Source organism: Oratosquilla oratoria, chromosome 39, assembly GCF_046742065.1.
Source record: "Oratosquilla oratoria isolate Oo_2021 chromosome 39, ASM4674206v1, whole genome shotgun sequence".
NCBI lineage: Eukaryota > Metazoa > Arthropoda > Malacostraca > Stomatopoda > Squillidae > Oratosquilla > Oratosquilla oratoria.
This window is the reverse complement of record NC_134815.1, coordinates 46,014,315-46,139,253: the sequence shown is the minus strand read 5'-3', so window position 1 is coordinate 46,139,253 and position 124,939 is coordinate 46,014,315. Positions and strand designations below refer to the sequence as shown.

The 124,939-nt window shown below is 41.3% G+C and overlaps 2 protein-coding genes across 4 annotated transcripts; one reads left to right on the top strand and one right to left on the bottom strand.

Annotated features, from left to right (window-relative positions):
* Nucleotides 1-3,998: 3,998 nt before the first annotated feature.
* Nucleotides 3,999-58,494, top strand: LOC143020396 (uncharacterized). Of its 3 annotated transcripts, none has more exons than XM_076176811.1 (13): nucleotides 3,999-4,361; nucleotides 12,808-12,959; nucleotides 17,789-17,986; nucleotides 22,820-22,975; nucleotides 26,608-26,730; nucleotides 26,892-27,047; nucleotides 28,610-28,772; nucleotides 28,927-29,068; nucleotides 35,433-35,523; nucleotides 43,242-43,369; nucleotides 46,043-46,146; nucleotides 52,232-52,371; nucleotides 58,095-58,494. In XM_076176811.1, exons 1-13 carry the CDS (start codon nucleotides 4,337-4,339, stop codon nucleotides 58,311-58,313), a joined length of 1,797 nt encoding a protein of 598 aa, XP_076032926.1. In that variant the 5' UTR covers nucleotides 3,999-4,336; the 3' UTR covers nucleotides 58,314-58,494. The 3 variants fall into 3 exon arrangements, with proteins under 3 accessions (XP_076032926.1, XP_076032925.1, XP_076032927.1); XM_076176810.1 differs by having other exon boundaries at nucleotides 4,000-4,361; nucleotides 12,778-12,959; XM_076176812.1 differs by lacking the exon at nucleotides 12,808-12,959 and having other exon boundaries at nucleotides 4,002-4,361.
* Nucleotides 58,495-75,685: 17,191 nt separating this feature from the next.
* On the bottom strand, nucleotides 75,686-87,106 carry LOC143020395 (uncharacterized). Its single transcript, XM_076176809.1, has 4 exons — nucleotides 86,928-87,106; nucleotides 79,317-79,806; nucleotides 79,090-79,207; nucleotides 75,686-76,551 (listed from the first exon to the last, which is right to left on the bottom strand). The coding sequence occupies exons 1-3, from the start codon at nucleotides 87,019-87,021 to the stop codon at nucleotides 79,198-79,200; spliced, it is 594 nt and encodes a 197-aa protein (XP_076032924.1). The 5' UTR covers nucleotides 87,022-87,106; the 3' UTR covers nucleotides 75,686-76,551; nucleotides 79,090-79,197.
* Nucleotides 87,107-124,939: the final 37,833 nt, after the last annotated feature.

Here is a 124,939-nt window from a genome sequence, read left to right as displayed (position 1 = left end):
GTGTTTAGGACATGATGAGTCGGTCAGATAATACTAACATTAGCTTTACGCTTAGGGAGCTACGGGCCACACACAAGACCAGCTCAGAGACGGCACCTGGAGAGGACCTCGTCACATATTCCATGCTAACCCACCTTTGGCCAGCGGGTGATGAGGCCCTTCTAAGGGTGATAAACGCGTCTTGGAGGACAGGCACGCTGCCAACAGCCTGGAAGACGGCAATCATAACACCAATTCCAAAGCTCAAAATCCTGGTACCTATCGTCCCATCAGCCTGACAAGCGGTATGGGGAAGACAGCTGAAAGGATGGTGCTAAACAGGCTGCTGTGGAAACTGGGCCCAATGCATGAGCATGTACATGCTTACTGCAAGGGCACTGGCACAGCAAACAGTCTAGCAACACTCCTCAATGCTGTCAGTGGCACACCGTCCATCGTGGTCTTTTTGGACTTGGAAAAGGCGTTTGAGCTGGCCAGTCCACTGGTGATATTAGACACTCTTGCTCGCAAGGGTGTAAAAGGCAAGCTGCTTTCTTGGATTGCTGACTATCTCAGTCACAGATCTGCGAAAGTAAGATTTCAGGGTCACATATCGGAGGCCAGAATGCTGGAGAATGGCACTCCACAGGGAGGGGTCCTCAGCCCCACTCTGTTCAATGTGCTCATCTCCAATATTCTGGAACTACCTCTCCCCAATGGGTGCAAGGTTATCTCTTATGCAGACGACCTTGCACTCATAATTACTGGGAAGCGGCGGTGTTTCAGCAGGGCCCAGCGCTGCTTAAGCACTGTAGCGACCGAATGTTGCAGGTTAGGGTTAAAGATCTCCCCTTCAAAATCGAAGGCCATGGCGTTAGGACTCTGGAATGAGGGGGAGCACCTCACCATCCAGGGCCTTAGGCTGGACTGGGTCCACCAGTTTCAGTACCTGGGGGTCCGGATTGATGAGAGGCTCACCTTTCAGAAGGAACTATCCTATCTCAGGGAGAGGCTGAAGGCAAGAACCACTGCCGTGACAGCAATGACGGGGACAGCACTTGTTGCCACACACCAGGTCCTTCGCACGTTCTATGTGCAAGCAGTCCGCAGTTTGGTGGACTACGCTGCCCCAGCTCTCATAACTGTGGCGACTGCCACGCTTGAAGACCTAGAACCTTGCCAAAATGCTGCAGTAAGGATTATCTTAGGAGCTCAACCTTGGACCAAGACTGTTAACCTTCAGATGGAGGCTTCATTGCCTTCATTAACATCACGGGTCAGAAGGCTGGAAGTCGACTTTCTTGCCAAGATAGTCCAGAGCCCCATGATAACTGAACTGAGTCAGAGCCTTGTGATAGCTCTGGGACGGGTGGATAATCTTATCCACTGCGGTACCTGGATATCTCAAGCGGCCAGACTCCTGGGCTCCTTCAGGCTCCCCAATGTTCTCCTTGAAAAGGGTAGGGACTCTCCTCACCCAGAGTTCAAGTCCCTACCTCCATGGCTGTCGGTACCTGCAATCTTCGTTGCTCCCTAGTAAGAAGTTATGTGACCAGGAAAGAGTGCGAGCGTAGGCCCTACAGGGCATCCGCGCACTGTCGAGACCTGGAACGGCGGTCTATTATACGGATGGTTCCGTGGACCCCAACAGGCCTCGTAGTGCGGGGGCTGCCTTCGTGACGGATGGCTTGACCTAGGCAAGATCTAAGAATATAAGGTCTAACCACTTCCGACCGAATTTCGAGGGAGTTGGCGCAGCGGGCCCGTGAACGTCACCTGGCTGTTCAAAGTGGGGTTAGCGGGTCCTATAGCTGTCAGTTGAAGCTGGTCCGTCGTTCGAAAATGACGTCGCCTTCGCTCGCATCGCTCCACGCAATTAGTTATATTCTGACAAATATTATATAAAATATATATAGAATATTATAGTTCCTGTCTATATATATGAATATATAATATATATGATATAATATATATATATATATATTATATATAAAATATTATAGTTCCTGTCTTCCTTGGCGTTTCACAGTTTTCTTCATTGTATCACAAAGAGAAAATGGACTCAGCCAAATGACGTCAGAAGCTGCGCAGAAGAATGTAAACGGTCTGACCTGTATATTTAGACCTTGGACCTAGGCAGGAGAGTATCTGATCATGCGTTCACTCTCCAAGCTGAGACCATAGCGGTCCAAGGAGCGTTAGAGCATGCTCTAATATCTCGAACTGGTCCTGTGGTAATCCATACGGACTCACAGTATCTGCTAGGCAGCTTTGATACGACATAGCCCAGCGACAATGTACGCCTACTGACCTCCATCCTAGCACTCCCGCTGAAGCTACACCAGCAAGGCAGGAGTGTTACGCTGAACTGGGTGCGAAGCCATATGGGCGTCCCAGGCAATGAGCTAGCCGATGCGGTAGCAGAAGCGGCGCGCCAAGACCCAAAGTCGATGTTGTCGTCCCTCTCAGCAAGATCTAAGAATATAAGGTCTAACCACTTCCGACCGAATTTCGAGGGAGTTGGCGCAGCGGGCCCGTGAACGTCACCTGGCTGCTCAAAGTGGGGTTAGCGGGTCCTATAGCTGTCAGTTGAAGCTGGTCCGTCGTTCAAAAATGATGTTGCCTTCGCTCGCACTGCTCCACGCAATTAGTTATATTCTGACAAATATTATATAATATATATATATAAATATATATAAAATATTATAGTTCCTGTCTATATATATGAATATATAATATATATGATATATATAATATATATATATATATAATATATAAAATATTATAGTTCCTGTCTTCCTTGGCGTTTCACAGTTTTCTTCAGTGTATCACAAAGAGAAAATGGACTCAGCCAAATGACGTCAGAAGCTGCGCAGAAGAATTCCAACGGTCTGACCTGTATATTTAGACCTTGCCTCTCAGCAGAAATCAGTTGCGCATACGCACCAGGGCTCTTAACCAGGTACAACGGTTCCTCCAGCACAGACTGGAGGCAGAGGTATCAGAGAGGGCGAGGTGGTACAGGGCAGTCACCGACTACGAGCCCCTTGTACTTCCTCGCTCCACACCTAGAAAAGTGGAAACTCTGCTCTTCCGCCTGCGACTGGAGGACCGTTGTTTCTGGCAAATCAAAAGAAACGCTTCACCAGAAGAAAGAAGATGCCATCACTGCAGCCACCCTAGATCAGGAGAGGGCCCCCGACAACATCTGAGGGTCTTGTGCGCCGCCTATGCAGCCACCTCAGCCAATATGAATTGCGTCGGCTGGTGGAGTGTCAGCCCCCCCCCCCCTTTCAAGTTTCTCATATGTTGATTTAGTTACTGTTAATGTCAGCAAAGGGTGCAGACCGGGATGTGCATACATATCCCACATATGTATGCACATCTCGTGGATGTATGAGTGGGTGTGGCCAAAACCACACACACTCCTACACTGAATCACCCTACAAACGGGCTCACACAAAAGCCCGTGGGAATCATATTCCCAAATTTCAAAGTCAAGTCAAGTTGTGTGACGGCCAGTCTGGTTTTGACTGGCACCGCGACACCACAAGAACAATCGATTCTGACAAATTAGTTTCATTCGAATTAGAAGAATTTTCATCATTGTACTCCGATAAATATTGCGTTTAAGTACGCCATGGTCGACAATTCATTGATATAATCAACGGAAAGTGCTGGCGATATTTTTTTTCAGAGGATGGATATTAGTGCAGATAAGATATGAAACACAGTTTAGTATCTTTAATTAATGGGGGAAATTTAAAAAAAATCTGTTTGATTTGCTATACATTTATGCAAAGTAGTACACATGTGTGCTTATACTTTAATCCTGCTTTTGGAACGGATTTCCAGAGAGCATAGTGACCGCGCCCTCGATACCCTCCTTAGCACGATACGACAAACACGTGTATATAAACTGAAAAGGCTGAACGTCTTAGTGGTGGGTCACAACAAGAAGCCTTATTCTTTTCACTGTCGCTAGAACAAGCAAACTAGCTTGAAGAATTCGCGGCAGGATTGTGCCGCTGATGGCACTGCACAAGGTTTAATGTTATAGCATATGCTTTGATTCTTTACAACAGAAAAATAGAAAAAAAACAGTGGTTGCCTCTGTGACTTAACACATATAACTATGCAATCATTTCAAGATCGGTGATCATAGTGAAGTGAAAATTGTATTAGAAGAATATTTTGTTATATGTATACGACACTTATGTCCGCAAAGTAGTCGTATTCTGGTTATTCAATGTAAACATTGGAGGCAAGTTACGAAATGAAGTTGCGTGGGACCGTGTACTTAACTGGCTACGTCTGCTCAGTAAATTTATCTTGAGATTTTTAAGTTTCGTCCACCATGGCTCTACGGCTAATAAGAAACGGTATGGCCGATGTGAATTTTTTACAATAGGCTCATAGAGGCATGCATAAATATTTTGGTGACACATGTAATATTAGTTTTAGATGTGTAGTTCTTGGTCATAGCACTTCGACTTTTCAAATAAAAATATTTCTGATTTTGTTTCACATATTGTAGTTTTCTGCCTTTTAAATCAACCTGGCAGATGTTATGCAGAGACATATGGTGTTATGCTTGTTCGCATATCTCGGCAGAGAGAAGCTCGAAACAGTAAAGATCGCACTTCTAAAACCTTACTGTGCGTGCGATCTGTATTGGACTTGTTTCATTGGTCGGATCAGTGAATAATTATAGAAATAACTAAGATTTTTCAATTTAAATTTAGGTGAAACACTCGCATGACGAGTGAAAAAGGGCAAGCACCATTTAAGATGATACAAGTACATACATATACTTAGTATACCAAAGGCTTTCTCCCCCTTATAAGGGAGGTAGCCAAAAAAAGGCATAAAAACCACTCCCACCCATTCCACCCCTATCACACTCCCCTCCCTTCCACCCTCTTCCCTCCCTCTTATCTTGGCACCTCCTAGATAATGGGTCATCCACTGCCCTGGGTCAGAAGCAGTGTCACAAGACACAGCACATCCACAGCAAGGCCACTTCATTAAATTGACTACCCCTCCTCTCTGTCACCTCATGCAGAAAAGGAGAAGACAGGGAGAAATCCCTTTGTGCTGCATCAAAATTTTTCTCACACATACTCCTTCACCCCCCATCCTCCACCCATTTCACCTCATGGATCACAAACATCATCCATATATAACCATTCTCCATTCACCCCTATCTGTTCTCTCCTTTCCTTCCTCAACAGACATTCCCGTCTTCCCCAAAGCCCCTTTCACCCCATCCATCCATCTCATCCTATGTCACCCCCTCATGTTCACTCCTTCCACATCTGCCTTCCACACCTCTTTTACTAATCTTTCTTCACTCATTCTTTCCATGTGTCCAAACCATCCCAATACTCTTTCATCCACACAATCTCCTAACTCCCTTTCCACCCCCATTCTCCTCCTCACTTCCTCATTTCTCACTCTATCCAGACCAGTAACCTCTATGATGCAATGTTGGCATACAGAAGAGCATGTGGAGACTTAATAGAGACATACAAGATACTGACTGGAAAATATGATGGGGGATGTAGTCAAGGCATATTAAAACTTCAAGAAGAAAGCATCAGTAGGGGGAATTCTTTGGAGCTTTTTAAGACAAGGTCATGGTTGGATATAAGGAAGTATGCTCTCCCATGTAGGGTGATAAATAACTGGAATGAATTGTCTGAGTGTGTGATCACAGCAACATCAGTCAACCAGTTTGAGGTCAGACTTGATAAATTCTGGTTTAATCAAGAATTGAATTATGATTATAAAATGAAGATAATCCACCACACACTGCCACAAGTTGATAATGGAGAATGTAGTCACAGGCGTAAACCTCTTCCAGGAAGCCATCCATGTAAGGGTCTCGCTAATTACCGACCAAACCCAAACAATTATGGTTTTTGTTCAAATGCACAATTTTATATAAGAAATTAGCAAATGGTTGCATTATTTGACCTATTGTCTTTAAAATGTGTGATTTCCATGAAATATGATAAAAGATAAGTTACGTTTTTATCCTCTGCAAAATTACCAACCATAGCTACGAATACCGTCCGACTCACTAATAACCGACCAACGCCGACCAAACCCAAACAAGGACGGTTTTTGTTGAAATGCACGATTTTACATTAAAAATGAGCAAATGGTTGCATTATTTGACCTATTTTCTTTAAAATGTGTGATTTCCATGTAATATGATCAAAGAGAAGTTACGTTTTTATCCTCTGCAAAATTACCGACCACAGCTACAAATACCGTCCGACTCACTAATAGCCGACCAAACCCGAACAAGGACGGTTTTTGCTGAAATACATGTTTTTATATAAGAAATTAGCATATGTTTGCATTATTTGACATATATTCTTTAAAATGTGTGATTTCCATGTAATATGATCAAAGAAGTTACATTTTTATCCTCTGCAAAATTACTGACCACAGCTACAAATACCGTCCAACTCACTAATAACTGACCAAACCCGAACAAAGACGGTTTTTGCTCAAATGCACAATTTTATTCAAAGAAATTAGCATATGGTTGCTTTATTTGACCTATTTTCTTTCAAATGTGAGATTTTCGTGTAATTTAACCAAAGAGAAGTTACGTTATTATCCTCTGCAAAATTACCGACCACATCTACGATTCGTCCAGCCCACTGGTGGTATGAATCAAACTACACTCTATTAAGTTTCTTACCATTGTGTTGTTAGTGTAATAGATTGCATATAGTTGAATTATTTCAACTATTTTCTCTAATTGCGGACCAATCCGACCAGAAGCCGACCAAAACCGACAAACCAAACTGACGGTTTTTGCTCAAATTCACAATTTTATATAAAAGATTAGCATATGGTTGCATTATTTGACACATTTTCTTTAAAATGTGTGATTTCCATGTAATTTGATCAAAGAGATGTTACATTTTTATCCTCTGCACTAATTACTGAGATCACCGATATTACCGAGATGGACTGAGATGAAATGGAAATTACCAATATGTAGTAAAATTCACTGAAATAAGGCATTAGGAGTCTAAAGAATTGAATTTCTCACCATGTACAAACTGTAATTTGGCAAAAAGAATCAAACACAAGTCGAAATTTGATTGAAATTCGAGCGTCAGATTTACTGAGATCGCCATCGCTATACCGGTACAGTAAACTTGCCGAGATCAACTGTGAACGCGGTCGAATGAATAGAAAACTATATATATATATATGTATATATATAATGTCCCCAGACAAAAGTAAAATGTAATAATATAATAATAACAATAATCATAATAATAAAACCGATGTAGTAAATAATAATATTAGTGTGACCGCTTATAACCGACCAACACCGACCAAACCCGAACAAGGACGGATTTTGCTGAAATGCACGATTTTATGTAAAAAAAATTAGCATAAGGTTGCATTATTTGACCTATTTTCTTTAAAATTTGTGATTTTTATATAATATGATCAAAGAGAAGTTACTTTTTTATCCTCTGCAAAATTACCAACCACAGCTATGATTCATCCAGCCCGCCATCTATGATCACTGGTGGTATGGATCAAACTTCACTCTCTTAAGTTTCTTACTATTGTGTTATTAGTGTAATAGACTACATATAGTTGAATTATTTGAACTATTTTCTTTAAAATGTGTGATTTTAATGTAATTTGATCAAAGAGAATTTGTGTTTTAGCCTCTGTGAAATGAATGACCACAGCTACGAATACCGTAACAAATTAGCATATGGTTGCATTATTAGAACTATTTTCTTTAAAATGTGTGAGTTTCATGTAATTTCACCAAAGAGAAGTTTGTTTTTAGTTTACCATTTACATACCTGTAAAATAGTTTAGGTTGTTCCTTGCATTTTTTTTTATTATGTCCTTTCATAGTTTCTCTTTTCATCTCTGTATTTTTACATAATCATTTCTTAGTTTGATATATATTTGCCATTTAATTTTTTTTTTGTTTTTTTTTCATCTATTTTGGTACATATTTGTTTTTTCCCTCATTGTAAATTTCTTTTAGTGTATTCCATTCTCTTCCATCTTTGTTTCTTCATTTAGGAAGTTATCCCTATTTGCATTATGAAAGAATTTTCAGTTTCTCAAAATCTGTTCTGTTGTATATTAGTCTTCCTTTTCTATGTTTCTCATTTCTTCTCAAGTCCATTTACTCTTTTAGTTTGAATGCTATTAGTACATGGTCACTCTTTCCAATTGGAGTTTTGTATTCAATTCTGTCCACAATTTCAGGCTCTGATGTAAGTATTAAATCTAGTCTCAATGGTTCCTCATTGTTTCTGTATCTGGTATTTTCCGTTACCCACTGAGTCATTGTGTATCCAATGGTTATATCTAGTTCTAGTAGTATGTTTCCCCAGAAGTCTTCTCCACCCTTCACTGTCATTTCTTCCCAACATATTTCTTTTGAGTTAAAATCACCCATAATTAATATATTTCCTCTTTCATTCAGTAAATTAGTTTATATTTTGTGTCTTCCAACAGTTTGGAATGATCACTCTCTGTCCAAGTTTTCTACTTTTCATGTCACTGCTTTCAACTTTCATCATAATTGATTCCACATTGTTTTTTTCCTTCTCTTATTTTGGTCATATTTCTTTCTTAGTCAAAAATAATACTCTCCCCACACTGTTTTTCTTTCTATTTTTCATCCAACGGTTGTGTAGACCTTGTCCCACAGTGTTTGGTGGTAGAGGGCTTTTTAATTTCATTTCTACAATTCCCATTACATCTGTTTTTTCAAATGCCAGATAGTCATCTACTTCGTTCAATCCTGAAATCATTCTGTTTGTGTTGGTATAAGCTATCTTTAATTTATTCCTTTCTCGTCCTTTTCTATTTCCTATCCTTTTTTTATATACCATTTTCTCAGCCTCAGGTCCAGCACTCTCAAAAAAGTATAATTCTTTTCAGTCTCCATTCTTTCATTTTTTTTCATTTGCTTCATTTCTAAGTTCCTTTTCTTTCTCTTTTTCTTCATTGCTCATTTCTTTTTTATCCATACATTTTTGTAATGTTCACTATTTGCTAGTTTTGTTGTTCTAGACAGTACTTCTGCTATCATTTTTGGCTGAGTTGGATACAGAAGTAAATATCACATAGAATTTAATGTAGTTGTTGTTGTTGTTGTCGTTCCTTAGACTGTCTGTCCGATCACCATTCCAAAACCGAACAAAGACCCAACAATCCCAACATCGCACCACCCAATCACACTTCTCTGCACCCCCTCTAAAGTCATTTAATGTAGTAGATGTCAGTAGCCAGTAGTATACTTCTACCCCTCAACATTCACTGAGGTAAGGGATTATGAGACATATGGACTGCTGAAATGATAAACATAGAATAGGAAAACTAATGTACAACAAAACAAATTTTGAGAAACTCAAAAAATTCGTTCACAATGCGAACTAGGAAAAATTCCTAAATGAAGAAACAGGGATGGAAGAGAAATGGAATATACTAAAAGACATTTATAATGAGGGAGTGAATAAATATGTACCACAACAAAAAATGGAAAGAACATACATATAAAGCTGGTACAACAAAAGGTGTAGTGAGGCTAAGAATAAAAGAGATAAAGCTTGGAAGAAATAGAAAAGAGACAAGAAAACAAGCAAATGGCTAATGTACATCAAACTAAGAATTGATTATGTAAAGATATGCAGAGATGAAAAGAAACTACAAAAAAAAAAAAAAATAATAATAGAAAAATGGAAGAACCCAAACTATTTTACAGGTATGTAAATGGCAAACTGAAGAATAAACAAGAAATAGAAAAGCTGCGGCAAGGTATATACGAACATACAGAAGAACTAGAAATGGCTGAAATTATGAACAACCACTTCAAATCAGTATTCACAATAGAAAACTCACCTAACTGTGAGGAAATAGAGAGATATCCCCCTCAAGGAAAGAAATAATTGTAACACAGAAGTAAATCAAAACCCTTGACATCAGAAAATCACATGGTCCAGACGGAATTGCAAATTGGATGCTGAAAGAATGCATGGAAGAATTAACAGGTAAAATATACAATATAATTAAATTCTCACAAGAAGGAAAAGTGCCACAGGACTGGAAGAATGCAAACATTGTACTGATTTATAAGGGTGGAAACAAGGAAGGTCCATTAAATTACAGACCGGTCTCCCTGACAACCACAGAAGCAAAAATTTGTGAAAAGGTCATCAAAAATAGATGGGTTAAACATTTTGAAGAAAAAACTATACTGAATCCAAATCAATTTGGATTCAGACAAGGAAGATCATGTACAACAAATTTGATCTGCTTCTACTCGAGATTAATAGACATAATATAAGAGAGAGATGGTTGGGCAGACTGTACCTTTCTGGACCTACAAAAGGCATTTGATAAGGTACCACACAAAAAACTAATAAGGAAGATAGAGTTAATAGGTGGTATCAGAGGAAAATTACTGGAATGGATGAAACACTTCCTGACTGGGAGGAAAATGAGAGTAGTAATTAGAGATAAATTCTCAAATTGGGAAGAAATGATAAGTGGTGTTCCGCAGGGATCAGTACTGGCCCTGATCATGTTTGCCATATACATAAATGACGGATGAAGGAGTGGTGTTATATGAACTTCTTTGCAGATGACACAAAAATACTAAAGAAAGTAAAAACAGAGGAGGATTGCAACTCATTACAACAAGACTTGGACAAGATCTGGAAATGGACTCAAAAGTGGGAAGTGAAATTCAGTATCAAGAAATGTATACAGTAATGGAATTTGGAAAAAGTAAAAACAGAATATTGAAAGATCATAAAATTGGTGAAGAAGAGGTCAAAAAAGTAAACTCGGAAAAAGACCTTGGAGTGATGATCAGCAAAGACATGACACCAGATAAGTATATTAATAAAATAGTCGGAGAAACCTACAATTTATTGAGGTCAATGAAAGTGGCATTTGCCTATTTGGACGAGGAAATGATAAGAAAAAAATTAACTACACTAATAAGACCAAAACTTGAGTACGCAGCAACACTATGGACACCTAGTACCAAAAAGAATATAAAAAAATTAGAAAGAATACAAAGAGCAACAACAAAACTGGCACCAACTCTTTCCAAAATGACATATGAACAAAGACTGTCCAAATTAGAATTACCAACTCTGGAACAAAGGGAAAGAGGAGACCTATCTATAGAATTAATAAGGGAATGGAAATCTTAGATAAGAATGATTTATTGAAATGGAACAATGGAAAAACAAGAGGACACGAAAAGAAACTAAAAAAGATAATTACAGAAATCTAGAAAAAATAGCTTCCCACACAGTGATAGATACTTGGAACAAACTAGACAAAGAAACAGTGTGTGCAAACACTATTCAAGATTTTAAGAAAAAAATTGATGCTGAGTGATACAAAGATGGGTCACATGAGCATAGCCCCCTTCCTGTATAATACAACTAGGTAAAAGATTAAAGTGATTTTTCAATATGCAGATGAAATGGTGATAAAAAAAAAACTCATGGCAACCTGGATCTGTCCAAGACTAGAATATGTGTCAGTGGTATAGTTCCCACACAGAGTGATGGATATAAACAAGATTGAGAGAATACAAAGGACAGAACCAAACTGTTTCTCAGCTTGGCAGATAAACCATAAGAGTATAAAAGCACTGGGTCAATCAACTTTGAAATATCAAAGAAAAAGGGGTGATATGATTACAATATTCAGGTCGTTTAAGGGGATAGACTACATTGACAGAAGAGATCTCTTGATAAGGGATAGGAGGGTTCTAAGAGGTCATTATAACAAATTAAGAATGACTATATGTCTCAAGGATGTGAAGAAATTGTTTTCCATATAGGGCATAAATACTTGGAATAGCTTTGAAGGTGATATAGCCCAAGTTGAAACAATGTATGAATTGAAATCTAAATATGACATTTGGAAATTATGGATATAAACAAAGTTGAAATTGTACATGAACTTGAAGCTAGATATAATAAATTGGAGAATGGAGAATGGACCCAATGAGCCTTGCTTCTTTCCTGTATAGTAAAATTAGGTAAATACAGAATAATTTCCAGGCCACTGAGAATCATCCCATTTTAAAAGAAATAATTGCCATAAAGCATCTAAATAAATTTGAATTTTGAACACCTTTAAATAGCCAAAGTCATCAAAAACAAACTCCATTCAACACAAAATAACAGAAAAAAAATGAACAATAAATGTTGAGGGGTCATGTATTTACCTACCTAGTTTACCTAGTTGTATTTTACAGGAAGGGGAGCTATGCTCGTGGTGTCCCGTCTTCATATCTCATTTTATCTAAACTATTTTTAAATTCATGTATTGTTTTTGCACACACTACTTTCTCATCTAACTTGTTCCAACTGTCTATTACTCTGTGAGGAAAGCTGTTCTTTTTCAGATCTCTTCTATAGCTGTCTTGATTTTCTTTCCATGTCCTCTTGTATTTCTATCATCCCATTTTATTAGATCCTCTCTATCAATAATTTCTATGCCTTTCATGATTCTGTAAATAGCTATCAAATCTCCTCTCTCTTCTTTGCTCTAGTGTCTGTAGCTCAAGTTTTGCTAGTCTCTCTTCATATGATAGTTTTGAGAGTGTTGGTGCCAATTTTGTAATTGCTCTTTGTATTCTTTCATGTGTATATACATTTATTTTGATTCATATATTTTATGTTAAACATTAATGAGGTTTGTGAAAAGTGTAGAATAAAATAATGAAAATAAGGATTTTACTCTATATATGCACAGGTATCCTTGGAGTAACTGGTACTGTTGTAGTGGTTGGTGGTGCAGAATTAGCAAGGATGCGTTGGTCAGAGTCCCACACTATTGGGTCAGGTATCAAGCATTACCTCACACTATCTTTTATGAAAATTCTTGGAGGGAGAATGATGAGAAAAATGGAAGAGGATTCCAGAAACTTTATGAAGGCAAGTAATCATTTGATCTTCTAATGTTTTTGACTATTTAAGTACATGTTGATGGAAAGTCGGAATGAAATAAATCTTAAGTTCTTGGTTGTCTATTATGCTGTGACTGTGTTGAATAACTCCAACTGTATTTTTTTTTTATTGAATGTGTAATTTTATGTTTAAAGAAAAAAAATCCTATTACCTCATTATTCCCATGGTATTCATGAATTCCTCCCAAGCCTCAGTAATCTTCCTTCCCAGAATTAAGTCTCCCTTACCTGTGCGATTCATTCCTTGGCTCTATTTTCTTATCCTCTAGCTGAGCACTGTTCAATTACTACATGGTCACTTTTTTCTATGGGGCAGAGATAGTTCAAGTAGCTCTGGCTCTTTGGTCAGTAGTAGATCGAATCTTGTGAGACTGTCATCTCTTTTTACCTGAGTCACTTTCTGTAGCCACTAGGTTATTGTGTTCTCCATTGCTGTACATAAGAGGATATAAGTCCAAGAATCTGCCATACCACTTACTTCCCATTCCTCCCAGTTTACCTCTACAATTAAAATCGCCAATTAGGACTAAATTGTTATTTGTTCAATAGTTTTCTTCAGGAGAAAAGCTGTGCCAGACAGCATTTCTTGATAATCAGCATCATTCTAAGTTCTTGTCTTGTGGGGAACATGAAGTCTTGTATTTACCAAATTGTATTTACCTAATTATAGCATACAGGAAAGGAGCGACACTAGTTGTGACCCATCTCCTACCCTCCAATTTATTATATCAAGCCTTAGATTGTGTGTATGTGTGTCTATTTACTTTATTGTAGTATACATGAAAGGAGCAATACGCATTGGATCCTGTCTCCTAATTTTCTAACCTAACCTAGACTCAAATTCATGTACAGTTCCAACTTAATATATATCTTTGATTTCCAATTATCATATTTAGAAAACAGATATGTGAGAAAACTTTAGGAAAAGGTAAGGATGTTTGTTGGGCTTTTATGGATCTGGAAAAGGCTTATGACAGAGACAGGAAGGCACTGTGAGGGGTACTGCAGATATATGGGATAGGAGGAAAACTGTTAAGAGCAATCAAGAGTTTTTACGAGAGTAGTAGAGCTTGTGTTAGGATTAGAAATGGAGAGAGTGAGTGGTTTGAAGTAAAGGTGGGATTTCATCAGGGATGTGTTTTGTCACCCTGGCTGTTCAATTTATACATGGATGGGGTGGTGCAAGAGGTGAATGCAGGGGTTGGGTCAGGGATAGGAGATGGTTAAAGAAAATGGAGAAAAGTGGGAGTTAAGCCTGTTGTTGTTTGCTGATGACACTGCACTTATAGCAGGATCAGAGGAGGGATTGAGGAAGTTAGTGACAGAGTTTGGAAAGGTGTGCGAAAGAAAGAAGTTGAAGATAAATGTGGGTAAAAGTAAGGTGATGAGATGTACAAGGGGAGAAAGTGGCAGCAGATTGGAAGTGGGTATTAAGAGAGACTGGAGGAAGTGGATAGTTTTAGATACTTGGGTGCAAATGTGGCAGGAAAGGAAGGAGTAGGGGTGGAGGTAGGATGTAGATTGAGAGTTGTGAGTAAATGCCTTGGGGGATTAAAAAGTGTAATGAGAAATAGACATTTGGGAATGGATGCTAAGAGGAGATTGTATGAAGGAGTGATTGTGCCAACAGCACTGTATGGGGCAGAAACATAGAACATAAGGGAGGAAGAGAGAAGGAGTTTGAATGTGTTTGAGATTAAGTGCCTGAGAAGTATAATAGGGATTACTAAGCTGGATAGAGTGAAAAATGAGGAGGTGAGGAGGAGAACAGGGGTGGAAAGGGAGTTGGGAGATAGGATTGATTGTATTGGGATGGTTTGGACACATGGAAAGAATGAGTGGAGAAAGACTAGTAAAAGAGATGCAGAAGGCAGAGGTGGAAGGAGTGAATATGAGGGGCAACCTAGGATGAGATGGATGGATGGGGTAAAAGGGGCATTGGGAAAAAGGGGAATGTCTATTGAGGAAGAACAGGAGAGGACAGAAGATAGGGGTGAATGGAGAATGGCTGTGTATGGATGATGCTGTGATGTATGAGAGGGAGTGGGTGGGGGATGGGGGGTGAAGGAGTATGTATGAGAAATTGATTGAAGCAGCTCGAAGGGATTTCTCCCCATCTTCACCTTTTCTGCATGAGGGGATGGAGAGGGGGGGAGCCAATTTAATGAAGCAGCCTTGCTGTGGATGTGCTGTGTCTTGTGACACTGCTTCTGACCCAGGGCAGTGGACAAGATGCAAGGATGACCCATCATCCAGGAGGTGCCAAGGTAAGAGGGTAGAGGGGAGTGGAGTATGTAGGGGATGGAATGGGTGGGAGTGGTTTCTATGCCTTTATTTTTTGGATACCTCCTGTGAAAAAGCCTTTGGTATATGTAAGTATGTATGTATCTAGGAAGAGGAGTAGTAGGAGTTGGTGGGGAGGAGGAAGGGGAATATGCTGGAGGTTGAGACCTTGCAGAAAAAGTTTGATGTTATCTTTGTGTAGGACTGTCTCTGTTAAACTTAGCAAGCTGAGTAATTTGACTTTATTATTTGGCATAAGGTCAAGAATGCAAAATGGTCTCATGAACTTTGCAGAAAGCTTTGATGTGGGTGTGTGGTTTAGTGCGTACACAATGTCTCCAATTTCAATTTTGCAATCTCTTGCTCCTGCGTTATGGAGTTGTGCCATGTCATCTTTGGAGAGAGAAAGGGTATTGTGAATTCTCTTGTAGAGAGTGTTAAAGTTTTGGACTTTTACTTTGACATAATCACTGAAGTTATGTATGGGGGTAAGTCTAGAGTAAGGAGAACATATGGGAGCTTTTTGTCTGAGCCAAAGAGGACAAAATGTGGTGACTGATATTGACCTGTTAATGGCACTGTTAATGCAGGCTTGGATCATTGGTACATGCTCATCCCAAGAGGAGTGTATGCCTGGGGGAGGCAAGATGTCGGAGAACATTGAGTATTTTTCTGTTCTGTGCTCTCGACTAACATTGTGTTGCATTTTGTGATGTGTTAAATTGTTTACAAATTGTGAGAATGTCATTGTTAAACTCTGTGTCATTGTCAGAAATGAGTGTTTTTTGTGTAGTGTAGGGGCATATGAGGTATTGGTTTCCGCTGGGTGTGAGTGGCAACTTAAGAAAGTCAGTAGCTGCTAGCTGCTGTGTCAAAGGGCTTGCAAGGGGCTGGATATGTTAAGATTGGAACATGACTGCTAATATGATCTTTGTGAGAAGCACATAAGTGACAAGCATCAATGTGGTGTGTATATCTGTCCGCATGGGTAACGAGAAGTACAGTACTGCAATCTGACTTGTGTAAGGCACTTGTCTTTTCCTGGGTGACCCGTGATGGGTGAATCATGTAAAAGGTTCAGCACTGCAAAGTGTGTTCTCTCAATCTACATTCTACCTCCACCTTCACTCCTCCCTTTCCCACCACATGTGACCCCAAGTATCTAAAGCTATCCACTTCCTCCAGTCTCTCTCCTATAATACTCACTTCCAATTTGTTGCTATAGTCTCCCCTTGTACATCTCATCACCTTACTTTTTCCCACATTTATCTTCAACTTCCTTCTTTTGCACACTTTCCTAAACTGTCAATAACCTCCTCAATCCCTCTGATCCTGCTAGAAGTGCACTGTCGTCAGCAAACAATAACTGGCTTATCTTCTTTTTTCTCCATTTTCTTTAACCATCTCCAAATTCTTGGTCCATTACCCTTCCATTTACCTTTCACACCACCCCATCCATGTACATATTGAAAAGCCAAGGCAACATAATACATCCCTGGCGAAGTCCCACCTTTACCTCAAACCACTCACTCTCTCCATTTCTAATCCTAACACAAGCTCTACTACTCTTGTAAAAACTCTTGACTGCTTTTAACAGCTTTCCTCCTATCCCATATATCTGCAATACCTCCCACAGTGTCTGTCTACCTTTTCATAAGCCTTTTCCAAATCTGTAAAGGAAAAAAAAAAAAAAAAAAAAAAAAAAATCCCTACCTTTACCTAAAGCTTTCTCACATATCTGTCTTACCACAAAAATCTGATCCATGCAATCCCTTACCTGTCCTAAACCCACACTGTTCCTCACCAATTACACCCACTGTTCCTCCCCTAATCCTCTCAATCAAAGCCCTCACATAAGCCTTCCCAACTACACTCAACAAACTAATCCCTATGAAACTACTACACTCACACTTGTCCCCTTTTCCCTCGTAAAGTGTAACTATACAGGCACTCCTCCAGTCCTCCGGCACTCTACCTTCTTTTAAACAAACATTAAACAACCTCATCAGCTAGTCCATCATCACTGTACCTCCCTTTTTTAGACACTCCACATGACACCCATCCAACCTAGGTGCCTTACCTGCTCTCATCATTTTAATAACTGCTTTCACCTCATCTTTCCTTATTTCTCCTTCATTTTCCTCATTCATCACTGTTCTTCTTAGCACTTCCCACTGCAACTACCTTTCACTCCCTATCCTCCACATTTAGGAACTCCCTAAAATACTCTGCCCATCTTCCTCTTACTGCTGTCTCTTCCATTATCATCTCTCCACCTGTACCTTTTACCTTTTCTTCTATACTTGATTCGCCTCCTCTTCCTCTCTTAGTTTCCTTTCAAAACATCTTTTTATTACTTTCAGAATTTTCTGCTCTCCTCTTTGCCTCCTTTATCTTATGCTTTACTTGTCTTCTCTTTTCTTTGTACCTCTCATATGATTCTCGCATCCTATTTTGTAACCCTCGTCATGCATATTGTAAATATTCATGCAGATACATTTCTTTTTTACATAGGTGCAAGAAGAGGTTTTGATGGCAAACCTGAAAAAGAATGCAGAGACAGTTTATGGTCAAGAATGGGATTTTTCTGACATGAACACTATTCAGGAGTTCATGAAGATGCATCCACTTACTCAGTATGGTCATTATGAATCTTATGTGGAACGTATTAAGAAAGGAGAAGAGAATGTTCTTACTAAGGAAAAAGTTTTGGTAAGTTAAGTTCCATTTTGTAGAAGTTGCAGTATAATATGATTGTGACTATTCAATATTTATGCTATGTTCTATATAGCATTTACAACTAGTCAACTTGCAATTTATGCTAGTTTACAACCACTTGTACTTACAATCACTTTGTCTACTTATTATCATTCAGTATAGAATATTATTTAAAGAGTTTGAACAAGTTCTATTGGCACAGCATAGTACATACATATACCAAGGCTTTTTCCCCCTTCCAAGGGAGGTATCCAAAAAGGGAAAGGCATAAAAACACTCCCACCCATTTCATCCCTAAATACACTCCACACCCCTCCCACCCTTCCTCTCATCTGAGCACCTCCTGGATGACGGGTCATCCCTGCACCCTGCCCACCGCCCTGGGTCAGAAGCAGTGTCGCAAGACACAGTACATCCACAGCGAGGCCGCTTCATTTAATCGGCGACCCCCCCTCTCCGTCCCCCTTTGCATATAAGGCGAGGACGGGGAGAAATCCCTTCGGGCTGCGTCAAAATTTACTCACACATACTACCCCACCCCCCACTTCCCTGCCCATTCCTCCTCATGCAGTCACAACATCATCCATATACAACCATTCTCCACTCACCTCTGTCTTCTGTCCTCTCCCTTCCTTCCTCAACAGACATTCCCCTCTTCCCCAAAGCCCCCTTCACCCCATCCATCCACCTCATCCTAGGACGTCCCCTCATGTTCACTCCCTCCACATCTGCCTTCCATACCTCCTTTACTAGTCTTTCTTCACTCATTCTTTCCATGTGTCCAAACCATCCTAATATTCTTTCATCAACCCTATCTCCCAAATCCTTTTTCACCCCTGTTCTCCTCCTCACTTCCTCATTTCTCACTCTATCTAGCCTAGTAACCCCCACCATACTTCTCAGACACCTCATCTCAAACACATTCAAACTCCTTCTCTCTTCTTCTCTTATGTTCCACGTTTCTGCCCCATACAGTGCTGTTGGCACAATCACTCCTTCATACAGTCTCCTCTTCGCATCCATTCCCAAATGTCTATTCCTCATTACACTCTTTAAACCACCAAGGCATTTACTCGCTTCTCTCAATCTACATTCTACCTCCACCTTCACTCCACCTTTTCCTGCTACACTTGCACCCAAGTATCTAAAACTATCCACTTCCTCCAGTCGCTCTCCCTTAATGTTCACTTCCAGTCTACTGCCACTTTCACCCCTTGTACATCTCATCACCTTACTTTTACCCACATTTATCTTTAGCTTTCTTCTATCACATACTCTCCCAAACTCTGCCACCAGCTTCCTCAATCCCTCCTCTGACCCTGCCACAAGCGCAGTGTCGTCCGCAAACAACAGCTGGCTCACCTCCCACTTTTCTCCATTTTCTTTAACCATCTCCAATCCCTGACTCACTACCCTAGCATTCACCTCTCGCACCACCCCATCCATGTATAAGTTGAACAGCCAGGGCGACATAACGCATCCTTGACGAAGTCCCACCTTTACTTCAAACCACTCACTCTCTCCATTTCTAATCCTAACACATGCTCTACTACTCTCATAAAAACTCTTGACAGCTCCCAAAAGCTTTCCTCCTATCCCATAAATCTGCATAACCTCCCACAGTGCCTTTCTGTCTACCCTATCATAAGCCTTTTCCAGATCCATGAAAGCCCAAAAAACATCCTTCCCCTTTCCTATAGCTTTCTCACATATCTGTCTTACCACAAAGATCTGATCTACACAACCTCTACCCGTCCTAAATCCACACTGTTCCTCACCAATTACTCCCTCTGTTCCTCTCCTAATCCTCTCAATTAAGATCCTCCCATAAGCCTTCCCTACTACACTCAACAGGCTAATCCCTCATAAAAACAAATATTTCCCAACACCGCCTTTCACTCATGTGGCTCACCCAATCAGCTGTGGTCCTGTGCATATCTTGTATTTACCTAATTGTATTATACGGGAAGGGGAGCTATGCTTGTGGTGTCCCGTCTTCATATCTTGGTTTGTCTGTGTTTACATCCACATGGTATATTCCATTTCTATTGCTTGAAATGTTGTCTAAGAGGTAGATTGGTGCTTCTGGCAGTAGACCAATCAAAATAGAGAAGAAGGCTATTGATTTAGAGCTGAAAATGAGGGTTATCAAGTAATTTGAAGGAGGTAAAAAAGTAAACACCCTAGCATAGGGCCTACAGCTCTCTCACACTACTGTTTCCACCATCCTGAAGGACAAGGTTCGCATATGGGAAGCTGTAAAAGGATTAGCTTCAATAAAGTCAATGATACTTGCCAAACAATGAAAAGGTCTCATTTATGAAATGGAGAAATTATTGATGCTGTGGATTGATGACCAAATTCAGAAACACATGCCCCTAAGCATTATTGCCATCCAGACAAAGGCTAGGAGTCTGTTCCAGACTTTGCAGGAGCAAGCAGGTGAGGACTACATTGGTACTATTCAAGTCAGTACAGGATGGTTCACTTACAGGGTTTTATTTTATCTTTCATAATGTACAGCCCACAGGACCGTGGCTTGACTATGGTGATTCACTAGGCAGGTGATGGGTGCTGAGATGTGGAGAGACTGGTGGTTCCGGGTGTGGAGAGATGGCTGCTGATCTAGATGTACACATGTCGGGCAGAGAGGTGGAGAGATTAAAAGGCCCTTATATACTAGTGAGCAAGGCTCAAGGTGGCCTGGCCAGCTTGTAACTCGTAACTCATGGTTCTACTTTTGGGTATGCAGCCTAGCTTGTCCCAGCCTAGCTTGCATTATGTGCACTGACTGGCAGAGAGCAAGCTGCTGTGAATCACTTTGTGGTTAGCAGAGGAGAACTGCATAACATATACTGTATTTAAATATTTGCACTTGACTGCATGCATTGCTGTTTGAATGTATGTTTTTTTTTTTTACATTGACTTTGGCCTAATCACATATGATCTTGCACATGTATTAACGAGCTGCAGTAATACAATACATTTGATGTCTAAGGTATGAAGGAAAATAAAGACATTTTTACCCATACATTTATATCAAGAGACTGACTTTCAACTAAATTTACAACTGATCAGTCAGAACCCAACCCAGTGATAAGTAGATGACTAGCTGTATTTACATGCAACATAATATACATATTGTATTAGGTCACATATAGTATTTATGGTATATTATATATGGTATTTATCTGTATGTAGGTGCTACATAATATGCAGGAAAATGGCAACACAACTGACTGTAAGGAGGAGACTAGTGAGGACCTCAATGCCTCCAAGTTAAAAATGCATTGGCATTAACCCATCCCCACCTCTGTTCTCCAGATCTGGCCCAGAAATTCACTCAATCCAATCAGTTCTATCAGCTTATTTCCCCTTCTTTTATTTCTGTTCATTCTTATAAGGAAGTCATTACTCTAATTCCTGCTCTCCCACACCTTCTAGCTGTAGATACAGAGATCAACCCAGGTCCATACATATGTCCCACATATACAAAACCTAAAAATTATTCACATTCATCCATCAAATGTAACACATGCTACGCAAGAGTTTATCTCAGATGCATCACACCTGACATCCCAGACCAATACACAAAGAGTTGGAGCTACAGCCTCCACACATATACACTCAGACAAAAAAAAAACAACCAACACAAAAACATACTCTAGATATACTACAAATAAAGATCAACAGTATCACAGATACATGGAGCTGCTTCAGTTCCTACTCACATACACATATCATTAACACAAAAAACTAAACTAACCCCAAAGGTGGACCCATAACACCAATAAAAAATCGCAGTTCTATGAAATTTCTGTTAAATGCCTCATTTTCTAGGTATGCCACTCCCTCCTCCTTCACATTTTGGGAGCAAGTGCCTGGGGTTTTGGGTGGGGAAGTAAAAGATGAGTGGGTAATTCTAATCTAACCAACTAAACCAAACCTAACCTAGCCTACCCAATCCCACACATGCATAACCTAGCATTATAGCCACCATGTTCAAACTAAAGGTCGGAGTTGTGGCCCCGCAGGATAAACGTTGATTGGCAGAAAGAGTCCCGTGACACTCATGGTTACATATGATTGGCTAGAAAGAAAATAGACATAACTTGAAAATGCAAAGAAAATAGGCTTAACTTGAAAATGAGCCATTTACTACAGAAATGACATAGAAGAAAAGTGTGTTAGAATAGTCCAAAATAATGAATAATCATGGTTTTATAATCTAATTTACTGCGGGTGTAATACTAGATATTTTTTATGCACTCATCAGCTGAGTTACTTGAAAACTACAAGATTTACTGGATTTTAAGGAAAAAAATGTCGAGACTCCAAGGTCGAAGTAACAAATCCAAGATCTAATAGAAAATTTCAAGCAGTGGCAACACTGGCTGAGAAGCAGATGGGAACACATTAGCCACAAGTCACAAGATGCTCCTTGTGACTCATGACTAGTTAGGTAGAAATGAGTCTTTTTATCATGGGTATTTCAATCGTGAAATGTTGCTCTTTAAGCGAGTTCTTTTATTTTTTTCCCCACATTATGTGAGGTGCTTCTTCAGCAAGGTTTGACTGTATATATATATATATATATATATATATATATATATATATATATATATATATATATATATATATATATATATATATATATATATTATATGGATAGGATGGATAGTATGGGAGGTAAATGTGAAAATAATAGGCAGGGTATTGGAGATGATTGAAGGTAAGCCAGGGAAAGATATGATGCTATATTTCACTTTATTAGAATGTGTAATAGTTTGTATAATATTCTTAGTCTTTCACAACTTCTGTTTACAGATTCTTGGTGTAACATCAGGGACTTCAGGACAAAGTCGTCTGCTTCCCACAACAAAAGACATATTCACAGGATTCTTTATTTATGGCATTACAGTCCTGTTCGATCGTTTGTTTGCATGGAAACCTGAAATGATGCAATTACAGAAAGACCTGAAAGTAAGTATATATATCTGATAAGGTTTTCAGGAATGTTCCTTGATTTATTTTGCTTTGATGAAGGTAGTCTAATGCAAATCAATAACAGAAGTTCATCACTTTATAACAAGATATTCAGTGAAGAAAGGTTAGTAAAAGAAGTGTGGAAGGCAGAGGTGGGTGGAGTGAACATGAGGGGGTGACCAAGGATGAGATGGATGGATGGGATAAAAGGGGCATTGGGAAAGAGGGGAATGTCTGTTGAGGAAGGACGGGAGAGGACAGAAGATAAGGGTGAATGGAGAATGGTTGTGTATGGATGATGCTGTGATGCATGAGGGGGAGTGGGTGGGGGATGGGGGGTGAGGGAGTATGTGTGAGAAATAAATTGATGCAGCCCAAAGGGATTTTTGCCCTTCTTCTTCTCTGCATGGGGGATGGAGAGAGGGGGTTGCCGATTTAATGAAGCAGCCTTGCTGTGGATGTGCTGCATCTTGCTACACTGCTTCTGACCCAGGGCAGTGAACAAGATGCAGGGATGACTCGTCATCCAGGAGGTGCCAAGATAAGGAGGGGAGTGGAGTATGTTAAGGATGAAATGGGTGGGAGTGGTTTTTATGCCTCTGTGTTTTGGCTACCTCCCTTGTACATATACCAAAGGCTTTTTTCCCCCTTACATGGGAGGTAGCCAAAAGACAAAGAATAGAATCCACTCTCACCCATTCCACCCCCTACACACTCCACTCCCCTCTACCCTCTTTCCACCCTCTTATATTGGCACCACCTGGATGACGGGTCATCCCTGCATCTTGCCCACTGCCCTGGATCAGAAGCAGTGTCACAAGACACATCACATCAACAGCAAGGCCACTTCATAAATTCGGCAACTCCTCTTCTCCATCCCCTCATGCAGAAAAGAAGATGGGGAGAAATCCCTTTGGGTTGCATCAGTTTATTTCTCATACTCTTACCCCCTTCCCCCACCCACTCTCCCTCATGCATCACAGCAACATCCATACACAACCATTTTCCTTTCACCCCTATCTTCTGTCCTCTCCAGTTCTACCTCAACAGACATTCCCCTCTTTCCCAATGCCCCTTTTACCCCATTCATCCATCTCATCCTAGGACGCCCCCTCAAGTTCACTTCTTCCACCTCTGCCTTCCACACCTCTTTTACTAATCTTTCTTCTCTCATTCTTTCCATGTGACCAAACCATCCCAATCCTCTTTCATCAGCCCTATCTCCCAACTCTCTTTCCAGCCCCATTCTCCTCCTCATCTCCTCATTTCTTACTCTTTCTAGCCTAGTGACCCCTATCATACTTCTCAGGTATTTCATTTCAAACACATTCAAACTCCTCTCTTCCTCTCTTATGCTCCATGTTTCTGCTCCATACAGTGCTGTTGGCACAATCACTCCTTTATACAATCTCCTCTTAGCATTCATTCTCAAATGTCTATTTCTCATTACACTTTATAATCCCCCAAGGCATTTACTCGTTTCTCTCAATCTACATTCTACTTCCACCCCCACTCCTCCCTTTCCTGCCACATTCATGCCCAAGTATCTAAAACTATCCACTTCCTCCAGTCTCTCTCCTTTAATATTCACTTCCAGCCTGCTGCCACTCTCTCCCCTTGTACATCTCATCACCTTACTTTTACCCACATTTATCCTCAACTTCCTTCTTTCACACACCTTCCCAAACTCTTTCACTAACTTTCTCAATCCCTCCTCTGATCCTGCGACAAGCGCAGTGTTGTCAGCAAAAAAGAACTGGCTTATCTCCCACTTTTCTCCATTTTCTTTAACCATCTCCAATCCCTGACCCACTACCCTTGCATTCACCTCTTGCACCATTCCATTAATGTATAAATTGAACAGCCAGGGCGACATAACTTATCCCTGACAAAGTCCCACCTTTACCTCAAACCATTCACTCTTTCCATTTCTAATCCTAACACAAACTCTACTACTCTTGTAAAAACTCCTGACTGCTCTTAACAGCTTTCCTCCTATCCCATATATCTGCAAAACCTCCCACAGTGCCTTCCTGTCTACCCTGTCATAAGCCTTTTCCAGATCCATAAAAGCCCAAAAAACATCCTTACCTTTTCCTATAGCTTTCTCACATATCTGTCTTACCACAAAAATCTGATCTACACAACCTCTACCTGTCCTAAACCCACGCTGTTCCTCACCAATTACTCCATCTGTTCCTCTCCTAATCTTCTCAATCAAGACCCTCCTATAAGCCTTCCCAACTACACTTAACAAGCTGATCCCTCTGAAACTACTACATACACGCTCATCCCCCTTTCCCATATAAATTGGAACTATACAGGCACCCCTCCAGTCCTCCGGCACTCTACCCTCTCTCCAGCAAACTTAAATAACCTCACCAGGCAGTCCACCATAACTGTACCTCCTTTCTTCAGACATTCTGCATGGCATACATCCAACCTGCTCTCATCATCATAACAGCTGCTTTCACTTCCTCTTTCCTTATTTCTCCTCCATTTTCCTCACTCATCATGGTCATTTTCTTAGCACTTCCAACTGCAACTACTTTTCCCTCTCTGTCCTTCACATTTAGCAATTCCCTAAAATACTATGCCCACCTTCCTCTCACTGCCTTCTCTTCCATTATCATCTCTCCATCTGCACTTTTACCTTTTCTTCTCTACTTGATTTGCCTCCTCTTCCTCTTTTGATTTCTTTCCAAAACATTTTTTATTACTTTCAAAATTTTCTGTTATACTCTTACCCCATTTCACATCTACTCTCCTCTTTGTCTCCTTTATCTTATGCTTTACTATACTTCTCTTCTTTTTACTTTGTACCTCTCATACAATTCCCTCATCCTAAAATGTAACCAATCTGTGAAAGCCTGCTTCTCTTCTACACCCTTCTTCACTTTCTCATCCCACCACTCCCTACCTTTCTTTCTATTTCCTCCTGTCCTCCTTGTTCCACACACCATCTTTGCACATCTTATAACTCCCTCTTTGAACCATCCCCATTCCTCCTCCACTCCTAGTTCTACCCTATCCTTCACTCCCTCCCAATCCTCTCTCAGCTTCTTTTTATACTCCTTCTCCTTTTCTTTCTCATTAAGCAGTTCACTCTAAGTACCTCCCTACCCTCTGCCCTTTACCTCTTTCTCCATCTATTCCCCACTCCCAACTTATCTTCCACCAAAAAATGATCTGATATTCCCCCACCCTCTCCCCTTAGATCATGTACATCCTTAACTCTTCCTACTATACTCCTGGTTACCACTATGTAGTCCATTAATGCTCTATCTGCCACCCTTCTAACCACCACCCTCTCCCATGTGTGCTTATGCCTGACTTTCTTCCTAAACACTGGATTTGCTATCATCAACTCTCCTTTGAGACACATCTCCACCATCAGCTCTCCGCTTCGATTTTTTTCCTGGAACTCCATACTTCCCAATCACTTTGTCTATTTCTTCATTTCCTACCTTAGCATTAAGGTCTCCCAATACAACTACATTGATATTTCTCCTTGATCCCTCTATACACTCATTTAAATCCATCCAAAATGCCTTCCCGTTGTAAGGGGGAAAAAGCCTTTGGTATATGTATGTATGTATGAATGTATGTTTTTTGCTATATTCCTACAGATCTATTTTACTCCAAAAGAGCGACACTCTGAGGGAGGTATATTGATAGGACCCAATTCTTCTAGTCCTGACACCAGTAAAAGAATTCTTCATATGTATTCCACACCACCTGCTGCATATCAGGTATTTTTTTTCCTGTAAAATGACACTTGAACACTAAATCTCTTCAAATGAAAACAGTAAACAGTATTTTTGAAGTATATTAATAGAGAACATCACTTCATGTAATTTAATAGTACTCATTTCTTAGAGGGATCTTTATTGTTATGTATTGATTTTTGCAGATCATGACAGAGCCTGAGGCTCTTTATGTTCATTTACTTTTTGGCCTTGCCGATGCTAACATTGGTATGATTGAGGCAAATTTTGCCTCCCTCATATATAATTCCTGCAAAACCCTGGAAAACTTATGGCCATATCTAGTCAGTGACATAAGAAATGTAAGTATATTTGTGAAAGTTAAAGATATTAATAACAATTAACAGTAGCAACTGGAGGCACCTGCATGTTGTACCACAGTACTCTGGAGAGGGAACCAATCAAATTGAGTCACATATATACTGGTTAATAATGGTAGGATACAATAGGTAAAAGCTTGCTTCTGGCTTTGAGAAGAACAGGGGGAGGGGGAAGAAGGAGGAGGAGACAGCAATACTTGTCTGGTGATCCTCCAAGGTAGTCTGTCCTTGACAAGTGAATTCCCAGTTGGTGATGCACAGCCTGGGTCCTTGACGAGTAGTGAGGGAGGTGGCGGGTGTCACAGTGTGGGAGGTGGCGGGAGATTGCTTCCTCAATACCCAAGGCTGTCTGTTCCCGGTGAACTCCCAGTGACCCTTATATTCACCAGGGTTAGGTTATGACCCTCACATTAACTGTCACTTGGAAGACAGCACAGCTGGGGCCAGCAGATGTTCCAGGAGACTCATTTTGTCCAACATGCCGTGGTGAGTTGGACCTCGGGCCCATTTTGTCTCACCTGACACGATTAGGTCATGACCTCAGGGCAGTCAGTGACTCCCAGGTGTTCAGTCCCTAGGGACCCTTGGAGGCACCGTGTTGATGCTGGTGGATAAAGTTGGATAAAGTGAGAAATGAGGAAGTGATAGGCCTGATGAAAGATAATTATTGGGATGGTTTGGACACATGAAAAGAAAAAGTGTAGAAATATTAGCAAAAGAAGTGTGGGAAGCACAAGTGGATGGAGTGAACTTAACCCCTACACTCCGGGGCACATCGCACGTCTGGCAGCATTAGCTGCCCGACGTGCAATGTTGCGTCATAATAATCGGGTTATAAAAAATAAAGTCAGTGTTCAATCGTTCGTTCTCTTTTACCCGTGAATTTTGATAACCATAGAAAAATATGATGAAGCCAGTTTAGAGAGAATGGAGGTTACGTAGGTACGACTGTAATAAATATAATCAAGACGCAGATGTCGGCATCGTCGCATACCCACTTGCTCCTCATGACACCTACGTAGGCGTCACCATATGGAAGTGGTTAAAGGGATCACCAAGGATGAAATGGATGGATGAGGTGAAAGGGGCTTTGAACAAGGGGGGGGGGGTGTCTGTTGAGTAAGGAAGGGAGAAGGTGGGGGATAGGGGTGAGTGGCGGATGGTTGTGTATGGATGATATTTTAATGCAGCCCAAGGGATTTCTCCCCATCTTCTCTATTCTCATGAGGGGACAGGGAGAGGGGTTGGTGGTGTAAGTGAAGCGGCCTCCCTGTGGATATGCTGTGTCTTGCTGTATTGCTCCTGACCTAGGCAATGGGCAGGAGACAGGGATGACCCTTCATCCACAAGGAGCTAAGATAAGAGAGGAACAATGGTGGTTGATGGGAGTGGATGTATGGCTTTGACTTGGCTCCCTCCCTTGTAAGGGGAAGCCTTTAGTATATAGATTGTTAGATGTATTTTTCACCATAATCATGAGATACTGATATTCATATAATGTCACCTTAAAGGATTTAATGTATGGATTTCCCTATATTTTGCAGGGATATATTAACTCAAGTGTGAAGATACCTGATAAAGTAAGACAGGAGTTAGACAGTATTCTACAGGCCAACCCTACACGAGCCAATTACTTGGAGCAGGAATTCAGCAAAGGATTTGATGGTATTATTAACAGAATATGGCCACACCTTAATGTCATTTTATGTGAGTTTCCTCTTTTTCTTAGTTTAGAATAGCTGTGCACTGTATCCAGTCTCATCTTCCTGTTTATTTATTTGTTTACATTTCATATTTCCATTTGCAGATATATGTCTCATGGCTTTTATTATACTTTATACATATCTTCTTAACTCAACAGGCACTACCACGGGTTCTCAAGAGATTTACGCAAATCATCTGCATTGTATCTATGGGAGGGGTGTATCACTCTACTCTCCTATCTATGGTGCTACTGAAGGACTCTTAGGCATCAATCTTTGGCCAGAACAGGAAGAATCAAAGTAGGTAAAAAAAATGACTAGTATGTACATACATACCAACGGCTTTTTCCCCCATACAAGGGAGGTAGCCAAAATCAAAGGCATAAATTCACTCCCACCCATTTCATCCCTACATACTCCACTCCCATTCACCACCCCTCCTTTCCTCTTTTCTTGGCTCCTCCTGAATGACAGACCATCCCTGCATCTTGCCCACTGCCCTGGGTCAGAAGCAATGTAGCAAGACACAGGACATCCATAGCAAGGCTGCTTCATTTAATTGCCCCCCCCCCCCTTTTTCTCCTCAAGCAGAAACAGAGAAGACAGGGAGAAATCCTATCAGGCTGCATCAAACTATCATTCACACATACTCTCTCATCCCCCAGCTCCCACCCACTTCCTTCCATGCATCACTGCATCATCTATACACAACCATTCTCCACTCACCCCTATTTTCTGTCAAGGGATTACAAAGGCAGAGCATGCCGACAGGAGACCTTTTGGTCCATAACTAGGTCGGATGTGGAAAAAATGTAATAATGATAAATAAATTAAAGAAATAAATAAAAATTATAATAATATAAATAATAATAACTAAAAAATAAATGCATATATAGTTAAATAATAAACAAACAGATGAATAGTAAATAATATTAAATTGACAGATAACTAATAATAAATGAAAATCAAGCAAATAATGATAAACAAATAAACAAATAATATAAAATAAATGGCAGTCATTACAGCATCTTGCTTAGATGTTTATCTAAATGAATCTTAAAACTTTAAACTGAACTACATTGCACTGCCTCTGCAGGAAGTTTGTTCCATTCTTTAACTACATGGTTGGCGAAGTTGTTTCTACCCACTTCCAAATTAAATCTATTTCCTGACAGTTTGAGACCATTATTTCTTGTCAGATTCTCATTCAGTGTGAAAATTTTGTCACTTTTGATTTTGTCAATTCCGTTTAGAATCTTAAAGACCTGTATCAAATCACTTCTGAGTCTATGCTTTGTTAGGGAAAATGAATTCATATGTTTTAGTCCATTTTCATGTTTTTTTTTTATATTTGGAATCAGTTTTGTGGCTTGCCATTGTACTTATAATAGTTGGCCAGTGTGATTCCTAGTAACCTTTTCATCTCTAATGTAACTATAGAATTCTTTGGGATTCTCTTTGGATTTATTAGCGACATTCATTTCGTATTGTTGTTGTTGTTTATATATATATATATATATATATATATATATATATATATATATATATATATATATATATATATATATTGTATGGAGCAGAAACATGGAACATGAGAGAGGAAGAGAGAAGGAATTTGAATGTGTTTGAGATGAAGTGTCTGAGAAGTATGATGGGGGTTACTAGGCTAGATAGAGTGAGAAATGAGGAAGTGAGGAGGAGAACAGGGGTGGAAAGGGAGTTGGGAGATAGGGTTGATGAAAGAGTATTAGGATGGTTTGGACACATGGAAAGAATGAGTGAAGAAAGACTAGTAAAGGAGGTATGGAAGGCAGATGTGGAGGGAGTGAACATGAGGGGATGTCCTAGGATGAGATGGAGGGATGGGGTGAAGGGGGCTTTGGGGAAGAGGGGAATGTCGGTTGAGGAAGGACGGGAGAGGACAGAAGACAGGGGTTAATGGAGAATGGTTGTATATGGAAAATGTTGTGATGCATGAGGTGGATTGGACGGGGGAATGGGGGTGAGGTAGTGTGTGTGAGCAAAAATTTTTGACACAGCCCGAAGGGATTTCTCCCCGTCCTCTCCTTTATATGGGGGGACGGAGAGGGGGGGTCGCCGATTTAATGAAGCGGCCTTGCTGTGGATGTGCTGTGTCCTGCGACACTGCTTCTGACCCAGGGCAGTGGACAGGGTGCAGGGATGACCCGTCATCTAGGAGGTGCTAAGATGGGAGGGAGGGTGGAGGGGTGTGGAGTGTTTTTGGGGATGAAATGGGGTAATGTTTTTGTGCCTTGTCCTTTTTGGCTACCCCCCTGGTAAGGGGAAAAAAAGCCTTGGTATATGTATGTATGTATGTATGTATATATGTATATATATATATATATATAAATCTCTGTATTATTACATAACTTTGATAGTCTTTAAGTGAACCCAAGCACTTGTATATCTTATAAACCTGTCTCTTTTTAGCAATACTTTTTTCAGTTTCTTTGTCGAGCTATTTTGGGCAAGCCTGATTTTGGGGGGGCGTCTGTCCTTAAATGGGATGTAAGTATGAATCATCTTAGTAAGCATATTTTGAAATATTTCCCACATGTGATCTACAGGTCTTCGCTTAATTTTGCCTCCCAATCTGTAAGCTGAAGCTCCTGATGTAGTCCTATGAACTGAGCTTTACTAAAATTGTGTATTTTAGACACACAAGTATCTATTCTAAAAAATTTTAGCCATTTGAATCTAAGTTGTGATCACTTTGGAATAGTTTCACCAACTTCTACGTCGGTTATCATGCTTTCACAGCTAATGATCAATAGATCGAGTATGTTTCCATGTCTTATGGGCTCTTTTACATGCTGAACTAAGTAATTGTCATTGAGAAAATCTATCAAGCGATTACCTATATGGCCATGTTCAAGGGTCATCCAGTCAATGTCAGTAAAATTGAAATCACCCATTATCAATAGGTCCTGGTTGTATAAACTAGACAGTTTTTGAAGCAACAGTTTGTCATATGCTAATGATAATGTTTTAGGCCTATATATTACACCTACATTCATTTTTTGTCCATTTGCTTGGGTTAATTCTACCCACATACTATCTTATGCATCCTGTTTCACTTTCTCTAAAACACAGGCACAGACATTGCTTTTAACATACAACAGAACACCCCCACCTTTCTTGTGATTTCTATCCTGATGAAAGTGTTTAAATCCTGCAATATTAAATTCAGCTTCAAACCCTTTACCATTAAACCATGTCTCAGTTATTCCTATCATATCGAGATTTTCGCTTTTGACATACGCCAGTATTTCTTGGAATTTATTCCTGATACTACGAGCATTAAAGTACATGGTATTAAGAAACTTGTGATTATTTCTTTTTGACACGTTTTGTATTTCAGCATCATGCTTTGCATTATAACTTTTTCTTTATTAACCCCTTGCTCTGTATTGACATTTGGTCCTTCATTGACATTCAATGCCTCATGGACATTTGCCCTATCACAGACATCTGGTCCCTCACAGTCATTCAGTCTCTTATGTATACCTTGCCCCCCCATGTTACCACGTTCCACACCGGCCACATGTCATTCACTGACATTCTGTCCGACATCCCTTCCTAAAATGATTGTCTGTCCTCCACTGACATTATATCCTACTGTGATATTTTGTCCTCCACTAACATTACATACCATCGTGATATTTTGTCCTCCACTATCATTATATCCCATCATGATATTTTGTTCTCCATTATTATTACACCTCATTGTGATATTTTGTCCTTTGACATTACATCTTAATGTAATATTTTGTCCTCTATTGGCATTATATCCTAAAATGATATTTTGTCCTACACTGACATATTACTCTACATTATTGCTATACCCTACTCTATTCTCCCCAATACACTCTATTTCCCCTTCCCTTTTAGTTTCTACCCCAAAAAAGGAACTAGTTCATTACAAACTCCCACAATGAGGTTTGTAAGAACATCTTTGCCTCTGTGAGTAAGGTGGATCCCATCAGAAGCATAAAGGTCATGACGCCTGGAAAAGAAATACCAAGGAGCAAGAAAGTGGTATCCTCGTTGCGTGCACAATTGTGATATCCTCTCATTGATTCCTATGGCTCTACTGTTCCAACACGAGCCTGCATAAATCCTCTGAAGGATCCCACAGACTATGTGATAACTCCCACGCTCCTTCATCTTTTGAAGAAGGACTTTGTAATTCCGAACAAGTTCCTCTGATCTCACCCTACCCACATCGTTACTTCCCGTATGAACAATTGTAACCATATTCGTCTGCCTTTGTTCCCTGATGGTCTGGGTACAATCAGTGATCCCACGGCCCAGTTGACATACAAGCTTACAACATCGTTTAGTCTTCCGCTGCAGGATGTCGTCATAGTCTCGCACCATGGAGTCCCCCACTACCAAGAACTCCTGATTTTCAGTCACTTTATCCTCCAGCAGGGCAAAACGATTGGCTAGAGCCAGCGGTTGCTCTGCAGGGGACCTGCTTACTGAACATGGGCTTGACAAATGGGACCCCATGGAGCGCTACTTGCTCACAGCAGTGGCAGTAGTTGAAGAGGTGGTATGCTCTTTGGGTTGTGGGGAGGATTCACTCTTCTCACAGAGCACACTCTTCAGAAGATGAATTTCCTCCTCATACATCCTGAGACAGTCCTCCAGGTTCACACAACCTTCACAAGCCATTTCAATCCTCCTTCAGCAATACAGACAGCAAAGAGAAAATATAAAACAAAAGAAACAAAAGCGGTCACTAAATAAACTAAATACATGAAGCTTACTCTGGTTACCTTATACTATTATTCCTACCTTTAGAGTACAGTAACAGGCTACTGTTTTGATTCTAAATTACTAGAACACTACACAAAGGATTACAAAGGTGGAGCATGCCGGCAGGAGACCTTTTGGTCCATATCTAGGTAAGATGCGAAAAAAAATCATAATAATAAATGAATAAATAAAATATAATACTGTAAATAACAAATACATACATACATATACCAAGGCTTTTTCCCCCTTACAAGGGAGGTAGCCAAAAAGGAAAAGGCATAAAATCATTCCCACCCATTTCATCCCTGAATACACTCCACACCCCTCCACCCTCCCTCTCATCTTAGTACCTCCTGGATGACGGGTCATCCCTGCACCTTGTCCACTGCCCTGGGTCAGAAGCAGTGTCACAAGACACAGCACATCCACAGCAAGGCCGCTTCATTAAATCGGCGACCCCCCCCCCTCTCCGTCCCCCCATGCATAAAGGAGAAGACGGGGAGAAATCCCTTTGGGCTGCGTCAAAAATTGCTCACACATACTACCTCACCCCCCATTCCCCCACCCATTCCACCTCATGCATCACAACATGACCCATATACAACCATTCTCCATTCACCCCTGTCTTCTGTCCTTTCCCATCCTTCCTCAACAGACATTCCCCTCTTCCCCAAAGCCCCCTTCACCCCATCCATCCACCTCATCGTAGGACATCCCTTCAAAGGTACAGGTAAACGTCGACTTACGATGGCCGCGACTTACGATTGTTCGACTTTACGATGACGACGACGACGACGACGATATGATAATTTAACCCCTTCCATACGGTGCCGCACACGTAGGCGTCATGAGGAGCAAGTGGATTCGCGACGCTGCCATATCGGCGTCTTGATTATATTTATTGTAGTCGCCCCTGTGTTTTTACATTCTCTCAAATGTGCCCTAAATCCCATTCTCTGTGGTTTTCAAAATTCGCGGGTGAGAGAACGATCGATATAAGCGGTGACTATATTTTATGATGCGAGTATTATTACGTCACGTCGTACGGCTGGCATTGGCTGCTGCCCGTGAGATTTAAGTTCCGTACTGAAAATACATATTATAGTGTTTGAATATGGTAAAAAGGATAAAAATAATTAAATAAACTACTGTACATGTTTAATAGGCTATATTCAGTATCTCTGGTGGTTAATATACAGGTAGGCTAGGTACAGTGACCATGGAACAGAATGGGGATCGACTTACGATGAGATCGTCTTACGATGGCTCTATCGAAACCTAATGCCATCGTAAGTCGACGTTTACCTGTATAGTTAAATAATAAACAAACAGGTAAATAGTAAATAATAATAAATTGACATTTAACTAATAATAAATGAGAATCAAACAGACAATTAACAAAACAAAAACAAATAATATAAAATAAATTATAATCATTACAGCATCTTGCTTAGGTGTTTTAACTAAATGATTCTTAAAGCTTCAAACTGAACTACAAGGCACTGCCTCTGCAGGAAGTTTATTCCATTCATTAACTACATGGTTGGTGAAGTTGTTTCTACCCACTTTCCAATTGAATCTATTTCTGGACAGTTTGAGACCATTGTTTCCTGCCTGATTCTCATTCAGTATGAAAATTTTGTCACTTTTGATGTCAATTCCCTTTAGAATTTTAAAGACCTGTATCAAGTCACCTCTGAGTCTACACTTTTTTAGGGAAAACAGATTTATATATTTTAGTCGATTTTCATATGTTTTAGTCGATTTCCACAAACTACTTGAGCATAGTTTTAAAGTGCAATTTCATGTTAACATTATATGGTATAGCAATAATCAAAGTAGATATTTTTCTTTTTCTTTTCTTTCTTTTCCTGTATAGATATGCTCTCATCCCCCGTACAATGTTTTATGAATTCATCCCAGTGAATAAGAGTACTGAAGATCAGCCACAAACTCTTATGTCAAACCAGGTAAGAATTCTTAGATTATTAGAAATGTAGTGATTCACTGATGTGTTTCTGGTCTGTTATGTAGTTTATGGCTGCCCAGCAGCTGTCTATGTACCAGGTACTCCAGGCTTGTCTGGTAAGGTCCTTAGAAACTTGTGAGGACCTTTCAATGAGGCAGTCTGTTAGCCCTCTTTCTTTTTTCAAGAGCGAGTTCAAAACCCTTGGTCCATCATGGCCAAGGCTGGATGCAAGTACGGTCTTGAGTCATTTTGGAGTCTATGTTGGTAGTACCTTTCCACACTTTGTGTCCAATTCTTTCCCCACTGTAGCCATAGAGGGTAGAGGAGGTGGGATTTAGTATATGATTCTCAGTTATCCATAATTTTCCGTATGTAGATGTCTGGGGTATTGGCTGCTTGTTATTGTGGCAAAGTAGCATGCAGTCGATACTTTAGGGTCTATATGGGGCGCCCCTACGGACCAGAGCCACACATCATTTTGTCTATGATAGAAGAAATTCTGTTCATAGAGAAATGATGACACTTTTATACTACGACTGTCCCTCCGTTATGCTGTCCCCCAACCCCTTGTTGCTGTCCTGTACCATTTCTCTGAGTATTCTCTTTCTGATTGGGGGAATTCCCTGTGGTGGGGGAGAAGAATACTGCCACCAAGTATCCCACTTCGATCGTAAGAGGCGAGAAGAAAGGGACGGGGAGAGGGACTAGGCATCCTTCTCCCTGTAGCCCCAAGGGGCAGATTCCTAAAAAGCAAAGGAAAGGCATAAGGGGTGCTGGAGGGCCTCGGGCCAGCACCCTAAGGTTTGGGTCTTTTAATGTGCGTGGATGTGGTACAGATGAGAGTAAAAGGGAAGAGATAGGTAGTATGTTTGTGAGAAGAAAGTTGGATGTGTTGGCTTTGAGTGAAACTAAGTTGAAAGGGAAGGGTGAGTGTAAGTTTGGGAGTGTAAGTGGGAGGTTATCAGGAGTGAAGAGAGGGCAAGGGAGGGAAGGGGTGGCTATTCTAGTAAGTGAGGAGATAGGTAAAGGGGTAGTGGAGTGGAAGGAGGTTTCCTCAAGGATAATGTGGATGAAGGTGAAACTGGGAAAGGAGGTGTGGGTCTTTGTAAGTGCATATGGGCCGGGCAGTGAGAAGAGCATGGAAGAAAGGGAGGCCTTTTGGATAGATTTAAATGAGTGCATAGAGGGTTTAGGGAGAAATGTCAATGTAGTTGTATTGGGAGACCTTAATGCTAGAGTGGGAAATGGTCCAATCGATGGAGTGGTTGGGAAGTGTGGAGTTCCAGGAAAGAATCGTAGTGGAGAGTTGATGGTGGAAATGTGTCTAGAAAGAGAGTTGATGATAGCAAATACAGTGTTTCGGAAGAAAGTCAAGCATAAGTACACATGGGAGAGGGTGGTGGAGGGAAGGGTGGTAGATAGAGCGCTAATGGATTATGTAGTGGTAAATAGGATTATGATAGGAAGAGTTAAGGATGTACATGTGCTAAGGGGAGAGGGTGGGGGAATATCAGATCATTTTTTGGTGGAAGGTAAGCTGAGAGTGGAGGATAGATGGAGAAGGAGGAAAGGGACAAAAGGTAGGGAGGTTCTTAGAGTGAACTCCTTGAATGAAAAGGAAAAGGAGAAGGAGTACGAAAAGAAGCTGAAGGAGGACTGGGAGGGAGTAAAGGATAGAGCAGAGATGGGTGTGGAGGAGGAATGGGGATGGTTCAAGGAGGGAGTCTTAAAGTGTGCAAGGATGGTGTGTGGAACAAGAAGGACAGGGGGAAATAGAAGAAAGGGTAGTGAATGGTGGGATGAGGAAACAAAGAAGGTTGTAGAAGAGAAGAAGCGAGCATTCACAGATTGGTTACAAAAGAGGACAGGGGAGTCATATGAGACGTACAAAGAAAAGAAAAGAGTAGTAAAGCAAAAGGTAAATGAGGCAAAGAGGAGAGCAGATGTGAAATGGGGTAGGATTATGACAGAAAATTTTGAAAGTAATAAAAAGATGTTTTGGAAAGAAATTAAGAGAGGAAGAGGAGGCGAATCAAGTAGGGAAGAAAAGGTAAAAGGTACATATGGAGAGTTGATAATGGAAGAGATGGCAGTGAGGGGAAGATGGGCAGAATATTTTAGGGAGTTGCTGAATGTGAAGGAGGATAGGGAAGGAAAGATAGCTGCAGTGGGAAATACGAAGAAAATGAGAGTGATGAGTGAGGAGAATGGAGGAGAAATAAGGAAGGATGAGGTGAAGGCAGTTGTAAAGATGATGAAAGCAGGTAAGGCACCTGGTCTGGATGGATGTCATGCAGAATGTCTGAAAAAGGGAGGTTCAGTGATGGTGGACTGGTTGGTGAGGTTATTTAATGTTTGCTGGAGAGAGGGTAGAGTACCGGAGGACTGGAGGAGTGCCTGTATAGTTCCTCTTTACAAGGGAAAAGGGGACAAGTGTGAATGTAGTAATTTCAGAGGGATTAGCCTGTTGAGTGTAGTAGGGAAGGCTTATGGGAGAATCTTAATTGAGAGGATTAGGAGAGGAACAGAAGGAGTAATTGGTGAGGAACAGTGTGGATTTAGGACGGGTAGAGGTTGTGTAGATCAGATCTTTGTGGTAAGACAGATATGTGAGAAAGCTATAGGAAAGGGGAAGGATGTTTTTTTGGGCTTTTATGGATTTGGAAAAGGCTTATGATAGGGTAGACATGAAGGCACTGTGGGAGGTTATGCAGATTTATGGGGATAGGAGGAAAGCTTTTGGGAGCTGTCAAGAGTTTTTATGTGAGTAGTAGAGCATGTGTTAGGATTAGAAATGGAGAGAGTGAGTGGTTTGAAGTAAAGGTGGGACTTCGTCAAGGATGCGTTATGTCGCCCTGGCTGTTCAACTTATACATGGATGGGGTGGTGCGAGAGGTGAATGCTAGGGTAGTGAGTCAGGGATTGGAGATGGTTAAAGAAAATGGAGAAAAGTGGGAGGTGAGCCAGCTGTTGTTTGCGGACGACACTGCGCTTGTGGCAGGGTCAGAGGAGGGATTGAGGAAGCTGGTGGCAGAGTTTGGGAGAGTATGTGATAGAAGAAAGCTAAAGATAAATGTGGGTAAAAGTAAGGTGATGAGATGTACAAGGGGTGAAAGTGGCAGTAGACTGGAAGTGAACATTAAGGGAGAGCGACTGGAGGAAGTGGATAGTTTTAGATACTTGGGTGCAAGTGTAGCAGGAAAAGGTGGAGTGAAGGTGGAGGTAGAATGTAGATTGAGAGAAGCGAGTAAATGCCTTGGTGGTTTAAAGAGTGTAATGAGGAATAGACATTTGGGAATGGATGCGAAGAGGAGACTGTATGAAGGAGTGATTGTGCCAACAGCACTGTATGGGGCAGAAACGTGGAACATAAGAGAAGGAGAGAGATGGAGTTTGAATGTGTTTGAGATGAGGTGTCTGAGAAGTATGGTGGGGGTTACTAGGCTAGATAGAGTGAGAAATGAGGAGGAGAACAGGGGTGTAAAAGGATTTGGGAGATAGGGTTGATGAAAGAATATTAGGATGGTTTGGACACATGGAAAGAATGAGTGAAGAAAGACTAGTAAAAGAGGTATGGAAGGCAGATGTGGAGGGAGTGAACATGAGGGGACGTCCTAGGATGAGGTGGATGGACGGGGGAAGAGGGGAATGTCTGTTGAGGAAGGAAGGGAGAGGACGGAAGACAGAGGTGAGTGGAGAATGGTTGTATATGGATGATGTTGTGACTGCATGAGGAGGAATGGGCGGGGGGGTGGGGGGTGGGGTAGTATGTGTGAGTAAATTTTGATGCAGCCCGAAGGGATTTCTCCCCGTCCTCGCCTTATATGCAAAGGGGGACGGAGAGGGGGGGTCGCCGATTAAATGAAGCGGCCTTGCTGTGGATGTACTGTGTCTTGCGACACTGCTTCTGACCCAGGGCGGTGGGGAGGGTGCAGGGATGACCCGTCATCCAGGAGGTGCTCAGATGAGAGGAAGGGTGGGAGGGGTGTGGAGTGTATTTAGGGATGAAATGGGTGGGAGTGTTTTTATGCCTTTCCCTTTTTGGCTACCTCCCTTGGAAGGGGGAAAAAGCCTTGGTATATGTATGTATGTAGATGGCTTGGTATCTGTCTTGTTTTTGGTAATGGGAGTAGATGCCCAGAACTTAGAGCCAGTTCCAGTAGTTAAGTTCCCTCATTCCTCTGATTTGCCTGGTGAATATTCCTTGTACAAATTCTTGGGTTTGTATTTTATTTTACTTGTGAGTTATTTACCTAATACAATAAAGGAGTAACACTTCTTGTTGGGTCCTGTCAACTCTCTAGTTTATCATACTTGGCCCCAAATGCATGTACAGTTCCAAGTTAGTCTATATCCTTAATTTCCAATTTCCATCTCATCCTAGGATGCCCCCTCAAACATGTTATGTAAGCTATATCTATTTTCAGGGGTGTGTAGCCCTATGTTTAACATGCTGCACTTTGAGATATTGAATTTTATTTGCCATTTCACCGACCATGTGAACAATTTGTTAAGATCATCCTGGAGAATCTCGACATTGTCTACTAACGTAATTAAGTGTCCTATTTTAGTGTCGTCCACAAACTTACTAATATCACTATTGATCCATTGTCCAAGTTGTTTATATACATAATGAACAATAAAGGACTCAAAACCAAACCCTGGGGGACCCCACTAGAAACACTCCCCCACCTGGATTTTACACCATTTATGGTGACCTGCTGTTTTCTGTCACCGATCCGAGCTCTAATCTATTCTAACACTTTACCTCCTATCCCATGGGCTTTGATTTTATTTAGTAGTCTATGGTGGGGCACCTTGTCGAACGCTTTGCTAAAGTCAAGGTAATAATGTTGTAACTATCATTGTTATCTGATGCCATATGTACTTTAGTGTAAAAAGATAGAAGATTAGTCACAGATGACTTACCCTTGGAGAAACCATGCTGTGTGTTACAAATCAAATTATATCTGTCGATGTGATCTCTGAGTCTGTTAAATATTATTGATTCAAGCATTTTACCTATAACTGATGTCAAACTGATTTGCCTGTAGTTGCATATAGACAATTTATCTCCCTTTTTGAAAACAGGAACAACACTTACCTGCCCCCAAGCAATAGGCACAAAACCAGTGTCTACCAACACTGGTTTTTTATTCTTACATAAAGTTCTCTTTTTTCATTCCAATCTCATGTTTCAGCCTGTCTGTCATCCATTTGGGAGTATTACTATTCTTCCATATTGACTTGAGGGGAATAAATGTATTTTGTGGATTTAGAATTAAACCTGTTAGGTTACTATACATTTCAACCAAATCGCTGACCCAAGGTACGCATACCCTCCATGACCCAACCTTTGACTGCGCTAATAATGTTCAGACTGACTGTGTATTTAACCCCATCATAGCCCCCTGGGTTGGTCCTGTAAGTGATCAAATATCTCATCTTGTGGAAGGCAGAAGTGGAAGGAGTGAACATGAGGAGGTGACCAAGGATGAGATGTATGGATGGGGTAAAAGGGGCATTGGGAAAAGGGGAATGGCTGTTAAGAAAGGAAGGGAGAAGACAGAAGATAGGGGTGAATGGAGAATGGTTGAGTATGGATAATGCTTGGATGCATGGAAGGGAGTCGGGGGATGGGGTGAGAGAGTATGTGTGAATGATATTTTGATGCAGCTTAACCACTTCCATATGGTGACGCCTACGTAGGCGTCATGAGGAGCAAGTGGGTACGCGATGATGCCGACGTCGGCGTCTTGATTATATTTATTGTAGTCGTACCTACGTAACCTCCATTCTCTCTAAACCGGCTTCATCATATTTTCTATGGTTATCAAAATTCACGGGTGAAAGAGAACGAAAGATTGAGCACTGACTTTATTTTTTATAATGTGATTATTATGACACAACATCGCATGTCGGGCAGCTAATGCTGCCAGACGTGCGATGTGCCCTGGAGTGAAGAGGTTAAAGGGATTTCTCCCCATTGTCTCTTTTTCTGCATGAGGGGATGGAGAAGGCGGGTTGCTAAATAAATGAAGCGGCCTTACTGTGGATGTGCTGTGTCTTGTTACACTGTTTCTGACCCAGGGCAGTGGGTGAAATGAAGGGATGACCCATCATCTAGGAGGAGCCAAGATAAGAGGGAGGGAAGATTGAATGGTAGTGGAGTATGTGGGGATGGAATGGATGGAAGTGGACTTTATGCCTTTATTTTTTGGCTACCTCCCTTGTAAAGAGGAAATAGCCATTGGTGTGTGTATGTATGTATGCCTTCTAACAAAAACCTGGTTCAGGCACCCTCTACCCTTACTAAACCCACACTGCTCCCCACCAATTCTCTCTGTTCATCTCCTAATTCTCTCAAAATCCTCCCATATGCCTATCTAACCACATTCAATAAACTGATCCCATACCACTGCATCCATTTAGATATTGAACGGCCATGGTGACATGACACAAACCTGATGCAGCCCCACATTTACCTCAGACCATTCACTCTCACCATCCCCAATCTTAACACAAGTTCTAATACTCTATTCTCATAAAAAATCTTGACTGCCCTTAACAGCTCTCCCCCAGTCTCATATATCTGCAATACATCCCACAGTGTCTTCCTGCTTACCTTGCCATAAGCATTTTCCAAATCCATAAAGGCCCAAAAAACATCCTTACCTTTTGCCAAGAAATTCTTCCAAATCTGCCCTTCAACAAAAATCTGGTCCACACACCCTCTACCTTTCCTATATTCACACTGCTCCTCACCAATTATTCTCTGTTCCTATCCTAATTCTCTTGGTTGAAACCCTACCATAAGCCTTTCCAAGTACACTCAAACTGATCCCTCTGAAACTACATTCACATTTGACCTTTTCCTTTGTAAAGCAATACTATACAAGCAGTCCAGTCCTCCAGTCCCCTCCCTTAGACACACATTAAAGAACCTTACTAGCCAATCCACTATTATCATAACTCCTTTTTTCAGACACTTTGCATCATACTATCCAACTTAGGTGCTTTACCAGCTCTCATCATTTTCAAAGCTCCTTGTACCTCATCTTTCCTTATATAATTTCCCTCTCCCATTACAATCATCTTAGCTCCTCCCACTGCCAAAATCAGTTCCTCCCAAGTTTCCTCCTCATTCAACAACTCTAAAATATTCCCTCTTTTCCTTACTGCCCTCACCTCTTCCATTAACATCTGTCCATCTGATTTTTTTACCTTTTCCTCTCTACTTGACTCACCTCCACTCACTCTCTTCATTTCCCTCCAAAACATTTTTATTCTTTTTAAAAATTTATGTTGTACTCCTACCCTATTTTATATCTGCTTTCCTCTATGCCTTCCTTATTGTTGTGCTTCCTTGCATCTTGTACCTCTCTTATGCTTCATGAGTTCTACGTTGCAACCAATCCACATTTGTACACTTCTCTTCTAGTACTGTACTTTCATAGGATTCAGCTTGAAGGGATGAGTGCAAGAAATAACCATAACAGTACAAGTAAGGCAGTTTTTTATATAATTCTCCATATACTGGTAGCAAATTGCCACATGATGCTAATGATTATTTCCAGAATCTTCCAAATTTTTCCATTTTTTTTAGCAGCCATCTATGTTAAAGAATGTGACAAAATTGTTGTCTGAATTTATAATGATATTTGAAATAGTAGTAACTCTATTAAGTGTGTGTAAGTTTTTTTTTTCTTTTTGACACAGGTTAAGGAAGGTGAAACATACGAACTAGTAGTGTCCAACAACAGTGGATTATATAGATATCGAATTGGAGATGTCGTGAAGGTTGAATCTTTTTACAATACTATACCTGTGATTAAGTTCATGTATCGGTAAGTACTTATTTTATACTGTTGATGTATAATTCCATGTGAAGGGTATTGACTGTGTAAGATTTGTGCAATCAGTACTTAGGAACTTTAATGACACCCCTAGAGATCAGTCATACAACATTCTTTTATGATCTTGATATCACCTGTACATAAGTTTGTATAGCTATCTATTCTATTCATTATGCCTTTTATGTACAGCAAGAACCTTACAGATACCATAATTGAGCCCTGTAGTACTCCACTAGTCACTTCTGACCAATCCAACTCACTACTGGTCTCATACATCTATCACATAAAAAGTCTTTTACCCATTTCATTATGTTCTCTTTAAGGCCTCCTATGTTTTTTAATTTATATAACAAAATTTTGTGTGACACTTTGTCAAAAGTCATTTTCATACTTAGGCATACACAGTCCACTCGTTCCTCTCTCTCAACCACTCTCAAGTAGAAAATTAGCAGGTTGGTTACACAAGATCTACCAAATTGTTTGTCAGCCAATATTCCTTTCTCTTCTAAAATTTTCATTCATCTATCACTTAGAAAATTTTCTCACATTTTGGCTTTTGTACTGGTCAAGGACACTGGTCCATAGTTTAGTGGTACTTTCCTAATCAATCAACCAATCTGTTGCCCCTGGTCTCTTGCAAAAGATTCAAAAGATTCACAGCCTTCAGTTAGCTGGCAACAGCCTCCGGGCATGTCTACAAATCACTCAGGGAAGATATATTGTGTTGTCAAAGGATTGTTAATCTGGAGCAATGTAGCATAAGATGTTCTATGTTCACTGTGTGGTGCAGTTTGAATCTGTTGCCAGGCTTATTCTGTATTGATACTGTTTCAGTACTGGACAATGTCTTGAGTGCAAGCACAGTGTGGTTCTTACTAGATGTGGGATTTTTTTTCTGTGTGAGGTATAGTGTAGTTGGCATAGGAGATTTGCACAGTGCGGTGCAATAGTGTAATGGCATGCCCTGACCAACAGCGATGCCCCCCCCCCCTACAAAAACCCTTTCATACAGCCAACAAAGGCCCCTTCTCATACTTGTGTTAGGCGTGGCAGCGTCTTTGCCCACGCCGGCAGTTACCCTCTAGACTTCTTAGGCACATGACATGCCTCCCCATGTACACATAACCTACTGATTAATAAATGCATGAACCATCCAGCCTGTTTCACTGCTTCCCCCCTGAAACATTGCTTGCAAACATGGCGCATTGAGTAGGATAGTTGCAATTGCCTGCAACTTGAAACTTGCAACAGTGAAACAGAAGCAATGGTTCGTTAATTGGTGGCATGCACGTGAACAAGTGACAGCAGCTAACACTGGAGCTTAAACTTGTCTAGTCACAGCTTCATTGATCCTTCCTCAGGGTCAAAGGTGTTAAACTTATCCATTTTTGTGATGTCCCCAATTATTATCAAGGCACTTACTCCTGACACTTTTAATTTGTCCTTTCTTCTTTGTGTCACTACCCTGAAATATTGGGGTTTTATTCCCTTATTATCTTTCTATTCTGTTACTGCATTTTTCTTCTTGCTGCTTGACTTTGCTCACACTACCTGGCCCTACTGCTTCATTTTTTTTATCTACACCTGGCTGTCTGTATCCTCATCCCACTGCTGACACTCAAGATGTTAGGGGTAGGGTGGAAGTGAAGACACCCAAACACATGGGAAAATACTAAGTATATTTATTACAATGGGAGTGCCATCTGCATAAGTTTCTATGTGTGAATGACTAGGGGGAAGGCCATCCTGTTAGGACTCCAACACCTGTGCTACCAGCAAGCAAGGCAAGAAGTACCTGCAGCCATCCCAAGTGGGTATTGTGGGCATGGGGTCCCACAGGGTCCCTACCACAGACACTGCTGGCACCAGAGTGGCAGTTAGCCAGGGGTCCTTTGGTGAGTCTTCTGGCCATTGGGTGCAGTGGGTGACCTGTGGCAGTAGTACAGGGTGGGTGGGCATGCGGTTGATAGGCATCACCATAATGTTTCCCCCTGGGGTGTTGTCGGGAACTTTGGGGGATCCATGGTTGTGCTGGACAATGCCTTGAAGAAGATGGGTCTGGCCCAGCAACAGCACAGGACTTACAGACAGGGGGCTTTGGGTCTGGCCCAGCGGCAGCATGGGACTTATAGGCAAAGGGCTTTGGGTCGGGCCCAGCAACAGCACAGGACTTATAGACGGGGTTTTGGGTCTGGCCCGGCAGTAGCACAGGACTTATAGACAATAATGGTAATGAAGATAATACACCGACTGAGGTGTTATAGACGGATGTTAAAAATCTCATCTGGGACCTGACAGTGGTAATTTCTTTAATTTCTGTATTGTTCCTTCCATGCCTTTGTCAAAGAAAGATGGGGTGGTAACCTGTGTCTAGTTTGATTTTTCACATTGCTTTTGTTATTTTCCTCTTTCCTGGAGATGTTGGTTTGAATCTTGCTTTGGAGAAGTATTTTTGATGATATTGCATTCCTATTTTGATAACAGTAAAAAAATATTTGAGCTGCTCCAATTGTTTCATGTTTTTTTTTTTTAAAGATATTATGGAGTTTGTGATCCTTTCTTCAGAGACGAAAATACCATAGCAAATGATTTAACTGTAAGAAAATCGCAAAGTTTGTGCAGTAATTAATTGTATTTAGTAATATTTTTTCATATGTTTGGCAGGCAAGGTCAGTTTTTAAATGTGAGAGGTGAAAAGTTGAGTGAGGAAGCATTCTTCAGAAGTCTGTCCCGTGTATCACAAAAATGGTCCAGCCAGTCAGCATTAGGTAATGTTTATTTATCTTTTAAGATGTTTGTCAATATTTCTTTTTATTTTAACTCTAGTAATACAGCTTTTATATGTACCTTAAAGGTTTACCTATCATTTTCATGTGATATTCTGTGGGGAAGATTTTGGTTTTCATATGTGAGTGGTGTTTATATACGTTTTCCTGATTGTTTGGAACCATGTTGTGGAAGCATAGTCACATGTTTCTCAAAAACTAGACCATGATAAGAATTTCATTCTGCTGTGCAGAGCTCATAGTTGTCATTCATTTTAGAATGTTTATTTTCACTGTCAGATCTTTGATGTGGGATGATGTGTCATGTGAGTAACAAAAGTGAGGTCCAGAAATTCTGGGTTCTTTTTCAGGGGAAGGGTTTGGCCAATAAGTTTTACCATTGGATGTTTCTTTGATTCTAAACTGTCTGAAGTGGGTCAATCAATCTATTATGCCTGGTCTCTCTTGCAGAAGACTTGCACCATTCAGGAGTCCAGCAACATATGGTCAGAACCATAAATCAGTTGGATAAGAAATATTGTGTTATTGTTTGGGGATTGTTAGTGTGAAGCTCAGTAGTATGAGATGTACTGTGTCTTCTGTGTGGTGGTTGCATTTGGGGCAGTTTAAATCTGTAGCCATTCCCATTCTGTGTTGGTACTGTCTTAATCTATTTGAGTAGTGAGTTTTTTTTTTTTTTTTTTTCTCTCTCTCTAAGTTCAGCTGATGGGAGGTTTTAGCCATGCTTGTGGAATGTGAGAACGATTCATGGGATCAAAGACTCTTACATATAATTGTATACCTCTATTTTCATGTGCTGTTGTATGAGATAAAAACATAAATTTCTAAGTGCAGGTGGTCAGTGGGGATGGTTTTGGTGCATTCTGTTATTATTCTTAGTGATTTGTTTTTTATTGTCCATAGGATGTCTTTGTTTTCTTGATTGCTGGGAACTAAGCTAGAGAGACATAGTCTGTTCTGGTTCTTATGGGGTGTTTCTAAGCTGTAATTAAGATTTCTTCTGGGCAATTCTAGTGGTTGCCACTGATCTCAGTATGGTTAATTTCTTACCCTTATATTTGATCTGTATAATTTCAAAATTTCTTCCCTGTGGTGGGGGAAAAGAATACTGCCACCAAGTAATTCCACTTGGATCGTAAGAGGCGAGAAGAAAGGGATGGGGATTGGGACTAGACATCCTTCTCCTTGTAGCCCCACAGGGGACATTCCTAAAAGAAAAAGCAAAGGCATAAGAGGGTCTGGGAGTTTGCCGACCAGCACCCTAAGGTTTGGGTCTTTTAATGTGTGTGGATGTGGTACAGATGAGAGTAAAAGGGAAGAGATAGGTAGTATGTTTGTGAGAAGAAAGATGGATGTGTTGGCTTTGAATGAAACTAAGCTGAAAGGGAAGGGTGAGTGTAAGTTTGGGAATGTAAGTGGGAGGTTATCAGGAGTGAAGAGAGGGCGAGGGAGGGAAGGGGTGGCTATACTAGTAAGTGAAGAGATAGGTAAATGTGTAGTGGAGTGGATGGAGTTTTCCTCAAGGATAATGTGGATGAAGGTGAAACTGGGAAAGGAGGTGTGGGTCTTTGTAAGTGCATATGGGCCTGGCAGAGAAGAGCATAGAAGAAAGGGAGGCTTTTTGGATAGATTTAAATGAGTGCATAGAGGATTTAGGGAGAAATATCAATGTAATAGTACTGGGAGACCTTAATGCTAGGGTAGGAAATTATCCAATTGATGGAGTGGTTGGGAAATGTGGAGTTCCAGGAAAGAATCGTAGTGGAGAGTTGATGGTGGAAATGTGTCTAGAGAGTTGGTGATAGCAAATACAGTGTTTCGGAAGAAAGTCAAGTATAAGTACACATGGGAGAGGGTGGTGGAGGGAAGGGCGTTAATGGACTATGTAGTGGTAAATAGGATTATGATAGGAAGAGTTAAGGATGTACATGTGCTAAGGGGAGAGGGTGAGGAGAATATCAGATCATTTTTTGGTGGAAGGTAAGTTGAGAGTGGAGGATAGATGGAGGAAGAGGAAAGGGACAGAAGGTAGGGAGGTGCTTAGAGTGAACTCTTTAAATGAAAAGGAAAAGGAGAAGGAGTACAAGAAGAAGCTGAAGGAGGAGTGGGAGGGAGTGAAGGATAGAGTAGAGCTAGGTGTGGAGGAATGGGGATGGTTCAAGGAGGGAGTCACAAAGTGTGCAAAGATGGTGTGTGGAACAAGAAGGACAGAAGGAAATAGAAGAAAGGGTAGTGATTGGTGGGATGAGGAAACAAAGAAGGTTGTAGAAGAGAAGAAGCGAGCTTTCACAGATTGGTTACAAAATAGGACGAGGGAGTCATATGAGACGTACAAAGAAAAGAAAAGAGAAGTAAAACAAAAGGTAAAGGAGGCAAAGAGGAGAGCAGATTTGAAATGGGGTAAGAGTATGACAGAAAATTTTGAAAGTAATAAAAAGATGTTTTGGAAAGAAATTAAGAGAGGGAGAGGAGGCGAATCAAGTAGAAAAGAAAAGGTAAAAGGTGCAAATGGATAGATGATAATGGAAGAGAAGGCAGTAAGGGGAAGATGGGCAGAATATTTTAGTGAGTTGCTAAATGTGAAGGAGGATAGGGAGGGAAAGATAGCTGCAGTGGGAAATGCTAAGAAAATGACCGTGATGAGTGAGGAAAATGGAGGAGAAATAAGGAAGGATGAGGTGAAGGCAGTTGTTAAGATGATGAAAGCAGGTAAGGCACCTGGTCTTGATGGATGCCATGCAGAATATCTAAAAAAAGGAGGTACAGTGATGGTGGACTGGCTAGTGAGGTTATTTAATGTTTGCTGGAGAGAGGGTAGAGTGCCGGAGGACTGGAGGAGTGCCTATATAGTTCCACTTTACAAGGGAAAAGGGGACAAGTGTGAATGTAGTAGTTTCAGAGGGATTAGCTTGTTGAGTGTAGTTGGGAAGACTGGGAGGATCTTGATTGAGAGGATTAGGAGAGGAACAGGAGTAATTGGTGAGGAACAGTGGATTTAGGACAGGTAGAGGTTGTGTAGATCAGATTTTTGTGGTAAGACAGATATGTGAAAAAGCTATAGGAAAGGGGAAGGATGTTTTTTGGGCTTTTATGGACCTGGAAAAGGCTTAGGACAGGGTAGACAGAAAGGCACTGTGGGAGGTTTTGAGGATATATGGGATAGGAGGAAAGCTTCTAGGAGCTGCCAAGAGTTTTTATGAGAGTAGTAGAGCTTGTGTCAGGATTAGAAATGGAGAGAGTGAGTGGTTCGAGGTAAAGGTGGGACTTCGTCAAGGATGCGTTATGTTGCCCTGGCTGTTCAACTTATACATGGATGGGGTAGTGCGAGAGGTAAATGCAACGGTAATGGGTCAGGGATTGGAGATGGTTAAAGAAAATGGAGAAAAGTGGGAGGTGAGCCAGCTGTTGTTTGCAGACGACACTGCGCTTGTGGCAGGATCGGAGGAGGGATTGAGGAAGTTGGTGACAGAGTTTGGGAGAGTGTGTGATAGAAGAAAGCTGAAGATAAATGTGGGTAAAAGTAAGGTGATGAGAGGTACAAGGGGTGAAAGTGGCAGTAGTCTGGAAGTGAGCATTAAGGGAGAGTGAGTGGAGGAAGTGGATAGTTTTAGATACTTGGGTGCAAATATGGCAGGAAAAGATGGAGTGGAGGTGGAGGTAGAATGTAGATTTGAGAGAAGCGAGTAAATGCCTTGGTGGATTAAAAAGTGTAATGAGGAATAGACATTTGGGAATGGATGCTAAGAGGAGACTGTATGAAGGAGTGATTGTGCCAACAGCACTATATGGGGCAGAAACATGGAACATAAGAGAGGAAGAGAGAAGGAGTTTGAATGTGTTTGAGATGAGGAGTCTGAGAAGTATGATGGGAGTTACTAGGCTGGATAGAGTGAGAAATGAGGAGGTGAGGAGGAGAACAGGGGTGGAAAGGGAGTTGGGGGATAGGGTTGATGAAAGAGTATTAGGATGGTTTGGACACATGGAAAGAATGAGTGAAGAAAGACTAGTAAAAGAGGTATGGAAGGCAGATGTGGAGGGAGTGAGTGAACATGAAGGGACGTCCTAGGATGAGGTGGATGGATGGGGTGATGGGGGCTTTGGGGAAGAGGGGAATGTCTGTTGAGGAAGGACGGGAGAGGACAGAAGACAGGGGTGAATGGAGAATGGTTGTATATGGATGATGTTGTGGAATGGGTGGGGGGATGGGGGGTGAGGTAGTATGTGTGAGCAAATTTTGACGCAGCCCGAAGGGATTTCTCCCCGTCTTTTCCTTTATGCATGGGGGGACAGAGAGGGGGGGTCGCTGATTTAATGAAGTGGCCTTGCTGTGGATGTGCTATATCTTGCGACACTGCTTCTGACCCAGGGCAGTGGACAAGGTGCAGGGATGACCCGTCATCCAGGTGCTAAGATGAGAGGGAGGGTGGATGGGTGTGGAGTGTATTCAGGGATGGAATGGGTGGGAATGATTTTATGCCTTTTTCTTTTTGGCTACCTCCCTTGTAAGGAGGAAAAGGCCTTGGTATATGTATGTATAATTTAAGAAATTGATAATTGTCCAACACTCCTTTTCAGTGAGATAATTTTAGATTGTTTCCAGTATACACTGGATTTTCTAATTCAATTCACTACATTATAAAACAACTTTATGTAGAATCGTACAGTGAGACCTCTCATTAACGGACGTTAATTAGCTGTGTTTGCAGTGTTTTCGGTGTTTTTGATGCTGTTGTTTAGTGCGTGCCATCACTATTTCACCCAAAAACCACTCCAAATCAACGGATTATTCACATCAATGGACACCATCACTCCCCTTTTAGTCCGTTAATGAGAGGTAGTACCATACAATATTTTGTGTAATCAATCATATATTTCATTCATGTGAAGACGGAAGACTAAGATCAGTCTTGATAAACATAATTAATTCTGTTGAAGTCATAACATATGTTGGTTTTTTTATAGTATTGGGTGGTAGCATGGCAAATTATACATTCAGTTTCATTTTTCTATATATTTCCAACATAAGTTTCAAACACTTTGTATTAATTACATCTCTGTTCTTACACAAATGTAACTACACTGAAACACCATTGTAAGTTTGTAAGCCCTAGGTCAACATCCTTTCTCTCTGAATGAGACTCTTTTCTCTCTTTTTCTGATCTTTCTCCTGTCTCACCTATGATTAAGTAGACTCATTGAGTTTCCCATTTCTACTTCCTAACTGACTTTGTACATTCTATTTTGTCACCAATGTCTTTATTATAATATGAACTATGATATTTTATTTCTGATTAGCCCTAGGTCAACATCCTTTCTCTATTTCTGATCTGTCTGATCTCTTTCTCCTGTCTGACCTACAATTAGACTCCCTGAGCTACCCATTTCTATATGTTCTATTCTTTCTACTTCCTAACTGAATTTGTACATTGTATTTTCTCACCAATATCTTTATTATATGAACTATGATATTTTATTAATTTTATTACTGATTAGTTTGTCACCTTTGGTATACTTTAAACTTAATTCTATACTAACTTCTGATTTGGCAATATAAGTTTTGCATCATCCAAAGTTGTTTATCAACACTGGCTTATCCTCCTAGTGAGTGATAGGCTTAAATTGTCATCAGTCCTGATATGACTTGTTTCTTTACATTCTGGGACCCATATTTCTGAGTGGCTAATCTATTTTTCCTATACTAGCATACAATGCAATGCAATAATAGAGCAACCCCAGATTTTTTACTATTGTGCTGAAAGTGTCTTCAGCTTGTATTTACATTATTCTAGGTAATCAATTATATTTATATTCTATTTGTGTAAAGATTCAGATCAGTTCCGATAAGCGTCATCAGTTGTGTTGAAGCTACGGTATATGTTGGTTCTCTTTTACAGGCCAGCCCCGGGTTGTTGACTATTGTGCTGAGAGGTCTTTCTTCAGCCTGTTGTACTTACATTACTGTGTAATTAATCATATTTATATTTCATTCATGTAAAGATTCAGATTAGTCCTGATAAGCATCACCACTTGTGTTGAAGCTATAGAATGTGTTGGTTCTGTTTTACAGGGCAGCCTCAGGTTGTTGACTATTGTTGTGCTGAAAGTGCAGCTCTAGCATCCTCACAAGTTGAATCTTCACCAAGCTATTTCATTTTTGTTGAGTTGAACGAGGAAGGGAAAACTGTATCTCCTGAAGAGGCCAAAATGGTAGGTAGTTAATGTATATTACACTTTATAATTTTTATTGTACAGTTCCTGACATTACACTGACACTTTAGAAGGAAAATAACCCACAAGAGGAGCACAGCCCCTATCCAATACCTATGCCTAATGGATGTGTAAATTACCACAACCTCCCAGCCCCACCCCCATCTGGAGGTGTGGCCCTGAGAAGAGGCTTGTCCTTGGTATTGGGAACAAGCCCAGAGACTCAATATCACTCTCATTTCCTTCCATCCTATCTTTCATCTCTCTCTCTTTTTTTCACAATCAGTCAATCTGTTGGTCCATGTATCTCTTACCAAAGACCCACAGCTCCCAGATAACTGGCAATAGCTATTCAAGGAGGAAATATTGTGTTGTTGTTTGGTTATGGTTAAGTTGGGGCAGTGCGAGATGAAGTGTTTGATGTCTTCTGTGTGAAGGTTGAATCTGGGGCAGTTTGTTTCTGTAGCCAGTCCTATTCTGTGCTGATGTTATTGTCCTAGTGCAAAATGGTAAACTGAATGCATTTGCACATGTGTGGTTCCTGCTTCTCTATGGGGAGGGGGGACATTTTATGTGGGGTTGATTTAAAATTTCTGGTGTGCAGTGATTGGCCATTATATGACACATAGGCATTTCTACTGACCAGATAATTGGCCAGCCATCTTTTGGTATTATCATCCATGTTTGTGAGATTGTGATGGGGGAATGATATTGAAAGCTTTTCTGTTTAGTGTTATGAGAAGTGTTCTGTGTGGGGGCTTATCAGAATTGATGCCATCAAAAACTCTTTATGTTAGGTTTATCAGAGGAGTGTTTGTGGAGTGTAGTGGTAACTGTGTTGTGATTAAGCAAGGGGGGTATGTGTTATGACAAGTTGTACTATGAGGCATTCTTTGACTTTGGAGGGGGTCCAGAGAAGTGTGATTGGGCGGTGTTATGTTGGAACTGTTGGGTCTGTTTGGTTTGGGGATGGTGATGATTTTCCCGTGCTTCCAGATGTTGGGTACTGTGTTGTGTGAATAGCTGTAGTTTGCAGTGTTGGTTAGTGCATGTATCTCGTGTAGTCCAAGATGTTCAAAGTGGATGTTACTTATGTTGTCTGGGCCACAGGTGGATGAGTGCTCAAGGTTATGAATTATATGTTTCGTTGGGTTGTCTATGGAGGGTGTGTAGTGTGGGTGTGTGGGGAAATCTTTTTTACATTGAATGATGCATTGGTCGTCAGGGTGAAGGATGAGATGGCTTGTCTGTGCATAATGATTTATGAATGTGTTTGCTTGTTGTCTATTTGAGGATAAGTTGACTTGTTGTGGTTATTGCTGTGTGAGAACATGTTGTGTTACTGTTGGATAGTGTAATGCTGTTAAGTGTCTTGTACAGTTTTTTTTATGTTTGTTTCATGATTAAATGTATTCGACAAACTTTTTTAGGGATGGGGGTATTGTATTTACGTGTGTCACATTGTCTGATGAGGTCTTGGATTTCTGGTGTGAAGTTTGGGCCATGTGATTTTCTGTTGCCTTTGGGGATGTATTTATTGGCTGCATTTAGTATGGTTGTATTGAAAGTATGCACAGCAGCACCTATATCTGTGATTGGTGTACTGTTTTGTGTCTCAGACTGTTGTTCTAACTCTTCAGTTAACCCCTTCCATACGGTGACGCCTACATAGACGTCATGAGGAGCAAGTGGGTACGCGAGGCTGCCATATCGGCGTCTTGATTATATTTATTGTAGTTGTACCTGCGTGACCCCCATACTCTGTAAACTGGCTTCATCATATTTTCTATGGTTATCAAAATTCACGGGTGAAAGAGAGAACAATCGATACAGCGGTGACTTTATTTTTTATAATGCGAGTATTATGACGCAACATCATACGTCTGGCAGCTAATTCTGCCCGCGAGATTTTGGCACTGAGTGAAGTGGTTAAAGTTCCCTAGTTTGCTCTCTGGTAATTGGTGTATTTACCTAGTTGTATTTTGCAGGAGAAGAGCTATGCTTGTAGGGACCCGCAGTTGTATCTTTCCGCATCTAGTTCTTTCTTAAAGTTGTGTATAGTTTTAGTACTCACCGTTTTCTCTTTCAATTTATTCCACGTATCTATCACTCTATGTGGAAAGCTATTCTTTTTCAGATCTCTTCTGTAACTCTCCTTCTTAAGTTTCTTCTTGTGTCCCCTTTTATTTCTTCTGTCCCATTTAAGTAGATCATCCCTGTCAAGGATTTCCATCCCTTTCATAATTCTATACATGGATATCAAATCGCCTCTTTCTTTCTTTGCTCCGGAGTTAATAAGTTTAGTTTGTCCAATCTTTGTTCGTATGTCAACATGCTGAGACAGTCAACAGCGTGGACAAGACTGGCGAGACACAACAAGGGAAGATACTGGGTGATGCACAGCCAATCAGCTCATGGGATAAATCCACTCGTGCTGTCATTGGTCGATGTCATGCCAGGAACCAATCACATGCCTTGTATGAGTGCCCGTGGCATGTACAAAGCCTCTGAGTCAACTCATCTCTTTGTTTGGCATGCAGGGAAATCTTCTCTCTCGCGCATCAACATGAAACAACGCGTCTTTCCGCAATATGGCTGTATTTTTTAATTTTTATTTTTTGACGAATTTTTTTTTATTAATATTTTGGAAAAACCCGTGAAGCGCTGAAACCGCAAAATGTGAAGCACGAAGTGGCAAGGGAACACTGTATAGGACCTTTCAGTTTTGTCTCTACAATTCCCATTATGTCAGGTTTCTTTATTGATATAATCATTCAATTTAATTAATCCTGATATCATACCATCCATATTTGTATATACCACTTTTAATTTTTTCTTCTCCGCTCTTTTTTTGGTTTAAGTTTCCATTTTTCTGATGTACCATTTTCTCAGTCTCAGATCACTCTCCAAAAAAACTCGTTTTTTTCCGTCTCCATTCTTTTCTTTTTTTTTTCCTTAGCCTCACTTCTCATTTCCATATCTTTCTCTAATTCCTCGGCATTCATTTCCTTTTTTATCCATACATTTTTGTATTTTTCACTGCTAGTTGTGGCACTTTTGATAGTACTTAGTCTGCTATCATGTGTTCTTAGTTTGATTTTCATTGGTCTGTGATTTTTTTTCTTTTGAGTATGTACCCATCCTGTGTACGTTATCGATTTCTGTATCTAAAATTTGTCCTTCTTCTTGGACCACTTTTAGAATCTCCTTCGCATTTCTTTCTCTTCCTTTTCCCTTTGTATATGTGTCTGTGGGCAACTGGAGTGTATCGTGTTTTGGTGGTGGTGATGATTGGAAAGTGGTCAAATCCATGGGCTCCAACCACTTTCCTTGAAGTTGTGGTTAGATGGGGAACAGAATGTGACATCAGTAGAAGAGGAGCTACAGAGGGTTTGATGGGGGATAATGTGTGATTATGGGTGTTGTTCATGATGATCAGCGAGTCAAGTGGTTTCTGCAGATCAAACCCTATATGTCGGGATTGTTGACATACCAGGCCAACGACCTGGCATTGAAGTCATCACCTAGGATAAAGTTGGAGATGGTAGCAAACTAGTTGAGGATGGGTGTAAAGCTATTTGGAACTGTGGGGGGTGATTGGAGGAGTGTACATGTTAATTTTTGTAATTGTGGATTTGTTACCTGTTCAGATTTGGATTAATTTGGCTGCTGTGGTGTTGTATGTGGTAGGAAGGAGTGTTTTAGTGGTGGTACTTGTGTCCACAAAGCAGATGGACTGGTGGATCAGGGTGATGAGTCCACTGCCATTGCTGCCAGTCTAGTCTTGCCTGATGGTGGTGAAATTATGAAATGTGGGTGTTGTTTTTTTAAGTGTTGTAGTTTTGTTTCATGTATGATGATAATGCCTATGTTGTGTTGTTGAGGAAGTGTTCGAGTTCATGATTTTTGTATTGATGCCATCAATGTTATGTTGTAAGATGTTGATGTGTGTTTTGTACATGTTGTAGGTTGCTGTACAGGGTTGGGGCACTGATGGGGGAGGGTTAAGATCAGGGTCAGAAGGAGGAGGAGAAGTGTTTGGGGAAGAGAGTGAGGGGAAGGGGTGGCAAAGGTGGGGGTGTGGGGAAGAATGCAGGCTGGGGGTGGGAAGGTGGGAGTGAAGTTATGGGTGGATAAATAAAATAGATCCAGATGTTTTTGTATTGTTTTTTGTTGGCAAGTGCAAGTGAGGTGGGCCCAGTTTTTGCATGAGTTGCACTGAACTGAGTCCTTTGTCTGTTGGCTTGAGGTGATAGGTTTGGAGCATGTTGGAAATTTGCATTTTGTTGTGGGCAAAGGATTGCTCTCTGCATTTCCAGCTAATAGTAGGAGAAGAGGGATGATTGCAGGAGGATCACCCCTCAGTGCAGAAAAAATGTGAAGGTGCATTGTTGTAAAAAGGGTTATGGTATTCACCTGGGTAACCAAAGCTGTTCCCAGGAATTGGTTCCACCTGCATAAGAGCTATGTTGTGGCAGTTTGGCCCCTAACTCTTGGGGTTGGGGGGTGGTCCCACAATGCAGACACTACCATTCCAGGATCCCTGTTGAAAGTTGTTTTGAGTGGGAACAGTAGCTGTATGAGAGTTTGCTCAGAGAGACCATGGGGACTGGTGCCAGCCTGTATTTACCTACTATTTACCTAGTTGTATTTTACGGGATGGGAGCTATGCTTGTTGTGACCCGTTTCGTATCTCTCCACGTTCCGTTTTTTCTTGGAATCGTGTATAGTTCTGGCATTCACTGTTTCACTGTTTGTTCCAGACATCGATCACTCTATGTGGGAAACTATTCTTTTTCAGGTCTCTTCTGTAACTGTCTTTCTTTAGTTTCTTTTTGTGTCCTCTTGTTTCCCTCTTGTCCCATTTTGATAGGTCATCTGTATTTACCTAGTTGTATTTTACGGGAAGGGGAGCTATGCTCATGGTGTCCCGTCTTCATATCTCATTTTATCTAGACTGTGTATTGTTTTTGCACACATCACTTTCTCGTCTAACTTGTTCCAAGAGTGAAGCAAAATGGTGCTGTATCTTGCTATATTGCTTCTGACCTGGGCAGTGGGTGGGTAGGGGTTGGGGTATGACCCTTCATCCACAAGAAGCAAAAATCAATCCATTGCTAGTCTCATGCAGAAGACCCATGGCCTTCATATAACCAGCAACAGCTTTCAAGTGGGTCAACAAGTCATTCAGGGAAGATATATTGTGTTGCTGTCTAGGGACTGTCAGTGTGGTTGTAGTACGAGGTGTGTACTCAGTATGGTGGTTGCACCTGAGGCAGCTTGAATCTGTGGCCAGGTCAATTCTGTGTGTATATGTTTTAATCCTGGATGGTGTCATGAGTGTATTTATGCCAGTGTGGTTCATACCAGATGTAGGAGGGATCCCTCTGTGAGTTCCATGTCTGGGGTTTGTTAGCAGAGTACTGAGCCCAGTGGTCTGACTTGGAGGGTTTGTTTAGTGATCTGAGTGTGTATGTGCCTCCATGTGAATGCCCTGTGTGGGACAGGTGGTAAGTTGTTATTGAGGTTTTTTTTTTTTTTTTTTTTTTACTTTGACATATATACCATAACATTAGTGACTAAATAAATAATTGTCATGTTACACTGAATCGTTATTTCTCATCATGAAATCATAATGCAACCTACCTCTTCATTGATTATGAAATAATATAATTCATAATTTTATTTGATTATTTCTAAATTAAAAAAATATTCTTTTACAGCTTGATGAGGACCTGTGTGAGAACCACTTTGTCTATAACTCATTTCGTGTGAAGGGTGCCATTGCACCTCCCACTGTGTATACAGTCAAACCAGGAACATTTAGAGACCTTCGAACCTTACTATTGGAAAACACCCAAGCTGGTAGCAATCAGCTGAAGATCCCCAGAGTACTGCACAACTCTAAAGCTCTTCAGTTCCTTTTGGATAGATTGATTTAATGATAATCATTGTTCAAAATGGTCCTTTAATTATTCTTTTATCACTATAGGAAGTTTTCAAAGGGTTTAGATTATAAGGAAGAAAAAAAAATGTTAATTATTGAAAATTTTATCTTATGTGTAACTTAATGTTATGCTTTCCATTAAAATCTCTGAGGCTGAAAGAATTATTTATGATGCATTTGTTCTTTTAATTTTCCTAATGTACCTCATAAATCCCCCATACTGGGATATTGTAGATACGCACGAATCCACGCGCAGCGCCACTGTCAACCATGTACTATGGGGAGAGGGTGGGGGAATATCAGATCATTTTTTGGTGGAAGGTAAGCTGAGAGTGGAGGATAGATGGAGAAAGAGGAAAGGGACAAAAGGTAGGGAGGTTGTTAGAGTGAACTCCTTGAATGAAAAGGAAAAGGAGGAGTACGAAAAGAAGCTGAAGGAGGAGTGGGAGGGAGTAAAGGATGGAGCAGAGATGGGTGTGGAGGAGGAATGGGGATGGTTCAAGGAGGGAGTCTTAAAGTGTGCAAGGATGGTGTGTGGAACAAGAAGGACAGGGGGAAATAGAAGAAAGGGTAGTGAATGGTGGGATGAGGAAACAAAGAAGGTTGTAGAAGAGAAGAAGCGAGCATTCACAGATTGGTTACAAAAGAGGACGGGGGAGTCATATGAGACGTACAAAGAAAAGAAAAGAGAAGTAAAGCAAAAGGTAAAGGAGGCAAAGAGGAGAGCAGATGTGAAATGGGGTAGGAGTATGACAGAAAATTTTGAAAGTAATAAAAAGATGTTTTGGAAATGCGAAGAAAATGAGAGTGATGAGTGAGGAGAATGGAGGAGAAATAAGGAAGGATGAGGTGAAGGCAGTTGTAAAGATGATGAAAGCAGGTAAGGCACCTGGTCTGGATGGATGCCATGCAGAATGTCTGAATAAGGGAGGTTCAGTGATGGTGGACTGGTTGGTGAGGTTATTTAATGTTTGCTGGAGAGAGGGTAGAGTACCGGAGGACTGGAGAAGTGCCTGTATAGTTCCTCTTTACAAGGGAAAAGGGGACAAGTGTGAATGTAGTAGTTTCAGAGGGATTAGCCTGTTAAGTGTAGTAGGGAAGGCTTATGGGAGGATCTTAATTGAGAGGATTAGGAGAGGAACAGAAGGAGTAATTGGTGAGGAACAGTGTGGATTTAGGACAGGTAGAGGTTGTGTAGATCAGATCTTTGTGGTAAGACAGATATGTGAGAAAGCTATAGGAAAGGGGAAGGATGTTTTTTGGGCTTTTATGGATCTGGAAAAGGCTTATGATAGGGTAGACAGAAAGGCACTGTGGGAGGTTATGCAGATTTATGGGATAGGAGGAAAGCTTCTGGGAGCTGTCAAGAGTTTTTATGAGAGTAGTAGAGCTTGTGTCAGGATTAGAAATGGAGAGAGTGAGTGGTTTGAGGTAAAGGTGGGACTTCGTCAAGGATGCGTTATGTCGCCCTGGCTGTTCAACTTATACATGGATGGGGTGGTGCAAGAGGTGAATGCTAGGGTAGTGGGTCAGGGATTGGAGATGGTTAAAGAAAATGGAGAAAAGTGGGAGGTGAGCCAGCTGTTGTTTGCGGACGACACTGCGCTTGTGGCAGGGTCAGAGGAGGGATTGAGGAAGATGGTGGCAGAGTTTGGGAGAGTATGTGATAGAAGAAAGCTAAAGATAAATGTAGGTAAAAGTAAGGTGATGAGATGTACAAGGGGTGAAAGTGGCAGTAGACTGGAAGTGAACATTAAGGGAGAGCGACTGGAGGAAGTGGATAGTTTTAGATACTTGGGTGCAAGTGTAGCAGGAAAAGGTGGAGTGAAGGTGGAGGTAGAATGTAGATTGAGAGAAGCGAGTAAATGCCTTGGTGGATTAAAGAGTGTAATGAGGAATAGACATTTGGGAATGGATGCGAAGAGGAGACTGTATGAAGGAGTGATTGTGCCAACAGCACTGTATGGGGCAGAAACGTGGAACATAAGAGAAGAAGAGAGGAGTTTGAATGTGTTTGAGATGAGGTGTCTGAGAAGTATGGTGGGGGTTACTAGGCTGAATAGAGTGAGAAATGAGGAGGTGAGGAGGAGAACAGGGGTGAAAAAGGATTTGGGAGATAGGGTTGATGAAAGAATATTAGGATGGTTTGGACACATGGAAAGAATGAGTGAAGAAAGACTAGTAAAAGAGGTATGGAAGGCAGATGTGGAGGGAGTGAACATGAGGGGACGTCCTAGGATGAGGTGGATGGATGGGGTGAAGGGGGCTTTGGGGAAGAGGGGAATGTCTGTTGAGGAAGGAAGGGAGAGGACGGAAGACAGAGGTGAGTGGAGAATGGTTGTATATGGATGATGTTGTGATTGCATGAGGAGGAATGGGCAGGGGGTGGGGTAGTATGTGTGAGTAAATTTTGACGCAGCCCGAAGGGATTTTCTCCCTGTCCTCTCCTTATATGCAAGGGGGGTCGCCGATTAAATGAAACGGCCTTGCTGTGGATGTGCTGTGTCTTGCGACACTGCTTCTGACCCAGGGCGGTGGGCAGGGTGCAGGGATGACCCGTCATCCAGGAGGTGCTCAGATGAGAGGGAGGGTGGGAGGGGTGTGGAGTGTATGTAGGGATGAAATGGGTGGGAGTGTTTTTATGCCTTTCCCTTTTTGGCTACCTCCCTTGTATGGGGGAAAAAGCCTTGGTATATGTATGTATGTATGTATGTATGCATTTGTTCTTTTAATTTTCCTAATGTACCTCATAAATCCCCCATACTGGGATATTGTAGATACGCACGAATCCACGCGCGGCGCCACTGTCGACCATGTACTGTTTACATCGCCATTTTTTGCGGCCCACTAGCTTTTGTTTAGCTTGGTTTGAATGCTTGCTGCGTTCAGCGCATGTGCAAGATATTCAAATTACCTTGTTGTTTTGCAAATGTATGCCCAATTCTTAAAATAGAAAAAAAAATTCAGCGATTTAAACGGAAATTTGGTTATCAAACTTTGCAACATAATTTTCCGAGTAAAAATATTAAGGTAAGGCAACACTAAATATTATTTTAATTTACATAAACATGTTTATCAACTTATTTTCTCCCGGAAATGAGAAGCTTAAGATCGTTGATCACTTGATGTTTGAGCTTAGGGTCATCACATGTAGGCATATGGTCATGCGAGAAACCATGCGCGGCGCCGATATTGCCATCTTTTGCGCCCCGTTGGATTTTGATTTTTGTTTGGCTTAGTTTGAATGCTTGGAGCGTTCAGCACATCCGCAGGGTATTAAAATTATCTTGTTGTTAGACAAGTTTATGCCCAGTTCTTCAAAACTTTACTAATTCTTGCCGGTTTCAACGCAATTGTTTATATTAGCCTTGGCAAATTAGTTTTCCGAGTAAAAGTGTAAAGGCAAGAAACTAAATCATATAATACTGAATGTAATAATGTTGTTTATTAGCCTCTATTCCACCGGATATGAGCAACTTAGAAATCGTTGGTAATAGCGCAGTTGTGCAATCTAAGTTTCTTGAAGCTTAGATGCCTATTCGACATATTGTTGCCATGGCAACGTGATAGGTTTCAGTAAGAACGGTGTAAGAGGAAAGTCCTGCATTGTTTTTGACATGCTCAGGATATTTTTGGACCCATAAAACCTGTGCATGGCAAGTTGCATGTCAGTTGGGCCCGCGGTTTGGATTTTATTGATTATTTCTAAATTGACAAAAGTTGCCATGGCAACGTGATAGATATTTGTAAGAATGGTGTCAGAAGAAGGTCCTGCAATGTTATTGACATGCTCAAGTGTTTTATTGACCCATAAAACCTAGAAATGCCAAGTTGCATGTCAGTTGGGCCAGGGGTTTGGATTTTATCTATGATAATCTGAAAATTGACAACTTCATGGTTGCCATGAAAAGGCAAATATGGTATGATGGAGATGTCTTGCATTGTTTTTGACATACTCATGTGATTTGTTGATCCTTAAAACCCAAGTACTCCGAATTTTAATAAAATTGGACCAGTGGTTTAGAGTTAACGTGTATTTCTTTATTGAAATCTTTACAAATGACCACCCTTAATTCTAACATTTTGCTATGGTGAAGTCCAGCCAAAAATGCAGGCTAAAAAAATAATTCAAAAAATCGTATCTCACTTATTTTTTGAGCTATTTCAAATTTTTTAAAAGCATTTTGTTTCTAATAAAATTGCCTTTCATATGCAATAATAATATAAGTTAAAAAAAATGAAAATTTTGTGCCCGTACCTAGATATTGACTGTATAGATATTTAGAGACCATAAGGGTACCCAAACAGACCAGAGCCACTAAGCATATGTCTATTAGAGACTACTATTCACTCATGGAGAAATGCGGAGATGTGTTTTTAATTTTGCTCTTCTTTCTGCAGCTTCTTTAAATCTATCCTTTACCAATCATCTGCCTCAACCTTTTCATTGTCCTATGCTTCTGTGGGGAGGGTTAAAATTTTTTACCACCATGTCACTATTTGTTAGAGACTACTATTCACTCATGGAGAAATGCTGAGATGTGTTTATTACCTTTGCTCTCTTCTTTCTGCAGCTCCTTTAAATCTATCCTTTTCCACTCATATGCCTCAAAACTTTCCATTATCCTGTGCTCATGTGGTGAGGGATAAAAATGCTACCACCATGTCACTATATGTGTCATAGAAAGCAGCTAAATAGGACAAAGTGAAGGAACTAGGTATCCCCTTCTGTATGTTTCTCTTGTGAAGAGTTGGTGCTATATAGGATCTGGCTCTACCACAACCTTGGTACAGTAAATAAGTCTTGGAATGCATGTGCATGAGGAAAAAGCAAGAGCCAAAAGAAGATTAATAGTATGTTTATAATGAAAAAAAAAAAAAAAATTGTTAGCATTGAAATAACTAAAAGGGAAAGGTGAATTTGAGGTTTGGATTTGGGGTTGGTAGGGTGTCAGAAGTGGCACAAGGGTGTGGGTGGAAAGGAATGGCTCAGTTACTAAAAAGTGAAATGTATCTGATTAACCAGTTTTAGTATGCTGATTGGAGCTGTGATAATTTTTTCCAAGGGAGGTAGCCAAAAAAATAAAGATACAAAATTCACTTCCATCCCCACATACTCCACTCCCTTCGCTCCTCCTGGATGATAGGTCAGAAGCAGTGTCACAAGACACAGCACATCCACAACAAGACCGCTTCATTAAATCGGCGAACCCCCCCCCTCTGTCCCCTCATGCAGAAAAAAAGAAGACAGGGATCCCTTTGAGCTGCATAAAATTATTTTTTCACTCATACTTGCTCATCACCCATCCCTCACCCACTCCCTTTCATGCATCACAGCATCATTCATACACAACCATTCTCCATTCACCCCTATCTTCTGTCCTCTCCCATCCTTCCTCAACAGACATTCCCCTTTCTCAATGCCCCTTTTACCCCATCCATCCATCTCATCCTTGGTCACCCACTCATGTTCACTCCTTCCACACCTCTTTTACTAATCTTTCTTCACTCATTCTTTCCATGTGTCCAAACCATCCCAATACTCTTTCATCAACCATATCTCCCAACTCCCTTTCCACCACCATTCTCCTCACCTCCTCATTTCTCACTCTATCCAGCCTAGTAACCCCTATCATACTTCTCAGGCACCTCATCTCAAACACATTCAAACTCCTCCTCTCTATGTTCCATGTTTCTGCTCCATACAGTGCTGTTGGCACAATCACTCCTTCATACAATCTCCTCTTAGCATCCATTCCCAAATGTCTATTTCTCATTACAATTTTCAATCCCCCAAGGCATTTACAGGCTTCTCTCAATCTACATTCTACCTCCACCACCACTCTTCCCTTTCCTGCCACATTTGCACCCAAGTATCTAAAACTATCCACTTCCTCCAGTCTCTCCCCCATAATACTCACTTCCAGTCTGCTGCCACTTTCTCCCCTTGTACATCTCATCACCTTACATTTACCCACATTTAACTTCAACTTTCTTCTTTTGCACACCTTCCCAATCTCTGTCACTAACTTCCTCAATCCCTCCTCTGATCCTGCTACAAGCACAGTGTCATCAGTGAACAACAACTGGCTTATGCTCCACTTTTCTCCAATCCCCGACCCATTACCCTTCCATTTACCTCTTGCACCGCCCCATCTATGTACAAATTGAACACTCAAGGCGACATAACACATCCCTGGCAAAGTTCCACCTTTACCCCAAACCACTCTCTCCATTTCTGCTCAAAATACATCCTTACCTTTTCCTATAGCTTTCTCACATATCTGTCTCACCACAAAAATCTGATCCATGCAACCCACACTGTTCCTCATCAATTACTCCCTCTGGTCCTCTCCTAATCCTCTCAATCAAAACCCACCCATAAGTCTTCCCAACTACACTTAACAAACTGATCCCTCTGAAACTACTACACTCACACTTGTCCCCTTTTCCCTTCTAAAGTGGAACTATACAGGCACTCTTCCGGTCCTGTCACTCTACCCTCTCTTAAACAAACATTAAATAACCTCACCAGCCAGTCCACCATCACTGTACATTCAGCATGACACCTATCCAACCCAGGTGCTTTACCTGCTCTCATCATCTTAACAACTGCCTTTACCTCATCTTTCCGTATTTCTTCTCCATTTTTCTCACTCATTTTCTTAGTGCCACCCACTGCAAGTACCTTTCCCTCCCTATCTTTCACATTTAGCAACTCCCTAAAATACTCTGCCCATCTTCCTCTTATTGCCATCTCTTCCATTATCATCTCTCCATCTGCACTTTTTACCTTTTCTTCTGTACTTGATTTGCCTCCTCTACCTCTCTTAATTTCTTTCCAAAACATCTTTTTATCACTTTCCAAAATTTCTGTCATGCTCTTAGCCCATTTCACAGCTGCTCTCCTCTTTCCCTCATTTATCTTGTGCTTTACTTTTCTTTTCTTTGTAGTTTACTTTAAGCACCTCCCTACCTTTTGTCCTTTTCCTCTTTCTCCATCTATCCTCCTCTCTCAACTTAGATAGCTCTGATTATATTTTTACCCAATTTGTTCCAGAAGTTTACACTTCTATTTGGAAAGCTATATTCCCTAACACTTTTCAAACAAATTTGCTTTTTTTTAGTGTTCTCACTGATTTCTTGTTGATCTGTCATCCCATACCAGTAAATTCTTATGGGATAGGAGGAAAGCTGTTAAGAGCAGTCAAGAGTTTTTACAAGAGTAGTAGAGCTCATGTTAGAATCCCAAATGGAGAGAGTGGTTTGAGGTAAAGGTGAGACTTTTCCAGGGATGTATTATGTCACTTTGGCTGTTCAATCTATACATGGATGGGGTGGTGCAAGAGGTAAATGCAAGGGTAATGGGTCAGGCATGTACGGAGCAGAAACATGGAACATGAGAGAGGAAGAGAGGAGTTTGAATGTGTTTGAGATGAAATGTCTGAGAAGTATGATAGGGATTACTAGGCTAGAGTGAGAAATGAGGAGGTGAGGAGGAGAATGGGTGGAAAGGGAGCTGGGAGATAGGGTTGATGAAAGAGTATTAGGATGGTTTGGACACATGGAAAGAATGAGTGAAGAAAGATTAGTAAAAGAAGTGTGGAAGGCAGAGGTGGAGGAAGTGAATATGAGGGGGTGTCCTAGGATGAGATTGATGGATGGGGTGAAAGGGGCATTACAAAAGAGAGGAATGTCTGTGGAGGAAGGACGGGAGAGGACAGAAGATAGGGGTGAATGGAGAAGGGTTGTGTATAGATGAGGCTGTGATGCATGAGGGGGAGTGGGTGGGGGATGAGGGGTGAGGAAGTATGTATGAAAAAAATTTGACACAGCTCGAAGGGATTTCTCCCCATCTCCTTTTCTGCATGAGGGGACGGAGAGGGGGGTCGCCGAAGTTATGAAGCGGCCTTGCTGTGGATGTGCTGTGTCTTGTGACACTGCTTCTGACCCAGGGCAGTGGACAGGATGCAGGGATGACCCGTCATCCAGGAGGTGCCAAGATAGGAAGGAGGGTGGAGGGGAGTGGAATATATGGGAAATGAAATGGGTGGGAGTGATTTCTATGCCTTCATCAGTTTCTAAGTCTCACACCTGTAGATCATTGCTGGCAGGATGCATTGATAGTAAACTTGACATTTGAGATATAGAGGTAGAGAGCCTCTCAGGATTTCATTACACTTACCACTTTCCAACCAATTGTAATGTCTTTTTATTTCATTATCATGATCTGTTTGTCATATGACTGGATACTCATCAAAATCTACAACTATCAGGTTGCATAATTGTGGCTGGACTTGTTTTTGAATAGGTTTAGGCATGAGGTATAGTGAAAGGCTTTATTTTGATTGACTTGCACCGATATTTTCATAGGTTTTCAAGCAAATATTTTAGTTATTGTTATTACAGAACTATCATTATTATTTTTGTTATTGTTATGATATTTATTTATTATCTATTATTGGTTTATTATTTTTCCTTCAAAATTTCAGTTACCTTAAATGCCGTGTGACTATGCATGATAGTCATATATTTATTGAATGATTATTATTTTTCACCTTCATGACCCTCATGGTGGGGGAAAAGAATAATGCTACCAAGTATTTCCACTAGTCGTAAAAGGCGACAAGAACAGGATGGGGACAGGACAAAGCATCCTTCTCCCTGTGGCCCCAAAGGGGACATTCCTAAAAAAAGCATAGAGATAAGAATCTGCAAGGAGTTTTACAACCAGAAACCCAAGGTTGTGTCTTTTAATGTGCATGGATGTGGTACAGATGAGAGTAAAGGGGAAGAAATAGGCTGTATGTCTGTGAGAAGAAAGATGGATGTGTTAGCACTGAGTGAAATAAAGTTGAAAGGGAGGGGTGAGTTTGATTTTCTGAGGGTCTCAGGAGTGAAGAGATAGTTAAGTTTGGTGGAGTGGAAAGAGGTTTCTTCAAGGTTAATGTGGATGAAGGTGAAACTGAGAGGGGAGACACGTGGGTTTTTATAAGTGCATATGGTCCTGGTATTGAGAAAAGTGTAGAGGAAAGGGAGGCTTTTAGGATAGATTTAAATGAGTGTATGGAGGATTTAGGGAGAAATGTCAATGTAATAGTATTGGGAGACCTTAATGCTACAGTAGGAAAGGAACCAGTAGACAGAGTGGTTGGGAAGTGTGGAGTTCCAGGAAAAACTCATAGTGGAGAGTTGATGGTAATGTGTCTAGAGAATTGATGATGTTTAGGAAGAAAGTCAAGCATAGGTACACATGGGGTGGAGTGGTGGATGGAAAGGTAGTAGATAGAGCATTAATGAACTATATAGTGGTAACTAGGAGAATAGTAGGAAGAGTTAAGGATATACATGTTCTAAGGGGAGAAAGTGGGGGAATATCAGATAATTTTTTGGTGGGAAGATAAGTTGAGAGTGGAGGATAGATGGAGAAAGAGGAGAAGGACAGAAGGTTGTCGGAGAATCCTACAACTTGCTAAGATCAATAAAAGTGGCATTTACATATTTGGACAAAGAAATGATTGAAAAAATATTGGTCACACTAATAAGGCCTAGACTAGAATATGCAGCAACATTGTGGTCACCCAGTACAAAAAAAATATAAAGAAAATAGAAGGAATCCAGAGAGCAGCCACAAAAATGGCTCCTGCACTTACAAACTTGTCATACGAGGAGAGATTGGCTAAACTGGAGCAAAGAAATGAGAGAGGTGACCTACTGACCATCTACAGAATCATGAAGGGCACAGAAATACTCGATAGAGAGGACTTGTTAAACTGGGACAAGAGAGGCACAAGAGGACATGGAAAAAAAATAAAAAAAACAGCTACAGAAGAGATCTGAAGAAAAACAGTTCTCCACATAAGAGTGGTGGACACTTTGAACAAACTGGACAAAGAAATAGTGTGTGCAAAAACGATTCATGAGTTTAAGAGCAAACTGTGAGATACAAAGGCAGGACACCACGAGCGTAGCTCCCATTCCCGCAAAATACAACTAGGTAAATATAATCGCTTCTTTGCATCCATTCCCAAATGCCTATTTCTCATTACACATTTTAATCCTCCAAGGCATTTACTTGCTTCTCTCAATCTACAATTTACCTCCACTCCATTCCTCCATTTCCTGCCACATGCGATCTTAAATACCTAAAACTATTCACTTATGTATATATATATATATACATATACACACACACACAAACCCCCACTTTTCATTCCTGTTTTTATATTCATATTATTGTAACTATTATAACTCCTGAAGATGACCCCTGACTGAGTCAAAAATGTCTCGAGTAAAGAAACACCCATCACTCTTTCATAAGTAGTATAGAGAGTACTTAAAAGGTAAGTTAAGAGTGGAGGATACAGGTGGGAAAAAAGGAATAGGGCAGAGGGTAGAGAGGTGCTTTGAGTAAACTGTTATGAAAAGGAAAAGGAGCAGAAGTACAAGAAGTTTATAGAAGTGTGAGAGGTGAAAGATTGAGTAGAGGAAGGAGTTAAAGGGGAATAGTGATGTTTCAAGGAAGTGACAGTGTTCAAAGATGGTAGGTGGAACAAGGAGAATGGGAGGAAATAGAAAGGGTAGTGAGTGGTGGGATGAAGTGAAGAAAGTAGTAGAAGAGAAGCAAGCATTCAGGGACTGATTGCGAAGAACAAGATTAATAGGCAAGGTAAAAAAAATATAGTTATTACAATATGTATCCCTTGGGGGATTAAAAAATGTAATGAGAAATAGACATTTGGGAATGGATGCTAAGAGAAGATTGTATGAAGGGGTGATTGTGCCGACAGCACTGTACAGGGCAGAAACATGGAACATAAGAGAGGAAGAGAGAAGGAGTTTGAATGTATTTGAGATGAGATGTCTGAGAATTATGATAGGGGTTACTAGGCTAGATAGAGAAATGAGGAGGTGAGGAGGAGAACAGGGGTGGAAAGGGAGTTGGGAGATAGGGTTGATGAAAGAGTATTGGGATGGTTTGGACACATGGGAAGAATGAGTGAAGAAAGATTAGTAAAAGAAGTGTGGAAGGCAGAGGTGGAAGGAGTGAACATGAGGGGGCATCCTAGGATGAGATGGATGGATGGAGTAAAAGGGGCATTACAAAAGAGGAATGTCTGTTGAGGAAGGACAGAAGATAGGGGTGAATGGAGAAGGACTGTGTATGGATGATGCTGTGATGCATGAGGGGGAGTGGGTGGGCGATGGGGGTGAGGGAGTATGAGAAATAAATTGATGCAGCCTGAAGGGAGGGATTTCTCCCTGTTTTCTCATTTGCTGCATGAGACAGAGGGGGTCGCCAAATTAATGAAGCGGCCTTGCTGTAGATGTGCTGTCTTGTGACACTGCTTCTGACCCAGGGCAGTGGACAAGATGCAGGGATGACCTGTCATCCAGGAGGTGCCAAGATAAGAGGGAGAGAAGAGGGTGGAGGGGAGTGAAATATGTAGGGGATGGAATGGGTGGGAGTGGTTTCTATGCCTTTGTCTTTTGGCTACCTCTCATGTAAGGGGGAAAAAGCCTTTGGTATATGTATGTAAATATATATATATATATACAAATGAAGCAAAACAGAGCAAATGTAAAATAGGGGGAAAGCTTGACAGAAAATTTTGAAAGTAATAAAATGAGGTTTTAGAAGGAAGTTAAGAGAGGGAGGTGAAACAACCAGAGAATAAAAGGTAAAAAGGCAAAGATGAAGAGATGATGGGAAAGGAGATGGTAAGGGTAAGATGGGCAGAGTATTTTAGAACTGTTAAATGTGGATAGGGAGGGATTGGTGATAGCTGTGGGAGGTGCTAAGAAAATTATGGTAATGGGAGAGGAAGCTGGAGAAATGAGAAAATATGAGGTCCATGTAGTTTTGAAAATGAGAGCAGGTAAGGCACCTGGGTTAGATGGGTGCCATGCAGAGTGCCTGAAAAAAGGGAGGTACAACAATAGTGGACTGGCTAGTGAGGTTGTTTAATGTGTGTCTTGGGAAGGGTAGAATGCTTGAGGACAGGAAATGCCCATATAGTTCTGCTGTACAAGGGAAAGGGGGACAAATGCAGTTAGGAGAGGAACAAATGAAGTAATTGGTGGGGGAGCAGTGTGGGTTTGGGAAAGGCGAGTTGCACAGATCAGAATTTTTTGGCAAGACAGACAAGTGAGAAAGGTTTAGCAAAATATAAGGTTTTTTGGGCCTTTATGGATTTGGAAAGGACTTGTGACAGGATAGACAGGAAGGCAATGTTGGAGGTACTGCAGATATAAGGGATTGGGGGAAAGCTTTTAAGGGTAGCATGAGATTTTCCAACATTAGAGCCTGTGTTAGAATTGGAAATGGAGATAGTGACTGGTTTGAGGTAAAGGTGGTGATGTGAAGGATATGTCATGTTGCAATGGATGTTCATTGTGTACATGGATGGAGTGGTGCAGGGGACTTGAGATGGTTAAAGAAAATGGAGAAAAGTGGGAGGTGAGACAGCTGTTGTTTGCTGATGATCTATGCTTGTGGCAGAGGTGGATGGAGTGAACTTCAGGGGACAACTGAGGATAAGATGGATGGATGGGGTGAAAGGGGCTTTGAGGAAGAGAGAAGGCAAGAGATTGGGTGAATGTCTGTGTATAGATGATACTGTGATGGAAGGGAGGGGACAGGGAGTAGTGTTTATGTATGAATAACTTGATGCAGCCCGAAAGGATTTCTCCCTATCTTCTCCATTTTCCACACGAGGGGACACTGCTGATTAAGTGAAGTGGCCTCGCTGCATTACTTCTGACCCAGGGTAGTGGATGGGAGACAGGGATGACCCTTCATCTAAGAGATGAGGACGAGGATATTGTGGAGGATGGGGGTACCTTTGGACTTTGCTACCTCCCTTATAAGGGGGAAATTGCCCTTGGTATACAAGTTGATAGCTAGCTATTCAAGCTATTGTTTTTTACTGGCTATCTCTGGTTAGGATAGGAAGTGGTCTTTAGTCTGAAATTTTCTCCATATCTTTGCATTCTTGCCACTTTGCTTTTTTAATAGTTTGTCTTGTATTTTGTTCAGTTTCTGTCGTAATCTTTATTGGGAAGGAGTTTGATGGAATGTTATGTATGGTTTTTCCAGTTTCATTATGTCACAGGATGAAGCTTTTCGGTCATGTAACATGTTATGATGTTGATATTGCTTGCAGACAAGCAATTCCATCCCTATGAACTCATGCTGCTATCATACTACAACTTGTATTTTGTATGTTGGTTTAGTTAAGAGTATTTATAGTTTGGTTGTCTTGCCCACTGGTGGCATAATTGGGAGTGTATTGGTCTCGCATTCACTTAGTTGTGGGTTCTAATCCTACTTTCCTCCAACAGTCCAAGTGCAGAGAGCAAATGTAACTCCTGCCACAGCTATGTGCCTCTTTACACACTCCTCACCACCTAAGAGTCAAGTTTTCTTTAAAAAGTTGTGGAGAAATGATAGATATCAGTATCTGGTCAGCCAGTTGGTATTATGGGTAGTATGTACTTAATTTCTCATTTAAATTTCTATTCTGGCTCCTTCATAATATCTATTTCTAATGACACTTGTCATTCCCCCCAAAACATTTACTTTGTTTCTATAACCAAATCCCATTCATTGCTAGATGTGACCTCAAATAATCTATCCACTTCCTCTAGCCTCTTAAGACATACCTCTAAATCACTACCTCCCCTACCCTTTGTAAATTGTGCCACCTCAATTTTCTATCATACCCACATTTACTTTCAATTTTCTATCATATACCTCACACAATTCCATCACTACCCACTTTAGACCCAGCCACAAACAATATCATCAGCAAACAACTGGTTCCCTTTCTTCCACTCTGCCTGTCACCCTTACATTTACCTTCATTACTTTCCCATCAGTGTACACATACCTCATATACAACCCTTTCAGATCACTCACCATTTCCAACCTTAACTAAATCTCTACCACTCACATGAAGGCCCACCAACTCCCATATATTTACACTACCTTCCTGTCTTACCTTGTCATAGGCCTTCTCCACATCAACAAAAGCCCTCACCACCCAAACCCCTACCCTTGCCTAAAAGTACTAGTCTTGCAAAGCTTTGATCCAAATACCCATTCTACCTTTCCTAAACCAAGAGTACTACTCAATTACTCCTGTTCCCCTCCTAATCCTCTAAATCTACACCCTTCAACTTGCCTTTCCAACTATGCTCAACTGGACCCTTCTTTAACTTTTACATATCTAATACCCTTTCCTTTGTAAAGTCCCAACACTAATTCAGTCCTCCAACTACACATACATATGCCAATGGCATTTTTCCCCTTACAAGGGAGGTACCCAAAGTCAAAGGCATAAATCCACTTACACCCCATTTCATCCCCACATACTCCACTCCCATTCACCACCCCTCCTTTTAATGGTAGCTCCTGGATAACAGGTCATCCTTACATCTTGCCCACTGCCCTTGGTCAGAAGCAATGTAGCTAGACACAGCACATCCACAGTGAGGCTGCTTCATTTAATAAGCAGCCCCCCCCCCCAGCTTGCAGAAAAGAGAGGATTGAGATATACCCTTTTGGGCTGCATTAAAATAACATCCCTCACCTCCCCCCCCAACTCTCTTCCATGCATCATATCATCATCCATACACAACCATTCTCTACTCACCCCTATTGTTGGTCATTCCTCTTTCCCAATTCCCCTTTTACCCCATCCATCTAATCCTTGGTTGCCCACTCATGATCACTCCTACCTCTTTTACCTAATCTTTCTTCATTCATTTTTTCCCTATGTCCAAACCATCACAACACGTTTTCATCAACCCTGTTTCCCAACTCCCTTTCCATTCTTATCATTTGTCACTATCCAGCTGAGTAACCCCTATCATACTTCCCAGGCATTTCATCTCAAATACATTTAAACTCTTCCTCTCTTAGGTTTCATGCTTCTGCCCCAGTGCTTTTAGCCCAATCATTCCTTCATACAATCTCCTCTTCGTATCCATTCCCAAATTTCTTTCATTATTTTTCAATCCCCCATGTCTACATTCTACCTCCACTTCTCACCACATTCACATATCTAAAGCTATCCACTTCCTCCAGTCTCTCTCCCTTAATACTCACTTTTAATTTGCTGCCTCTTCCTCCCCTTGTACATCTCATCACTGTTTACCTCTTGAACTACACCATCCATGTATAAATTGAACAGCCAAGGCAACATAACACATCCCTGGTTTAGTCCCACATTTACCTTAAATCACTCAATTTCTAATTCACATGGTCTACTGCTCTTCTATAGATTCTTGACTGCTTTTAACAGCTCCTATCCCATATATCAGCAATTCCTCCCAGTCAAACCTTCTCCAAATCCAAAAATCATCATTAGCTTTTCCTAAAGCGTTCTCAAGATTGCCTAACCACATGACCCCCTACCTGTCCTAAACCTCCTGTTCCTCGCAAATTATTCCAATGTATCTTCTAACCAATCAATCAAAACCTTCTCAACTAATCAACCAACATCCCTCTGAAACCACTACACTTGTCCACTTTTCCCTTGTAAAGCAGAAATATACAAGCACTCCTCGTCCTGCCACCCTACCCTCCTTAAGAAAAAAAAAAATTACTCACCAGCCAGTGCACATCATTGGATCTTTTTTTGAGACACCCACTAACCCAGGTGCCTTACCCATTCTCAATTAAATAACTGCTTTGACCCCATATTTCCTACTCCATTTTCCTCATTTCTTACCTTTCCCTCCCTCACATTACCAACTCCCTAAAATACTCTGCCCATCATCCTCTTAATGCAGTCTTCCTTTCTCTCTCCATCTGCACCTTTTAACTTTTATCTGCTCAATTAGTCTCTTCCTTAATTTCCTTCTAAAACTCAAAATTGTCATACTGTCACCCCATTGCTTCCTTTATGTGCTTTACTTCTCTACTACACACCAATGTTAAACCTTATAGGCCCAAAATGTCCCCACCCAAATCTAAATGTAATGAAGTGGCCTTGGTATATATATTTATAAGCAACTGTTCCTATTTGGAAATCTTACATATTTTGGAGTTTATTGTGGTTTGTTCCATGAGGTGCACTGAGAACTAACTAGCTGTATCAGTGAAAAGAGTAAAGGAGAAGTACAAGAGAACCTGAGAGAGGAGTGGGAGGGAGTGAAGGATAGAATTAAGAGTGGGGGGTAATAGGTCAGGGATTGAAGATGGTTAAAGAAAATGGAGAAAAGTGGAACATAAGCCAGTTGTTGTTTGCTGACGACACTGAAATTGTGGCAGGATCAGAGAAGGGATTGAGAAAGTTAGTGAGTTTGGGAAGGTGTGCAAAAGAGAGTTGAAGATAAATGTGGGTGAGGTGAGAAGTACAAGAGGAGAAAGTGGCAGCAGACTGGAAGCGAGTATTATGGGAGACTGGAGGAAGTAGTTAGATACTTGGGTGCAGGAAATGGAGTGGAGGTAGAATGTACATTGAGAGAAGCAAGCTAATGCCATGGGGGTTTAAAGTGTAATGAGAAATAGACATTTGAGAATGGATGCCAAGAAGAGATCGTATGAAGGAATGCTTATGCTAACAGGAATGTACGGGGCAGGAACATGGAACATGCAAGGAGTTTGAACATGTTTGAGATGAGGTGCCTGAGAAGTATGGTAGGGGGTACCAAGCTGGATGGAGTGAGGAATAGAGGCGAGGAGAACAGGGGTAGGAAGGGAATTGGAAGACAGGGTTGATGAAAGAGTATTGGGCTGGTTTGGACACATGGAAAGAATGAGTCGAGAAAGATTAGTAAAAGAGGTGTGGAAGGCAGATGTAAAAGGAGTGAACATGAGGGGGTAACAGGGGCATTGGGAAAGAGGGGAATGTCTGTTGAGGAAAGGTGGGAGAAGACAAGATAAGGGTGATTGGAGAATGGTTGTGTATGGATGATGCTATGATACATGAAAGGTGGGTGGGGGGATTGGTACGAGTGAGTACGTGAAAAATAAATTGACGCAGCCCGAAGGGATTTCTCTCGGTCTTCTCCATTTCTGCATAAGGGGACAGAGGAGGGGGTCACCGATTTAATAAAGCAGCCTTGCTGTGGATGTGCCGTGTCTTGCGACACTGCTTTGACCCAGGATAGTGGGAGAGCTGTAGAGATGACCCATCATCTAGGAGCCAAGATAAGAGGGAGGGAAGGGGGTGGAGTATGGAGATGGAAAGGGTGGGGGTTGACTTTATGGCTTTGTATTTTGGCTACCTCCCTTGTAAGGGGAAAAAATCCTTTGGTGTATGCATCAGTGAAGATATGAATTGAGAAAAAAATACAAACCGACATAATCATTCAACCATATTTAGAGACAACTAAGGACCAATAAAAATGAATAGCAAAAATTTTCTTAAGAATTTAATTCCATACTTAGACTGACTTACCAGTAGTCATTCATTATGACCCAATTGACCTTGCAGCATACCATTACAAGGAAAATATCTTGCCTTGCAATGGATCTACAGAGCAAACTTTACTACATATCTTGATTATCAAATATTTCTTTACAAAACTTTATACATAAAAAAAGAGCATTGGAGAAGACAGATTCAGGAGATAAAAAAAATAAATAAATGAAAAGAAAAATAATTATAAAAAAAAAAAAAGTAAATAAAATAAAATAAAACTAAGCATCAATTTGCACTTGGTCAGCAACACAAACATTTAAAAAATGACAAACATACTGCATGAGGTAGTTTCAAGGAGAGATACAGCTTTCTTCCAAGAGCAAGGAGGCTTTAAACCTTTCCCCATTTCCTTTCACATTGTGTATATCTCTCCAAGAAACTTCTTAGTATAAAAGACTTCCAAGGTTTAACCAAGGCAACACGTTCGACAGCTCTTGTACTATTTGGTAATCTGATGAGGAGAACCAAAATCCCCCTTAATACTTACCAAACAAAACCTAGGTAAATGCATCAGCATAAAGAAAATAAAATAAAGGAAATACTTTTCCACCTTAAGAGTGTAAAGCTCATCAGACAATAGGATGGTATAAACTTGTACTAGAGGGATAACCTTAAAGCCTAATGGCTGTCAAACGATTGCATCGGGTCAGAACTTGGGAGTCCATGCGAGATTTAGGCTTCGGCTTCAATGTTCTTTAACACTGTATCCAATTCTGGGAACTTAAGTTTACGTGGCGGTCCTTTCTTGATTCCCGACCAAACGAGAGCTTTAGTTCCGTCTTCAAAGGTTACAGTGACCTGAGAAATCAAACCCAATATTAGGAGGCTGCAGAGAAATAACAGTTCACAATGGGAGGGGGAGGGATGGTTCAGACAAAAATTTTCACAAACCCCAAATCAATAATGGGTGTATGTATTTCAACAGATTTAATTTCCTAAACCACCCTCAAGAGGTTACTAAAAACAAAGTGAAAGGGGAGAAGGAAAAAATAAATAAATAAAAAATAAAAATAATAACATAAATAAATAATAATAATACATACCAAAGGCTTACAAGGGAGGTAGCCAAAATAAAAAAAAGGCATAAAACCCATTCCCACCCTTTCCATTCCTGATGACAGGCCATACCTGCAGCTTGTCCACTGCCCTGGGTCTGAGGCAGTGTCGCAAGACAGCACATCCACATGAAGGCTGCTTCATAAATTCGGCGACCCCACTCTGTCCCCTCATGCAGTAAATGAGAAGATGGGGAGAAATCCCTTCGGGCTGCGTCAAATTTTTCTCACACGTACTACCTCACCCCAATTCCACCTCATGTATCATATCATCCATATACTACCATTCTCCAGACACTTCCCTCCTCCCCAAAGCCCCCCTCGCGTTCACTCTCTCCACACCAGTCCCTCTTCACTCCCTTCCTCCATGCGTCTACCCCAACTCCCTTACCACCCCTGTTCTCCTCCTCATCTCAGGAGAGGAGGAAAGAGGGAAAAAAAAGAGGGTAGAGATGGTAGGAGAAAAAATTGGGGGAGAAGGGAGAATAGTGTGTATATATTAAAAAAAAAAAAGGGGGGGGGGGTGAGAAAGAAGAGAAAATTGGGGCTGGAGGTATGGAGATGATTCTAGTGACTGGGGGCCACACATCTAATTCTGAACCTTCGCCTATTCACTATTGGCAAGGTCTTCCTCACTTTCTTCCCATGTGCCCAAGCCATTCCAGTATTTTTTTCATCATATATTTCCCAGCTCCCTTTCCATACCCATTCATCTCACCCTATCCATCCTCACAACACCCACCATAAACCTCATTCCTTGTTATTTGTGACCCTATATAAAACTTCAGAACCCCTTCATTTTACTGCCACCCTGAACATCTTGTTACCTCTCTTTTACCCATGTTTACTTTCCCAATCACATATCTTCCCAAACTATCAAACTGCTTTTGACCCTCTGACCCAGCTAAAAGTAGCATCACCAGCAATCAAGTGGACCCCCCCCCTTTCCTCCACTCAATATCTCTAAACCTCTGCCCACTACATAATCCATTAATGCCATAACTAGCCTTTTTCAATAGTCATGCTTAGTTCTTCTAAAACACTGCATTCAATATCACCAACTCCATTCCTGATCACATCTCTAAGATACCTGGCACCCCAAACCTCCCTACATCTACAGGTCCATCCCCTACTCTGGCATTGAGATCCCTCATACCCAAAATTTAAAAATTGTTTAAATCTATCCAAATGTGGCCCCATCATCACTTTCTCACACAAAAACATCTCCAACCTGTTTCACTTTCACCCACATTAACTTTGAAAACTTCCCTCAATTCCACCAAGCACATTCATATCTTTTCACTTGCCAGTAGTCATCCCTCCTGACACTCCACTACTCCCAAACTCCAAACTGCATCTCCCTTTCAACTTGAGTTTCACTTCTTGCTAATACATCTACTCCCTTCTAAAAAGTGCCAATCTCTTACTCTCATCTGTACCACATGTAATGACCCAATTTTAAGGAATCTAGTTCAAGTTCTCCTCCCAAACCCTTTAACCCCTTCCATACGGTGCCGCACACGAAGGCGTCATGGGGAGCCAGTGTATACGCGAGGCTGCCATATCGGCGTCTTGATTATATTTATTGTAGTCGCCCCTCCATAATGACATTCTTTCTAATTCTTTTGTAATCGCATTTTCTATGGTTATCAAAATTCACGGGTGAAGAGAGAACGATCGATATAAGCGGTGACTATATTTTATGATGCGAGTATTATTACGACACGTCGTACGGCTGGCATTGGCTGCTGCCACCGAGATCTAAGTCCATGACGCCTACGTGTGCGGCACCGTATGGAAGGGGTTAATGTCTTGTCACAGAATGCACATACGAAGAGCATGATCCTTAGTCCAACCACTTTCCCACTTCGGAGCATTTTAAAACTCGCATGGGAATCATAGCAAGAATTCCCCCCCAACACGCCCTTACCACAAAATACTAGAAGAGGTAGTCATTGAAACGACAGTTTCAACCCATATAAAGGAAAGTTGTACCAAAGCAGCAGCATTCCTTTTTAGTACATATTTCATGATAAGATCAATACGAGGCTCCAATCTGTAAGGGCACCTCTAAGTCCATAAAGCATTGGTTGCACATTACCATGCAATCACTATGGCACAATATAATGCAGTCACCCAGTGCAAGGAAATAGAAAGTATTGAAAATAAGGGCAGCTATAAATTACATTTATTTAAATACATTTCATCACAAACTCCCTGTATCACTGAACTTGAAATTCCAAGTGTTTCCTTATCTCACTAGTAATTAGTAAGAACTCACCTCAAATGCCTTTGATCTGGGCTTTGAAGTATTAAACACTGCTTCAACATCTGGATACACCTCACGAATGCCATCCATTAATTGAACAGCATTTCGCTTGTAAACACTTCATGACTTACTGCAAGAGAAGGACAAATTCAAATATTAAGTACACCTGCAAAAAGCTTGTATATTTGTATGAATATACGATGTCTGTAAGCATGTGTGTATGTGCCAACAATACTTACCAATACTCCATTGATGCTCTGGTGACACGCCCATGCCTCGGTCTGATATCACCATTAGTTGCCGTTCCATTAGCTGTTCCCTTCCTTGACCTTCCTTTCTTTGGTTCTGGTGCTGGTTCTGGCTCCTTTGCAGCTTTTCTTGGTCTTCCCTTTTTAACTGGCTCAGGTTCTGGCTCCTTTACTTCCTCCTCCGCTTCCTCTGCTTCTTTCTCCCCATCCTTTTCTTCATCCTTTACATCCTTATCTTCTTCCTCTTCTTTTGCTGCTTCTTCCTCTTTAGCTGGCTCCTCTTCATCCTCCTTAGCTTCAGATTCCTCCTCAGCAGGGGCTTCTGCAGCAGCTTCCTCCTCCTCCTCGTCTTCCTCAGCAGGGGCGTCTGCAGCAGCTTCCTCTTCCTCCTCAGCAGCAGCCTCTGGAGCAGCCTCCTCCTCCTCCTTGGCAGGTTCTTCTTCTTTCACTGGCTCCTCCTCCTTTGCTGGTTCTTCTGCAACTATTAAAACAATGGTCATTCAACATATTCTATCCTACGAGACAGAAGGGTATGGATATCCTATGGGCTTGGGGAGGGTATGGATATCCAAAAAGAGGATGGTGGGGGATGCAGAGGACTTGGATAAAGAAAGGGAGCATGGGAAACTGAGAACAGGGTAAGAGATGAGGAGGGGGGGGGGGGGGATAAATTGTAGTCATAAATCACCACAGCATTTGCACCATGAAGATAAAGTCACAATGTGATACGAGGGATTTTTTTTTCAAAGTGATTACTAAAAATAAAAATCTGCATTATTGCGACATTGCCTCTGACCCAGGGCAGTGGACAAGATGCAGGAATGACCCCGTCATCCAGGAGGTGCTAAGATAAGAGGGAGGGTGGAGGGGAGTGGTGTATTAGGGATGGAATGTGTGGGAATGGTTTTTGTCTTTTTCTTTTTGGCTACCACCCTTGTAAGGGGGAAAAAACCTTTGGTATATGTATGTATATATATAAATAAACAAGAAAATAACTTGGTGGAAATTACTGGCAAATTAATCTTGTTATTGTAATAATCTTCACATAGATGGGAGAAAGCCAAGGAATCCACCCACTCCCATCCACCATTTCCCTCATCACAGCTTGTTGATGAAGGGTCATCCCTGTCTCCTGCCCAATACTCAGGTCAGAAGCAACAGCGCACAAAGAGCAGGGCTGCTTTATTTACATTGACTGTCCCTCATCCCCCCAAAGTAGGAAATATAGATGACAAGGAGAAATCTCTTCCTGTCCCAAAATATCACCCATACATAACCATTCTCCACTCACAGCTACCCCTGCCTTCTCTTTCCTGCTCAACAGAAATTCCTCTTGCTCAAAGCCACTCACCTCATCCATCCATTTCTGGACATTCCATCCACCTCTGTTTTCCTAACTCGTTGCTAAATTTTCCTCATTCATTCTTTCCACATTCCCAAATTCTTACTTTTCATCAACCTTTTCTGCTCCTTTCAACTTGAACTATATTTCCCCTACCTTTACACACAAGGATAACAAGCAAATAATACCTTCCTACTAAGACAGCAACATGGATATACACCCACAGTAATATAACAGTTACATCTGGGATCTTGCACAGCAACTTGTCCAGTGTAGTTTCAAAGTTAACATTGTAGCCAGCTAACTTCCTTTTGTTGACAGATGAACATGCAAGTCTCGATGACGGTTAATGTGGATTTGTATTTCATTGTCTACAGTTATTCAGTTATTAGTGACAGCTGAGATGGATCTCAACTGATGGATCCCCTCCCCATGGGATGTGCAGCCTCTGTTACCTCACCAGTGGCTTAATCCTGCTTAGTAAAATTGTATGTGAAGTGTTGGATAGGATGTAGTTGTGAATGAAGTCAAATCGGTGTAATCAACTCAAATCATACTGATTCAGTGATAGCATATAAATGTGCCACCAATCTACAGACAAAGCACATCCTCATGCAGAAAAAGAGAAGACTGGGAGAAATCCCTGAGCATCAAAATATTCACACATGCTCCCTCACCCCCCACCCATCTTTCCATGCATCATTGGTTGCCCCCTCATGTTCACACCCTTCCACATACCTTACTTTGTTCACTCATTCTTTCCATGTGTCCAAACCATCCCAATACTTTCATCAACCTTTCCACCCTCGCTCTCTTCACCTCGTTCTTTCTCAATCTATCCAGCCTAGTCTACCCCTATCACACTTCTCAAGCATTTCATATCTAACACACTTAAACTCTTCCTCTCTATGTTCCATGTTTCTGCCCCGTACAGTGTTGTCAGCATACCCACCCCTTCATACAATCTCCTCTTAGCATCCATTTTCCCAAATGTCTATTTCTTAAAACTTCTTAATCCCCAAGGGCATTACTTACTTCTCTCAATCTACATTCTACCTCCACCTAAGCTCCTCCCTTTCCCACCACATGTACACCCAAGTATTTGAAGCTATCCCCTTCCTCCAGTCTCACTTCCAATTTGCTGCCACCTGCTCCCCCTGCAATCTCATCACCTTACTTATACCCACATTTATCTTCAACTTCCTTTCGCACACCTTCCCAAACTCTGTCACTAATTTCCTTAATCCTTCCTCTGATCCTGCTATTAGCAGTGTCATCACCAAACAACTGGCATATCTCCCATTTTCTTTAACTTCTTTGATATGATGACGCCTACATCATGAGTGGGTATATAAAGCTGCCGATGTCTTGATTATATTTTTGTGATTGTAGCCGAGTTACCCCTGAATTCTGTGAACTGGTTGGAATGTTTTCTGTGTTTACTTAGCATAAAAGAGAACAAGTAATACAGCAGTGACTATATTCTATAATGCCAGCAGTGTGATGCATTGTATATTTGGCATCTGATGCTGTGTGTGGTTAACCATCTCCAATCCTTGCATTTACCTCTCACACCACCCCATCCATGTATAAATTGAACATTCATGGCAACATGACATCCCTGACAAACTCCATCTTTACCTCAGACCACGCACTCTCCATTTCTAATTCTAACAGGCTCTACTACTCTTTACATCTTTCCTCCTATACCATATATATTTGCAATACCTCCCAGTGCCTTCCTGTCATAAGCCTTTTCCAAATCCATAAAGCCCCCCCTCCCAAATCTACCTTACCACAAAATTGATTCACACGACCCCTACCTTCTTAAATGCACATTGTTCCTCACCAAATACTTCCTATCCCAATCAAACCCTGCCATCAGCCTTCTGAACTACTCAAACCGAACCCTTTGAAACTACTAATCACTGGCCCCCTTTTCCTTATTAAAATGGAACTATGGAACTACAGGCAGTCCTCCAGCACTACTCTTTAAGGCAAACATTCAACAGCCTCACCAGCCAGTCAACCATCACTGTACCTTCCATTTATAAACACTACACGACACCCATCTAACCTAGGTGCCTTACCTTCTCTCATCACTAACAACTTCCACCTCCATTTTCTCATTCCCCACTCATTTTTCTTAGCACTTCCTACTGCAACTACCTCCTCCCTGACAACTATCACTTAACAACTCCCAAAAATAATCTGCCCATTTTCCTCTTACTACCATCTCTTCCATATCTTTCACCTTTACTTGGTTCTCCTTCCCTCCCTCTCTCTCAAAAAATCTTTGTGCTGGTCAGAAGTGATCTATGTCTTCGAGAAGGGGGTGTTATTCTCATGTTTCAGTTTTATCAATGCATTCAGTTTATATTGTTACTTGTACTGGGATCATCAAAATTGATCACACTATTAACAATATGGAAGATTGCATTACTTTTGTTGAACTTCGGATAAAGGCTCTGTATCGATATCAAATTCACACTAAGATACGTTTGGTTGACAACAGATTCATCTCGTGCCATATGCATAATTTCCTAGCCATAGTCTTTCCTGCTGTTGATGAAATAAGCACTGGATCCACAAAATGCATTTCAAACAATTCAACACACCTACCTTTTCAACCAAACCAGTGCTAGCATTATACAGGGAGGAATACACACTATATATACATATATATGTATACATACACAACATACATAAGTGACAAATTACACAATTAACCAAGGGCTCTTTCCCTCCTTACCATGGAGGTAGCCAAAGTCAAAGGCACAATTCCACTCCCACCTCCCCTTCCCTCTCATAGTTCTTGGATGATGGGTCATGCCTGCATCTCCCCCATTGCCCTGTGTCATAAGCAATGCAGCAAGACAACACATCCACAGCAAGACTGCTTCATTCATTACCCTTCTTGGGTATTGGCTGCATAGTATTGTGAAGTATTATTCTGCTCAATAGCAAGCAGGTGTTACTTTGTTTATATGGGGTGCTCTATGGACCAGTCACACATAATTTAGAGAACATATCTACCCATAGATATACTACTTTATTGTAGAGTGACTGTCCCTTAGTTATGTTGCCCCCGCCTCCAACTCTTAACCCTCCACCACTGAGTATATATTTCCATTTTTGCCTAACCCTGTGTTTGGGGAGGGAGAATACTGCCAACACTGTTCCCACTTAGGTCACAAAAGGCAACTTAAATGGGACAAAGGATTGGACTAAGCATCCTGTTCTGTAGCCATAAATTACAAATTCTAAGGTCAATAAAAAAAAAAAAATTATTGGGTCACCTGAAGAATCATCACCCTAGAATGCCCACCTGAAGAATCATCATACCATGAGATCCCACCTGAAGAATTGTCACCCCAGTACGCTGAATATCAACAGTGGAATAAAGATTAGGTTAGGTTGAATGAGGGTTGTTCATCGTAATCAAATTATACAACCAAAAAATTGTAAACCCAGGTTAGCCCACACAAAATTGTCACCCTGTCGAAATCTGATGTGAAGATTCTTCACATAATCCAAAATGTTTTATACATAATGACACTAAACTTTTAGCAAAACGAGCAAGAAATCAGTACATGCTACCACACCCTGACAAACTCGAGTCAGTTTTATACACAATAACAAGTTTAGTGCATCACTCATCCTACACTTAAAAATACCCAACAATCCAGTCAAATGTTCCAACATTCATAGAATAAACTGTGCATCACATTCAGAGATAATTCCATTGAAATGTTCCTTGTATATTATAACCACTATATCTGGGTCCACCTTCAGCGAGGAGTCATTGAGTGGTCATATATAGATTACATTTCAAAATTTCTTTATCAGAGTGGAATTTACAGTTCATTGGCATTTACCACTTCCGAAAACTGCTGTTTTATGTGAATGCATGATAGCGATACAATCAGCAAGACATACTTCACTGCAAAATATTTTTCCTTGTTTCGGATATCAATACAGCACAATTCTAATTTCCCTTCAGTGTCCTGTTCTTTTCTAAGTTCATGATTCAAATTACAATTTTATAATCTTACTTTCCTCACCAAGAAGTTTACCATTAACAAAAATGAAAAAGTAACCTAGACAATTCCATATTTCAAACAAAATTTCCCAAATTACAAATGGTAACAACAACAACAACTTCAGTCTTTGTTCTATGTTTAAAAATTCCATTCACACTACCATGCCAGGGCACTCCCATATCACCAATCACATTTCCACAATATACAATTTCAACACAAAACCATGCACTACACATCTAAATACATCATCCCTAACAATCAAGCACCCTATTGTGCTTAAACTTTGAAGTGAACACCCACCTATATTCAAACTAGGCCACCAACCGTCACACCTTTCAAATTAATTTGATAACCAATCTCATGGAAACTTGAGAAAATCCTCGCTCCTACTCTTAACCACAAAGAACGGGGTTTCATTCCATAAATTTGGATGCAAGGCTATCAAAAAGGTGTTCACATCTGTGGTATTTTAGCGAGACCCAGACATCTTAGCGGCAACACTGCATGAAAGACCACTATTTGGTGGCATACAATGGAATAGCCCATCAGAAAACAAGCTGCATTTAAAAATAAATTAATAAAATAGCACTGGAACACAAGGGAAATAATTTCAAACTGGACAAAGAAGTCCCTTCAATCATGTTATCCATTACTACAAAGTAATTGCACATTACCCATACATTGGACTAGACAAACTCCAGCTCTCATCCAGTTTTACAATAGAATAGTCAAGCAAACCGGCAAACCAAGATCATGGAGAGCATCACATGCTAAACCAACACAGCATGACATTTTAGGTATGCACAGGCCTGCCAATGAGCAAACACTAAAACAATGATCATTCACATACAAGTTCCAACCCTGCACAAGTCAACATATAGTCCCAGTTGGTTCTTCCTTTTTGATCACATTTTCAATTTCACTAACTATAGGCATCACCCACAAAATAAATTTACAATCACAAACAGCCTTGCAGAGGAATTTTGAAGTGACGACGAAACGTTGCACCACTGAGCGGCCATTAGAAACAAACCTAAGCATGTTTGGTACCCAAGTTGGTGTGGCTACACAACCCCAGCCCCTCCACAGTCCACAGTGACCACCGTTAACAAAGCCTCCATTTCAAATAAGGAAGTTCATCTTCCCCACCCTGTGAATTACTTTGGTTTGGTTTACTTGGTAAATTTTTGGGAGAGTCCCGCCAAAACCATTCTTAGCATCCCTTGTCTGAAGGTTCAGCTGTAGAAAAGATAACCTAAAGAATTAGCTATTTCCTATTCCCTCGTCATCCCCCTTACTAATGAAGAAAAAAAATCACAGAACCCTAAATTCTCCGTAATTTTTATTACCTTGAGGCAGGCTCGCAGAAAATCCCAAGAAAATCCAGAACGGCGGCAAGCGCCTCTCCTCTCCCAATGTTTACAGTCGCAACTCTTCCGACGGCAACAAGTCGCGATGCCAGATGATGGATGCCATCGATCGATGTTCAATCACGGAATTTAGTTAACATTAAACATTCACCCGCAATTATACACACGCTCAGTTTGAAAAACACTTGTTTCAAACGACTCAACTCGAAAACATTTTCGTCTTCATTCAAATGTACCCAATGACCTACGAGGAAAATTATCAGCATAGAAAACGGAGAATACTAGACGCCGTTGCCAGAATGTGCTAAAACTAAACCTACTCCACCAATTTCAGTCCCCCAAAAAAATTCACAACGACTGAGAGTAACGAAACTTGTTCATACATTTCAAACCTACGCAGTGCATTCAAAATGTCGGACGAGGGCAATCTTCAGAACAATTACATAACTACCACGTGGGCAAGGCATCATGGCTGCCAACCTTTCCAGACAAAGTAAAATCGATGTCTTTACTAGAGTATCTTCTGGTATCGTCACACTTCATTATCATTATTCCCATTACGAGTTTCAATTTTTTTAACACAAAAGGAACAACTTTCCAAACCGAGGCATATTTCGGAAATCGCACACTCACGATACCCTCACTTTCACTTTCGGCTTTCAGTTCACCGAAAATTATTTATCAATAGTATTTGCTACACGAAATCCAAGCACAAATTTCATAACATTGGCAATTCTAGTCGTAACTGTTGATAAAGACTAGTAGTATCAACTGGTGGTTGATTGTTACATAACACACTGCGTCACATTATAATATCAATGTAAATAACATTAATTACGTGTATTACCTGGCTCTTCCTCAACCTTTCCTTTCTTTGCAGGAGGAGCTTCCTCTACCTTTTCCTCCGCTTTGACTTTCCTTGCTCCTCTGCGCGGCGCCATGTTGCTAGGTACGTGTCTGAGAGAGAGAGTGTCGCCAGTATCGTCTGCTCAGCAACTCTCGGCGTGAAGATCTGTTGAGGAAGTCAGAAGCGCTAGGTGCCCTTTACAAGGACCATGCTCGAAACGCGCTAGCTCTTCCATCATTTTACTCTAGTAATACAAAGTTCAATATTTGTATATCCTAAAATACACATCATAGAATTGCTAAAATAAATATATTATTTTCTATTTGGTAGAATAACAGAAACTTAATAATTTTGCCTTTGTATAAAGCGCTAAGCTTAAACGCGAATATACATTTATTGGCAACGGTGAATGTTTTCCCGCCACCCAAACCAGTTATTACTGGTTAGTCCGTACACCCATTGCACCCCCCTCACCCCCACAGAAGTAACGCTCAACGTTCAATCAATGGCGTATGGGCACCCTACCTTTGTGTTTTATAAAACATGCAATGCACATTCCATTCCCTTATTTCAGTCAGTGCGACGACCATGTATAAAATACTCATATTAATGCCATTATTTCTTAGGTAAATCAATATATATTTTAAGTATGCTGATGCACACTTGTAAATAGTTAAGATGAACCTTAGGCTGTCCAGCGTTACTAGTTATGTAAGGTAACCAAACAATCGCGATTTGTAGAAAGGAATAATAATTATTTTCTATTTCATTGGGGAAATGTTGGGAGCTACTCTGATTGTAGCTGTATTAGCGTATTTGGGAAGGGTTAACTTTAATATATTGTACAGTTGTGATTTTGTTGTGACTTAATTGCATTAATCATCAAGAGTATAACAGATACAGAGGTCAAATTATGTACCTTGACTCTTGATAAGATGTACCCGTGACAGGTTCTCATAACACCCTATGAAGATGTATGCATTTCTTCAATGAAGGGTGATATACATCACTCTTTTATTTTTTTTTTTTTTTAGTTAAGCTGCATGACGTCATGAAAATGGCGGACTCGTACGAGCATCCACAAAAAACACTAATTTTTATATATTCTAGAGAAAGAAGCTGAATATATTAGATTCCCAATTAATTTGAAAAACTGAATGTACACCATGTCCGTGATAATTCAATTTTACTTGACTGCATGAATCGCGAAAAGGATTCTGCAAGTCACCATTTCCTGGCGTCCAGCGGCCCAGAAATTTTTCAACATCTAAATATTTTGTAAAGTTGCCGTGTGATTGAGGTTCAGCAAAAGATCTTTGTTTATTGCTAGAGACTAATTATCTAGAAAATTCTATTGGATGTATGATTATACCGACGCCTAAAAGATCTACAGTCTGAGGATGTTAGGCGAAGGAATATATATCTGAAGAAGTTTATAATATTTTTGTACAATTACACTGACAAGAACACGAGCTATTTCTATAATGCCTAAATTCATTGCTAAGTTGCCAAGTATAGTGTAGGGTTGACACTAGACTTATTCAAGGATTCGTCAGATAAGATTGAGTGAATTCATTCGGTCATATTTCCATTGAATTGCATACTAAGCGTCAATAAAAGTGAAGCATGTAGCCTACATGCAGCCATATGAAAATACATCGTCATAAGACACCGATTATGCATGCGTTCGTGCAATTGCGTGTGTGTGTGTGTGTGTTTACCTGATTGTAACATAAAGGAAAGGAGTCACATTCATGGGATCCTTTTTTTAATTCGCTTACGGTGTGTTTGTGTGTGTGTATGTGTGCCTGCGTGTGCGTGCGCTTGTGCATAGTGTGGTGTGAGAGTGTTGGTGGGGAGTTTGGGGTCTGCTCAAGGTAGGATGTTTGCGCGCTGAGTTGCAATGTCTTCCTGCTTGCCGATGCACACCCTTCAGAGAACAACGATGGAGGGAGTGCGTTGTGAATTTTGCAGCAAGGACGTTAAGAAATGTATATATGAAACTGATTGAAGTTTCCTCGTCTGCCAAAATGTGTTTTGGGGTAATAAGAGTAACAATATAAAGTATCACATTTCGTGCTACTTTTGTCTACATAACACCGGTTTCCACGTCAGGACCTGCGCAATACTGGTCTTCCAGGTCCGTTTGTTTAACTCTTAGGTTTTTACTTTTTCCGGAAACGCATTATCTTCATATTCAGTTAGCAAATATTGCAATGCAAGAATAACGAGTTGATTGAAAACATAACCAAAATAAGTTACCATCAGATTTTCATCATGATATTCCTATAACATCAGAAAAGTAAATTCATTGCAGTGGCCTCTGTCATCTCTGAAAAGAAATCGGAGCTGGAAGTAAACTACGCAACAAATGACATCGATCAAGCAAGACATTATGCATGCATACACACATACGCATGTGTGTATGTACACACACACACATATATATGTGAATGTATATATATATATATATATATATATATATATATATATATATATATGTGTGTGTGTGTGTGTGTGTGTGTGTGTGTGTGTGTGCGTGTGTGTGTAGGTATGTGCTGTGTGTGTGTGTGTGTGTGTGTGTGTGTGTGTGTAGGTATATATATACATATATGGTACAGCAACAAATATGTAATTCTTATCACTAGCACTAAGGAATACAGTGTTGATCTGCCTCGGGAATTCAAACTTTAATATATTCCTTTGTCATGAAAAATAATTTCTGCACATAACAAACGTATTATTCAAATCTTTAGTAAGAAGTATAAAGTAAGAATGACCGACAAGGATCCTTTATTTCAAGCATACAGTAATCCACGATCGAACGAAGTTTCCCGCCTTCGTTGCGTACATCGCCCCAGGTCAGCCGAGCCATGCGACGCCAACGGTGCCGAGGAAATGTTACGTAAGGACTTGATTATTTACATAGGAATATATACGTTGATACGGGGGCGGGTGACATTATCATTATATCACAAAATAGATGGTGAAAATATCTGTAGCACTCAGTCAAGCCGGTTGTAATTGTCTATATTCGACAATTCAAATTCTACGTTGATACTAACCAGCCAGGGTCAGAAGGGCCCTAAAGAGGCGGCCATATTGGGACTACAAGACAAAAAATTGAATACAAATAAAAATTGAGATGTTATGATGGTAAGTCTAGTTTTTATGTAAGGTTGTATTTGAAAAACATGTAAAGTGAAAACACGCTCTACTAGGAAAGGGGAAATTGAGTACGTTTAATACACGTATTACAAGGCGGTTGACAGCCCTGACTCCTCTCGCTCGAACTAGTTACGTAACTACTCCCGGACCCCCATTGTTTAGGGAGCTGCGTTGGAACTGCAGTAGTTGCAATGGGTATCTATACTCGGGTGTCATGCAGGGATGCACCATTTTTCCACATCAATGAATAACATCAGATGTCTACGGACTTGCAATGCACTACTTTGAGAACCTAGTCCCAGTAACATTTTCATTGTAGGTTAATTTCAAATATCGGCTTGTAGTAATGGAATGATGACAGTATTATGAGATTTATTACGATCACACGAAAGCATCTTAGACCAATCACCACATATGATAGCCTCAGATTTCACTGTCTAACGCATGTCAATAAGCAAGCATGCCAACAGAACTGGATAGAGACGAGCCCTTCAATAGAAATGCCACATTTTCGGGCAGGATATTTGAAATCTGACATCGCGAGCGTTAATCTAGCCTATGTAAAGAGAGAAGCAGACACGATCTTTCCTAGCCCTGCGTTTGTCTCAATGGGCGCTGCCAACAGTTGTGAAGCATGGTTAGGGCATCACAAACATGCTGAGGCACTTGTTCCGCGCACCAGCATGCAGCAAGGGTAACGTAGATGATCGCGGGAGAGTGGAAAGTATCGTCCGGTACAGTACCACTGTAGTGACCTGCGTGGATGTGGGCAGCAGGAATCCATAACATCTTTAGCACGTCGTCGAAGCCGCAACACGGGAGTCGTGTACGTAATCAAATATGTATGCACATGCACAGATATATTATATATATACATATATATATATATATATATATATATATATAATATATATATATATTATATATATACATATATGTGTGTGTGTGTGTGTGTGTATGTATGTATATGAGCGTCCGTTTGTATATAACTAAGAGTGTACGCCCGGAGGGAGCGTCGCATCGTTTATGCAGGCTCCAATCCCCACGCTTTCTCTTGGCAAGCCTCCGTGCAGCCACCCTTTCCATTCCAACTCTCGATGGGATCGATCGGCATGAGTTCTGTGGACGTCTTCATTTCTTCCACCGAGACATGTCTCCTGTAAAGATCACTGCAAACGCACGAGCGCGCACGCACGCACGCACACACACACACACACACACACACACACACACACACACACACACACACACACACACACACACACACACACACACACACACACACACATCGTGGCGCTGTGGTTAGAGTTCTCGCCTGCCACTATGGCGGTCCAGGTTCGACTCCCGCCCAAGGCTGAAATAATTTCAGTATCGCTTCGCTGCGGGGTGTTACTCCAACTCTCGTGGGCGGGGAGTAAGGTGTGTGTGTGCGTGTAAGGTCACAGTATTACCCATAGATCGGTCATACGAGCTCTGAGCTCTCTTCCGGGAGGTTAATAACTGTCGATCACGAGTCCAATACGTGATCCAAGACCATGGTGAATCACACCTTCCCCTCCCTACACACACATACACACACACACACCTTAGGTGATTATAAAAAAATGATGCGCGAAAGATGTGTTTTAATATTTAAATTTATTCCGGGGAAGAGGTAAGACAGAAATAAAAGATGCAACAATAAAAAAAGATGAATATGCAAAATAAGGAAAATATTCATAAGAAATTGATTGGAAGTTTGATCACAAAAATATAAAATACTTGAATATATATATATATATATATATATATATATATATATATATATATATATATATATATATATATATATATATATATATATATATAATGCAGGAGTGGAAAATTACGTGCTAATGATGAGTGAGAGAAAAAAAAGTGCAGTAGCAAAACAAAAGAAAAACGAGGCAGGGAAAAGGCGGGAAAACAGAACAAAGAAGACAAAAAGATACAAAACCAGAAGAGAAAACACAAAGAATAGAAGCAAGGAAGAAACTATGACAGGGGTGTAGTTGGTATATTGTAAAAATAAGTCTGAATTAATTGTTCTACAAATTTGAGATTGGCAAGCTGATACAGAGACAAGGAATATCGGCTGAATGAGCCGTATGTGAAGAAGCAAAATAAATCAACCAATCAATCACTAAGTGAATAAATGAACACAAAATAAATAAGATAAAAATCATTATGTACAAAAAAAGGAGAAGTTTGAGAGAGAAGGGCGAGGAATCAGGGAGGAACTGCTGAATTACAGACCTGAGATATTCTTGACCTGATCGATAGTCAAAACAATTCCAACCCTATCAGATAAGACATATGAAGAGAAACTGGAAATTCTTAGATTCCCCACATTGGGGGAGCAAAGGGAGAGAGATATGAAACGGTAATAATATTTAGAGCAGAGAAAAGAACAGATAAATGAAAATAGATAAAAATAAATCATCTGAGGGATATTAGGAAGCATACTTTCCATATAGATACTATATCGATAAGTAGAGCACACCAGAAGAAAAAAAATAATCCAGGCCAACAACATAAACTAATTTAAAGCAAAGGTCGATGAATGATTATATAGTGATGAGACTCTATAAGCGTTGCTTTAACCATGTAATGTAAACTACAATTAGGTAAATACGCGCACAAGGGTGAGTGAAAAAACTCAGTTAGATGGGTGGTTTAACAAAACGTGTAAAAAACAGAGATGCATGGTATAAAGGTGAAGAAAACGTGGAAGAATACAAAAATCATTACACGAAAATCCGTTTAGAGGAAGAGAATAACTTTGAAAAGAGTATTATTTACAAATGCAAAGATGAAGGGGACACTGGATGTAAGGTAATATCAGTTGAGCAAGGAAGAGAGAGTGCAAATGATTGGATAGAATAGAGAGTGGTTGGAAATTGACGAGGAAATGACGAGGCACTAGATGTTCTCTGCTTTTTCTTTATCTATTGTTCTTTTTAATGGATGAAGTGGAAAGGGGGTTACCTTGTAATGAAGCTGTAAATCAGTTACGGTTGTCGAGCCCTATTGTGGAAACACTGTCTTGATGCACTGTCTTAGACCCGAAAGGTGTGACAGGAAAGAGGGATTACCCATTATCCAGGAGGTACTGAGATGAGAGGGGCGATGAATGAATTTTAGATGGGGGTGGGATGGGAGTAGGGTGTGTGCATTTGCTTTGATTCAGTCGTCTCCATGTATGAGGCAGTTGCATTCACCGGCGACACATGTCCATCAGTATCGACGTCGGCGCCTCAGAAAGATCCCCTGGGACCAAACACCTGATAGTCAAGATATAAGAGGGTCTGTGAGTTGTCCAATCAGAACCCTAACATTATGATATTTTAATGTACGTGGGTGTGGTAAAGATGAGAGTAAAAGGGGAGAGAAGAAAGATGGATGTGTTGGCATTGAATAGAATTAAGTTGAAAGGGAGGGGCGAGTTTGAGTTTGGGAGTGTAGTGGAGAGGATGTCGGGAGTAAAGAGAGGACGAGGGAGAGAAGGGGTGGCTATATTAGTAAGTGAAGAGGTAGGTAAGCGCATGGTGAAGTGGAAGGTTTCTTCAAGGTTAATGTGGATGAAGGTGAAAATGGGAAGGGGGATGTGGGTTTGTATAAATGCATGTGGGCCTGGTAGTGAGAAAAGTGTGAAGGATAGGGAGGATTTTTGGATAGATCTAAATGAGTGCATAGAGGGTTTGAGGAGAAATGTCAATGTAGTGGTATTGGGATATCTCAATGTTAAAGTATGTTACGAATCTCGCTCACATATCTGACTTGCAATAGATTAAGTATGGGAAATGAGTTCCCAAGACCCCATGTCTTTGGGATAACTCAAATAGAAATTGTAAGGTTGTCAGACTCGTAACACATAGTAAGAGTGAATGGGTGACTGAGTTCCCAAGACCCCATGTCTTTGGGATAACTCCAATAGAAATTACAAGGTCGCCACTTGATTTGATTAAAATCAAGAAAAATGAAACGCACAGAATAACGTTTAACACTATTCATTAAGTTAATAGGATTACATGAAGGATTACAATCAGTGACTATTAAAGTAAGTAAATAAGTTTACATTCAAATGAGTAAATATTTTTCAAAACAGAAGATTCCCGCTCGAAAACTTTTAACGGGGGTGAAAGAAGATTAATTAATTAATTAATACTTTACCAACGAAAAATACTGTCTAAGTCACTACTATAGACATTTCACACCACTACATGAAACACTAGATTAAAATAGCTGAGTTATTGTCTTACGACTAATACAGGGGGAGTACAGAGGACTTACTTCAGCCGACGACCCCTTCGAGGCGACACCTTTACATCGTACCCTCTACTCTAAAACTGACTCTGACACGCCCAAGGCGCTCTGGATCTTCTCTACAAAATCCTCTGATTGGCCCATAGGAATTGCGTCTATGGTGGTTGAACCTCATTGGTCAATTAACTAAAAACGTTCTCCTTCGTTCTAGGCTGAGTGTTAGAACAAATACTCCATTGAGTAGGTTTTCCTTCCCACGCGTCCTCCCGTACTCGTCCTGTAATTTGACACCCCACGTAATCGTGAAGTGCCATTATCCAAAGTAATAAACTATTCCCACCTTACATATATGGGAATATATGTGACAAGTAGGAGATGAACCAATAGACGGAGTGGTTGGAAAGTATGGAGTGCCAGGAAAAAATCGTAGTGGAGAGTTGAGAGTGCAGATGTGTCTAGAGAGTTGATGATAGCTAATACAGTGTTTAGGAAAAAAGTCAAGCATAAGTACACATGGGAGAGGGTGGTAGATAGGGCTATAATGGACTATATCAGGGTCCGGAACCTTTTTGGCTGAGAGAGCAATGAAAGTCAAATATTTATAAATGTATTTCTGCGAAAGCTATATAATATTTTTATAACATTGAATACAACTAAATGCATCTATCTTTTAAGTAAGACCAAAAGTTTTAGAGTATAATAGTTATCTGAATTTATTCTTTATAATTACGTTATACTGAAGCTAACGCAAGTTCTTCCAAATCTTCGTTCAAAGACTTGAATTTAATCACCCACATGTCTGAGGCTTTGAGGACAGGAACTTCTATCTCAAAATCTTTTATGGAGACATCAGGGATGTAACTCAGGTCAGCTTTGTCTACTGCACACTCGTGTGGATGAGTGATGAACTTGAAAAGACAAGTGCGCTCATGAAATTCTATAAAGCGTATTTTGAATGATTACAGGAGACTTGATGTGAAACCAGCTAGCTGCTAGAGATCACAATCTTGAGCGGGGTTATTTGCTGTGCACGTATCTTTAAATTGTCTCAGTCTTTCAAAGTGTAGTAAACGACCTGTTTTAATGTCCTCAATAAAGAATTTCAGCTTGTTCTCAAATGTACACACTGCTTGTTGAAAGGATAAGAATGCATTTCCAATCCCTTGCATTTTCACGTTGAGCTGAATCAGATGCTGTCATGTCCATGAGGTAATAAAACTTCAGGAGCCACTCATCGTTAGCTAGCTCAGGATGCTTGACGCCTTTCATTTCAAGGAAAGTTCGGATTTCGCTCAGACAAGCCGCAAAACGGCTAAGCATATTCCCTCTTGACAACCAACACACTCTGCTGTGCATATTTAGACCTGGGTAATTATTCCCAACTTCATCCAGCAGTGCTTTACACTGGCGATCATTTAAAGCTCGAGCAACAATAAACTTGACCACCTTAATCACGAGCGACATCACCGCACCAAACTGTTCACCACACGTTCGAACACAAAACGCCTCCTGATGTAGAATGCAATAGAAACTTAGGTCTATTTTCATGTTCACGAAGAAGCGCTACAAATCCTTTGTTGTTCCCCATCATACATGGAGCACCATTAGTACACATTGAAATCAGTTTATCCATCGGTAGATTGGTCTCTTTAGCGAACTCCATGAAAGACTTGAATAAATTCTCCCCTCTTGTTGACCCTCTCATTGGTAAGACAGCCCTCCCGCGGTGTGTCACCGACGGCATACCTTGCAATTACACTGAACTGGGATAAATGGTTTACGTCTGTTAACTCATCCAAAGCGAGGCAAAAGTATGACGTTGCATTTATGTCCTTCATTTGTGTTTCCGCCACTTGATTTGCCATCATGATGGTACGATCATGAGCAGTTTTTGCTGACAGGGGCATGTCTTTAATCCGTTTGATTATCTTGTTTTTACGTATCTGAGAAGTCGCCAAAAAGTTCGTTGGCCACATCAAGTATGAATACTTTGGCATACTCGCCATCTGTGAATGGCTTTCCGTTTCTCACTATAGCTATAAAAGGTAAAAGGCATGGATGGAAAGATCTTGACGAAAGAGGAGGCGGCAAGGGGAAGATGGGCGGAGTATTTTAGAGAACTGTTGAATGTCGAGGAAGATAAGGAGGGATTAGTGGTAGCAGTGGGAGGCGTTAAGAAAATGACGGTGATGAGAGAGGAAAATGGAGGTGAAATAAGAAAAGATGAGGTGCAAGTAGCTCTGAAAATGATGATAACAGGCAAGACTCCTGGATTAGGTGGGTATCATGTGTAGTGTCTGAAGAAAGGGGTACAGTAATAATAAACTGGCTAGTGAGGTTGCTTAATGTGTCTCTAAGGGAGGGCAGAGTGCCAGAGGACTGGAGGAGTGCCTATATAGTTCCACTTTACGAGAGAAAAGGGGACAAATGTGAGTGCAGTAATTTTAGAGGTATCACTTTCTTAAGTGTAGTTGGGAAGGCTTAAGGGAGGGTTTTGATTGAGAGGATTAAGAGAGGAACAGGGGGAGTAATTTGTGAGGAAAAGTGTGGGTTTAGGAAAGGTAGGGGTTGCGTGGATCAGGTTTTTGTGGTAAGACAAATATGTGAGAAAGCTTTAGGAAAAGTTAATCTTTTTTTTGTGCCTTTATGGATTTGGTTTATGACAGGGTCCTATACGAGAGTTGACATCCTTGAAGTGGTGGATAGGCTTGAGAATCTTAATTATTACGAAAGCTATGCCGATAGAGAGGAAATATCTGCAGGGTCACCCATATCGAACGGGTTTTGTAAGAAAGATCAGACAAAGTGCAGCTCAAACACACAGTCGCAGGACCCACTGCTAACTAGCACGTCCCTGATGGCGAACAGGGAAATTCCTCATAGATATATGGGGTACTGTCATAATGATGACATGGACCATTAGGCACTCTATAGATATAGGGATTCACAGAATATAATGAATAAGGTGATGTGGTATAGTGCTACGAGATGCCTTGGCATTCGACATGAACAGGACACCGTAGGTTTGCACCGCAGTGTTGTGGCGTGTTCGATCCCCAGACGCTTTCTAGTACAAGGACTTTCTGTTACGGGCACAAGGCCCTCGTTGATTGATACATGTGTAATACAACGTGGCATCGTTTTCCTTCTACGCAGGGAGTACGACGTCGCCCCCATTTTAGTCTAGAACTGTCCGTCTTGCTGTGAGCATGTAGCTCTCTTTTGTGACTCACTTCTGTACGCATGACCCACTGATTAATAAAGACTCCAAACGTCCCCCGCGTTTCTGTTGCACATTTACATGGCGCAGTGAGTAGGATAAAACTTGCAATTGCTTGTAAGTGCTTGCAATGTGCAACAGTGAAGCATGGGACGATACGTGAATCAGTGGTGCGTACTGACGGAACTAGACCGATAGGCGACAGTGAACACGCTGGACCGTGTGTGCAGTGCCGATACAGTGAGCATGCACGGGACCGTGCAAAATCGTAATATAGTGATAGTGGCGTACCTTCGTGCACGTAGTGGGGCGAACAAAGAGGCCTTTGCCCCACTGCTCTGCCCTGCTGTCTGCGGACGTCACCCTGCACGGGGCCCAGGCCAAAGCAGGCTGCGCGAACAAGGAAGCCTTTGTCCTGCTTCGCCTTGCTCACCGCGAGTGCCACCTGCGTGGGGCCTAGCTGACTCGCACAGGCCACACCCACCCAGCTTAGGAACTGCCACACTGCCTCTGCTCCCCCGTGGCAATTACGTCACCGCTGGGGGAGGTGGCACCACTGCCGCCCACCGGAGGCATTGAAGGGGATCGTCTCGGACGCCCAGTAGGACTTGCACGCATGCACCGTGTCACCATGCACGCACGCACTCTCCGCCCCTTCTCCCGGGAGGACTGGCACCTGCCGTCCTAATGCTTTCCGGGCCATCGCCCTCCACCACCTGTCAGCGTCCGCGATGCGCTGCCCAACGCAGGTGTGTAAATCACGGGGATAGGCCCTCAGCACCTAGGCACGTTGGAGATATCTGGAGCCAGCCTACAGACGCCGCTCTTGATGCCGACGACGAGGCCGACATATCTCGCTCGCGGCTCCTGCTTTCTCGCCTCCTCCCCCCCACCGTTGCTCCTTCGCAACGCCGCCATACGGATTCACGGGGAGGTCCGAACGCCCCTTCTCGCCTTCGTCTTGGCCAGTCCCACCCGACTTGCCGGAGCCTGTCCTGGCGATGACATACGTAAACAGGTGCGCCGAACTGACGTTGTCAATGGACAGCTCAGCGGCCGCCACTCGCGACTACTTCCTAAGGTACTTTAGTGACGTGCTGGTCTCCAAGGACGACCCCAGCACCGTCTCTCTAAGAAAGACGATGGTTTCCCACCCCCCTCGTGAGAACCTACCTGCAAGCCGACGCGACGCCCCTTGCCGCCCGCACGCCAAAGGCCGATACCGTTCGTATTTCAGATTCAAGCGAAGGAAGACTTGACTCAATGGTGCAGCAAGGTATCGCCATGCCTTTCGTAAGGCGAGCTCTGTCGCCGCCGCCCGTGCTGGCGCCCTTCGAGCATCGGGCCGCCCTCTCCGCTCGGCGGAGGACCTGTCGCCCTCGTGCGCGGACCCTCTCCGATTCCGCCTCCGACGCGGCTACATGCAGGACTGAAATACCGGACACTTCCGCCTCGTCCAGTGTGGCCCACCAGCCAGGCCCACGTATGATACTCTGATGCGATCTGAATCTTCGGAGTCCGTTCAACTCTTATATACAGGGGTAGGTCATGACTCGTGCTCCTAATAGGCGTGAGTTCATGTGTGCTGCGCGGGAAGTCGGAGGCAAAACGTTTGACGCCAGTGACTCACGAGGACAGAGGGTCTGCGTTCTTCAATAGGTCCAGTGTACCTGTCACGTGGCCGGACGAGGCACAGGTTTAGTCATGGCTGCCCGACACTGGCACTGCATGCGTTTTTCTTCAAAGAGGTTTTTTGGTTGTCATATGACAGACCCTAGTGCTGGTTAGTCATCCTGCTGGACCCACAAGCGATTCCCTTGGGAGCCTCGGAGGTCAAATGTCGTGGGCAGAGAAGAGGTGAAGACGGGAGTGACGAAGTGAGGACCGCTGAGTGAGGACTACTAAAACTATTGAATTAATGTGATTTATTTATTTTTATTACACATTTATATCTGATATTTCATTCATTTGTGAATTTATACTTTAATTATATAAACATGTTTATTTTGACTATCCACCAATATCATTTAAGAAAACAAAATTTACATATTTCTATGCCTGGATTTTGGGCTTGTCGGTATTTTGCTCTCTTGAGATTTTGGCAGTTGGGATAATGGGTGTCGGGATAATGGTAGTCAGAATTTTGATGCAGTCCCATATATATATGTCTATATATATATATATATATATATATAAATATATATATATATATATATATATATATATGTGTGTGTGTGTGTGTGTGTGTGTGTGTGTGTGTGTGTGTGTGCGCGCGCCTGGGTGTGGTTCATCTTGGTCTTGGATCACGTGTTGGACTCGTGATCGATAGCTATTTCCCTCTTGGAAGAGAGCTCAGAGCTCATATATGATCGATCTATGGGTTATGCTGTGACCTTACACGCATACACACACCCAACTCCCCACCCACGGGAGTTGGATTAACGACTCACAGCACAGCGATACTGAAATTATTTCAGTCCTGGATGGGATTCGAACCCGGACCGCCGTAGTGGCGGCCACGAACGCTACCACTGCGCCATCGTGTGTGTTTGTGTGTGTGTGTGTGTGTAGTGACGTTTCTCCGGAATTAGAACGGTATTGGAGCTGGGTATGTTGCATCATCTGTATACCGAAGATCAAAAACATAGGTTACACGGACTTTAAGATTTAGTTTTCGACCGCTAAAGATTGGGTAAGCTGCCGTCTAGTCTGTAGTTAATGGCAATACTATCTTCAATTCATGTGTTAAAACGTGCAAGGAGAGTAATGGTTGAATATGATGGGTGTAAATATTCAGCCTTTTTTAACACCAATCGAGACCTTAAAAAGAGTCTGATATCAGGTTACCTGCATATTCCCTTGCGGACATAACAGTAATAGAGATGGGTGCATCCACACTTCGCCATGATCTTCCAGAACATTTCTCGATTTATGGTGTTGAATGCTTTTAGGAGACTGACAAAAGTAGAGTTCCTGCTTCTGTTTTCGCGCTTTCTACAGTAGCTGCCTGGCAAAATGATGATGATGATGATAATGCTAAATAATGCTAAATAATGATAAATAATGATATTTGATAAATAATGATAGATAATGATGATAAATAATAATAAATAATAATAAATAATAATAAATAATAATAAATGATAAATAATAACAAATAATAATAAATAATAACAAATAATAACAAATAATAATAAATAATAACAAATAATAACAAATAATAACAAATAATAACAAATAATAACAAATAATAACAAATAATAACAAATAATAACAAATAATAACAAATAATAACAAATAATAATAATAACAATAACAATAACAATAACAATAAAAAATCATAACAAATAACAAAAAATCATAACAACAAATAATAATAAATAATAATAAATAATAACAAATAATAACAAATAATAATAAATAATAACAACAACAACAATGATAATAATAATAATAATAATAATAATAATAATAATAATAATAATAATAATAATAATAATAATAATAATAATAATAATAATAATAATAATAATAATTAATAATGAAGGAGCTATAGCTTTCATTTCCTAATCTACCTTGTGTCTCAAGCAGGAACAGTTCTGACACGCAGCCAAAAAGTCTGGCTAGCAGAAGACGGGGTATAAATTTTTCCGCAGCATTTAGGAGAGAGATTGCATGGTAGTTAGCATACCCTGCTGGTACACCATCAGTTCCCGTAGCTTTGTTATTTTTCAAGCTTTTGCGGACTGCATGGACGGAGGGTGTGGTGTCCAGATGATTGGGTAAACGAACTAATTGGGTGCAGTCAGCAAATTGTAAATCCATGGGATTTATTTGATTGAACAATTGGATTGTGAAGCGTATCAAGAGATTCTCTCACAAGCACATATGAATCATCCATCTCAGGCACTCAAAAACAGTTATTTCTTCATTCCACCCATCACCTATTTTAACATAAATATTCCCAAACTCCACAACCTCCCCCTTATTCAATGCATTTACTTAGTTCCACCCAGAAACGTTATCTTCTTTCTTCTAAATCTGTGGTGAATATATACTCGCATTGACCATTTCTCAGCACGTTACATTTTCAGATTCATTATGCAATTTTCTTTTTACATATCTTATTGGATCCGCGCACTTTTACATAACCGATTCTCACGTTTGATGGCCGTTTGGCAGCTGGCCAGGCTACTATGGCGTTTCCCCCAGTCCTTTTTCTCGTGTCTATTTGTGGCATTTCCCTTTTCAGGAGGTGTGGAGCCTCACGCATCCTATCTCTTTTAGTTGTCTCTTAAGACACGCAGAGAATGTACTTGTTGATGTACTTGTTGGCCGACAACTATGCTAGAGAAAAAAGTTAATCAACGAAAGGTGAAAGAAGCAATAAAAATGTAAAAAAAATAGGAGGGGAGGGGAAAGTCGTGTGCGTCAAATCTTTTAGGATTCTACGATACTCACGGCCGGTGTGAAAAAAGGAAGTTGCTGGGAAAACTACATATCTGAATTAAAAAAAAAAAATTATGAGCCGTAGAATTGTTGTAGAAGGTGTGAATCTAAAGAAATATCCAGAAGATATTGTTGGCTTATATAAAATAGGTGAGAATGGTAATCACAATATAGTCTCAAGGTGAAAGGTGACGAAGGATTGCCACAGGGATCAGTGTTGGGGCCAGTTATGATTTGGGTGTATGCAGATGACTTTATAATAATAATAATAATAGTAATAATAATAATAATAATAATAATAATAATAATAATAATAATAATAATAATAATAATAATAATAATAATAATAATAATAATAATAATAATAATAAAGCATTAGCTATACAACCATTTTTGTAAATATTGCCAAATATTCAACAGAGAAGACGACAGATTTTGTGAAGAATTACAAGAGGACCTAAACTTTATACAGAGAGCCAGAATGGAGGATTAGATCTAACATCAACAAATGTAGGTTGACGGATGCAGGATTAGAATGGATGGTGAACACAGGGTGATGATATCAACATAGCGAAAGTGAATTTGAATTTTCTGTTGAAGTTTACAATATGGCTTTCTGCATGTAACCAGAATTTGCAGGTGATATTTATTGTCAACAAATACAGGGTGATGAAAACAGGAGTAAGTGGAATTAGAGTGGACGGTAAATGTTAAATGAAAATGGACCAATTAAAAGGCACACAAGCCTGTGAATGACATTAAACAGAAAGTTAGACTTTAGCGTAGTAAAACGAGAGTATGAAAGGCAGACAAATACAAGAAATAATTTCAAACATGTGGACGAGGGAATGGTGAAATTACTAAATACTCAGTACATAAGACACATTCTAGAATATGTTGCCACACTTTGGAGCTCTCATATAATGAAAAATAAAATGAAAATGAAAAGTGTTCAAACACAATAACAAAATTGGTACTGAATGGACAAAGTTTGTTTTAACCAGAGAGTCTGCAGACCCCCGTGCTTACGAGGAAAGAAGGTTAAAGCTGTGGATTATAACACTACACATATGCAAAGGAAATTAAATTCTCAGACAAGGGAGCCCTCCCAAGGGCCAGTAGATAAGGCAAGGGTGGAAATATTTAGTAGCAAAGAAAGTGAATAAAAATAATACAAAGTAAAGATATATATCATTCTCGTATAAGCGCATGATTAGATGGAATAGGATGAATTTAGACGTGGTATGTGCGAAGAACATTCATTAACTCATCACCAGCTATGGCAATTAGCACAAAAAAAAAGCACAATAATCAATAAACTGCACAAAACGCCTCGATATCAATCTTCACTCAGAAACAAATTCCTTTCATTATAAAGCAGCAGTTGTCCTTCTACTGGTAACCATATAATCCATTACTACCTGCCAGGTGACCGAGTTGCCGGCGACTAAACCGGCTCCTCCCCAACTGCCCACCCGCTACTGAGGAGGGCGTGTTGTAAAACCAGATGGAAGAAAAATAAAATTATCTAAAGGGCAGATGTACTCATGGTGAGTCAATGACCATCCAATCCCGTTATGGGTCACTAACCCACGCGTTTCCCCTGCATAACATCTCTTCAGGGACTGGAAACAGGAGTCCAGGAGATTGAGTGTTGTCCCGGAGCTACAGTTGCAGGCAACACGCCTCTTTGTCCTCTTTGTCCTCCATCCAGGCCAGGACGGGTGACCTCTCTTGGCTCAGAGAGGCAAATTGGCTGGACCTCCTGATTTGAACCTTCGAGTTAGGCATGCCTTGGGTCAAGATGCTACCGCCTGGGCCAACTCTCCACAGTTCACAACACCTAGTACTAAGGTGGTGGTTTCGTGTACTCTGCCACGGCCACTGAAATTGTTGGGTTATTATGTACACCCAAAGCCCTATCTCCCTTCGTTTGGCATTTTGACTCGAGATTAACATCGCCTTGAACGAAACAGAATGAACGAATTGATAAATTAGTAAATAGATGAGTAAAATGAAAGTAAACAAACTTATTTACAAAAAGAATAAAATAAATTAAACAAATAAATAAAAATCTGTATAAATGAATACAAAGCATGAACAAGGAAACAGATTCAGAGGTACGAAAAAAATAACAATTACGTCACTGTAGAGAAACAGTTGAACGATTTCCTTTGAGTCTTCGGTTCCCGAAGCTGACACATACACACACACGCACACACACACACACACACACACACACACACACACACACACACACACACACACACACACACACACACACACACACACACACACACACACACACACACACACACACACACACACACACACACACACACACACACACAGAGAGAGAGAGAGAGAGAGAGAGAGAGAGAGAGAGAGAGAGAGAGAGAGAGGGAGAGAGGCAGAGAGGCAGAGAGAATTAAGGTAACTCGATTAGCACTACAGACGACTGTGACGAACTCGTCACACTTAAAATATTCCGTTCTGGCTAAAGGCATAAGAAGATGTTGAGATGAAGTGGCATACTCTACAGATTTTGTTCCGACTAACGCCTGACGACCTTATTCAGCTGAGAGGTAGTTCGTGCGCTCTTATTTGTCCCTTGGCTTCGGGTGACCTGTCCCAAGCTTGTGGTGACCTTTTCTGACCTTTAAATTTCCTCGTGATGTCGCCTGGTTTCCAACGGGGCTGGAACACTCCGTCCAGCTAAATGTCCCTTAATCTTCTACGAAGTGTCTTGTTATGGTCGGATCTTAAGTTAACTTTCTTAAAATTCGAACATTCGAGATAGGACGTGTCATAATGGAAGAAACTTTACTTCTTTTGGCCAAAATTTTCTCATCCTGTTATATCTTTTTGGACTTTGAGACTTCCTTTTTAGCGGATGTCCAGATCCACGTAAATGAACTGGCTCTGAACAAATTTTTCTCATAAATGCAAGTTATCTTTTTTGTGTGTTTTGCATTTGAAGGTAGTTGAGGCCTTAGTAATGGCCAAGATCGGCAAATGATGGTTCGACTTTCCCAGGGACTCTTGCCATTTTCCAGTGGGCGAAAGAATATTTATATCGTAAGTGAGTCACTTTCCAGTATCTCTTTCCATTGACGCCTCGCGATTCCCGAGGTCCCTATTTCCTCTCAGACAAGTTTACAACTTCCAGAGATTGGGCTTTCAGTGTTCACCTTCTTGTGGATACAGTTACAGTAGTGACAGTACTCCGGAAATGTTACCCACTTGAAAAAAATGTTACACACACTCTCCAGTGAGCATACCTATTTCACAGACCACTTTCCAGTGATAACTTTCTTTACTGAACTACTTTGGGTTTTTGAGGGCATTAAAACCTTTTTTTTTAACCTTCTGGCTTTTGGTTTGACGGGAAGTGCCTTCTATTCATTATCCAGCGATTCTTTCCCAAATTCAAGCCCTTGTCCTTCTGGGCCTGCGCTCCAGCCATAAGGGTGTAGATCTTGTTAACTCCAGAAAGTAGTAAGAATCGTCTTGCTTCCGATTCGATTTTGTTTATTTAAGGTCTCATGGAATGGGAAGGTTGGCTGCATGGAAACATGTTCGGAGGAACAGTAGGAATTGGCGATGACATGTAACTAAATCGACCCCCTCCTCCCATTGCTTTTCTATACTCCCAATTGATGGTGATGATATGAGAATGGTTGGTTTACAATTCAATGCAAGAATGTTCAAACCCCATACATCTATCACACCATGTCACACATCCAGTCACCATATCCGGTCACCATATCCAGTCACCATATCCAGTCACCAGTCACCAGGCCCAGTCACCATATCGTCACCAGTCACCATATCCAGTCACCAGTCACCATATCCAGTCACCAGGACTTATGGAAGAGTGCAGACAGCAGCATGCTGTTCACAGATATTTTAATATCTATCCCCATCACTCTACAAAACGTTATACAGACACATGCACAAATCACTAAGCGAATAATACTTTCAAGACTAAATCAAGTAGATATAAACCCAGGAGATGAAACGTTTCTGAGACACAAGGAACGCAACAATCTGCCCTGAAACATCAATATAGGGTTGTCTTGGTAACAAACCATATCGGCAGGTACACACACACACACACACACACACACACACACACACACACACACACACACACACACACACACACACACACACAACCGGAATATGCCATCTTCCACTACCCATCACACACACAACCGGAATATGCCATCTTCCGCTACCCATCACACACAATTCAGACTAACAGCATGAATTTTCTTCTTAAGAGTGATTAGTGGACCAACACGGTATCAGTGACTCCATCTTGGTTCTCGGAGTCTCCTGCAGGAGAGAACCGAGGCAGGATATTGATTGATTGACTGACTGATAACTAGGTACCTCGCGGGAAGGCCGGAAACGCGTCGTGAGACAAGGTGTCCGAAAATAAATGTCTCCTTGGTATGCACAATTTAGCTTACACACTTACACATAATATGCACACAAACACACAAACACACACACACACACACACACACACACACACACACACACACACACACACACACACACACACACACACACACACACACACACACACACACATTTCAGTATCGCTGCGCGGCGAGACGTTACTTCAACTCTCGTGGGCGGGGAGTTGGGTATGTGTGTGTGTGTCAGGTAGCATTATCCATAGATTGATCATACATAAGCTCTGAGCTCTCATTCGGGAGGGTAGTAGCTGTCGATCATGAGTCCATCACGTGATCCAAGACCATGGTAAATTACACACACACACGTGTATATATATATATATATATATATATATATATATATATATATATATATATATATATATATACATACACAACACTGAATGGGTCCCAGTGAACGAGTTCTTAGCTGTACCACGTTTCAATTTCTGCATGTCTTCCTCCTCGAGTTTCTCGATATTGATGGCTTATAATTAAAGTGAATTGTGGTTGATATATATATATGTATATATATATATATATATATATATATATATATATATACATATATATATGTGTGTGTGCGTGTGTGTGTGTGTGTATGTGTGTGTGTGCGTGTATGTGTTTGTGTGTGCGTGCGTGCGCGCATGTGTGTGTGTGTGTGATTCACCATTGTCTTGGATTACGTGTTGGACTCGTGATCGACAGCTATTTTCCCTCCCGGAAGAGAGCTCAGAGGTCATATATGACCGATCTGTGGGTTGCTAAGACCTTACACGCACGCACACACACACACACACACACGAAAGTTGGAATAACAATTCGCAGTGTAGCGATACTGAAATTATTTCAGCCCTGGGCAGGATTCCAACCTGGCCCGCCGTAGTGGCAGCCGGGAAGGCTAACCACTGCGCCACGAGGTGTGGTCTAACGACTGCGCCACGAGGCGTGTGTGTGTGTGTGTGTGTGTGTGTGTATGTATCCTGTTTGGGGCGATCATCCACCATCGGTCGCGTATCCTCGCTTGCGGGTCGGGGATCGGCCAAACAACAGTATGTACAGCATAGCAGCGAATCACGTGATCTTCTGACCACCGCAATAAGGAACCGTAGACAGACTGGCCGTATCTCCGTTAAATGGAGAGGACTGAGTACTGGCAATAACCAGTTACTAAATTTTACTTTAAACTCTGTCAAAGTGTTACCAGGCGAGTTGAGGCCGCCCGTATGACGCCTCCGCCGGCCCATGGCGTATCACGACGTAGGTAGGCTCCAACCACCTAGCGGAGCTCCAGCATAGTACTGTAGTCACACATAGATAGATAGATAGATAGATAGACTTTATTTGGCAATAAATCAATGTACATGAAGTGCAAACAATGACAATAACACACAGTTCGAAATAACAAATATAAATTGCCGAGGGTAACACAAAAAGCATGAACGCTTATTTCCATTGTGGTTCTCACATATGTTTTGATTGCCTTGTGCCTCCCTTGACATCGGATGCCAGTTGTTGTGACTAAGTGTGTGTGGCTGCTGGAGCCCGTGGCTTCTGCGCAGGTCTTCTTATTCTTTTATAGAGGAAAAGGTTCGTCATTTTTGTCTACGAAGGACTATCAAAAACAAGCACACTGTGTATGTGTATGTGTGTGTGTGTGTGTGTGTGATTCACCATGGTCTTGGATCACGTGTTAGACTCGTGATCTACAGCTATTTCTCTCCCGGAAGAGAGCCTAGAGCTCATATATGACCGATTTATGGGTAATGCAGTGACCTTACACACACACACACACACACACACACACACACACACACACACACACACACACACACACACACACACACACACACACACACACACACACACACACACACACACACACACACACACACACACACACACACACACACACAACTCCCCGCCCACGAGAGTTGGAGTAACAACTCACAGTGCAGCGATACTGAAATTATTTCAGCCCTGGGCGGGATTCGAACCCGGACCGCCGTAGTGGCGGCCGGGAACTTTACCACTGCGCCACGAGTGTGTGTGTGTGTGTGTGTGTGTGTGTGTGTGTGTGTGTGTGTGTGTGTGTGTGTGTGTGTGCGCGCGCGCGTCTTCATTATGTGTTAGGGCAACACATTATTGGCGGGTTGATGGAAGGGAAGTCTCGCGACACGACAGTATTTGTTGTACCTACTGAGATGCTTCTCAGGCTTTCGCAGAACCTTATGTAACCGCCACTCTTTGTTAGCAGGCGGGCGGGGGCGTCGCAAAAGAATCCTTTGTACAGGATACAAGATGGCGTCATAAGTGAATAATTTGTGGAATGTAAGAAGTAAAGACGAGAGAGGGAGAGAGAGAGAGAGAGAGAGAGAGAGAGAGAGAGAGAGAGAGAGAGAGAGAGAGAGAGAGAGAGAGAGAGAGAGAGAGAGAGAGAGAGAGAAAGCGAGAGTGGGTGGGTAAACACAAAATGGTGGTGGGGTTGGGATATAGTAGAGCAAGAGAAGAAGTAGAGGAATGGAATGAGTTTCAGAAATTTTCACCTGAAGAGATTAGTAAATGCATTTCCTTATTCCACATGGTTATGCATATTTCCTGACCAGCAAAACTTGTACCGTTACTCATTTCCTCCCTCTCACACAGATTATACATGTGTGTTTACTAACTTATTATTTTATACTTACGCGCGCGCACACACACACACACACACACACACACACACACACACACACACACACACACACACACACACACACACACACACACACACACACACACATATATATATATATATATATATATATGTGTGTGTGTGTGTATACATATGTACATACACACACACACACACATAATATATATATATATATATATATATATATATATATATATATGCATATATATATACATACAGTGATACCTTGAGGTACAATCGCCCTAACATGACGAAAGTTTTGAGGTACGATGTAATTTTTTTTTTAATTTACGCCCTAACACACGGCGAAAATTTTGAGATACGATGTGGTGATGCGCGATAATTTGAAAAGCCAGCGGCAGGTGGCAGAGTGTTCGCTCGACTCCCGACGATTCCTGACGCTTAAGTTCGTGTGTTGTCTTCTCGTTTACATCTTCGCTGTTTGTTCGCCGTGTTTGTACCTATTTTGTGTATTATTATTTTGATTTTTGTGCATAATCATGGGTCCCAAAGGTAAGGACAAGGATAGGGAAAAAAAAAAAAAAATCTCGATGGAGGTAAAATATGAAATAATTGCAAAACATGAGCGTGGTGTGCGGATGAGTGACTCAGTCAAAGAATATGGACGCAATGCATCAACAATATCAACGATCATTAAACAGAAAGATGCAATAAATAAGGTGTAGCTTTCCAAAGGCGCCACCATTATTTCGAAGCTTAAAACAGACCTACATAATGAGATGGAGCGCCTACTTTTAATATGGATTAATGAGAAGGAGTTGGCGGGTGACTGTTATGGAAACAATAATATCATAAAAGGCTACTGCTGTCTTCCAAGACCTTAAACGTGATGTAGCTAAGAAGGAGGGAGAACCATCGGAAGGTACTGATGGTGAGGCAGTCGTGGATGGTTTGGAAAAAAAAAAAAAAAACGAACCGGCATTCACTCTCTAATTAGACATGGAGAAACATCCAGTGCAGATGAAAAGACAGCTGAAGACTTCATGAAGATTTCTGAATATATTGTAGCTCAAGAAGGATACATACCGTAGCAAAATTTTGGAAAAAACTGCCTAGGCGCACGTTTATCACAAGCCTATGAAAGATAGGTTTACACTTGCCCTTTGCGCTAACGCTAACCGTTAATTGTGCACCACTCTGAAAACCTCAGGGCCTTTAAAGCTCATAAAGTTTTGAAAGACAAATTGCAGGTTATGTATTAACGTGTGTGCGTTTATAATGTTTAATTGTGTGTTTATCATTACCCAATGTACGTGTGTGTGCGTCGTACGTTAGCTCTTGTTGCCCTCCCGCCCTCCCTCCTCCACCTGGCTCACACCTCCGTTCGCCGCTATCATCTGTCTCCGTGGTATGATCTGATAGCATTTATCATTGTTATTTATCATTTTATCATTCTGTGTGTTATTACTAATGTAATTATCTATAAATTGTGCTTGTTTTGTGTAATTTAAGTTTGTTTTGGTGTAATTTCGTATAGCTGGAACGGATTAATTCTATTTCCATTAATTCAAATGGAAATAATTGTTTTGAGATACGATTTTTTTGACATACGAGCATACACATGAGCACACTTTTTTAAATCCAGTCAATAGGGCTCAAAGACATTATCTGCATCAGAATCCAGTCCCTGCTGGAGTCTCTAGATTGGTGGTCTCAGCCGCCACCTTGCACTAGAACATGTTGCATTGAAAAAACACCCAAAGTAGGGCTGGTGAGTGGTAAATATACAGTTGTGCATACGTCATGGAATATGTCTATGTGTTCGTCAATTTCTCCTGTCCAGAACATACTCATCAGAACCCTTATCCCTTTGTCCGTGGTTGCAGAGACTGCATTAACCGGTAATGGCGATAACACCTCTACCTTTTGGAGAGAGCTTCTCAGAATCTCTTGACGTCGCAAGAACCCCTCGGTGTCGTAAAGAATAGAGGACGTTTCTTAATGTTTGAATTTCACCGGTTTTATCAGTAAGTCTGCGTCTTCCGCCAGCTGTCGCAAAAGCTGATAACTGACTCCTAAGTCCAACGTCGACTTCATCCTCGCCTTTTTGTAAACAATGTTGATAAGAACGTCAGAAGCATCAGTGATGGCGAATACGTTCTTGTCACAATAGAACGATACGAGGGCATATAAAATTTGAAAAACACTATTTTCTATACAGACTTGGCAAAAAATAGTAATAGTAATGATAATAATGGAGGAAAAGAGATAGGATCCAAGAATGTAGCTTTTCTGTACTGTCCAACAAAGTTAGAGAAATATATCCAGGTAAGCACACACGCACGCACGCACGCACACACACACACACACACACACATACACACACACGATATTCAAATTGAAAACAGATTCGGTGAAAGTGGTCAGAACAAAAATAGCTTTCCGCGTAGAAGTGTAGACTTGTGGAATAAGTTAATTGAAAATATAACCCAAGCCAACACTATGAAATAATTCAAGGCAAGGTTTTACAAATGTAGGAAAAGAGGCGAGACCCCACGAGCACAATTCAGCTACTAAGTATTTCAGCGGCTCTGACCCATCGTTTTTCGCTCATATTTCCGAGATAACCATTCACATAAGCATAATATATTAGCACAGCTTAATTTACACCCTGCCCTAATTTTTGACGTTATAGTGCATTCACAAGTGTATTTAATTACGGCGTTTACTCTTGATATTAAGTGTGTCGAAGCCGACACCCGTGAAGTAAATCGAACAAGTGAAATTGTGACGTCGTCACAAACTTCCTCGTGTATCCCGTTGCCCCACCACTGCCACAAGAAAAGCAGAAATCGTGAAATGGTTGGAGTGTCGCAGCCTACCATTCCCACCACATGCTACGCGCCTTGAGTTGCTACTGATCCGCAAGGAGAACCGGCCCGAGCCACGCTACACGGTTGACGAAATTATCCGATCATGGGGTCATGAGGTCATCCGTTTGCCACCAGCTCATCCAGAATTAAACGCCATCGAACAAGTGTGGGGCTGCATGAAGCAACACGTGCGTTCAACGTTGCAGCGGTTCACTCGGGCAGACCTGCAAGCGCGGCTCCAGGAGGCAAAGCTTATCGCAACCAAGGAGGTGTGGGCGGGTGCTGTGAGAAGGTCCAGATCGTTCGAAGAAGAGTACTGGTCATCGGACAACATACATGAAAGTGTGGAACCCGTCATCATCACCATGGACAGCGATGACGAGGATGAACTGTTTATCCATAGTGGTATGGAATGAAATAAAATGCATGTCCAGTTATTATCATACTTTCCCTATCCATCATATGTATAAACTTGTTATTGAATTCCCTCTCCGGGTGCATGGTATTCAATTATTACTTTTTTGAGAGAGAGTAGCAGCGACTGTCATATACTGCGGCTTTACTGTTTTGGGTGACTTCAGTGCGGTCACTGGCACCAACAGAACTAGCTATGAAGTGTGCATTGGCCCCGATCCCTTCAGCAGTTCTCTACTTCTGAACTTTACAAAATTCAGAAGGTTGAAGACTGCTGGTTCCTGTTACAGAGACGAGGACCACACCGATGGACATGGTATAAGTTTGACAAAGGAGAAAAATAACATCGTTATTAGTATTCGTTTGAGGACCCTAAAGAGCTGCTGGGTTTACTGGAGTGCTGAGTTCATAGAGTTGTGACTGGAACACACAGGCTGTGTACCAACTTCAAGATAATCTTGAGATATAATCCAATAGAATGTCATCTAGAGAAGCTTAGTTAAACGAGAAACTATGAACACTTTCGAGTAGTGTGGCATCACAATAAACATTGTAAAATATACAGGAACCGTGCTGTCAGATTGGCTGGGGGCCTGGACATATACAGAATTGTGACATTGTGCATTAGAACACTTTCGAAAAGGGATAAGGAAAGGTTACGAGGCCTTGAAGAAACTCTGCTCCAAATATGTGACCCAGGTGAGCACTGGACAAATACCTGAAGGACGAATATTGCTAAACATGGATGTGTGTATAGTACGATCATCTGAGTACTTTGATTAGTTGTCCATGTTTGATCCATCAAGTGGCGATCTTCCTTTGGCTGGTGTTTTGGGTGGAAGTTGTCAATCCACCAATAGACGTAAATTCACCCTCTCTGAGTGAGATTAGAGGAGCTCTAAGTTGAGGGTTGAAAAATGGTTGGTACTTACAATTACAACGTAAGTGTGGAGTTGCTGAAGGCTGGTGGTGAGACCATAATCTGTGTATCTGCTCTTGGGCAGACACATAGGCTGGGTAGTCTGATAGCATTCTTTCTGACTGGAAAAAGGATCTGGTCATCTCTTTCTAGAAAGAGTGAGAGGATCGACAGAACTACAACTATTACCACTGTAATACACTGCTCAGCGTGTTGGGCAAGATCTTCGCCCATCTTTTGATGCCATGGCTTCTCTCACATCTGCTAAAGTTTCAGAGATCTGAGCAGCCTGAGCTCGCATCCATTAAGTCAACAGCTGATCGGATCGTTACGTTGTATCTTCTTATGGAGCGCCGACATGAGTTTCAACAGGTTAGCTTGCAATCTACATATGTTGATTTAAAGGAGACGTTTGCTTCAGTGCATCATGAGAGGCTCTGGGATCTTCTTCGTGCCCATGGGATTTCTGTGAAAATTATTGGCTTGATGTCTGATCTATACTCTGGGACAGAGTACTTTGAAGTTTGCAGGAAGCTTAGCCGGGTTTCCTGTTATTTCAAGAGAAAAACGGGAGTGCATCCTCGCCCCAACACTTTTCAACACCTGCATGGACTGGTCTTTGGACAGAGTTGTTGATCAATGTCGTTGCGGAGCATCTATTGGCAACACTAAGGTCACTAACCTTGTCTTTGCTAATGATACTGTCCTTATTGCGGAGTTGTTTGAGGTTCTGGTTACAACAGATATGAGAAGTTTAACGCCATTTAAGAATCTAGAGAAGGCTTATGACAGGGTCGACAGGTAGGCATTGTGGGAGGTATTGCAGACATATGGGATAGGAAGAAAACTGTTCAGTGCAGCCAAGAGATTTTACGTGAGTAGAGCTCATGTTAGCGCTGGGAATGATGAAATTGAGTTATTTGAGATAAAAATGGGGTTGTATTTTGTCACTTTGGGTGGAAGGAAGCGGGATGTGAGCCAGTTGTTGTTTGCTGATGAGACTGCGTTTGTGTCTGGATCAGAGGAGTGTATAAAGCAGTTTGTGACAGGGTTTAGGAAGGTTTGAGATAGGAAGAAGTTGAAAGTAAATACGAGTAAAAGTAGGGTGGTGAGATGTACAGGGGGAGAGGATGGCATTGAGGTAAGTCTTCAAGAGGAGACTGAAGGTGGTGGATAATTTTAAGTATTTGAGGTCACATGTGGCAGGGAATGGAGGAGTGGGGGTGGAGGTAAACTGTGGAGTGAAGAAAGCAAGTAAATGACTTGGAGAAATAAAAAGAGTCATGAGAAATAGGTGTCTGAGGATGGATACAAAGAGAAGACTATGTGGAGGGGTGATTGTGCCTACGATACTCTCCAGTAGAACTCTATCCTCTGTTAGTTTAGTTTTATTTCCTGCACAATTTCTTTTGTTTTCTGCCTTTCAGTGTTCTCGTTCTTTTCTTGATAGTGTGTGTGTGTGTGTGTGTGTGTGTGTGTGTGTGTGTGTGTGTGTGTGTGTGTGTGTGTGTGTGTGTGTGTGTGTGTGAGTGGTGAGTGAGTGAGTGTGAGTGTGTGTGTGTGTGTGTGTGTGTGTGTGTGTGTGTGTGTGTGAGTGAGTGTGAGTGTGTGTGTGTGTGTGTGTGTGCAGTACACGTGCGTGTGCATGTATATGTACACGCGCACGCACACATTTGGCCACGCGGTTACTGGGTCACATGGGAACGCCTACTATACAGAAGGTTGCCAAAGACTATATACGAAACACCGCCAAGACTTTCAGGTAGATCTGTCACGTCAAGTTTCACCTGCCGAGCACGCATGAAACGAAAGCCCAGCGGGTTCAGAATCGGTACCAACCGGCCTGGGACACTGAAGGAGTCAGGAGAAGAGCTCACAGGAACATAGGAGAACCATCAACGGCAAAGACAGAGGGAGTGTTACGGCACTACTCGTTCTGGCAAGAGGCCACGGTTAACTCGGTCACGAAAGTGTGTCAGTGCTGTGTTTGGGTTCGGGGCACCGCGTCCACGTCATGCTCTTCAAGCCTCACGGGTCTTGACCACTAAATCATCCTTGGGGGATGGACGCTGAGCAGGACCTTCATATGAGGGGGGACGGGGGGTGCATATGCCCTGGGGCGGCACATGTAGAGGGGGGGGGAAATTCTAGTCTGAACATGCCGCCTACAAGGCTGACAAAATAATTGTAATAGAAAAGGTCAAAAGAACCCTGAATATATTACCGTAATATACGAATTTTGCGTTAGAATCAACAGAATATGAAATGTTTACCCCTTATACTTTCTGCAATAGGGACATTAAATAAAAAAAAAAAACCGCAACCCAATAGCTATAATAGACAGTAAGGAGTGGAGACGGAGAGGGGCGAGGGGGGAAGGGGGAAAGGGGGGAGGTGGGGGGTGTCACTGAGATCCTTGCCCCGCGGCAGCACTTAGGGATGTGACGCTGAGGCAGCTCATAGCCGAACTCGCCCTTCTCCGGACCTGAAGATCCTCCACAAATCAGATGTAATCTCTTCTACTGTGGATCCTGTTCTGAGCAATGAAAGCACATTTAAGAGAATGTTACACTCATACCCCACGTCTATCAAGGAGAGAAGTATCCGAACCTGATGGGGTAGGCTAATACAAGAATGCTGACTGGTAGATCGGAAGATGGAGTGGAAGGTGGAGGAGGAGAAAGAAGAGGGAAAGAGAGATAAGAGAGATATGAAATGACGAGGAAGAGTGAGAAAAGGAATACTGCAAGAGGGAGTACAATGTTCTATAGACAAGAGAATGGCGGGAGGAAAGTAAAAATAGGACAATAAAGGAACAAAAAATGCATGTATGGAGGGTGGAGGGGAGTGGAGTGTATTTAGGGATGAAATGGGTGGGAATGATTTTATGCCTTTTCCTTTTTGGCTACCTCCCTTTTAAGAGGAGCCTTGGCATATGTATGTAAGACTGTCAATCTTGTCTCAAGCTGCAACACAAGATAGTGTGGAGCACAGCCAGAAGTAAAACGATCATTTTCGTCTTCCACCACACAGACGTCGAACAAAAACTCCCTCGATTCCCGCCATGGGCGTCTCTCGGCTGCCGGAAGACTTTGCAAGGACGCTTGCGATAGATTTGGAAGGCCACAAGGGCAAGGCATGGCGGGGTGGTGGGCGTTAGGGAGCATACAATTCGTCTGGTCTGCTACAAATGGCGGCGGCGGCGGGTGATGGGGCCAGTGGGTATGCGTGTACGAGGACCGAACTACGGGAGAGTTGTTGGGTGTAGTGGAGGACCCATTACGATCTGACTGTCATGGGCGGGGCCGCCCTCACTTATGTGGCCCAGAGGGAAGGTGAAGTCGAAAAGGCGCGAAACGGTGAAAGGCAAGAAAGGATACTCCAGGCTCAATAATTCACAATGTCCTGGTCCACGCTGGGTTGAAAAGACGGAAATCCTGTTCGGGAAACGCAACACAGTGGAGCTGTGGAAGGGATGATGGGGGATGGGGGACAAGCCGGTATGGATGATGGATCAATAATATGTGTGGATGAGCGAGTCGGGTGGAGTGGCGGGTAGAAGTGGAAGGAGGGGGGGCCACAATCGCTACTACCACTACCAATGGTGGCGTGATGCAAGAACATCCTTCACGGGGGCTCAGGGTGGGAAAGTGCGCGTAAAAATCCACGGGAATAAATCTGAACACTTGGTGGAGGCGAAAGTACGAGACCTTGGCGAAGGTGGAGGAACAAGACTGTCATGGCGGAAGGCGTTGGAAGGTGGCGGGGGGGAAGAGGAGGATGCCGTCAGCGTACGTACGAGTTAGTACTCATGTTGGGAGTTGTTGGGTATGTTACTCTGGAGGGCAAGAGGAGGAAATTTTTTCTTCTCTTTTTTAGTGCCAAGGAGGGACTGGGAAAGCGGGATTATGACTACGTCACTTGACTACCTTCACTTCCCCCCTCATCACACGCTCACCCTCCCTTCAACCCCCTCCATCTTCTCCTCTTCCTCCCAGCCCAGCCCCGTTTGTCTCACCCCCCCGTCCCTCCTCTTGCCATTTCCTTTTATTTATCCTCTTTTTCTCCGTAAACATTCCCATAAAGCTCTTTCTATTTTCTCATCACCTAAGTTGTCACACCTTTACACGCACTGTCATCCCTCTTTTGTTTTCCTTTCATTTTTACCTGCAGCCGCGTTAGCCCTTCTCTTCTCCTTCCCTCCTTTTCTAGTTCTCCATACTTCGTCCCTCATGTTTTATCCTTGTTTTTGAGGCCATCTCACCTATTTATACAGCTACCTTCAGTCTAAATTCGAGAGGAATGCACAGAAGACCTGAAAGTTGCAACATACAGCACGTATTGGTGTGTACGTGTTTGTGTGGAGGGGGGGAAGGGCTTTTGTCGTTTGTTGTTGAACCAGGAAAGAGCTAGGCAAAAGTAATGGATAGAATATAATTGCATACAATACGTGTGATCTGCCAACTCGCCTAACGCTTTCTTTTGTCCTGTTACCAACCTGGCAATATTCATTAGAAACTAAAGCAATAGAACATTTTAATTTTTGTTTTTCGAAATTTGATCAATACTGTATCTACGCACTTCCTGATGTTTGGCAATATGTCTTGAAATTCCGTTGGAAAAAAAAAAATTATTTCGGAATTTGGAAGCGTTATTTCTTGTCTAAGTTGCTCACAGTCGTGTGATATAGAATTCCCAGAGTAAAATATTATTTCTGTTTGCTTCTCTTGTGAAGATCACCCCTCCTCGTATCATGTCTGGGACAGGTTTTGACGCATTACGCAAACAATATGGCAGAACATCCAGGAGTATGCTTTGTATCTTCGTTACTTAGAATTATTTGAGTGAACTAGTATTTGTGTTTTGTTGACTTTGTTTACTATAAAAGACAAGCGCTTGGGTTGTTAAGCGACACCTGGAAAAACACACTTTATAACTCTGAAATAAGCAACCTTGTTGCCTGATTGTTTTTCCTGGATGTCCTTGGGATGTATTTTGTTCAGTATTTTGCGTGGAATGATGCCTATAAAATCGTGAAACATATAATTTAACTTACTTTTTTAATTGCTAATTGCTTGGAATATCTAAATAGGTTTCTATATAAAGGCACAGTAGTTCTAGTATTCACAGCAGTGTATTATGATGCAATCCAACACATCTTGCCTACTCCAGGGCATTTGCTTTAATAAGATGTTCATTCACCCGAACAAGAAATATTATTTCCTTGTGTATTTGTATTTTACTTCATTTTATATTCTTCCATAACTCTCTCTCTCTCTCTCTCTCTCTCTCTCTCTCTCTCTCACAGATCGATGACGTGGTTGGTCTTTGGTGGAATGATTGGAACGGCTGGTACAAGCACAGAAAACTTCCCAGTTTAACTCAAGACTAAGACACCCATGGTATTAGTTGCTGTTGCAATCACTGTAAGATTGACGGTGATAATCAGGGACTGTAATGTGTTGTCAGTTCATTTACATACCCATCATGAATATAAAAATAAAAGAAAATTAAAAAAAAGATAAACATGTAAATGCATCTTCGTAGGAAGTTGGAACGCATTCGGTCTGATCTCGGCAAAGACAGCTAGCGAGTGAACCAAACATTTTGTCCTTCATATTCAAAATCTTAAGACGCAATGGTGGTTAGGTTTGAATTTATAGATCCATTTATTTATAAAAATATCGTGAGCATAAAGAGAGACCAATGTGGGGTAATACGATTTGATTCTTCTGTAACGATTGGCATCCTCTCTCTTTTCTGCCTGCCGCCATGGTATTGTACTCAAATATGTGCGAATCATTAGGTCGTAAAGGGGTTACAGTAATATCGATCTTCTTCTGTACTGGGTTACATTTATCCTCTTATTCTGGCTGTCTCCAGACTATTTCATAAAGCTGTGTGCCTCACAACATCCTGGAACTACTAGGTCAAGGATAGATACTCAACGCTCAGTCTCCTCTCCTTGGGTTCCGTGGTGGGCAGGGGCGTGGAAGATCGAATACTTATGCTTCCGGATATGGTACTTAGAGTGGGGGTGCGCTTGCAAGATGGTTCCGTCAGATGCACCAGCCCCACTACGCGGACGGCAGGGGTAGAACACATGAAACATTCTTTCCCTTTCCAAGGACGATTAACTACCCTTTCTATCGGCTTAGCTAAGGAGGCTTGGAAAGGATATGATGTCTCTCTCCGAGGCGAGGAGAACTGGCAACGGTGAGTTCAGTACAGAGGTTTGCACGTCCTATTGGTCGGCTAACAGCAATGAGACTCAAGGGGGATTAGCTGTTAGCATATCTACCCGACTGCAACCTGCTGATGTACTTCGGTTGATAAGCGTGTGTTGCTGGCGAGTTTGACGCATACTTTGGCATTCATCTCTCAGTACAGTGTAACACTGAAGAGATGTTCAATGGGAAGGTTGTGTAATCGACCAGTGGCCCACCCCCACCCCGCACCCCACGGGCGGGACACAATTAATGTCTTGCGGGGGCTTCAGTGCATATTAATGACACTGACAGAGATATTTGTTGATTCCCGTAGTTAACTATTAAGGAAGCAGAAACACTAACAGTTCTTTTTATCAGAATTTTGAAAGTTCAGAAGGCTGAGGACTGGCGGTTCCTGGTTCCAAAGCGAAGAGCCACACTGATGAACTTGGTATACCGATGTCGGGGGTAGTGGAAAAGAAACTTAACACATACTTGTGAGTACTCGTTGGAGGATTTTACAGAGCTGCGAGGGTTGTCGAAGTGATGAACTCATAAATGCTGATCATAGACGTGGTTGCAACACTGTGCGTGTCAACTCCAGGAAAATCATGAGATGTAACCCATCAGTATTTCATCATAATGGGTGTGCCCGAGAGTATGCGGTAACAGTTTCCAATCTATTTGAATTTTTTGACGCCCTTGCAGAATTTTAAAAACTGGGGGATATCTTCAAACATAAAATTCTGAAAGCTGTCGAGGAGTGCATCGGGAATCGTTTAAAACTGAGGAGTGCTGTGGCGTCGCGTAAGATACTGGAGAATATAGAAACGAGCCGTACTGCCAGATAGCCGGTGATCTGGAAATATCCAGGGCTCTGATTTAGTGGACTTGAGCTCTCATGAGTGGGAATAAGGGGATATATGTCAAGGAAATCGTTAAGGATATTGGAGATCATTATAAGACAAATGGCCTCAGACCTGCTTGCCGAGCCATGAAGACAGTTTGCTTCAATCCTGTGACTCAGGTGGGCGGATTAGTAAAATTGTCGGTTCACAGAATGGTCATCTCTAAACACCGAGTGATCCTCTCATTTTACCTGTAGAATGTAATGTAGATCATTACAATTTGGATGATGAATAAAACTATATTGGCAGAGTTATCAACAAATGGTCTGCTGCTTATTATTTAATCCTATTTTCCCACGAAACACTTGCTTGTTCCTTCACCATATTTCCTGGCCTTTCGACGTTTTCTCTTGTATGAATGTCCATGTCTATTGTCACTATCTAGCTTCGATCCTCGTCCATATTTCATTTTCTTACGCACACCCGTTTCTTTGAGACGCTATCGAAAGTAAAATTTATCAGGTTTTCTTTATCATCATACACTGTCGTAGAGACCAAGTAACTGATTTCGCGAAATCGGGTGATCTGACATAGGTCATCCGTGATCACACTATTAAAGCTCCGCCCTTGCATGGTGTCTTTTTTAATACATTCGCCGGCAACTGCTAGTAGCATACAAAGTATACTGTAAAGGTTTAGTCAACATGGTTTAATCAAGTTAGTAAAACTTGGATTAAATCAATAAACTTTTCAATGCCAAGGTCAACAGACGTGTTACACATTGTATTCTGGATGCCACCGGGCTATTTTATGCAATTAAACTGGAGCCTCTAGCTATCAGTCGAGTTTCCATTGAGAGCTAAGGATTCATCATGGCTGCCGACAGACGATTTTATTCAGTGAGGTAGTATTCAGTACACTATATGCAGTAAGGAATTAATCAGCACAGCTTTATAGAGGAGAATGTATGATTCTTGGAGGACATGATCTTCCTTTAAGCTAAATAAAAGTAATTTGGCGTCGGCCTGAACAAAATTCATAATTGAGATCATTCTAACCTTTTCTATCGAAGGGCCACTTACAGATGAGTAGAATAAACTGGTGGCAACTATGACAGAACTAGTTCCATTCAATACAGAAGGAGTTCAGCGTGCTCATCCCGGCAACATACGCCCTAATCAGTTGCACTACAGGAATGAGACTCTGGGATTCGACTAGAAAGTGTCGAAAAATTAGCGGGGTAATGCTAAAGTTAGCCTCGCAACGGGTCCTCGATTCTGTAGACCAGTGGTTCCCAAACTGGGGGAAATTTCCCCCTGAGGGGGAAATTTGAAGCTACCAGGGGGGAAATAATTATACTACCTACGAACTAAAAAAATCTCAGATGAATTTTCTCATGTCTGAGAGAGAGAGAGAGAGAGAGAGAGAGAGAGAGAGAGAGAGAGAGAGAGAGAGAGAGAGAGAATGCCTGTTTATCAGTATATATGTACATTTGAAAAATAAATGAGTAAATAGTCACAGTGTGTTTTAACTACTCTTTCCCTCATACACATGAAGGGGGAAATCTGGATGGTTGAACTGGGTGCAGGGGGGAAATGACAGAAAAAAGTTTGGGAACCACTGCTGTAGACGGTCTCTTCTTTATATACTTGCATGGCTATCGCCGGGCGATTGGGTTGAGGAAATGGAACCTATCCGTGTTTTCAGGGTTAGGAATGAATGACTTGCATTGTCAAGCTTCAGTTCATCTTTGGTTTGGCTGTATTGGACTTACACACTAGACGGAGCGGTAGGTAGCTAACGCGTCGCGTCGCGTCGGTGCGTGGTAGCAGGAAGTGAAGGGAAAGGTCGGAGAGTAACGTCTTTTCTTTATTCTACATTTGTTTACATATTTCAGAGGACTCTTGTGATTACATATGGCTGTTATATATATCGAAAATTCAAACAAACTACTCGACACAACAGTCATTAGAAATGATGGTGGCCAGTGTTTCCAAGGCCCCTCTTCTTCCTGTCTTAGTGAACGTATGAATACTAGACTTGGGTTTTCAAGGTCTTGTATACGCGCCTGAACGCTGTCGGCACAAATGTCTGTCGGGGGGTCGGGGAGTACTACTATGGTGACCTTGTAATCTTACATTGTTTTACGCCGAGGTTGAATAAGTATAGTGCTTCACTTCATGTGTGTATGTATATATGTATGTATGTGTGTGTGTATGTATGTGTGTGTGTATGTATGTATATATGTATGTATGTATATATGTATATATGTATGTATGCATGTATGTATATATGTATGTATGCATGTATGTATATATGTATGTATGTATGCATGCATGTATGTATATATGTATGTATGTATACATGTATGTATGTATGAATATGCGTATGTATGTATGTATGTATATGTATGTACTGTATGTATATATGTGTATATATATGTACGTATTTATGTATGTTTTATGTATGTATGTATATATGTATGTATGTATGCATTTATGTATGAATGTATGTATGTATGTATGCATTCATGTATGTATGCATGTATGTACTCTATGTATATATGTGTATGCATTTATGTATGAATGTATGTATGCATGTATGTACTCTATGTATATATGTATGTATGTATATATGTATGTATGTATGTATGTATGCATGTTTGTATGTGCGTCCACATCGCACGAACACACTGAGATCCTGCGGACCATATAGTTTGCACACCCAACTTCTGATGCATATCATTTAGCCTTGAAGACGGTACCAAAAGGTTCCGAAACATCGGCAGCAACAATCGGGAACTTTTTACACAATCTCAAGGAACAAGACCAGAAACGTGTCCTCTGTACAGAGAATACTGGCAATAGAATAAACAATAATGATCTTTTCTTTCGTCTTTAACCTCGTTTGCCTTCAAATATATATATATGTATGAACATATGAATAAGGTATTAAAGGACAGTTAATGAATGAAATATCGCAGGGGTCAGTACTGAAGTCAGCCATGTTTATTATATACATAAACGGTATACCAAAAATGATTAATAGCTGTTCAGACATGTCTGCGATTGAGAAAAACAAAGGTCTGTATTTGCATGACCCTTCAGATATGACAGGTCAAATTCAGCACCAGTAAGTAGAGACTGACCAAAACAGAGGAGGCCAAAAATAGGACAAGATTATGCACATTAAAAAAGAAGACTTGGAAATTAGACAAAGAGAAGATACCAATCACACTGACATCGCAAAAAGAGCGCATGTGTTGTATCTAATGTGAAAGTTGCCTTCATATTATCCTGACGAGGTAAGATTCAATGACTCATAAACCATGATGTACTTCAGACGATGTTTCGAATATCTAGCGGCTGTGTAGCGGTTACGCTAAGATAAGAATATAGATTCAAAGGATTACCGCGCGTTTTTTTTTTTTTTTTTTTTTAGTGAAGAGAGGCTTGCAACCCTTGGTCTAACAGCAATGGAAGAAATAAGGGAAAGTGGGAAAGAAACCTTTGGCACGTAGATAGACAAGTGCATCGAGGTAAAAAAAATCCGTTAAATTTGTCTGACCAAGGTGGTCCACTTAGAAGCCGAACTTCGGAGATTTTCATTATTGGTATTCATACATACATATACCAAGGCTTTTTCCCCCTTACAAGGAAGGTAGCCAAAAAGGAAAATGCATAAACTCATTCCCACCCATTCCATCCCTGAATACACTCCACACCCCTCCCCTCTCTCTCTTATCTTGGCACCTCCTGGATGACGGGTCATCCCTGCATCTTGTCCACTGTCCTGGGTCAGAAGCAGTGTCGCAAGACACAGCACATCCACAGCTAGGCCACCTCATTAAATCGGCGACCCCCACCCTCCGTCCCCTCATGTAGAAAAGGACAAGACGGGAAGAAATCCCTCCGGGCTGCGTCAGATTTTGGTATTCAAGTGACAGTATTTCAGTCTCAACCTCGCGGTTGCAGAGAACCAAATGACGAGAAGAAATGCGTGGAAAGTCTACTCATCGAAGTGATAATTGCAATATTATAATGAAACCGCGTGCACCTGAACAGTGACAAGATTTTGGCTGACACTGTGACATACGGTTTCTAGGGCGTCGTTCTTTATACAACTTCCAGATGCATGAACCGAATGGGATGTCTTGGAGGACACAAGGACGAGCAGAAGCAGAGTGTTGAGTTGCAGCCTCTTGATAGGGCGTCCTTTGTGGCGACTACAAGGTCACTTTTGCTTAGACAAGAGTTGGCGACTGACCTACTTTTCACTGATAAGATTGGCATTTTGGGTAAGAGGGAAGCAAAACATGGGGTGTCCATCAAAAGGAATTTGTTCTAAGTATTGGAATAGTAACAAGCTTTTGAATTGAACATCATGTTATATTACTGAAGCTGAAAACAAGTCATCTGGTGCAAGGTGCGGTATCAAATGCATATTTGGCGGGAATAAAACCAAACAGAATTTCCTTTTCCGATTTACTGGTTAGGCGCCATA

Coding starts and splice junctions, on each gene's coding strand:
- LOC143020396 (XM_076176810.1), top strand. CDS start 4,337: ATGGCTCTACGGCTAATAAGAAACG. Junction 12,960..17,788: donor ATTCCAGAAACTTTATGAAG/GCAAGTAATCAT, acceptor TTTTTTACATAG/GTGCAAGAAGAGGTTTTGAT. Junction 17,987..22,819: donor TTACTAAGGAAAAAGTTTTG/GTAAGTTAAGTT, acceptor TTCTGTTTACAG/ATTCTTGGTGTAACATCAGG.
- LOC143020395 (XM_076176809.1), bottom strand. CDS start 87,021: ATGGCGCCGCGCAGAGGAGCAAGGAAAGTCAAAGCGGAGGAAAAGGTA. Junction 79,807..86,927: donor AAAGGTTGAGGAAGAGCCAG/GTAATACACGTA, acceptor TTGTTTTAATAG/TTGCAGAAGAACCAGCAAAG.